The sequence below is a fragment of the Furipterus horrens genome, unplaced genomic scaffold (assembly GCF_987537825.1).
Source record: "Furipterus horrens unplaced genomic scaffold, mFurHor1.1.pri manual_scaffold_10, whole genome shotgun sequence".
NCBI classification, from domain to species: domain Eukaryota; kingdom Metazoa; phylum Chordata; class Mammalia; order Chiroptera; family Furipteridae; genus Furipterus; species Furipterus horrens.
Window position 1 is genome coordinate 5,393,602 of NW_028327180.1, and position 128,359 is coordinate 5,521,960.

Genomic DNA, 128,359 nt, shown 5'->3' on the forward strand with positions numbered 1-128,359 from the left:
AGGGATCGGCTGAAGAGCTGGGCGAGGAGGACCACGGAAGCCACTGGGAGGAACAGCCAAGCCTGGGAGAACTGAGCCGGAAGGAACACGACGGCCGGGCCCCGTAAGTGTCGGCCATGACTTGATTAATTTCAGACGGACAGACGGACCTCAGAGGCTGGTGGAGTGAACGGGGCAGGCGCCCGGGCGGCTCTAGGCCCCTGCCCGCCGACGCCGGGCAGACGGCAGACGAGGCCGGGCAGACGGCAGACGACGCCGGGCAGACGGCAGACGACGCCGGCCTTGCTGAGGCCTGCCCAGTGGCCTGGCGCGCGTAAGGTCACCTTCCTGTAAAACCAGTTTGCGGGGGCTGCATCTTTAACGCTGGGAAGGAAGGTCCGCGGGGGGAAGGCGGACAGTGTGCTGCTTTCCTGACAGTGTGGTTTGGGCCCCGCAAGCCCTGGGAAGGACAAACGAACAAACAGAACACCTCTTCAGGGGCTGTGACACAGGCATTGAAGCGGGAAGCCCTCCTTTTCCCGTTGGGGGCCCTTCGGCGAGGCGCGGTGGCCGCCACACAATGGGCGCCACCTCACAAAGCCAGGTGCGGTGGCGGGCGCGACCTGCGGGCGCACATGGGCCCCTCGGGGCGGCGAGGCCGGCCGGTGGGTGCTGGGGCTGCGCTCGCTCCCTCGGCAGCGGTGCCCGGCTGGGCGCAGGCCGTGGCGGCCGTCCCCGCCCCGCCAGGCGTGGCCCCGGTTGCCAAGAGCAGCTCAGCGGCACCCCCAAGGTCGCTGGCCGGGCGCCGGCGTGGGTGGTGGGGGGCACCGCCTCTCTCCGCGCCCAGCAGCGGTCCTCCCGGCCGCCGGGCAAGAACTAGCGAGCCTGCGCCGCTTTCCCTCCGCCCCATCCTCTCTGCTCCGCCTTCCTGTCTCTCCCAGCCCCCAGCCGGCTTCGGCGCCTCCATTTTCCAGATCTTTCTCGAACCCGCAGCTCCAGGGCAGCCCTCGCCCGAGCGCTGCCGGAAACAGCCGAAGTCGAGGCCCCGCGCAGCCTCGGGCGCAGAGGAGCTGCTCGCGCGCCTCCCCGGCGGCCGAGTGCGCAGGCGCAGAGCTCAGTAACTGCCGGTTGGAGGCGGACGAGCCGCAGTGGAGAGACCCCGGCGACCGAGGCTGCGGCGCGGTGGCCTCTGCCTCTGCTTCTCCGCGGCTGCCCGAGGCGCTGTCCTAGATCCAGAGCGTAGCGACCTCGGGTCACCTCTCCTTTGCCTCTTGCAGGAGTCGCATTCCCAGGAGCAGCAGCCCCAAAGCGGACGCGGTCCCCACGCAGGAGGCTTGGGCTCCGGCACCGCGACCATCCGGCGGCGGCATGTCTGTGGTGGGCATCGATCTCGGCTTCCTCAACTGCTACATCGCCGTGGCGAGGAGCGGCGGCATCGAGACCATCGCCAATGAGTACAGCGACAGGTGTACCCCGTAAGTGCCTGCCCGGTCCCGACCCTGGCCCGTGCCGCTCGTCACTCCCGGTGGCACCTCGAGACGCGCGCCGAGCCCCGGGGTGACAGGTGCAGGCGGGAGGGCCCCGGTGGGCGTCGGGCCGCCTGCTCCGCGGAGCTGCTTTTCCTGCAGGAACCGGGGACGCGAGAGACGTACCTGGGACGGTCCGCCCCCGCCCCCACCCCCCGCGGCCCCGCTGCAGTGCCCTTCGAGGGGCTGGCGTGGGACGTCCGCCAACGCGGGAGAAAGAGCCCCGCTTACTTGTCGTGGGCTTGGGGGGACTCTCGCCGCGGGGGCACCCCCAGCGCAGCCCGGCATTCTGCATGCGCGCCGCCCTCCCCGCGTGCCCGGGTCTGCGTGACGGCCGCGCCGGAGCAGGTGCGCGGGGAAGGGGTCCGGGGCGCGTCTGGCGGAGAGATGCTTCTCTCCTCTGGTTTTCCTCCTGCTCTTTTTTCCTTTCCTTCCTTCTTTCTCTTTTTTTTCTCTCTCATTTGAGAAGCGGCTGGGAGGTACAGGGTTTGTTACCCCGGTGCCCTTGAGAACTGGAGGCGATGGGACCGGCTTCCAGGGCCGTGTGTTCGTGGTGCATTGTTAGGGGAGAGAGTGGGTTGGGAGCCGCGGGCCTCCCGTGGGGTCGCGGGCGCCCTTGACCGGGACGCGGTGGAGCGGGAGCCCGTCCCGGGCGTGTTGGTGCCGCGTGCACTAACTGGGGGCGCGTCCGCAGCGGCGCTCGCGTGTAAACACGCCGGGAGCGACGCTGCTGCCAGCGCTGGACGGGAGACCTCGGACGGCCGCCCCGGGTCACGGAGACAGGCCCCCACACGCCCCGTTGGCAGAGACTGTAAGGCAGGGATATGAAACACTGGCTCCTGCTGTCGGCCCCCCGGACGGGCCAGTGTCTGCGGAAACCAAGTTTCCATTTCTTAGTTTTCTATGAAAAGGTAGCTGAATGCATTAATTGGACCCTTCGGAATGGCCCAAATTACAGTACTTGGAGTATAAGACTAATCTTAACCAAGATCAGTGTTCAGCTAAGCCTTTTAAATAATTAAGCTACAATAGGTCTATGAGGAATTTTAAATATGTCAAGATGTCGAAGAGGAACTTACTTGAAGCAGTCTGCTTTGGTTTCTTTGAAGAATATTCTAGAAGGTTTTATATCACCTTTTCCAGAGACATGCATTATAGTTCTCTTGAAATTTTGGATCTTTGTATACTTGAATATGGGCCTAGGTTAGCCAGTCTTCATAGTACTGTTAGAACACTTCTTCTTACATATTTTTCTGGGTTTTATGCACAGTGAGAGGCTGAAGCAGTAATTGTAAACTATTTAGGACTTCATCTCTACAAGGTTTTTATTGTGGTATGAATCTCATTTATTTAAGACAGTATTTCTCATCCTTCTCAAACTGAAGAATACAAAAAAAATAAAAGCAGTGCTTGAGCTGTAATTAGCGTGGGACCAGTGTTGCTGCGTGTCTACACGCATGACCGGTATCTGTGAACCCTGCTCACACACGCAGAAAAGAACCAGGAAAAATTGCTCTCCCTTTTTCAGCAGAGCAGAGGTTAATGGGGGCGGCCTTTGGAGGAAAAATGAGAGGTAGGGTTCCCCTAATCCTTAAAACTTTATCCTAAAAGATCAGAAACCTTTCCAGGCTCAGAAATCTTAGCAGTGAGTCCCCAGCTCTTTTTAAAGATCCTGGCAAGACTTACAAAGAGAGTTCTTCAAAAATTCGCTGCTCATTCGAGTCTTCTGGAGGTCTGTTTCTTTGTTATTGTTCTTAGGCACATTGGCTGATTCTCTGTGGCTGAGATTTAATATATTTCTGGTTTGGGTGTTAGAGGGCCACTACTAATATCTAGATTTAATCTGCATAACAAAGTAGAAATGTCCCAGGTAGAAGGATCATATCCTCAGTTAGCTTGCATCAGCAGCTCTGCCCTTCTTTCCCTGGCTATGTGCTGTGATTTATCTCAGGGATGTATTTTTTAGTTTTACTGAATTCATACTTCACTGTAGTCCAGGGTTCTTACAAATTTCTTTTGTGGAGCTTAAATTATTGAGTGAAAATATATCCCTTCCTGATCCCCGGATACTTACTTATTGAATGCCTATCTTGCAGAAAGTGTCATGACTATTACGTGACATGTAACTTTTCTAATATACCACACTACTTACACATGCAAACTAGCTTTTCAAAAAAAAAAATGTTTTCCATATTCCAGTTGCTGATATTAGGGTAATATGGCAGGTATTTCTAAGATTCAAATACCGTATAAAAGGATTCTATGGAAAGAGGAGTTTGCTTGGTTTAGTTGGTTTCAGCATCCATGTATTTTCACATTTGTTTCATTCTTTAATATACTTGATTATGTATACATGGGAGGATATGACGTATAAGCAAAGGACAGTTTAAATGAAGCAATTGCTTAATTTTGGCCTACAGTAAAGGGACCAGTGCCAGGTAATTTAACCTATTAATTCTTCTTATTTCACCTCTGTAAAGCTGGAGAGCTTGTACTAGCCTCTTCTCATCTCATGGCATAAATTGAAGAAGGAGAAAGGAATTAACATGCATAAAATAAAAAGGAAAAACATTAGCTTAATTTTTTCTAAACACTGTCTTAAAAAATTATTAGACAAGCCCTGGCTGGTGTGGCTCAGCGGATTGAGCGCAGGCCTTCAAACCAAAGGGTTGCCAGTTTGATTCCCAGTCAGGGCACATGCCTGGGTTTTGGGCCAGGTCCCCAGTTGGGGGTGTGCCAGAGGCAGCTGATCAGTGTTTCTTGATCTCTCCTGTTCTTCCTTCCTCCCTTCCCCTCCCTCTAAAAATAAATAAAATCTTTTAAAAAATTATTAGACAAAATAGTACATGCTCACTGCAGCACTGTAGAAAGTGACATTTAAAGATTAATTTAAAAATTATAATTCTTCTACCCAGAAATAAAACTTGTATGGGTTTTTCCTACGTGTGGTTTATATTTTCTTCTTATAAACAATGTGGCGATAACTATCTTTCTAACTAAATTATTTACCTTTAATTTCTTAGCATATATTTCTAAAAGAATTAATGTGTGCACATTTGAAAGGCCTTAGATATGTTTGTATTTTTCAGCCACGTATAGATGTGGGGATTGGAATTTCTCTTCCAGGCCTAATTATATCAAAGTGATTAGTTTCACACATGGGAGAAGAAACTGCAGCCAAAGGTTCTCATTTAGTGTCAGATTAAAGCATGTAGGCAGCTAACATGCTGTTTCGATACTAGCACTTGCACTGTCATACGTGCCTCACTAGTTCTCTGAGTTTGGTATCACTAGTTAACTTTTTCCATAAGCAACCTAAAGCAAAGTTAAGTGTCTGGATCAAGAACTAGGAAGCAATGAAACAGATTCAGTTTCAGGCCACTTTGACCCCAGAACCCCAATGTTCTTCCATTATCCATTGACGTAAGGATGGTATATATAGACTAGGTTAATGGGATGTAACCGTCAGAGGGGTGAATTACCTGGCTGGGCAGTTACTGTACACAGTAGCATCTTTGTTCCAAAATCATCAAACTCATTTATTTTTGATAGTTTCTAAGGATATCATCTTGTTTTAATATGCTTTTAAGTTATTTTAATAATGTAAAATTTTATTTTGTTTAAAAATTCTTTAAAAGCATATACTAACACAGAATATGTTGGTATAAACTGAGGAAAGCAGTGTATATTATAAAACTATTGAAAATGGGTGTTTCTTGGAGATAGAGTTATGGAGGGTAAGCTTTTAACCCATAGTCTTTAATGTTTTGAATTCTTACGGAGATATTTTACAATAAGGAAAATTGAGTTTTTGAATGAAACTATTTAAAGAGATTTTTCTTAGGTGTATTTTTCATTATCAAATTCTGTTATCAGACTTAATATTCAGTTCCCTGATTTTCTGTCTTCATTATTTTTCTGTTTCTTTACCAGTGCATGAATAATCTGACAACATGGGAAAATATTATTTTACACTACATATCAGATATTCGAGGTGTCCTCTTCAGTGCACAAACATAGGAATCAACTTACATTTGGGTATTAAAGGTTTTTATACATCAGAAATTCCAAACTTCACAGGCTAACAGTGGCTGTGGTTGGATAGGAGTACTTTTTATGGTGATAGCATTTGGGGGAAGAAGAGGAGGCCTTTATTTTCTTTATTCAGTATTCTTTGTACTATATGAGTTGCTTTTGTTTGTTTTACTCTGCGCTTATGTCAACTTTGGTTTAAAATGCTGAGAAATTACATGAAGTAAACTCATTTGTCTCTTTTTTAACCCCCTCCTCAATGTAAGTGTCTCTGTTCCTAGTTTTATTGCAAGAATGTGAGTATATGTATGTAATTGGGGTGTTTTTCCATTTGGTTTTTTTTTTTTTTTTTAACAAAGTAGAATTACATTATACATATTTTGCAGTTGCTTTTTCAAAATATATTTGTGGACATCTCCGACTTGTACCCATGGCTCTAATTTACCTCATTCTTTTTAATGGCTGCACAGTATCCCATTGATGGATACGCTGCTGTTAGTAGAAAATTTAAATAATATTTTGCTGTTGAGAAACAAATTTAATGGACACCTTCACTTTTTTAAAATCAGATTACGCTGAGATGGGTGGCAGGGCAGACGTCTCACACTTTAGCACGCCAAAGCTGGGACCATAAAAGCTTATAGTGTGACTGTCATCTACTGCAAAACAAAATGGATCTCCAGTCATTGTCTTGAATTTGTGGGAGAGAAATTCTAAAAGGTTTCTAGAAGGCAAAGCATGATAAATACAAATTACATAATGTCTGAGTTTAAGGTATTTACAGTGCCATTAATACTCTTTTTTTGTGTTTGTTCACTTCAGTACAAATTCATAAGCATAGCTGTGCTCTGATAAAACTTTTACAGAAATAAATGGCAAGTGATAATTGCAAACCCCTGATCTAGGATGTTCAATTTATTGTGCACTACTAATTTTATTTTAACTGATGGATTTAAATAATATAATCAGCTTTTCAAGTAATATCTCTAATCTAATAATCTAATTGTTAATATATTTAATTGTATAATTAGCTTCTTAATCATTGTGTCTGCCTATATAAATATTTATGATTTCTGTTAGTGGTTTCAACTTCTGAACTAATCTATTTATGAATTAAAAACATTTGAAAGCTCTTAAAGAAATTTTTATTATTTTTATATGTTAAAATGTTTTACCCATTGTCCATACTGAAAGATTGAAACGTTTTTGTTATTACTAAACATAAGGCCTAAAAGAAACCCTATTTTTCTAAGAAAGCAAATGATAACAATAAGTTCTTTGAGAACATTACTCCGCCACCTCCTCCTAGAGCAGCTTTTTTCCAGAAAGTTAAGTTTGGGAAATGCTAACCAGATGTTTTAGTTTTAGTTTTTTTAACTGCAGAACTTCTCAGACCCCTTAACTTACTTATAGCCATCAGAACACCCCAGGAATGTTTTTCCCAACTTACTTGAATGTCTGAGGAATTATACTCCACAGAACACCTTTGGAAAATGATGCTGTAGGTTCTCAACTGGAAGAGATTTTCCCCCGCCCCTACCCCCAGGGCACATCTGACATTATCTGAAGGTATTTTTGGTTGTCACACTGGAGGAGGAGAGAGGGAAAATGCTCCTGGCATCCAGCAGGCAGAGGCCCGGGATGTTTCTAAAATCCTGCACTGCACAGGATAGCCTCACTCTGCCAACGAAGCATCGTCTGGCTCAAAATGTGGTTCGTGCCAAGGCTGAGAAACCATGCTTTATGGCTATCTTGGCAACCATGGTTGAAACTGGCAGTGGAAGGAGCTGGCCCCTTAATTTAAACGAATTGATTGATTGCCCTCTTAGCTCATATCATTATTAATTGAGCTATTGTGTTTCTTAGAGTCTACTCAGTGATAGCAGAAGAGGCTATAAATAATAATTGTGATCTTATGGAAACGGGCAAGGAAAAGCTGGAATTTTTAAAATAGGTCTAGTTTTAAAGTGTAAGTGGTAAATTCAGGGGATTTTGAATCATTAGTGGAGATTTACAAAGAAGCAAACAAATTTAGTGTGCTGACGTCTTAAGTGAGAAGTCAGTCTCCTGTCAGTGTGTGTTCCCCAGCCTAATCATGCTTAGCCTTATAAAAATAGGCTTTTTAAGAGAGAAAATTAACCTTAAAGTTTAAGGGAAAATATTAATTTAACTTTCTTAAAGTAACATACTGTCATTTGATTTTATGCCCCTCCTCTACTAAAAGCAGCATAGGACGTTTAGAAGTTCTGTTTGTTTAGAGTTCTGTGTCAGTCGGCAAATATGTGACTGCTGCTGCGTGGCAACGTTAAATTGAATATTCTAGATATAAGTTGCCTCGTGAACACTCCTTTCTTTAGATAGAAAACAGAATTTCGGAGTAGTAGTTGAAATAATCCGTAAAAGTGTAATATAAATGGATTATATGATATGCATTTGAATAAACAATTGAATCGTCTTTCCAAGAAAACCTTTTATATCTGCTAATGTGTGGTATAAGGTGTCTATTTCCCTTGGTATTACTAAAATTAGTAAAAGTTTTGAGAGAGAATAGATATTTAACTTATTTTGATTTTTCTGAAAACCCTTGGGAGATAAATACTTAATTTTTGACTGAAAATTGAAAAAAGGAGTTTGAAGACCTTTAGCTTTGTGAGGAGGATGACTCTTATGTATTGAAACTGGATATTTCCAAGTCATAACATTTAATTATTTAAACTTTGTATGTCTACTCTTAACTAAAGAGAAAATCTAATAATGGCAGCTGCTTACATTTTTCTGTGAAGTGTGATATATGTGCGAAGCATATTTCAAATAATCTAGTACTTAATAAATGATAGTTGACTCAATCTTCTTTGGATCTAGTGTTCCAACAGAAGTTAAACTCTTGAGAAGCAACCTAAGAATTAAGATTTTCTGTGCACTCAAGTGATGGTAGTCAAGTATTGAAAAATTAAAAAGTATTCAGGAGTATGTCCAGATAGTGGAGGCAGACAGAAAGATTGTAAAGTAGGCTAAGAAATGGCAGACCCATATCTCCTCTGATGAATTTTAGGACGCACTGCCAACCATCCGCACGGACTGCCATATTGGGTATGTGGGACTAATGTGGCAGAGGCTGTGTGGGATCCTGTAGTTACTCACAAGGGGTGTGAAGATGTCACCTGGATCCCTGATTCCTGCTTGTCCTTATTTTCCTGTTTTCACCAACTCACAGTTAGAGAACAGTAACTTTTATTCCCTCTACATCTGTCCATTTCTTTCAGGATTTTAGTTCTAATTATATATTTTGGATGTATCAGAGGTTCCTCAATCTCAACATGTCCAAAATATAATAGAACTTGGGACAGACCTTCTCCAAACCTGTCCCTCTTAGGGTATTTTCCTTCTCATTGAATGGCACCACAGTCTACCCTCTTATGCAGACTGGAAACGTGGACGTTATTTTTGATACTTGCCTCCTCTATTATCTATTCTAGCACTTCAATAAAAATATAATGTGAGCCAGATTATATTTTAAATATTCTACTGGCTACATTAAAATCATAAGAAACAGGTTAAAGTAATTTTATATATATATCTAAAGTCTTATTTCAACATGTAATCAGTATTTTTTAATTAATGAGATATTTTACAGTTCTTTTTAAATATTAAATCTTTAAAGTCCAGAGTATGTCTTGCACGTAAAACAAGTACATCTTAATTCAGACTAGCCACATTTCATGTGCTTAATAGCTATATGTGTCTCTAAGCTACAGTCGTTTTGGACATTGAAGATCTAGTCTGTCGCCAAGTCCTTTGAGTTTTACCTCTTAAATATCTTACTCCTTCTCCTTCTGTCTCAGTCGCCACCGCCCTGATAGAGATTACTGGTAACTGCTAGCCCTCCTCCCATCTGGTCACACTGCATTCAAAATGAACTTCTCCAAACTCTCCCCTACCTCCTTCCCATCCTCATTTTCTCGACCTTCACATCTCAGCACTTCCTCAGGTAAGCCTTTCCTGATCCTCCTCCTCTTGGTTAGTTCCTGCTGTTACCTATTCTTGTAGCACTGTTTGCGCGTTCTTTTGTAGCCCCGGTTTATTTCGTGGGGGTCTGTAGCATTGTACAGTAAGCTCCAAGAGAACCAAGACCGTGTCTTTCTCTCTCGCTGTTACATCTCCAGTAGCTAACAGAGTAGGTAGTCAGTAAACATCTGTTGAATTGACTAAATGAAACTCGCTGCTTGACTGCCCTGAAAATCCGTTCCCAGTTTCACAGTTTTGTTCAACCCTTGAAAAGCAGTGTTCTGGGATCTTTTCTCATCCATTTATATTATATATAAACATGGAATGTTCTCTCCATTATTCAAAAACCTTTAACGAATTCCTATTACCTATTGAAATAAATTTCAAATTTATAATGTCATTTGAGACCCTGTATAATTTGGCCCTAATACTGTCTATCACAATGTTCTGTGAAACTAACCAAGTTCTTCCTGGTCTCCAAATTAGTATTACCCTTCGGAGCCATCTTTCTGTTCATTCAGTAACCTCCTTCACTCTGTACCAGATGATGTTCTAGGCCAGTTCTCTCCAGTAGAACTTTGTATTCTAATGTGTTTCTGTTTTGTGCTATGTATAATCTGCTCTCTGTGTACTCATGGGCCCCATGTGGCTGTTGAGCACTCGAAATGCAACTAATGCTGAGGAACTGATCTTTTAATTGTAACTAACTTAAATTTTACCAGCCACATGTGGCTAGTGGCCACCACATTGGACAATGCAGATCAAGCCAGTGGGCATGTGTTATCTACCCTAATGGAGTTCACACCCAGTATAGTATGGTGATGCAGTCAGTAAGTGAATTACATCAGATGATGATACATCATGGAGAAAAATGAAATTGGTTAAACAGTAGGCGATGTATGTGTTGGGGAGGAGTAGGCATGCTGTTTATATAAGGCAGGAAAGGTGTCTCTGATAAGTTGACATTTGAAGAGAAACATGAAAGAAGTGAGAGCAGAAGCCGTATGGATATATTTAGAAGTGCTCCAGAAAGAGAATAGCAGGTACAAAGGCCCTGAGGCAGAAGTGTGCTTTCCCTATTGTAGAAATCGCAAGGAGACCAGTGTTCCTAGGCTGAAGTTACAGGGTAGAGCAGCCAAAGGCCAGACCCTGAAGAGCTGTTGAGGGACTAAGGTTTTTACTTTGTGAGACAGGAACACCTCTGGAGGGTTTAAGCAGTTTTCATGACCTTAGTCTGTAAGAGTGTTTCCCTAGTTGGAGATCATATTGAGAATAGACATATACCTACATATCAGAAATGTTCTTCTTAACAAAACAGTTATGTATTAAAATGTTTTCTCTTCTTTCAAGTCTTAATTCTGAAATCACCTCTGTTACTTGCTTTTCCAAAACCTTAATGTCTAGGAATTCTTAGTCTTTTTTGGGGGGGCCATTGTCATTCATAACCCTATTCTGATTTTTTCCAATAGACTATAAATTCTCTGAAGAGATTGATTGTAGCTGGTATACACACAATGCCTGTAATTATTTGTTGATTAAATGAATAGTAACCTGTAGTTACAATGGAAATCATGGGAATACTTTCTTGAATCATTATATGAAATGGTATTTTGATGATGAGTTACTCTGTACATGGTTTTATAAGCAGAATTACATAAAATGCAGAAATAAAAACAGCAATTGTATTGTTCAAAGCATTTACCTATATTCACTCATGTAATCGTCACACAACCCTGTGGGTAGGTGTTATCATTACTATCTCCCAGGTGGGAAACTAAGCAAATAATAGCTAGGTAATTTCCACAAGATTATTCAGCTGTTATGTGGCAGAGCCATGATTTAGATTCAAGCAGCCTGTTCTTACTGAATACTGTTAATTTTATTAGTAGACCATAGACCAATAGAATTTGAAAATCAATTTTGGGGACCAACATACTGTTGATATCTATCAGTACATGTTTAAAAATTATAACATTTTTCTAACCACTATTCCATTAGTTATGAAAGTTTAAAATTATGTAAAATTCTGATTTTAGGTGTTCTCTTTTTAAAATAGTACATCATTATATTAATCCTTTAAATTTATTTTTGTATAAGGTGAAGCAGATTAATAGCACATCGATATAAAAACACCATGGGAACAAACTCTGTTTTTCCCCCGTTTAGGGCCTGTATATCTTTGGGATCAAGAACTCGAGCCATTGGAAATGCAGCTAAGAGCCAGGTAAATTGTTAATGTAAATGTTTTGACTTATCGGAAAAATTAATTGACTCTTGGTAACTTAAGCTCCCATTTGATGTAATTAAGAGTGAAAAAAAGAGAGTGGGGAAAAGATGGCAGATCCTAAATGTATTTTAGGTGTATTTTGCTTTGGTTTGTAAAATATTTTTCAAATGTTAGTAATTAAAACTCTTTAGTCGTGAACTTAGGATGTGCTGTCATAGGACGTCGGTCTTTCCCGCATGGTCACTTTCTGTGGATGTTCTGTCAGGAATACACACATCAACAGCAAGTGAGCAGCGTCTTGGTATGAGAAGGTGAAGAAAACGGAGGAACTAATGTCCAAAGTAATTAGTGGCTACCAGGACTTTACATGGAATCTTGTTTAGGTTCATTCTTCTTGGACTTTCTTTATTGCCCTGCACCAAAAGCCCTTAACAGTTACTTTTTAAATTTTAATATATACGTGAGTCTTTTTTTCTTCATTACAAGATAACTTTGTTTAATGGGGCTTTTTTTCCCCTCATGACTTTGTAGGGGTAATTGACTCATTTATCCAGGAATTTTGCTCACAGATTTTATCAGGGTTGTCTTATAATTGGTCTAGATATGAACATGTTTATATCTTCTACTTTCATTTTGTACGTAAACAAACGTTGAGTTGGTGCCAAAATGACCCCTTCACTAAAGTTTACATCTCATATTCTGGCTGGTCTAAGTGTATCATAGATATCAGTCTCCGAAGGAAGCAAACTGTGAAGTTATTTCTCCTGAAGAGCTCTAGACCAACATGGTAATTCAGTATTCCTGCAGGTCTCATCTCATAATTGAAGATCAGGTCTGTTGGGCTCATAAGGGTCACTAAGAGGGCAACAAATGGGTCTTGGTGATACTCTATATGTATAACTACATGTTCTAGTTAAAAAAAATTACTTTGCCAAAGTACATGCTACATGGAGGGAGTTTTAATTTACTAGCCTAGGAGCAATTCTTAGTGGTGGAAGCAACACAGTAAGTACACAAGAAATTTCACAAAGAATTACGTATTCAAAAGAAAAGAAAAATAGAATAAAAAACATTTTACATAAAAACACAGAAATGAAAGTGGAAAGAAATAAGAGAAATCAAAGAAACTAATTTATTAGAGCACCGATTTTCAATCTTTTCCCTCTTATGGCACACATAAATTAATTACTAAATTTCTGCAGCACACCAAAAAGTTTTAACAATATGACAAAAATAGGTATAATTTTGATTGATTTACAAAAATAATAATAATCATAATTACCTCCCCTTTTTTTATTTGTCAGTCTAAGGGAAAGGAGGTTGGTGCCCCTTACTAAATAGTCCGGTTTTAAATGTTTTAAAAATTCTTTCTGCACACCAGTTGGAAATTGCTGTACTAGAGCAAAAGTGCTGGGGAAAACCAAAAAGACAAGTTTTAATAGTTTTTTATTATTTGAAAAATTTTAAGTTTATTATTCATTTTTTGAAGGCATTAATTTTGAATCTTAACTTTTCTAGGAAAGGAGGAGAATTTTGAGACAATAGTTAAGGTGCATACGTTCTCATTATATAATTTTACTATTATTTAGAAACCAGAAAATTGAGTGAATGTGTAATTCTGAACTTGGTTATGTAGGCTAAAGAGAGTCGGTGGTTCTCCAGTGTTGGCACAGTGTTTATTTTGCATTAATTAAGTGATTGATAAAATATTTACTACCAACAGATCGTCACAAATGTAAGAAATACAATTCATGGCTTCAAAAAGCTTCACGGACGATCATTTGATGATCCTATTGTGCAAACCGAAAGAATCAGGCTTCCCTATGAGCTGCAGAAGATGCCCAATGGAAGCACCGGAGTTAAGGTAAGCTTTATGTCCCCAGAGCACAAGGATTTTTAAATTAAACCAAACGTCATAATATTGTCTACTTGTAATTTAACTTTTTCCTTCTGGAAGTAGTTTAAATATGGCAAGATACAGGCAGTTTTTTTAGTAAGCTTTAGTAAATGCAAAAATATTAGATAGTCTTTTTTATTATCAAGAAAATATTATTAGGTGAACTTTTAGAGGTGAACTGTTTTTAGTGAATGAAGGCAGAGGTGGCATATGTGGTTGAGAAAATAGGCCCCTAAACCGTATTAATTGCCATAATGAGTTTTCTCTAATTTAGGAGAATCTTATAACATATCAGAAATATTAAAGCAAACTCTACTTCCAAGTAAGAGATGGATTCTGGTTTTATAATTTTGTATCCCGAGACAGTAATTTGTATATTTGTTAACAAAAACAGGTTTCTGTTGATTTTTCAAAAACTTTTACCATATTACCCAGCAAATCCACTCATAAGTATATACACAAGAGGTTTGAACCATATGTGCGCACAGAACCTGTACATCAATGTTCATAGTAGCATTATTCATAATAGCCAAAAGTAGAAACAACTCAAGTGTCCATCAGCTAATTAAGTGGGTGCACAGAATGTGGTAAATACGAAGGACTGTCACTTGGTCATAAAGAGGAGAGAAGTCCTGCTACGTACTTACAACGTGGATGAACCTTTACATGCGAAAGGGAAGAAGCCAGGTACACAGGACCACATATTGCGTGATTACATTTGCATGGGTATCCATAATCAGGCAAATCAACAGGTGCAGAGGGTGAGGAGGAAGGGGACATGGGGAGTAACTGGGAATGGGTGTAGGGTTGTTTTTAGGGCGATGAAAATGTACTACAGTTAGTGGTGGTCAGTGTACACCTTTGCAAATATGCTAAAAACCACTGTGCGGTACACTGGTATGAGCTTCATGCTGTATGAACTATCTCAGAGCTGTTTTAGTAACTAATTTTATTGTGTGTTTCAGACTGCACGTACTTTAATTTTTATATAAGGGTTCTAAGTACAGGATGGACGATGAAATACAAAGCATGAGGCTGTTGAGGGGGAAGAGGGATGAGGGGGAAGAAGGGGAAAGGACCAGGTGAGGAACATGTACGAGTGACCCATGGACATGGGCAGCAGGGTGGGGACAGGCTGGGAGTGGGGGGGGGGGGCTCGGTGGAGGTGGGCACAGGGGGAAAAGTTGGGGCAACTGTAATAGAAAAATAACTGAAAATCAAAAACACAAAAAATAAAATAATTTAAAGAAGACACCAAGAGAGGTTAATGACAAGGAGACACATTGTGCAGGCATATTTTAGGTGAAATTTGTGAGTCAGGGGTTGCTCACCAGGAAGCTGGGTGGGTTATAGTAGCAAGTGAGATGAAGAATAACATTCAGGTATTTCTGGTTATTGACCATGTGAAGCAGTTCTGTTTGAAACAACTTAAATTCTTTTGCTTTTATTCTTTAAAAGGAAAACTAAAAATGGTACTCTCTAAGTAGTTTGAGAAGAGCAGAGATAAGATTTGTTTAAGGAGGCCAGACCTGATTTTTGAGTGATAAACTTTTTACGCAGTCAGAGTGATTGCGTATACGAGGCTTTGAAGATATCAATCAGTCCTGTGTTGAATAGTTTCCTCATCTTTTGAAGGTTGCAGATCTTAAGAATTTGACTCCTAAAGCATTTTATCCATTTTTTGACATCATCTTGGGTATACTTTGATATTTATTTCACCTAAGTTTACATTCTTAGAAAAAAGAACACTGTATTATTGTGCCTCCTATAACTCAGACAAACACCATGGTGTTTGGTTCCTTTCACTGATACTGATATCTTCCCACATTTATTAATTTTATATAACACTTGGTGTCGAACTTGCTTTTAAATTGACTAAATGGATATCAATTTAGGTCTGTTTCAAAGTAAGTTTTACATCACTATATACACATATTTATACACATTTATAAACATGCATTCCTGGTGCTGCTTCTGAGAGAAGTTCTTTAAAGGACTTCCAGAGTTCAGTGTCATGGGAAAAACTGGCTCCGCGGGAGTTACATGGGCAAGAAGACATTGCCTTCTCTTCGGTAACTTACATTTAGTCAGCGTGTGGGCTCTGAGGTGACTTTGTGTGGCTTATACATTCTGTGGCTGTCATTATAGAAGGGTTAGATTACTTGCGTAAGCAAGTCTTCTACTAGTTCCCTGGCCGAGAAGCACTGTCAAGTTTTATTTCACATGCGTAAGAGCAACCAGTTGTAAACCTATGGATGAGATTAACTGTTTAGTTGGTCAGAAAACAATTTCTATATTTAATATACACATCTAATCTTTAACTCATAATTATCTCCGGAAACCTTGGACTTACACATATTTTTTTAATGGAAATTTTCTTTTCTTTTCCCTTGACATCATCACTTCCTTTCCCAAACCTGTATGACTAAAACCTTCATTTTAAATCCAGGAAGAGTTATACTTTTCCAAAGAAAGGTTATTTTATCCTTTTTTCTTTGTTAGCTGGGAAATTGAATGATAAAAATTGTTTTTGTGAAAGGTGGCGGTCTGGAGCAGGTAAAGACACTTGAAAATAGTTTGGTTGTAACGCTGTGTGTTAGACACTGAAATGTCAACTAAGGTTGCAAACGAAAAGTGTCTTTTTGGGCTATAACTTCCTTGAACAGGGACTCTGCCTTTTTCACTGTTGTTTATCGTCATGTATAGAGTAGATATTCACAGAATATTTGTTGGATGATAAGTGACTCAATAAAAACCTTTTGGCCTTGGGTGCTGTGGCTCAGCAGATTGAACGCAGGCCGACGAACCAAAAGGTCACCGGTTTGATTCCCGGTCAGGGCACATGGTGATCTCACACATGGATGCCCGTCTCCCTCCCCTTCTCCCTCTCTTCCCCTCTCTCTGAAAATAAATAAATAAAGTCTTTGAGAAAGACTCCCCTTTTGGGTTTAGGTGCGGTACCTAGAAGAAGAGAGGCCCTTTGCCATTGAGCAAGTTACTGGAATGCTGCTGGCCAAGCTTAGGGAGACGTCAGAAAGTGCGCTGAAGAAGCCGGTGGCCGACTGCGTCATCTCGGTAAGTTTCACTGCGGTAACGAACACTCTTGGATCGTGTGTGCCAGGGTACAGCAGTCCTCTCTTATCTGTATGGGCTGCGTTCCAGGGCCTCCAGTGGCTGCCTGAAACCACGACAGTACCAGACCCTATAGCTGCAGTGTGGTTTTTCCTGTATATCTGTACCCTTCCTTTAAGTCTTAAAGGAAGCACTTCACAGCTTCCCTTTCACATGCTCACACTGCCAGCCTCACGACGCTGGCGCTTTGGGCCCATTACTGAGTAGAGTGAGGGTGACTTGGACACAAGCACTGTTGACACCACAACAGTGGATCTGATAACCGAGGTGGCTGCTAAGTGATCCACAGGAGGCGAGTGTACGGAGTGTGGCTATTGGGGACAGAGTGATGAATTGCCCCCAGGCAGGACGGAGCGGGACAGTCCTAGGTTGCATCACACTGTTCAAAACAGCATACAGTTTAAAACATGTTTATTTCTGGAATTTTTCTCTTTACTGTTTTCAGACCTCAGTTTACCGTGGGTAACTGAAACCATGGAACGCAAAACCACAGATAAAGGAGCCTTGCTGTATGAATGTTGTATCGGAATGTTCTTCTTCCCTGTCCTTTATTCATTCCGCCCGTATCCAGTAAATATAACCTAAATCCATTTTTATTGTTACATTAAAAAGAAGTTACTTTATTTGATAAAGTTCAGGACTGAGTTTCCCAAAAGTGGACTGTGATAATCAGAGAACCTTAAAAAAAGTCTGTGGTTAGTTGCTGCTGTAACTGCCACTTATGCCGAAGAACCTTTCCCAGTAGCACTGAACTTCCCACCCCGAAGGACTTCCATATTTTATGGCAAAGTTGAAAATTCCCATCTGGGGCTTTGAGATTGTGTTTATTCCGTATCAGAAATAAAAGATCTTTCTTTTAAAAATGATAAATGTGAGACTTCCGGCCAGGATGGAGGCCTATACTGACACACTCCATCTCCCTCCACAACTAAGAAGGAATACAACTACCGCAAAACCAGAAATAACCAGGAGTTGCAGAAAATAAATGGAAGTCCAACATACGAAGTTACACAGAAGTGGTGGTCATCCGGGTGGGTAGGGGCGAAGCCGGGACAGAGAGGCCAAGCATTTTCTCAATGACTTGAAGTTTGGCTCCCTGGCAGTTGTCATTTTGGCTCACATAAACTTACAAGTTTTTTTTACAGGTTTAGACATTTCTTCCTTTGACAACTGAAAATTCCAAGCTTCTAATCAGGACTTGGTCTTTCTGGTGACCTGCCCTCACTCTGCAGTTATCTAGAGGCCTGCCAAGAGTTGCCTCATCCGAACAAAGGACACTCTTAATCACCCTCATCTCCCAGAAAATTCCAAAAGTTTTAGTTGCTCTGTTCTAAGAACAAGGAATGAATACCAGGTATCTTCTAAGGGCAAAGATGACATCACAGGAGGAAATGCAGGCTTCTTGAACCCGCAAGTGCACTCAGACATGCCATGTATTGTCTGCTGGTACCTGGTGTCTCTGCTTTAGCCCCTTCTATATTTCATCCTATGTCGAAGGAACTAAAAGGTTAAATACTGCCTTTTCCCCACTCCTAGTAAATGAGAATTCAGATGCAAATTAAATTCATCCTTTGAAAAAAAATAAAAATGATAAATTGGATCTGTTTAACATGTATACCTTCAGAAGTTTTGACATATGCTTACACCCATGAAACCGTCGTTACTATCAATATAATAAACATATTCATCACTACCCAAAATTCCCTTATGCCTTTTAAAAAATAAAGTTTGTACATAAGGTATACAATGTGATGCTTTGATATACATATACATAGTGAAATAATTAATGTAGTCAAGCTAATTAATAAATCCCTCTTCTCATATACTTATCTTTTTATTATCTGTTTGTGATGAGAGCACCTGATACCTAACTTAGACATTTTCAGGATATAATATTAACTATAAACTCCATGGTGTACATTAGATTTCTAGAACTTACTCATCCTATATAACTGAAACTTCATACCTGTTGGCAGGTACCTTCCCGTTTCCCTCCCTCCCTGCGCCCGGTAGCCACTATTCTCTGCTTCTATGAACTCAGCTTCTGTAGATTATACATATAAGTGATATCATGCAGTATTTTTCAGAAAGAAAAAATATTTCTTTAAAGAATCTTATCAGAACATTTAATTATCCTTCTTTCTTGAGGTCCCATTATGTTATATATTGATAACTAGTTTTTAAGTTATGTGTTGTCACCTAAATGTGAATATATTTCTGATACTATTAAACTTGACTACATCAGCTCAAGAGTCTTATGTCATCAGAAAAAATAGAATCAGATTATGAACTCTTCAATGAATTTAGTAATTAGGTTTTTTTCATAGATATTTGGAACTTTTTAAATCAGAAATATTAGAGCTTAATAGCCACTTAGTAATAGTACATAATAGTTTACCATTGGCCAGACACTATTATAGGTATTTAATATATATGGACCCATTTGATCCTCAGAACTTCTCTGTGAGGTAGGATATTATTAACCTAAATTTTATAGACTAAAAGCCTGAGGGGCAGAGAAGTTAAATAACTTGTCCAGAATTAACACAGTGGTAAAAACAGAAATCAAACTCTGATAGTTCATTCCCAAATGAGCACCTAAGTCTCCCATCATACTGCCATTTGATATGTCAGAATGGTGTGAATTCTAAAACCTTTTTAAATTCAAATCCCGATTTGTTTAATTATACTTCGTTTTGCTTTCGTATCAGAAATTAGTGCCCGAATAGAGCATTATAGACTTCCGGGCCCGTATCGACATTGTAGTTAGAGCAGCAGCCGCCTCGTGAGCTACCCAAGGAAGTATTTTCCCTGTTCTGGACCCTGCTCTGCTCCTAGCGGCTCTAAGAAGGCACTGGTGCAGAAGTGCTCAGTGAGTACTAAACCAGCCATACGATTTAGTGTTTGTCAGAAGGGTAATAACAAAAGCAGGACAAATCAACTTATCTAAACTCAGGTTCTTTCTGGTTCTTAATCTCTGTTAAGTAAAATTTCTAAATTCAAAACTCAATAAAATTTGGAGGAGTCTCCATACTTAAAACTTACAGTTGGAAGAGCCCTAAGTCATTTGGTACATGATTGTACTTCCTGAGCTTTTTAGAAATCTGTAGACCCAGTCATGGTGCTTCTCAGTTTAATAGAGCCAGATGTATGTAAATCTTAATTCTAAGTTTAAGCCTGCATTTTATTTCGATTAACATATTTTGGAAATCCCTGCAATATTATTCCATCTTAGTAATTGCTTTAAATGTATGTTTGTACTTTAGGTCAACTTTTTTGGGTGGTTGGGGGAGAGGGGAAGGGAGGAAGAAAGAGGGAGAGAAACATCACTATGTGATTGCCTCTCGCATGCTCCCAATTGTGGACCTGGCCCACAACCCAGGCACATGCCCTGACTGGGAATCGAACCAGCAACCCTTTGGTTCACAGGCCGGCACTCAATCCACTGAGCCACACCAGCCAGGGCCAGGTTGGCATTTTATAGGTCAACATTTTATGGTATAGAATTGACAAACTTAAAAAAAAAGTGTATTTTCTCATTTATTTAATTAGAACACCATTTTTTGCCTTAAGCTGTACACAAGTTTTTGTGCAATTGTTTTCCACTTTTCAGCTGTTGAAATGTTGAAGCAAAATATATTACATCAAATTAATATACTAATTGTTCTTAAATACCAGATTCCAAGCTTTTTCACTGATGCCGAGAGAAGGTCTGTCATGGCTGCAGCCCAGGTGGCAGGTTTAAATTGTTTAAGATTGATGAATGAAACGACTGCAGGTGAGTCCTTTGCTATTTGAAATCGCTGAGAACAATACTGTCATAGTAGTTTTATAATTAATACAGAGCATTTATTTTCTTAACTATTATTTACTGGTTCTTCGAAGCTTGTCATTTGGGAGCACAACAGTTGGCGGAAGTTAAACATGTCTTTCATTGGCTATAGATAGGTAAAGAAAAAATAAAATTGAAAAAATAAGCAAATGATGAAAAGTTACTTTGAAATTAATAATTTATATTATTTTACTGTGTATTATTTTTTCTCTAAATTTATTGGGATGTCATTGGTAAATAGGGTCATATAAGTTTCAAGTGTACATTTCTATGATACATGATCTGTACACGTACTCTACTGTCAATTAATGTGTTCAGTACCAAAGTGACTTATCTCTTTTCCACATGACTGCTATGGTGGAATTAACCTAATTGTTTGCTCTTACGCAGTTGCACTAGCATATGGAATTTATAAACAGGATCTCCCTTCACTGGATGAGAAACCAAGGAATGTAGTATTTATTGATATGGGACATTCTGCCTACCAAGTCTCAGTTTGTGCTTTCAACAAAGGAAAACTTAAAGTAAGTAAATAAATGATTTGGAATATTTTACTTTTATCGTTCAGAGCCCATGCATCTATATAGAGGACCTTAATGCCTGGGTTTAAATCCTGGCTTTGCCACATAAAAACAGTGACCTTGAGCAAGTTACTTAACCTCCCCAAACCTTAGGTTTCTCATCTGAGGCTAATATAAGTAATATCTCATAGAATTTTTGAGGACAAGATGATTTAACATACATAAAATGCTGGGAATGCCGCATAGTAGATACTCTAATAGCATCAGCTATTTGTATTGTTGTTACATCAGCCATCATGGAGCATAAATTTACATATTTACCTATAAATATACCTAGGAAACATTTTATAAAATGATTCTGTTGTTTTTAGAAACCTTTGCACCAGGAGTCCTAATCAGAATTTTCTACAATGTAGCATCCTTTGCTTCTATGTGCTTATGTTGTAGTCTGGTTTTATATTCATTTTTATATTGATTATCTTACTCTCAGACTTACACATTCTCTCCTTATGCACATGTGTAGAACTTACATAGAAGATGAATTGTTTTGGGTGATCCAACATCTTTCAGAGCCTTTTATCTTACAGTTTATATTACTATAATAACGTTCTTGTAATCAGAAAATTCAATGGAGTGAAATAAGCCAGGCAGCCAAAGACAAATACCATACGATATCACCTATAAGAGGAACCTAATGAACAAAACAAACAAACGTGCAAAACAGAATCAGAGGCGTGTAAACAAGGAACAGACCGACAGCGCCCAGAGGGGAGGGCAGAGGCGGGTAAGGGTCTAGTCAAGGAACAAGTATAAGTGACCCACGGACATGGACAGCGGGGTGGGGACTGACTGTGAGAGCGGTCCGGGGTGGGCAGGCAGGGGACAGCAACTGGAAAAATTGGGACAACTGTAATAGAACAACAATTTAAAAAGAAAAGAAAATTACATCAAGATGACTCACAGGAATGTAGGGAAGTTTTCGGTAAATGGGTTTAATCTTTGGTAGTTAATCTTGCATTTTAATTTAAGGAAAAATAAAAGAACATTTTCTTTCCTTTTTAGTATAATAGACACCTTAGAAGGATCTATAATTTTTAGATCATAGACACCTTTGAAAGTTTGATAGAAGCTGTGATCCTCTCTCCAAAATGATGCACATTTGCACTGGTTGCATACAAACACGGTTTTGCATTTAATTTTGGACAATGCTGGACCCTGTAAGAAGTCCGTGGGAAGACATCCCAATCAGATTATGCTCACATGCTACTACCATGTTTACCACCATCCCACCACTCATCCTTGTGAAGGAAAAAGCCAGACAAAACACACGAACGGGGAATTCCTTTAGAAGTCACTTTTGTAAGCAGTCATTTCTGCACCCTGCCCTGGAGAGAGAATTAGATGTCTCGGTCCTGTGACTTCAAGAGCTCTAGTGTTGAAGTTCTGTGACTGGTCTATTCCTGTGCCACCCAGTTGCTAGCTGGTGCGTCCTGCTCAGCACGCTCACCATATCAAGTTCTTCTCTCTTCTCCACACTGCTCTGTTTCCTTTTCTGGGCTCTCATGGATTCTTTGGTTTGTTCTGTATTTTTATTAAAAATAGCCAATTTTTACCAAAAAAAAAAAAAAATTGAAGGCCTAATTCCTGGTCTATAAATTGACCAGTTATACTATAGTATTTTAGATTTATTTAGTCTTTGGATCAGCTTTTGTGGCTGCTTTGTTTTTGGTTACATCTTTAGGACTATTTCTTCGTTCCGTTAAACTTGGTATTTGGCCTCCCTGCTCAGTGCTGTTGTAGAATCAAAGGACGTGAAGTGGTCAAGTTTCATTTTGTAACTCAGTTATTTCAGAGTTAGAATTATTCTTAAATTACGATATATTGATCTGTAACCTAAAGCAGATAATTGAGAGTGGGTAAATATGTTGACTAAATGTAAATTATAATAAATATAAGTAATTTCAAAATTGGCATCTGTGTGATTTTTGACAAGTTGACTTTGATTTCATTTTAATTTTACAAGGTTTGTTTGAAAACATCTATTTTTCTGAAAATTCATTTCTGGTTTTTCAATTAAACAGGTCTTGGCTACTACCTTTGATCCATATTTGGGTGGCAGGAACTTCGATGAGGCTTTAGTAGACTACTTCTGTGATGAGTTCAAGACCAAATATAAGATAAATGTGAAAGAAAACCCCCGGGCCTTGTTGCGTTTATATCAGGAATGTGAAAAACTAAAGAAGCTAATGAGTGCAAATGCATCAGATCTTCCATTGAACATTGAGTGCTTCATGAATGACCTTGATGTTTCTAGTAAAATGAACAGGTACTGTGTATGTTTGCAGTTGGAAAAGTATTTGCTTATTTTGTAATGTTCTGTTATTTTAGAAGATGTGCTCAATTTTTAGATCTCAAAATGGTGAATTTTATTTCATTTTCCCACAGGGCTCAATTTGAACAGTTATGTGCTCACCTCTTTGCCAGAGTTGAACCGCCATTAAAGGCAGTAATGGAACAAGCTAGTAAGTGGAGATTATTAGACTAACCATCAAAACTGTAGCATGGTGTTACTCACTTGAATGGTCTAAGATGTGTCTTCCTTCCTTCCATTAAAACATTGAAGGACTCTGGAGAGTCACTTTAAAGCCCGGAAGGTGCTTGTCTTTATTGCCACTCTGCCATCTGGACCAAGTGCAGTGCCTAACGTAGATAATTAGTATGGATTAAAGTTTCCCTTTTATTTACCTGTTTTCTTTCCTTTTATTCTTGTTTTACGCAAATGAAAAACCCCACTTTGTAAAAAACTACTTTGCAAGATCAACTTTTCACATTGTTATAAAGATTGCCTTATTTTTCTCAATTAAAAACATTTTGCTTTCCAGACTTACAACGTGAAGACATAAGCAGTATAGAAATTGTAGGGGGGGCGACGCGAATTCCTGCAGTGAAGGAACAAATTACTAAATTCTTCCTTAAAGATATAAGTACCACATTAAATGCTGATGAAGCTGTTGCAAGGGGATGTGCATTACAGGTATGATTACTAATCTCTTTTTTTTTAAGAATGTATATTGCCAGAAATATAATAGGCCTAAAAGGAGTTTAAATATTATGTGTTTTAACCCCTTGTCAGGCTAAAAGTAATTGAAATTATTCCTGAAAAGTCTTGTGTCTTTTGTATTTATAAACTTTCATAAGACATTATGTCTATAACTCTGCTGAAAGAACATTTTTACTTTATGAATTTGGGTAATTATTTCCCTTTAAAACTTTCTTTTTGCTATTTTGAAATATATTTTGTAAGGTCACAGAAAGAGTACTTTGACACTTTTAAATTTTAACTAGTTACCATTAAATGGTAATTTTTTAAATGTAACAATTGTATTATAGGGACTTTATTAAGCAGTTTAATCAAAGGTAACCTAGGGTATATTTTATGTTTGTTGATTTAAATATGGTGTACATCTTATTTGCAGTGTGCGATTCTCTCACCAGCATTTAAAGTGCGTGAATTTTCCATAACGGACATTGTTCCCTACTCAATCACGTTAAGGTGGAAGACCTCTTTTGAAGATGGAACTGGGTAAGTTGCCTTTTAAGGACTTACAGAGCTTGTCATAAATAACCAGTTGAATCTACTTTTGTAAATTAAAGGAATTTATACTTTTTAAAATTTACAAACACATTTAAATGAAATTAAAAAATATAAAAATGATGTATGATCTGTAACTCACGATAGTATATTTTTAAATGTTTTTTATTATAAAAGTAAAACATTATTATTTTCTAATGAAAATCACATTATAGAAATATAAAAAACTGCATTTGCCACACCCTGTCTTCTCCTTAGCCTGTTTACAGAGGTAACCATTGTTAACAGCTAACTGTGTATCTATCCAGTGTATTTCTTAAATATCCAAGAATAAAAGCATGCACCTTTTAACGCATATAGTGATCATCTGTGTATCTCCAGTGCAACCTGCTTTTTAAAATATGTTCTGTATTACCTTTCCATGCCAAGAGACAATAACTTTTCAACAATATTATGTGCCATAATTAATTTAGCCAATACATCTTAAAGTCATATTCTTCCTGTTTTGAGCAGTGCTTTTAGAAATATCCTTGTTTAGTTATATTTGGTATATCTGTAAGATAACTGTGTAGGACTGAAATTGAGCCAAAGGATATGACATCTTAACCAATATCACCAAATTATTCACTAAAATTATTTATCGATTTACATTCCTCTTAACAGTGCATTAGATTACCTATTTTAGCTCATTTTCTCCTATACTTTTAAATTTAACATTCTAATAGTAAAATTGTAGTACTATGTCATTAAATTTATATTTCTGACTATTGTGGACTACAATTTTTTTCATACTTTTATTGACGTTTATATTTTATTTTCCATGAACTACTCAGGATTTAAATAGCTTGGTTCTCTACAAAAATAAGTTTTTTAAATATATTTTATTATTTTTCAGGAAGACAGCTTATGCATTAAAGTAAACCTTATTTAGGTTTTGAAGTTGCTTTTAAATTTTTGTTCCGTGTACTATACTATGTACTCATAACATCCACACCCCCAAGAAATTGAAATGTTTGCACAAATTTCAAAAATAAGGATTATCAGTCTGATCTGAATGTTTTGCAGAGCATTTAAATGGATGTCTTTTATGTCAGTATTGAGGCAAGAAATATTATTCTTTAAAGCTAATTTCAGGTAAGGTGTGAGTGAGCCAGAAAAAAAATTACAAGAAAACATTGGGGAGTTAAATCGAAAAGTAAAAATATTGTAGTTACTACAGTAAGAAAATAGAAAGTAATGTGGTAGGTTCTCGATTGCTTGGACAGAGAAAAGGTCCCTCGATGTGAAATCTTGCATAATTGATAGGATGATACTATATATTAAAGAGTGCGTTTCTGGGACACTATAAACAATAGTTTTAACCTGTTACACTATTTAAGAAATAGGAATTGCTTTGTAGATTTTTAAATTTCCTGTACTGGAGAGAAGAAAATAGTGCAAATGACATTATTATGTCAACTGAAAAAATTGAAATATGGATTATAGATTAAAGTACCAGTGTAAATTTACAGAGTTGACAGTTGGACTGTCATTGTATTAGAGAATATCCCTGTTAGGAAAAACACATTGAAGTATTTAGGGGTACAGTACCATAGATGTACCTAACACCTCCAATTGTTTCAGAAAAAAAATGTGCGCATAGACAAGTCTGTGTACACTCCAATGATGAAGCAAGTGAGAGGCAATGCTAACAGCAGCAAACCTAGGGAAAAGATACATACAGGAATTGCTTGTCCTGTATTTATCTTTGTGCCTTTCTATAAATTTGAAAATATTTACAATTAAAAGTTCCTTTTTAGAGAAGAATAAAAAAAAATACATATGACATATTTTGGAAACTAATGGATAGGATTTAGTCCTCAGATGTGAGCAAAAAAAATAATCCCTGTATGTGTAGACCTTAAAATACACCTATTCTCAGGTATCAGTAATTTTCCTCTTTTTATTAGAATTATTACTATGACAGACATTCTAAAAATTTTGAGCCATAAACCTGTCAAAATGCAGGTTTCTAGTACAATTTCTTTTTCTGTACATAGAAGTCTTTATAATTGCTGCTTATTAATGAGATGGAGTCTGTAATTATTTTCATAAGCAACTTTCTCTCTGTTTTGAACTGAGTTTTCCCAATCCACTTTAGGGAATGTGAAGTATTTTGTAAGAACCATCCTGCCCCATTCTCAAAAGTCATCACTTTCCACAAGAAGGAACCATTTGAACTAGAAGCATTTTATACTAATTTACATGAAGTGCCTTATCCTGATCCAAGAATTGGTAAGAGAACTCGAGAAAAAATTTTTTGTAAATTTTTACGTTCATAAATAACATGTTAATATTTGAATCAAGGAAAAAATAAGTTGATATTTAAGTTAAGCCAGCGCTGGACTTTAAAAGAAGGATATTCTTACCTTTTTCTAAACATGTGTTTTTTAGTGCTCAGACGTTTTTTCTAGAATAACAGTAGGTTGATTTATTTGTAATTCATTTTGACATTTGTATTTAAAGTGTCCTATAATTGGCCTGAAAGGTTTGGGTAAGGATTATTTTTTTATGGAAAAACTAGAAATTGTGCTGCCAAACTGATTATGTATTCCGATTCTAAACTTAAGCTCCTGGGCAACAGGTAAAACTGAGCATCATTGAATTAATATGAAAGTAAGAATGGGAGACTGTGGCTGAGTAATCTTTTTAGTGGATACAAGATAGTCATGATTTTATATCATTTAAAAGAGAATAATTTTTTAAGTTGTACGATTCTCTATGTACTTCTTTTATTGACAGACTAGAAAGGGGGCAATATAAATATTTCAAGCACATTATTTAAATCAATAGACACAAATTATTCAAGGAGGTATTAGTTTGCTCGGATTTCTGTAACAAAGTAACACAAACTGGGTGGCGTAAGCAATAGAAGTTTGTCTCACATTCTGGAGTGCGGAAGCATGAAATCAAGGAGCTGGCAGGAGGGAAGGATCCACTCTAGCTCTCCTTGGCATGTAATAGATTGCCATCTTCATGTTTGCATGACATTCTCTGTATGTGTATCCGTCTCCTAATGAACATACCAGTCATTGGATTAGAGCCCAGCCTGGTAACCTCATTTAACTTGATTAACGTCTGTAAAGACCTTATCTTTAAACCAGGTCACCTTCTGAGGTACCGGGCAGTAGGACTTGAATATATGAAGGGGGGTGGGGGCGCGTGGAGGGACACAATTCAGCCCATAGCACAGATCACCCAGATTACTATTCAGTTTTTCTGCCTGGTATTTCTCTACTATGGATATCATTATATATTTGAGATTTTTAAAAAAATGAAACATTAGTAGATTTCTTAAAGTGAAAAATTAATATGACCTCTGTAAGAGACTGGATTACAGCAATTTTGCTATAGGAAAAATACAGAAAAAAATTAAAATTGCTTTATATATGAATTACTAAGATCATTATGATTTTGCAAAGCTCATAGCAAAAAGGGGTAATTTTATATTTGGTTTTCAAACTCAGACATTGAATTTTGTTATGAAACAATATTATAAAGCATACTTAAAAGTTATATTGCCCTGAATCAGATTGTCCTTGGTTAAAATCCCAACTCCCCTTTTCCTAGCATTGATGATTGATTTGGAGCAGGTTGCTTAATCTTTCTGAGTTTTAATACCGAGTTTATGAAGGTGTGAAAATGGTGATCTGGGGAAAATCCTGTTCCATAGTAATTAATCTGGATGTGGTAATAATTTTACAGTTATTTGCCAGCATTGGAAAGATGATAGTCAGATTATTGAATTTAATGCATTTGAATGCGTTAATCTGAGGCCCATGTACTGATCAAAGCTCTTTTCTTTAAGGGAGCTTCACTATTCAGAATGTTTTTCCACAGTCTGATGGTGATAGTTCCAAAGTAAAAGTTAAAGTTCGCATTAACATCCATGGAATCTTCAGTGTGGCTAGTGCATCAGTAATTGAGAAGCAGAATATAGAAGGGGACCACAGTGACGTGCCTATGGAGACAGACGCTTCATTTAAGGAGGAGAGCAAGGATGACGTGGTATGTGGGAATTCCCTTCCACTCCTCTAATAAAACATGTGGGGTTCTAATCATAACTGGTATGTAGTGGTTGAAAACATTAGTCACGCAGATTGTGCTGTGAAGTTCTGTTGTGGGAATCAGGGTAAACTTTTTAAATAAAAACACTGAAGAGTGTTCCTGCTTGAAATGCGGCGCCCTCTCACGTTGTAACGGGCCCCAGAGACTCTGCGTCTTTCCGCGCTGCTGGAGCTCGGCTCCTGTGTGCGTGGCGGCGTCTGCCCCCAGTCCTTCGTGTCCATGAAAACCAGGTGCTGTGGCTGCCGGTCCAGGGTGGCAGAGGGATAAGTTTTGAACTGCACACACACATATTTTTAAATTGAAAATACACGCTTAATAAACAGTTTTTCAGAGCTCGGGGTGTCTGTGGCAATCGAGCAAAAGAATGTACTCTACATTCTGTAACACTAAAATACATATTTTTGACAGTTTATTTCTTTATGAAAAAGTTTGTGACGTTAACTGTTTACTTTTGGTTGTACTATAGATGAAGGAATCTTAGGAGAACATGAGTATATTCTGTTAACACAAAGTTTTCATCATTTAATGTATATTATTTGTGAGACTTTTTTCCAGTCTTAATTGGTGATCCCTGAATTTTCCATGTATTTGTGCATATTAAGAATGGAGTTTTGGTGTCAGATGGGTACTGGACTCATCAGGGGGATCACTTTGTAGGTTATGTAAATGACTGATCACTAGATTATATATCAGAAAATAATATACTGTATGTCAACTGTAAAGTAATGGATTAAAAAAAATAAATTTCAAGACAATTCCTTATAAAGGTCACCTTTTGTCTGTTTTTATTAATAGTTGCTGTAAAATCTTCCAGATTAGATCAGATTTCTACTACTACAGATTTCATTTAAGGACCCACGGCATCTTCCTTCATTCTTCCCATGTATTATTTTGCTGTTCTTCCTTACTTGAATTGAGAAGGAAATATCCTAATGTGTTTTGAAGATACAGTCAGTTTTTTGTAAATTAACCTAAGAATAATAGGTGAAAAGTTAATTTTATTGTAGTTACAGTAATTTTTGGCAGACATGTAAACATCCATTCAGATTAATTTTTACTAAAATGGAGAGCATTGCATAATTTCTAGGATGAGTTCTTTGTCGCCATTTTACTTGCTTCTCTTTTTCTGCTGAGACTTCAGTTTTCTCTCTGTAAAGTAGTGAATCCTGGACACTAAAAATGAGAATAGTATGGCACCCATTTTCTACTTCCCTAGCATTTCTGATTTGCTGTTTCTTTTTAATGTACCTGAAATTGGGATAGGTCTTATAAATGATAATATGTGTTTACTGTTGCTGATAGCAATAATAATGACACTTCTCATCACCTGTACACAGTGTGAACCTACTAGTTGTTCCTAATGGCAGGAGTGGCAATTGCAGCCCCTTGACATTTTAGTCAAGTTGTGTAAGGACCCACCATTCAAGGAAGGAATACAAATTCTGGTGGTTGTATGAAAAACCTACTGACTCCTGGGAAGGTGAAGAAAACACCGTCATCAGCTTGCAGAACAGGGGTCAGAAGTTTATACGAAAAAATTAGAGATCCAAACTGGAGCAGTTTTTAAACAAATGGTCTTTATGGCACAAAGCACATTATTACGTAGAAAAACAGACATTAACAACTGAAGTGACTGATTTAGAAGCATTGGATTCTGAGTGGGAAGTTTTAGAACTTCCTTAACCACTTTATTTGGTTAATTTACACACACGCACATGCACACGCACACTCTGGAAGAGCCCTTTGAGTAAGTAAAAATAAAAATGCTCAGTGATAAAGCATTTTAGCCGTTTCAGTGGCAACATTTTTTCCTAGTATTACGTGAGAGGGAGCTAATAACGAACGTATTTGTGTCTTCCTGCGTTACTTCAGCTCACCGCTGTCACGCCTTTCACCTTTTCTCACAGGGTGAGAGGCTGCAGAGTAGGAGGGGGTGGAGGGAGTCGGAATGTCAGAAGTCATTGACCTTCTAACTGCAAAGAATGCTTCTGACTTGTTTTTCTCTTTGGCACAAATAAGCATTTATTTAAGATGGCCTTCTGCATATTCTGTATGTACTTAACTCCAGATACAGTAGAAGACCTAAATTACACTGATTCCTGAATCCCAAGCTTTTTCCTCTTTGGATGATTGAGGATAAGATTAAGAAAACCAGAAAAATCTAATACTTTGGGTTGTTTGCCAAGTGGAGAGTTCATTTTGTCAGTCTAATCTGGTTGAAAGTTTGTCTTTTAGACATTAAAAAAAAAATTTGTTTATGTTGTAATAATTCAGAGACATCTACTTTGACAATTTTGATGTATTACCTTGAATATTTTTCTACATTTGTAAAATATAGTGGAATTTATGAGATACATAAATTTTATATCTTTTTCCCATATTACATTATTAACATTTTTCTTTTTAATATTTTAATTGTTTTGTGCTTTCACTTTTTATTTCTTTTTTTTTTTAATTTTTGTTGTATTTTTTCCATTACCATTTATCCCCCTTATCCTTACCCCCTCTTGCTGTCCCTGTCCGTGAGTCCTTTTTCCTTATTGCTGATCCCGCCACCCCCTAAGTGCCCCCTAGTAGCCATCAGCCTGCGCTCTCTCTACGATCCTGTATTTTGCTTTGTTAACCTTTTTCATGTCAAGTTTAATGAGTGGTGTTTTTGTAAGTTTGCTTTTGTGAATTTGACTTGAAAATTTTTCATTTATTTTGCAGGGTTTTTTTGGTGGCCACAGATGAATGAAACAAGATTTTTTTTTTCACAATACCAAATATATCTTTTCATTTTAATTACCTGTTGTTTGCAGTTATTCTCATTGGAAAAAGCTTCTCTTTCACTGTATTCACACAGTTCAAAACAGGCTTGAATGCTAAGATGCTATTTACTAAAATATAAAGACACAACAAAGATTACATCAATTACATATTTTCTTTTCAGGATAAAATGCAGGTTGACCATGAAGAAGGTCATCAAAAATGTCATGCTGAACATACTCCAGAAGAGGAAATTGACCATACAGGAACCAAAACAAAGGTCCGTTTTAACATTTTTATGTTTGTGTCTTTTTGAAATTAATAACTAAAGTTAATATATTTACTTTATAATGCATGCTTTTAATACACTTGATATTTTTATTCTTAACTACTGTGGAACCATATAGAAAGCACATAGCCAGAATAAATACATTATATTGTAGAGGATGTTTTAAAGAATGAACTCTGATAATACTACAAGTAAAATTAACTTTTTTGGTCAGGAAAAATGTGTTTTTTGGTAACTTCTTTTCTCATTAAAAATCATACAGTCTCAGAGAAAACAAAAAATGGAATAAGCCAAATGAAGGAAACTTAAATTAGCAATAACCCTGCATCTCAAAGTTAACTGTTGTTAGCATTTGGCCACATATTATATTTTTCTTTGTGCAAAAACTAATATCTTTGAAAGTAAAAATTTAAAGGATAAACCACTGTGTATTATTGAGAGTCGTTGCTTTACTAAGACATCCTTGCCTTTCTCACCCTAAGCAAGATAAGTCAGACAGAAAGAGTCAGGAACCATATGATGTCACTCATATGCGGGATATAAACCTGAGAGCAAGACATGAACAAACAAGACAGACAGACACTCATGGACCCAGAGTGGGTGGTGTGCAGAGGGCGAAAAGACGAAAGCGAGTCAGATAGATGCTGACGGAAGAAGATGTGACCTTGGGTGGTGGGCACACAATGCAATATTCAGATCCTGTGTCTCAGAAGTGTGCACTTGAAGCTCATGTAATCTTATTAACCAACATCACCCCAATAATTTTAATTTTTAAAAAATGACATCATTGCCAGTGAAAGAAGAGAGAGACCCTACCCCACTCACCCAGATAAATGTGACTACCACTCTATAAATTATCATCTTCCACAGACTTCCCTAACCTGGATAGAATTTACTCTGTGTTGGTTAGCCATATAGATTTTTTTTCTCCAAAGGTTATAAAGCTTCAGTTATAAATCCTAGGCTTTTAGTAATTTAAAACCTCAAACCTGTTTTTCTAAATTTTTAATTTTACCCAATATTTTTTGCTTTTTATTAAGATACAGTTTACATACTGTACAGTTCACCTATTTACTTAAATTCAGTGGTTTTTAATACACTCAGACCTTTGTGACCATTATCACAGTTTTACATTGTCATCACCCCAGAAAGAAGCTCTGCACCTAACAGCAGTAACGCTCTAGTTTTCTCTAGCCCTCCTCCCCCTGTCCGCCCCGAGCAACCAGTAATTGTTTCGGTCTCCACAGATTTGCCTGTTCTGGACATTTTGTAAAAATGCAGTTATGCAGTATGTGATCCTTTGGCTTCTTTCACTAATGTTTCCAAGATTCGTCTAGGTTGTAGGATGTATCAGTACTTTATTCCTATCTATAGCCGAATAATATTGCATTGTAAGGATGCATACCACGTTTATTTGTTCATGAGCTAATGAACATTTAGGCTGTTTCCACTTGTTGACTATTAGGAATAATATGAACAATCATGTACAAGTTTTTGCGCGGATGTGTATCTTCATTTTTCTTGGGCATGTACCTAGGACTGGAATTGCTGGGTTATATGGCATCTCTTGTGTTTAATATTTTGAGGAACTATCTGTTTCCCAAAATGGCTGTAGTATTTTATAGTCTTGCCAGCAATGAAGGAGGGTTCCAGTTTCTCCACGTCTTCATCAACTCTTGTCATTTTTCATTTTATTATTGCCATCCTAGTGGGTGTGGAGTAGCATCTCATTATGGTTTTAATATGTATTTCCAGTCCCATACTTTTTATGTAGAAAAACTTAGTGTACAGAGTATAAACTACTATCAACATTTAAGTAGTGGTTTTAAAGATTTTCAAAATTTGTTTTTAGAGAGAGGGGAAGGGAGGGAGAATTAGTGGGAGAGAAGCACCAATGTAAGAGAGAAACATCGATTGGTTGTCTCTCTTACGCACCCTGACCAGGGATTAAACCTGCAACCCAGGCACGTGCATTGCTGGGAGTCATCCGGTGACCTTTCACTTAGCGGGACGCCCACCCGACTGAGCCACACCAGTCAGGGCTAAAGTAGCATTTTTAAGTAAAGCATAGTAGATACTTGTATAAGTTTTGTTTGATTTTACTTTTTTGCTTATCTAAAATCACTTTTAAATCTGTTTTTAAGCTAGTTTTAGAAATTTATATTATTATTCTCTTGCCTTTTCTTGCAGTCAGCTCCGTCAGACAAACAAGACCGAGTGAACCAGAGCGCTAAAAAAGGCAGAGTCAAGAGTGTTGACCTACCCATCCAGAGCAGCCTCTGGAGGCAGCTGGGCCAAGATCTTCTGAATAGCTACATTGAAAATGAGGTATACGCATCTGAGCTGATGTTGGAATAGGTGGTGTGTGAGGTTTCTGTAGAAGGCAATGATTGTCTCCCAAATGCGGGAACAGGTCTGTATGCTTAAGGAAGGATTAAATAGATCATTGAACTACTTTATATTGGACGTAATGTTGAGCTGTGTTAAGGTCGTGTATGGTGCAGTTTTCACCTTAGTCCTGTGAAAGACAGGATGATCTCCACTACAGAGGAAGACCGTTCCAGCAGTCCGGTTCTTACCCTTTCTGTCGTCTTCCGCGGTAACACCCAGCAGGCGTCACATGGGGAAGCAGTAGCAGCTCCCTCTTCTCATGGGTGGTCCCAAAAGATTAAGGCTCTGTTCACATGCTTTCTGGCTGCCGTTACGTACTTTTTAAAATCTGTTGTCATTCTTGAAATTTTCTTAAATATCTAAATGTTTAATTTTAGTCTCTTGAAGGAAAGCGTTTTGTTTCTTTAACTGTAGTTGTTACATTTAAGTAGTGGTTCCTAGTTTCTATGGGCTTGACTGGCATAAAGACGGTCAATTTTTCTGAAGTGCCCTAATCTTGCATTTGCTGCACATTATTCTAAGAATTTCCTCAAGGTATTTTGACTTTACAGTGCCTGCTCTTTTCAGTACCTAGTTGTATCACAGTGATTCATTAATAATTGAAGGCTGTATTTTATGTGAACAAAGCATTCCTGAAGACCCTGATAAATTCAGAATTTGTAGGTTTTAAAATTAATTTTCCCAAAGGAATGATTGTGGGAAAGCACAATTATGGCAAATTTTGAGTATAAAATTTTTTAAGTTTTTAAGTGTCTCACTATTTTAAATTCACAGATGTCAATATTCTGAAGTCTTGTGTTTAAAATACTGCTTCTGTTGAAGTGAAAATTTTGTGTGTGTTTTTTTCAGTATTACAATTCTCAGATTTTTTTTTGCTTTTGATTATAACAATAATAATTTTTGCTGACATCTTAAACACTTTGATGGCTTATTTAATTCTCAAAATCAACCCTGTGGCATGTATGTGCTGCTAGAGATCTGCGTTTTATAGATGAGGAAACAGGAACAGGCGGACCGAATCACCCAAGGTCAGAGAGCAACCTTTCGTTTGAATCCAGGTGGTCTCCCTCCAAAGCTCAAGGTCACAACCACTGTATTGTAGTCCTTCGCAGGGCTCATATTTCTTTCAGCACCAGTTATGTGTCAGGTGCTGGACTAAATATTTTCCATGTGCCACGTCAATTTTACTAACATCCCTATGAGCTAGATACAAGTATGCTCTCTGTTTTAGGAAGAAAACTGAGGCTGAGAGGTTAGGTGGCTTTTCTGAGATCTCATAGCTGATATATGGGGGGCCGAGGATTTGAACCTGAGTACATACAATTGCATAACATACTATGTGGGCTTTTAAAGTGAACTCTAATCCACTTTCTGTCTTGTAGGAATTGGCCTGTTGTAGATAAATATAATAAATGCTGCAGTGAACATTGGCATCCAGACATCTATCTGAATTCCTGCTTTCAGCTCCGTTGGCTATATATCAGTAGTGAAATTGCTGGGTCATATTGTGATCCTCTCTTAGCCTTTGGAGGAGCCACAAAACTGTTCTCTGTCACAGCGGCAGCATTTTCCCTTCCCAACAGCAGTGTACAAACATTTCAATTTCTCCACATCCTCAGCAACACTAATTTTTTTATTTTTTGATCTAGTCATCCTAGTAGGTATGAAGTGAAATTGTAGTTTTGGTTTGCATTTCCATAACACCCTAACATTTTCAGTGGCAGCTAATTTGAAACTTTCTGAATAGGGGAAAATGATAATGCAAGATAAGCTGGAGAAAGAAAGAAATGATGCTAAGAATGCTGTTGAAGAATATGTATACGATTTTAGAGACAAGCTGGGCACTGTCTATGAAAAATTTATCACTCAAGAAGTAAGTAAACTTTACAGTTTTAGAACTGCTTAAGTATTTGAGACTGCTAATACAAAGTATGTAAATTATTAAATGCGTTACTTTCAATCTTATTGAGCACATTTAGGAATGGTTCTTAGTTATTTTTCCAATTTGCAGAAGTATAATGAAGAACATCTTTGTAAATTAAAGATCATAAAAAATATAAAATTTAATTTTTTCTACTTGAAAGTATTGTATCCTTCACTGATGACTTTTATTTCTAAGGGGAGCATTTTTCATCGTTGTCTCTTAAATGTATATCTAGGACTTGAAAAAACTGTCTGCAGTATTGGAAGACACAGAAAATTGGCTTTATGAAGAAGGAGAGGACCAACCTAAACAAATTTATGTAGAAAAGCTTCAAGAACTAAAGGTAAGTTTTTTAAAGTCTGTGTTAGTGTTAGTGTTAAATAGAACAATAAGTTTTCCTAAAAATTGATTGAAGAGGAATTGTTCTTTCTCATTTTAAAAGCATTTTGAGAGGTAATACTGCATGTAACTGAAGTCAAATGTATGATGATATTTGTCTTATCATGATATTCATATATAAATATTTAGATGATCAGAGCATTAGTATCACTTTAACAAGCCATATATTTCTGAGATGTCATTAAGAAGGGATTTGTCAACCTGACCCCTTTCTTATCCGAGTAGTCACGCTTCCTCAGCCTCCCTCCTCCTCCACTGCTCTGATTTTGAAGGGGGATACAGTGCCTGCCCTTTTGTATCTTCACATTGCAACTGATGGGGACACCTAGCCAGCAAAAACTTCAAAAGTAGGACCCCTGCTCTTGAATGTCCTGCAAAGAAATAAGGAGAAGTGGTCACCAGGTTCCCTTTCTCTAGGTCAGTGGTATAATTTTAAGAAAAAAACACTTATTAATTCTTTCCTGCCACTTACTACCCAACCCTCCCCCTCAACTGAAAAAACATAGTTTGATAAAATGTCACTGGAGGAATGACAGGGAATTTTACTCTTTGTTTCATAAGATAATAGTAGCGCTTTAATGTGCACATGAATTACCTGGCGCCTTTACTGAAATCCAGATTCTGCTTCAATATATAGAGGTGGGTCCAGGATTCCGTAGTTTTAACAAGCGTCTTAAGAAATTCTGATGCTCACCCATTATTTGAGTATCAAGGGGCCACGTACATGCTAAGTGACGGCAGTAGTAGGGATTTCTGGAGCATGGAAAAAAGCAGCCCGTTAGCTGGAGAGAAGGGGGTGGCTGCCCAGAAGTTAATTAAAAGCAAAAGAGTTAATATCTTGCAAGAATTACTTTCATGCTAATAAATTACTTCCAAAGCAAATAATTAGAAAATAACTAGAAAATCTAAGCTAATGATAGCAATACTAGGCTTCATCATATTTTATCTCCTTGGTGGTTTTACTCCCCATCTCCCTAAGAGAATGTATGTATGATGGGCCATAGGAACAACCAGTCAGCTAAAGCCAATAGAAATAACTGGGAAAGCCACCCAAAATGGATATTTTGCCTCATTGTGTAAGTAACAATTAAAAAAAGAATGTTACAGGATTTTTATAGGCTCTACTGTTGTTTTCAGATGGCTTTTAGAAATTAAAAACGCAATACTTCTCCTTCAAAACATCTATAATAAAGAGTATGACGTAAACAGACAGTGCAGTAGGGTACCCTGGAACGGAGAGATGAGTCTGAATCAATCTGGAGTTCACTAATAGTAAAGCACCAGGGTTGGTTCCTTAGCTCTGACAGGCGTGCCATGCAGGCGTAACGTGTTAGCCTGAGAGAGGAGGATTGAGAGGGAGGTGCCTGGCCTCTCATAGTAGTTCCTTTGTAACTCTTCTGAAAATCTGAACTAAGTTGATTCTTATTTAAGTTGTGAGTAATTTGAAAGAAAATAGTTATTCATTCTTCTAACACATCCCTCTATTCAAAGTTATAGAGGCTGTTTTAGCATTCAGGAAAACTCCCCATTCCAGGGCCCAAAGGTTTATTTTTTAAAACTCTACATTTATAATACAGTACATATTTTAATCTAATGAATAAATATAATATACGTAATATTCATTGCCTCTGTTAAGAAGTTTTTATATGTTAGTAACTTTCTTTTAAAAAAAATTTTTACATCAACAGAAATACGGCCAACCTATTCAGATGAGATCCATGGAACACGAAGAGAGACCAAAAGCGCTAAACGACTTGGGGAAGAAGATCCAGCTTGTCATGAAAGTGGTAGAAGCGTACAGAAACAAGGTATCGAATTCAAGAAAGCAGCTGGGGGGGTGGCCTGCTTGGCACATGCGGAGCGTGAGGCAGGTCTGAAAGCCCTCAGCGCAAAGCTTATGCAGCTGTTGTGACCAGATTTGAGAGACGGTGTGTATCAAACATGAAACTTATTTTTCTATTGGATGATTATTAGTTTTGATACTAAGGCATTTAAAATACATTATAAATTAATCCAGTGACCAAATCCATTATTGATTACTGTTGATACAGTGAGAGAGGTTTTCTTGAACCTTTATATTACAGACGTCTTTGAGACTGGGCTCTCCTAGCTTTTATTTTGTCCTGTGGCCTCTTCTTCTTTTGGTTTCCCTTTGTATTCCAGCCTATCAGTCATCTGTAACCCCTGTACCCACTGTCCTTTCATATACATGCCCACGTCTATATTTCTCCCCTTTACCTTTCCACCGATTAAAAGAAAAATTATTTATAGATTTTAGAGAAAGACAAGGAGAGAGAGAGAAGCATTGATTTGTTGTTACACTTCATTTGTGCATTCACTGGTTGACTCTTCCATGGGCCCTGACGGGGGACTGAATTTTGGCATACCGGGATGGTGTCTGACCTGACCAGGACAAACTTCCCACTGATTCTAAGCTTCGAAAATTTAGTTATATAAATGGTATCTCCATTTGGTTATAAATAACAGTAAGATTTAACAAAATTAAGCTTATCATTTTTTCCTCTAAACCAGAGATAGCCAGCTTTCTCTTTAAACGAACAAATATTTTAGGCTTTGCAGGCCTTACCTCTGTCCTGCTATTCAACTCTGCACTGTAGTGCAAAAGAAACCATATATGATATGTAAGTGAATGGGGATGGCAGTGTTCCAAAGTAACATTCTTAAAAAACAGAGGTGGTACATTGGGTTTGGCCTGCAGGACAAGTTTGCTGACTTCTACTTCTAATAAATACTCGATGTAATTCACCTAATTTGTATCATTGCCATTATGTTGAATTTATATTGCAATTAAATCCTCATCCAGGAGCAGGAGCGGCAGGCGTGAGAATGAATCAGGCAGAGTATGATAATAACAGCTCATGCTGATCAAGCACTTAGGAATTTGAAGCATTTTTATATGGATTATCTCACTTCATTCTCACAAGGATATTCAAGAAAACTGCCTAAGCAACTTGCCAAGGGTTGCGCAGGCTCTAAATGGTGGTGTCAGGACTGAAATGGTCAGAAGGTAACACACCAACCCTTAATGATAGTACTTTTCACTACAACAACGTGGAAAGGTTACTAGTAATAGAGAAAGAAGATCTGTGCAATGTATAAAATAAGATTGCAATTCAGGTGACCTAGAAGAGGACCCCAGGCACCGATTGTGAGTGGGCTTGCCAGGGTCGGCATCCAGATTGTCCATCCAGGTTCAGATGGGATGGAGAGGTCATGGGGAGGTCAGGAGGAAGAAGGGAAACACCAGTACTGTGTCAAACCCGGTGTTGGAGGTTCCGTACAGTCACTGCAGCCCAGTGTCCCCAGGCCTTAACAGTCGTCTCCAATGTGCGAATTGAGGATATTATCTAAAGCAAGGGAAACTCTATACTTACTGTTCAGTGATGTCGAGGTTTTATTTTGTGCCAGGCTCCCTTCAAGGGGCTGCCACCGCAGTGTCAGACGGAACGTTGGCCCTCCTGCTGTGGTGGGTAGAGGGCTAAGGGAAAAGGGAAGAGCTGCCGGGGGGGATTTGTCAGCGGGCAGGCTGCTAATAGGGGGACATACGTGTGAGGGGAGACCTCGAGGGGGTGGGGGTCACGACGTTTGAGAGCTGGAAAACAAAAGTTCTAGAAACGGGGAATAGCAGTTGCAAAACCTCATGGGGAGAACATGTTGGAGGAACGGCAAGTGGGCCAGTGTCGCTTAACACAGTGGGGCAGGCAGAGGGCGGGTAGCCGTTGCCGGGTCACAGAGGGCCGAGTAGGCCAGTGGGAAAGTTTGGCTTTCCTTCTGAGAGCAGGAATCCATTGCAGGCTTTGAGCCTAAAGTAATATGATTTCTCTTAGTTTGGGGGCGTCTGGAAGCAGAGACTAGTGAGGGCGTTATTAGAGTAAACAGGCAAGAAATGAGAGGGAAAGACGTGGTTGTGTTTTTGCTGCATTTATTTTGAAGGCAGAGCTAATAAGATCTGATAGATTTTATATAAATATAACAGAAAGAACCGGAGTCCAAAATGACTCAAAGGATTTTGGTCTGGAAGGATGAGGTTGCCATTCCCTGAGATGGGGAGAGCTGGGAAGAGTAGGTAGGGAGGTAATCAGGTGTTTGAAACGTAGTTGTCATTTCAGACTTTACAAATAGAAGTTTAAGTTGGAAATTGGGTGTAGAGTTGGGATTTGGGGGAAGAAGTTGAAGGCTAGGAATTTTTTTTAAAGCATGTAGACGGAGCATGAATGGGGAGGAACTTAAGAAATGATCCATGAAGTTAGAAGAAATTCAAGAAAATGGGGGACCCAGACAGTAGGTCAGAGCAGATGGAGGTGTGACTTGTGATTGTACAGGCGGGGAGACACGGAGAGGATCCGATGACGCTTCATGGTGTCGGGCTTCGCACCACCACCCTCTCGGCCTTGGGCTTTGGGGTGTTGTCCCTTCTCTTTCCCTTTGTTTTCCGTGACACTTCAGTGACCTCTTTCATACGTTGCATTTCCTTTTTTGTTTTCTCCTGATTCTGTGGTTAAAAATCCAAACCATGATTTCTTAGGTTGTCTTCTCTGTGTGGCAGCTGCATTTCTCTTTCTCAGATAATCTGTGATGCAATCCCTCTTATCAGCAATTTACTGTATTATTTTCTTATGTATATTCAGAATTTTCTGTTTGGCTCCTCATGCCTGCCTTCCATCTCCAACAAATTCAGTTCCTAAGCTTCTTTCTTGGCTATTACCTTGCCTTGAACACTCTTTTCCAAGTCCAAATCCTTCAGAAAGCCTTTTCTTTTAAGAACCCGCACTGATTTTTTCCTTTGTCCCAGTCTCTCCAGTTCTGTTAATTGGCATGTGGCTTCTTCACGTGGGTATGTGCAAGGTATACATTCAATAAGACTCTGTGTCTTTTAAGTAAAAATTATTAATATAACTTATAGAAAATCTGTTCCATTAAGTAAAGGTTTCTTTTTTAATAGGATGAGAGATACGATCATTTAGATCCTGCTGAAATGGAAAAAGTTGAAAAATATATCAGTGAAGCAATGAGCTGGCTGAACAGTAAAATGAACGCACAGAATAAACTAAGTCTTACTCAAGATCCTGTGGTGAAAGTTTCAGAAATAGTTGCAAAGTCAAAGGTAAAAAACTGTACAATTCTCTCTTTAAGGGGTTCAAGCATGAAAATTATTTAATGGGAGACATGATTTTTGATTTTGGAAAAAAGATACTAGGTGGGATATCTTTTTCTTTATTTCATTAGTCACATACACAAGGGCCTTTTTGGTTTTTGTTTTTAAATCTTAAGTGTAATACAGAATTAAATAAAATAGCTATTTTTGACTGTCAAATATGTCAGACTTTTCTGGATTGGGTAAGACTTCTAAGTCTTCATTGTAAAACCTGGCAGTATAGGCCTAGGTCTGTCTTTGACACAATTCAGAGTTTGTTTAACCCTTTGAGTGCCATGCATAATTTGAAATTTGGATCAACATGAGAAAAAATTATGTCAATATATAACCTGAGGTACAAAAAAGGAGAACAAAACATAAAATACGAATTACTCCATTGTTATTTACATTTATAGCCATCAGGAATAGAGTCGCCAGGGGCAACGCTGGCACTTTTGGGAAAACTTGTCAGTGTCACTCACAGCGACGTTGGCACTCAAAGGGTTACTTCTGTGGTAAAATCTTATTTCTGATAGTTTCCAGTCTAAAGATATTGCTAATGAAAATGTCAGAGTTTATCATGGAAAACATAAAAAGTGGGGGGACGAACATTTTACTAAAGATCAGCATCAAAGTAGGAGTATGAATAAAGAATTTGGATAAGCAGTTGACAAAAGAAGAAATACTTGTTTGAAAAACACAGAAAATACAAAAAGTATTATTCATTTTTATCACTAAATCTACAAAATGCAATCTGTTTTCACCCATCTGATTTGTGTGTTTACATTTATGGTCTTTGCCATAGTTGCCAAGTCTGTGAGGAAATGGACGCTCTCCTTGACCAACTTGATTAAATTTGCTACAGCTTTTCTGGGACATTGTCTCAGAATACATAAAGAAATTTAAAATGAGTAGGCCCTTTAACCCAGAAATCACATTTCTAGGAATTCACCCTAAATTGATTGTTGCACAGGTATGTGCAGATTCAATACCTTTGTTCATAATAGCAAAAAACTGGAAAACACCTAAAATACCTAGCAAGCAACTTAATAAATTGAAATATCCATGGAACACATCATTGTCATTAAATATTTTAGATATAGAAATATATCTATTTTGACATAATGATGTATACAACATGCTCAGTAAAAAATGAAAAGATAACAGAACCTAAAATTATCTCACTGTATAAATTAGTGTGTTCATAGATTTATATATTTTATATATCTGTATGCTTGGATATAACATCTAGAAGGATTTTCACAAAAATGTTAATATCTGTAGGATATGGAATTTCAAGTGATTTTTTAAATCTAGTTCAGTATGTTTTTAGGTATCTGATTTTTTAAAAACAGAAACAAGTATTTTTAAAAATCAAATAGAGCACTAAAAGTAATTTCCTCTTGAGAAAGTTTTGCAAAGAAGCTTTAATAATTTATTCCTAATCAAATCAAGTGCAAAGTGTGATGAGAGCAGTTTGCCATTAAAACATTCCTTCAGGATGTCGCTCCCTGTCTGCGGGTCCCTATCCCAATCTGTGACACGGGTCTTGAGAAGATTTTAATGGTCTTTTTTTCTATGTAACAAAATAAAGCAACGATACAGGAATACGTTGTATTTCTTCTAAGTGTTATTAAGTTACATTTACTTCCATGGCTTATTCTCTCCTTCAACAGGAGAGAATTTTCGGCTATTTTCAAAAAGTAAAGTTAGTATGTTTTCATGTAAATGTTGAGAAATACCACTTTATGAAATAGGTGTTATTTGACATAATTCTCATAACAGCATTAGGCATAATTTAAAGGAATGAATTAAAAATTATTTCCAACAGTAATTTTAAAAGATAAATCCATCTCTGTGTTCAAAACAGCATTTTCACAGTAGGTAAGCAAGGGAAGCAACCTAAGTGTCTGTTGATAGATGAAAGGGTAATGAAGATCTGTGGTTTACATACACAGTGGAATATTACTCAGCCATAAAAAAGAATGAAAGATTGCCGTTTGCAACAACATGGATGGACCCTAGGTGGTTTTACGCTAAGTGAAGTAAGCCAGACAGGAAAAGACAAATGCCATATGATTTCACTTACGTGTGGAAACTAAAAAAAAAAACAAGACAAAATAAAAACAGACTCATAGTTACAGAAAACACAACTGGTGGTTGCCGGGTGTGGGGAGGGGAGCTGGGTGTAAGAAGTGAAGAAAGGGAGTACGTGGTGCAAACTTCCCTTACAAAGAAAAGAAGTTACGGAGATGAATGTACAGCGTGGGGGACTAGTCAGTGATAACACAGTGTGTGGCGCCAGACAGTTCACAGACCTCCTGTGGCGATCACATCAGGCGTGTAAGTGTTGGATCAATCTTGTACACCTGATACTAACACCATATTGTACATCAACTATAATAAAAGGTAAAAATTAAAAACATTTTTTAAATAAGTAAAAATTATTCCTGCTGACGTGAACTGTATTTTAAGTGACGAGGAGTAATTTTTAGGAAGATTAGCTACAGAAAGCATTTTAAAGATTGACTCGCTTCCTTGGCACCGCTGACACGCGCGGGCCCAGAAGGCGAGCCCCTCGTTGGGGCGCTTGAAGAAACAGCCGGCTGTGTCATAGGGCTCACGGTAATGCAGGCGTGTGGGTGCTGAATCGCATGGGAGTTTAGAAGCTAATAGAGAATTTAGCAGTAATACTTTTACTGTAATCAGTGTTCTCCATTTCTTCAGGAACTGGATAATTTTTGTAACCCCACCATTTACAAATCCAAACCAAAAGCAGAGGCCGCAGAAGACAGCACGAAGGCTAGGAGCGAACACAATGGACAGACGGATGGGCAGAGCGGGGCTGAAACGAGACCGGACGCCACGAAAGACAGCTCGCAGCACACCAGGTCTGCGCAGATGGAGGTGGACTAGGTCTTCGTTCCACCGGCACGTCGTTGGCACAGTGCGGGCAACCCGGGGTCCCCTCTTCTCTCCCCTCTGGTGCACACAACAGATGTTACGTTGTTCTTAACCGCTTTTGGTCCTTTGTTTTTCGGAGTAGTTTTGAAAAGTGTTTTATATTGAGTACATCTGTTCATTTCTGTTGCTGCTTATGTGAAGCTTTAGCTGAATATAGATTTACAAATCAGTTTAAGCTTTCCTAATATATTTTATATCACGTGCAGGATTGATATGTAGTTGGCAACGATCTACCTTATTTAAAGCTTCTACTCGGTAAACTTTAGCTCCTTATTCAGGAAAGGATACTGTATTGCACTATTGTTGCAGAACTATAGATATAACTGATCATTATTTTGAAAAACAAAAATTTAAATTGATGTGGTATAAAGTCACTTGAGGCACTGACCTTTTTCTAGTGATTGTATTGTTCTAACTTAAATATTAAAACAAATACGACAAATTAGTCCATCTCATTGGTGTGCCATGAGAGTCCAACGCTTTGCTGTTGTCACACAAATGAACAAGTCACACGTTGAAAGGGAAAACACACAGTTTTGTGCTAAGGTGATGCCAGCATTTTCCCTTTTCTAATGGGGACTGATGTTTTCTTCGAGTAATCCAGTGTCATTTTTTCACTTGAAACTTTTGATCTAGTTTTTCAGGAGGCCTGCTATGTAATGTAGCCTAAAGGAAAGACAGCCTTTTTGATGAAAAATGCTAAGTGGGAGGCGCTGTTGACCTACTCAGATGTACACATATCTGTGACACCGATAGCCTGGTTTCGGTTCTAGTAGTTGTTTTAGTTTTATTGGTTGATTCTGTTCTTATCTTAACACAGGGTAGGGGGAATGGCACAACATATTTTACGTTTATCACTGAAATACTCAATGTTAAGGTACAGATAAACACTATTAAATAAGTGGTAATACTTGAAAAGCGCTTACACCCCGAGTCTTAGGAAATAATGCTTGTAATAAACTTCATGTTACATACCAACAGGCAAAGTGTAGAATGTTACATAGTGTAATATGATATGGTGTGATTCCATTATAGTTCCTGCTGTTAAGTACCTGTTCGACCTTGGCTCCAGTTCTGGTGCATCTTACACAAACTCTATGGGACAAGGGACTGAAACTGAGGTACCTTAAGGACTGAATCTGTGTTTCATCAGCACACTGGTTCACATTGTTTAGTTCTGTCCACAGGCCTGAAACTCGCTGGGAGCAGAAGGAAAGGGCTGTTAAACCTGGGAGGAAAAGAAGCATAGACACGCATGGGCTCTTGTGGCTACGGCCAGCCAACGAATTGACCTCGTTCTGAAATTGTGAAAGGCTCACTTTCTCCCAAAGCTAAGTCTTTATGTTAACCCTTTGAGTTAAGAACAAAGGGTTAAGGATAATATTGACTTTGCTTAAGTAGTAAAAATTGAGAGTTTGATATCTTTAGGGATAGTCATTATTTCTCACAACTAGTTCTCTAAGAGAGATTTCATTTCTACAGTGTAGTCTGCACTGAAAGGGGAGTGTGGAGGGGGATTGCATTTTCCAGGGATGTTTTTCATCCTTTTTGAGGGGGATGTCTCTTTTTTGCATTGAAAAAAATCATATATCTCCAATATATTTGTAATGTCTTAGAGCCTTTAAACAGTCCTTGTTTTAGTATTCTTAAGATGAAGTACTCATAATTATCTCCATTAGTAATAAGTGATTAAGTTCGTTATGTTAAAAAAGCATGTATCAGTTCTATTTTTCATCTGTATGTTGAATATATAAGTTCATTTCAGGAAGAAGAAACGTATTAAAGGGAATTCATAACAGTACAAGTAAGGAGTTTATAGCTTTTCTTGAGTTGACAAAAAGACCTCTCCACTTTCTTAAGAGTTATATTATACCTCAGCACTTCTTGGGAATAGATGTGGAGACAACCCTTTTCTTCATCTGAATTGTCTAGCATATCCTGCCATTTTCCATTCCTTCTATTAAATCAGTTTATGTAGTTCTGTGTTTCAGTCAGATATATAACATTTCAATCTTTACAGTTATAGAACACTTAATAAGTTAAATATTTCCAAAGATAATATGTATAGTTTTTACCTATTTATTCAACTTAAATGATATTTTGAAAAGCTCTTTAACCTTATAAGGTAGTTATTTATGACTACATGATAACTATTCTCCTTGCTGTAGTTTTGAGTAGGCAGTATGGTTTAATATAATTTTAATGACTGAAAAATATTAAAGATTTTATTTGCAAAATAAAAAAAACACTATTGCCCTGCCTGGTTGGGTGGCTTAGTTGGTGGGAGCTTGATCCTGTATACCAGAAGGTTCTGAGTTTGATCCCTGGTCAGTGCACATATCTCACTCAGTTGCAGGTTCAATCCCCAGTCAGTGTGTGGGGGAGGCAACCAACCAGTGTTTCACAGAGATGTCTCTCCCTCTCTCTCTCTCTCTCTCTCTCTCTCTCTCTCTCTCTCTCTCCCTCTCCCCCTCCCTCCCTCTCTCTCTCTCTCTCTCTCTCTCTCTCTCTCTTCTCTCTGTCTCTTCTCTCTCTCTCTCTCTCTCTCTCTCTCTCTCTTTCTCTCTCTCTCTCTCTCTCTCTCCCTCCCTCCCTCCCTCTCTCTCTCTCTTCTCTCTGTCTCTTCTCTCCCTCTCTCTCTCCCCCCCCCCCTTTTCCCCCTCCCTCCCCCTTCTCTTTCTCTCAAATCTATAAACCATATCCTCAGGTGAGGATTAAAAAAAATAAAGCCACTACTTTAGAAGTTATTTTAAAAGATACACAGCAAAATAGACTGTATTCCTATAGTAACCAAATAAGAACTATGCACCAATATCTGGAATGATTGATAAATATTAGTACACTTTGACTCTATGGAAAAGTACAAATTATTTGGTTTGAAAAACCAATTCCTGATAGCTCGTTATACTGTAATTATAAAAACAAAAACTGCTAAAAATATAATATGTAACAGATTTTAACTCCTTAGCAGTATACAGGACTCTTTAAGTTTTAAAACAAGTGGAAATAGCGCACCAGAGAGTGAGGCTATTGGAATAATAGGTCATCTCAGTTTTAAAAGGGTAATTAGACTTTTATGAAGAAGAAATAAAGATTTCTTAGACTTTTTTGGGGGGGTCAGTTTTTAGAATGTTCATGATTTCCTTGATACAAATATTTAAAGTGAATTTGGGGACTCAGTGATCAATGTAATAAAATGGTAGTGTTAAAGCATTTTATCCAAACTGGCACATTTTTAACTATTATGAAAAGTTATTCATCTTAAAGGCAACAGACATTTGAATATAGTAATCAAATTAGCTGATTTCAGTTTGACCAGAAATAGATCTAACCATCCCTCCATCTTCATAAATTTGAGTTGTAATAATAAGCCTACAAACATTCCCATTAAGATTTTGTTTAATTTTGTTTTCCACATTAATTTTTTTTCAATTTATTTGTTGTATGTGCCCTGACCAAGGATTGAACACGCAACCCTGGCATATTGGGATGATGCTGTAACCAACTGAGCTACTCAGCCAGGGCAGTGCTAATTTTTACTTGGAAGTAGTAAGAGGCTGAAATGGTTTACTTTTTAATAGTTGGTAATCCACAACAGTTAAAGCCTTAGCATTAATTGTACGTATCAGATTCATGAGTGATTCTTAAATGACCAGAAAACTAGAACTTTATCTTTCTCATCTTTTAGAATTTTATAACAAAAAACTTCAGTTCTATAGTAAATGTTATTTTGTGGTTAAACTTTGGAAGTTTTGAGTTTTAAGTAGAATTTGGTTTTGTGGTATTTGATCAGAGGTCTAATTGTATTGCTCTATCAATATTTAAAATCTGGTAAACTTAATTAAATAGCCCTACTGATGACTTTTCAAATGACATAGGTAGGAATGCTTATAAAGGTGGATTCTAATATTTTATTATCCTCTTAACATGTTTCTAACTCTCAGTGATTTAGCAAACTAAATCTCCTTAAAGCAGTCATTCAATTTCAGAAGATACCTATTTTTTTATGAAAAAAAAACCTGTTTTAAAATTAACATTTTGGTTTTTGTCAAGGTCTAATTTGAAGTATCAATTTAAAATAATTTCCAGGAAGCGCATAATTTTTTTCTTTTGACAAAAAGGTAACAAAAATTTAATGTAGATCAAAGACCAAGACTTTTACTCAAAATGAACAAAAAAAGAAACTTGAGCTATTTTACTTTCACATCTATAATTTACACTAAAATTAATATTCTTCCATGTACTCATATGCTGCCCAAGTACAGAGCTTTGGGTTTACAATAAGACCAGATAGCAACGTTTTTTCCCCTAATAAATTCAAGGGTAATTTTTTCATACAATAAATGGGCAGCGGGGATTTTTAGAATAACAAACTGTGTAGAAGAAAAGAAAATCTCCATCTGCAGCAGTGGTCAGTATCAGTAGGTGGGGTGGCTCTCGTACCTTTCAGGTCGCTAAGGATGCCTCCAGCGGTGTTAGAGTCAATACTAAAGGGGGAAAAGCGTGTGAGTTAAAGTACATTGTTAAATGACTTGGAGCTTCCAAGTGAAAGAGAAAATAATAATTGAATTGTGAACATTTTATTCAGTCTGTTCAATAGGTCAACATCCATAACAACAACAGAATTAATAGTCTGGTCTTTGCTCTGGAAACTAATTTACTGTCATGTTCTAAGTCACAGGAGATAATGTTAGGGAAATGGACTGATACCTGAAAATGACCCATCCAATAAAGAAATGAGTGAAATTTAACATGTTTTAGGTAGTTTAATTGCATTATAGTGGGTAAACTATAAATGAAGATGGTCTTTAGGCTTCTGTGTCTTGTTTTATTTATCCTCTCATCCATCTCTAGATTCTTAAATGATCATTACATTTTTCTCAAGTCTATTTTGCTTTTATATTTTAGATTATTCTTTAGATCTTTTATGGATTTTTAAAATTTCAATCATTTTTATTTTTCAATTATGATTAACATACAATATTATATGAGTTTCTGGTACATACCCTAGTGATTAGGCATTGAATAATGTGGTCATTCTGATAAATCCAGCGTGCACCTGGCACCATGCGTAGGCATTAGAACATTAGTGACTGTGTTCCCTGTGCTGTGCTTTACATCCCCATGACTGTCCTGTAACCAGTTTGTGCTGCTTAATCCCGTCACCTTCTTCACCATCCCCCCAACTCCGCTCCCATCTGGCAACTTCAAAATGTTCTCTATCTATGAGTCTCCTTCTGTTTCCCGTGTTCATCTTTTGTTAGATTCATTTGTTGATAGATACGTATTTATTGCTATTTTAGTGTTCACGTTTTTGATACGTTTTTCTTCTACTTAAAGAAGGCCCTTTAACATTTTATGTAATACTAGTTTGGTGACAGTAAACTCCTTTAGCTTTTCCTTGTCTGGGAAGTTCTTTACATGTCCTTTGATTCTGAATGATAGCTTTGCTGCGTAATCTTGGTTATAGGTCCTTGCTTTTCATCACTTTGAATATTTCTTGCCAGGCCTCTCTGTCCTGCAAAGTTGCTATTGAGAAATCACCTGACAGTCTTATGGGAGCTTTCTTGTAGGTAACTAACTCTCTTTTGCTGCTTTTGAGATTTTCTTTGTCTAACCTTTTACATCTTAATTATGATGTATTTTGCAGTGGGCCTCTTTGGGTTCCTCCTGTTTGGGACTCTCTGTGCTTCCTGGACTTGTATGTCCTTTTCCTTCACGAAGTTAGGGAAGTTTTCCGTCATTTTTTCAAATAAATTTCCAGTTTCTTGCTCTCTCTTGCTTCTGTGATGGCACACCCATGATAGAAATGTTGGTATGCCTCACATTGTCCTAGAGCTTCTTACACTGTCTTCATTTTAGGGGTATTCTTCTCTCTTTTTGCTTTTCTAATTGGGTATATTTTGCTTCCTTGTATTCCAAATGGCTGATCTGATTCTTGGGTTCATCTTCTCTACTGTTGATTCCCTGTAAGTTATTCCTCATTTCAGTTAGTGCATCCGTCATTTCTGACTGGTTCTTTTTTATGGGTTTCACGTCTTTTTTTATGGTTTCCATGTCATTTTTATGCTATTGAAGGTCTCTCTAAATTCAACTACTCTTCCCCTAAGATCATTGAACACCTTATAACCAGTGTTTTGAACTCTGCTTGTAGATTGCTTGTCTCTATTTTGTTTAGTTACTTTTCTGGAGCCTTTTTCTTTTCTTTCATTTGGGACATGTTTGTCTCCTCATTTTGACAGCCTCCCTGTGTTTGTTTCTATGCCTTACATGGAGCTTCTGTGTCTCCCTGGCTTGGTAGAGTGACCTAATATAATATAGTAAGTGTCCTGCAGGGTACAGTGGCACAGCCTGCCGAGTCATCCAGGCTGGGCACTTCCCCCAACCTCCTGTGGGTTGTGTACACCCTCCTGTTGTATTGGATGCTTGATTGATTCTGGCACCTCAATGGGAGGGATTTACCACCAGGCCAATTGGCTGCAAGGACTGGCTTCGACCGCCGACCACTATGGAGGATCCACTGTGCAGGGGCCCTCCCCACAGAGCAAGACTTAACTTCAGTGGGGCTCTGCTGGACACTGAGTCTACCCCTTGAGTGTGTCGCTGTGGAGCGGGTTGGGTGGTGCTTTGAAGTGGCCTGAAGCTGTCCACTGGGTGTGCTGACTCTGGCCTCTCAGGAGGTACCGGCCAAGCTCAGCGGCTGCTGCCTGTGTTCGGCCCAGGGCCACCCCCCCCCCCCCCCCGGCTTGGGCTACAAAGTAATCTGCAGCTGGCTGCTCCTAGTGCCGGGCCTGGGACCACGTAGAGGTAGGGGGCACACTGAGGCCAGATCCTGCTTGTTTGAGAGATTTTAGGAAAGTCTGAAGCATGAGCCACAGCAGCCATTTGTATGGACAAGCCACTGGAAACAGCTTTGGTGGGCCCACAAGTTTGGTAGGGTATCGTTTCAGGGACTCAGTGTTAACCGGGTTGATGGAGACTCAGATATGGTGCCCCAACTGCTGTCTCTGTCGGGGGGGAGGGCTCATCAAAGGAAGAATGGCCTCCACCAGAACCTGTGTCTGGGAGAAAGCTGCCACCGTGCCTGACACCAGACATTCAGTTCGCCCCTTAATGACAACCCTGGAAGTGAGTGAGAGGGAGCATGTGTGCAGGCCCTTTAAAAGGCACTGCCTGGGACTCCAGAAGCTCTGCGTCTCCCTCATCCATAGTCTCCACTGGTTCTTACAGCCAGAGGCTACGGGGGCTTCTCTTCCCAGCACTGGAACCCTGGGCTGCGGGGTCTGGTTTGGGGCTGGGACCCCGCACTCTTCGGGGAGTGTCTCGGTAGCTGAGCTTTCCCTCCCAAATTTTACCCACATGTGGGTGAGGGACCAGCCTGGTCTGCATCCCCACCGTTCCTCCCAGCCTCGGTGTGGCTGCTCTTTCAAATCCCTCGTTGTCGGACTTAGTTCAGCTAGATTTCAGGCGGGTTCTAAATGTTGGGGTTCTGTAGTTGTAATTCTGATACAGTCGTGGGGGAGTGCAAGTGCCATCTTCACCTCTGTTGCCATCTTGACCATTCGTCCCTACTGCATGGATTTTAAAAGTAGTTTCACTACCTTACCACTTGGATAGCTAATTTGGTATTACCTTTGTCTCCTTTTTTAGTACCAAATCTTACTGGTAAGAATTTTTTATCTTAAATTCATACCTGAAAAGCCATGTTATAAATTTCCACATATAGTATCTTTAAATTTTAATGGTGGCTTCGCCTAGCAGATGTTTCACATCTGACCTTAGAACACTTTTAAGCTGTTCTGGACCAAAAGAGGCCAATTTTGTGAGTATTAAGCAATGACTGTCCCTCGTTTTTAATCCAAATACCAATGTAACAAAATAAGGGTCAAAAATCCAAAACGTTTGGTAAAGATCAGACACCATCAATTCTCTGCTACTTTCTGATTACATACATGTGTTGTGCATCTTGGTTGTCTCAGAATTTTCTAAATTTTTGCTTCCAAAGACTTGAATTAAAATAAAAGATAGAGAAATCATATGGACCCACCCAGAATTCAGATGTTAAAAATGTATTTAGAGGTAGAAATACAGGTAATGGGAGCTTTAAAGTGTTGCGCTTTTTCCCAAAATCAGCTTTTATCGCTTAGTCTTGAAAGGAAACTCACATTAAAAGAGGTTACCTTTTATATTTGGTAGGATGAAGCCATTGTTATTCAATACCACAGTTTATAGGAGCAATATTTAATGAAGTTGCTAAATTGTTTAGTACTAACAATATGGCACCCAAGTTATTTTTCCTTTTCTCCAACCATTATTAAAATAATTTATGTACATAGTGACTTTGACTCTAGCCATTAGTGTAAAATAACTTCAGGTAGTTTAATTGCTACTAGCTTAAAATAATTTTTAAAAAACAATTACATTTCTCAGTTTCCTGATTTGTTTTCAATACAAAGTGACCAATGCAATGCAGAAAATCATATTCAAGTGTGCTGTGTCTAAAAATGGTTAACTGAGTTTTGCATGTAAAAGACCCTAGCTTTAATGAGCAGACATGAGACTGGTTTGTGATGTTACATTGGTAACATCCTAGGAATATGTATTTGACACACAATTTTGGTTCACAAACATATCCACAAAAATGCTTTCAAATGGCAGTTTCAACGTATATGAAACATTTTCTATGTATGGAAATTGGCATCTTCATAGTAGTGAGCAAACTAATGGCAATTGATAATAAATGCAATTCATTTTGGATGGTAGTTCACATTGTCAAGAAGCTATGTAATTACAATAAATATATATTGACTTCTTCCTTTAACCACGAGTTTTGCACATCTGAGGTTTAATTTTTACATACTAAATTTCATTGACTTGATGGTTTGTGGACAGGTCATCAGAGTAATCTACAGAAATCTGCTTGGCAATGATGGTTTTTTGAGCAAATTCTTCAAACCCTCAGATGTTATTCTTAAAACTCAACACAGGAATTAGGGGCACCAACCTGCTGGCAGATCTGAAAACCCACATATAGCTTTTGACTCTCCCCAAACTTAACCACAGTTATCCCTCAGTATCCATGGGGGATTGCTTCCAGGACCCCTGCACATACCAAAATCCATGGATGCTGAAGTCCCTTATATAAAATGGCATAGAACAATGTGTACAGCTGGCTCTCTGCATCTGAAGATTCCGAACCGTAGGTGGATAATACTGTTTTCAATACCCAGTTGGTTGAATCTATAAGGATGCAAAACCCAAGGACAGAAGGCCTACTATATATTTACTGAAAATTCGTGTTTTTCAAGGGTCAACTGTAGTAGTTAGCTAATTTGGGAAGTGTTAACCAGAGAACATCTTAGCTTTATATTGATGAAATCATTAGCCACTGTCAGTTGATTCAACCTCTATCCGTTCTCCCCTCCCAGGAGCTCTGGGGGTAGGACTAAAAGTTCCAACCCCCTAATCACGGGGTTAGTTCTGGCAATCAAACCCCATCCTTAGGTAGGATCCAAAAGTCACCTTCAAAACAGATACCTTTAAACTCCTGTCACCGAGAAAAGTCCAAGGGTTTTTGGCAAGCTATGAGCCAGAAACTGTGGACAAAGACCAAATATATATGAGAAATTTGAATATATTTTGTCATCTGAATGACCTAATATATATTTCTTATACATCACATGTCCTGGTCACAGATCCCTTACAGCAAAACAGTCACCTAAGTCAAAAGAACTGGCATATTAGTAGAATCTTAATTCCCTCTTTAATAACTATCCAGTCCATCTTATGGAAATGTGTCCCAGGGTGATGCACTCAGGTTTGAAGGTTTCCATTTGACCTTGTCGGGTTCCAAAAGCAGGAGCGATTTCAGCAATATATGGCTTTTCCTCTTCGGGCATCCGGTAAAACTGAACTAAGAGACAATATCACCTCTTGCTCTGAGCCTCTTTTGAGGTGTTAATACTGGGATTCCCCCATTATACAGCCCATTTACTCATTCCGTGACCGCCCACCTACTATTCCCCTCCTCTCCAAACTTTCACCTTTGGAAGGGACGCAATACTTACTAATCTAGCAAGTTCTCCCCCTCAGTCCATTCCGCTTCGCAGAGGGTAAGGCTACATAGATGCAGAGCTGGTGGGCTGTAGAGCCATCTGCACAGCTGATGTCAATGGAATAAAAGATAATTACCCCCCCAAAAAACCCACAGTGACAAGGAATTGAAGTATTTCTGAAAAGTCAATAGCACAAGCAAGTCTGATCGGAAGACGACCTTGGAACGCACTGCTCAAGCATTATGATAACATACAACCGTTAAAGAATGTCAGAAATGAAAGGGGGAAGTTGACCCTGAACAGAGCTTTTGTTTGTAAGTGGACAACGTTTAGAAAGGTCTAAGCTTGTGTTGCAGTTCTCCGTCGGGTGCACGTCCTGAGCATCGCGCTTCCCTCCCGGGCACCAAGTGCAGCCGCGCACCGTCGCCCGGGTCTCTTCCCATCAACGCCGATCGTCACACGCGTGACAGCTCAAAGCGTTACACAAATACATTGTGCCCAGGAGGAATTTACCAGCGTACAGGACAGCGCACGTTCATCACCGTTATGAAAACTTGGGGTAACACAGAGGTGCAAAGGGCGTTTAAGCCACGTAGTGTTCCCCCGTTAAGTGCTGTCCTGTCAAGTTTAAACATTTACAAGTTTTAAATCGTTTGAAACCCCTTACAAGATCGCAACTTTCCAGACCCTCGCGTGAGTCACGGGTGGCAACGTGTCCCCCGTCAGGTCAGCCCCTCCGCGAGCGGCGCACGGTCTCCCCGGGGCGGGAGCGTCAACACTTCCCGCTCCGGCCTCCGACACCAAACACTGCGGGTCCCCAGGCCCGGAACCCCGCGGGGGGCGGAGCGGGGCGGCCGCGGGGCACCCGGCGCGCATGCGCGCCTGGGCGCAGCCTCTCAGAGGCCACCCGCGTCGTTACGTCACCGGTAGCCGTGCTCGGACGGCAACGGCGGGAGTTTTTCAAAATGGGAGCGCGGAGGCGCCGCCCAGGCCTCGGAGGGCGCCCGGGAGACCTTGCGGTGGCTGTGCTGTCGTCGCCGGGCGCGACGGCCTAGAGAGCCGAACCCGATGGGCGCCAAGAACTGCTGGCTGCTGGGAGCGTTGCCTCGAAGGGACTTCGTGGCGGGAGCCTGTCCCGGGAGCCCCGGCCGGCGCCTGGAAACATGGCGACCTGCATCGGGGACAAGATCGAGGTGAAAGGGCTCGGCGGGCCTCCGCCGGGCGGGCGGGAGTCGGCGTGGGGGGACTCGAGGCAGGCAGGGGACCCGGCGGAGCGAGCGGCTGCGGGTGGGCGCCGCCGAGGTGCTCTGGGGGGACCCCAACGGCCGAGGGCCCTGCTGTCCGGGGGCGGGGCGGGGCGGGGCGGCGCCCCTCTGGCCTTCGCCTCGGCGGTCCCGCCGGAGCTGCCGCGCTACGCGGGGCATCTCCAAGGGGATGGCGGTTACGTCCCGCGGGAGCTGCGGCGGGACCCCGCCGGGCCGCTGGCCCCCAGGGCTTGGCTGGCGGTGGGCGGGGCGCGCCGAGGCCGCGGAGCCCGGTCAGTGGGGAACTCAGAGCCCGGGGAGCCCCGCGAGGCGTCAGCATGCTTCCCACGCCAGACCCCTGCTGTATCGAGGTGTGATACCTGCTTAACCTTTGAGTGCGAGTCCCCCTCTCCATCCATCTCCTCTCCTTTTTGCAGCCCCTCCCTACCTTTCTTCCTTTCTCCTACTGAGTCATCACACATATTCTTTAACGTTTAAGGATTTTAAAGTTGGAAATCTGCTTGGTAAAGGATCATTTGCCGGTGTCTACAGAGCTGAGTCCATTCACACTGGTTTGGAAGTTGCAATCAAAATGGTAAGAATCTATTTATGGACTTACCACCTCCCCGAGACGCGCCCGCGCTCCTCGAGATGTCAGAAGCTCCTTGCCTGCCAGCCTTTTCTTGGCGTCGGGAGTCGGGACCCCACTCCTTCGGCAGAAAGAAATAGTTTCCCGGCCAGCAGTTGGACCTTCGGGTATCTCAGGAGATCCTTGATCATTCTGAAATGAGTGTTTTGTTTTCGTTAATGTTCAATACACCTGCTATCCGTTCCAGTTTTATACACTTGGAGCCACTGGTAGACGTCAAAGAACACATAATGATTTGTTTTTCGTAAGAAGAATACACTTGTGCCTAGTTCTGTAATACACTGTAACGACCTAAAGTGCTGTTCTTGATGGTTACAAGTCAGAGTAACAGGGGTAGCCTAAGCCATGAGGAATCACTTGTCTAAACCACCAGGGGAAGGGAGGAGAACTTTTGTTTTAAAGCTCGGCTAAAGCTCTGTTGTTATAATAGTCGTGCTATGAAATTCTGTAAGTTGGAAGAGTGTATTAGAATGCATTGGAGAAGCTCTTCTGAATGTCCGCTCTGCCACGCGCTGGGCTAGGTGCGAGGGGCGAACAGACACCAGGAAACGGATCTTAGAAAGAAGTAGATAAAAGGACTTCAGAACAAAGTGTATGTTCTCTTTTCAAAGTTGACTTCGGAACTTCACATTTGAAAGTTTATCACCAACATTTAAAACTCTCATGTTATTTCTAGATAGATAAGAAAGCCATGTACAAAGCTGGAATGGTACAGAGAGTCCAAAATGAGGTGAAGATACATTGCCAGTTGAAACATCCTTCTATCTTGGAGGTAAAATGAAAATTTTATAGAAGTCTCCAGGGACATTGAATTTGTATATTATAATATATTATGCTCTTTTACATTTCAGCTGTATAACTATTTTGAAGATAGCAATTATGTTTACCTAGTATTAGAAATGTGCCATAATGGAGAAATGAACAGGTATCTCAAGAACAGAAGGAAACCGTTTTCGGAAAATGAAGGTAGGCTGCTGCTTCTTTTTTTCTTTCTTTCCTTTTTATTTTTTGTAGATATAAATATTACTTTTGTAGTTTTAAAGAATGCTATTTTGTAATATTTAATAAAGCTTTCAATTATTACTTTGGGGTACAAAAGAAGATTCGCCCACCACCACTATTATAAGAGGCATTAATTCCTATAAAATATGCAAGCATTACCTGAGTAAAGTAAAAGAGATTTGTTAGTATCTTTCCCTAAAACTACATTTTAAACTAAATCGGTAACAACTTAGGATGTATCCTTTCAAATCTAGAAAAAGCTCTTTAGAATGCTGTTGATGACTATAAAATAGTTTCTAAGTCAAGCACAAATAACTATTGTAACAACTTATAATAGAAAATGTCAAACATAAATAGATAAAATAGTATAAAGAGCCCCCATGAAGTTAAACCACTCAGCTTTCAAAACTGTCCACTCATGGTCAAATTGTTTCATTTGTATCCTTATTCCCCCAGCAGAGTATCTTAAAGCAAATCATACACTTCTTTTTATATATAGATATTTTGGCCTATATCTTTTAAAAGATACAGACTTAAAAAAAAAATAACCACAAAGTGATTACCACACTTAATAATTTCTTATTATCAAATACATAATCAGTTTCAACCTCCCCAGTTTCTTATAAATAACTTTATATAGTTCAGTTCAGGTTCAAGTGTAAGGTTCATAGAGCACCTCACAAGATTGTTTTCAGGTTATCTTGTCCTACTAGCTGAGATTGCAGGTCAGCTATGAAAGATCGTTGCTCTCTGAGGCCATACCATCCTGAACGCGCCCGGTCTCGTCTGATCTCGGAAGCTAAGCAAGGCCGGGCCTGGTTAGTACTTGGATGGGAGAAGGGTCATTGCTGATAGACTTTCTGTACTTTCAAATCTGTATAACCCATTTGGAAAACAGTTTGCTCATCTCTATCAGGAGTTATGGAGATGTTCATATTGCCCTGGCCAGTGTGGTGCGATTGGGCGCTGTCCGGCAAATCAAACGGTAGCTGTTCGATTCCGGTGAGGGCACGTGCCTGGGTTGGCCTGGTTCCTGCTGGGACATGGGCAAGGGGCAACCAATCGATGTTTCTCTCCCTCTCTCCTACCTTCCCTTCTCTCTAAGTAATAAATAAAATCTTTTAAAATATATGGCATGTCTAAAACAGAGGTAATTGAATAGGAAAATGGACAGGAAATAAAAGTACAAATGGCCAATAAACATGAAAAGATGCTCAAATCAGTAGTAATCATAAGAATGGCAACTTAAAGAGTACCACTTTTTTATGCATTGGATTGTGACTACCTGATATGAACAAGGATGTACATAAAAATACAGCCTTTTTTAAAGAGCAATTTGGCAAGGTAATGAAATACTAAATTTTAATCCTTCAATGCAGTGATTCTGCTTCTTGAATTTACCATACAAAAGTACCCTATAATATGCACAAGAAAACAAACTTATACAATAGTATTTATTGGTCTGTTTTTTGTAATCTTGTAATATCAGAAATGACCCAAATTTTCATCAGTAACAAATAAAATGAACAATGTACTGACAGAATATCTCCAAGAAATATTGTGCAGTGGGGGAGCAAGTAATGAAATTACTTATTTCCATACCATTTTATATTTGAAAAGCAATTATTACAATTTTAATAGATTTAAATGTATATAAGCACACTCAAGAAAAAGCATAAAAATATGTACAAACTCTTAATAGTGATTGCGTTTGGGGGGACATCAGAAGAGCTTTAGCTTGCTTTTTTTAAAACAATCAGAATGTGTGTTTATGAATTGTTTGTTCAGTTACAAATATTTTCTCTTAATTGCTAGAGACTTCTGGTTAACCTGGTTACTCTATTTACATCCAAATGCTGATAAAATTAAGCTTCCCTTAACTGTATATAGAAAACACATCAGTTAGAAAGAACAAGAATTAGCCCTGTCTGGTGTGGCTCAGTGGGTTGGTTGGGCATTGTCCTGCAAATGTGAAGGTCACAGATTCAATTCCTGATTGAGGCATATGCCTGGATTACAAACCAGGTCCCCAGTTGGGGTTAGGGTTGTGTGCGAGAAGCAATTGATTGATGTTTCTCCTGCACGTTGATGTTTCTCTCTTTCTCTTTCTCCCCTGCTTCCCTCCTCAAAATCAATAAGTAAAATCTTCAGAAAGAAAGAACTAGAATTAAATAAAAGGAGTGCCTAGTTGTATTTAAAGGGGATTAAAGAATATTGTGAAATTGTCAGTGTTATTTTGGTTGGTCAAACTAAGCTGCAAGCCAGTGTTCAAATTTTAATACCCTGGCATGTGTACTGGTTTTCATAATATATTCTAAATACTGAATCATAGGTTTTATGTTTTGCTCTCTTAACAGCTCGACACTTCATGCACCAGATCATCACAGGAATGCTGTATCTCCATTCTCATGGTATATTACACCGGGACCTCACGCTTTCTAACCTCTTACTTACGCGTAACATGAACATCAAGATTGCTGACTTCGGGCTGGCAACTCAGTTGAAAATGCCACATGAAAAGCACTATACCTTATGTGGAACTCCTAATTACATTTCCCCAGAAATTGCAACTCGAAGTGCACATGGACTTGAATCTGACATTTGGTCCTTGGGCTGTATGTTCTATACGTTACTTATTGGGAGACCACCTTTTGACACTGACACAGTCAAGAACACATTGAATAAAGTAGTATTGGCAGATTATGAAATGCCAACTTTTTTGTCAAGAGAAGCCAAGGACCTTATTCACCAGTTACTTCGTAGAAATCCAGCAGATCGTTTAAGTCTGTCTTCAGTACTAGACCACCCTTTTATGTCCCGAAATTCTTCAAGAAGTAAGGATTTAGGAACTGTAGAAGATTCAATTGATAGTGGACATGCCACAATCTCTACTGCAATGACAGCTTCTTCTAGCGCCAGTATAAGTGGTAGTCTGTTTGACAGAAGAAGACTTTTGATTGGTCAGCCACTCCCAAATAAAATGACTGTATTTCCAAAGAGTAAGAATACAAGTGATTTTTCTTCTTCAGGAGATGGAAGCAGTTTTTATACCCAATGGGGAAATCAAGAACAAGAAACCAATAATAGTGAAAGGGGAAGAGTAATCCAAGATGCAGAAGAACGGCCACATTCTCGCTATCTTCGTAGAGCCCATTCTTCTGATAGATCTGGCACTTCTAATAGTCAGTCTCGAGCAAACACATATACAATGGAACGATGTCACTCAGCAGAAATTCTTTCAAAACCCAAAAGATCCGGCGTAGATGAAAGTGAAGAAAGATACTCACCCCTAAACAGCAATGTCAATATTTTTCACTTCTTTAAAGAGAAGACATCCAATAGTTCTGGATCTTTGGATAGACCTGATAATGATCAAGCACTGTAAGAATAATTCTATCAAAAGCATTTTACTTTCTCAATAACATTGTATTGGTATCACTAATGAAGCTGCCTCTAACTAAGGGAATTTACCTTTTTATAACATTGTCAGATATTCCTAGGGCACTTCTTAACTATGATTTGCATTTCTTATTAGAATCAGAATAGTGATTTTGAATTGTGGTTAAGAATCTCTTAATACGAGTGTATGTACCTATGAATGTGTTAGTATATTTGATACTTGGGAATTTTTAGTTTCATTTTTTATTTAAAGCAGATCTCCAGTAAAGTATCATCTGTTGGACATGTTTGGTCTTTAAAGTACTATAATAGTAACTATAAATACACCCACATACGTAGAGAAAGAGAGAAGCTGAGCCTAAATGATGAGTAATCACATTATCAACTACTTCTCACGTGAAAACTAGTTTTATAGTGACTACAGAATTTTTATTTTCTGATTTTTTATTTTTATGCTTAAATTACAAGAGGGCAGGAGCCATATGGAAACATTGTCACAGTGCCCTGGGGATTTTGGCATGGGAGTTGAGCTTCTTAGAGATAATTCAGTTATGCAAATACTGGTTTCTACAGTTCTTTTTTTTTTTTTTTTTTTTACATTTTTTATGTATTCAAATAAGAGATGTCCCTGTTTAAATTTTTATCTTAAAAAGTTATTACCAGATAATTTTTTTAGTTTATATGAATATTTTCTGTTTCGCTCCAGTCATCCTTGTCCGGGAAAAACTCCTTTTCCATTTCCAGAACAGATGTCGCAGCCTGAAATGGTGCAACAGTGGTTTGGAAATCTGCAAAAAAATGGTGAGTTTTTAATAAACTGTTCAATAAAAAAAATTAATGACATGGACACTTAGTAAGCATTATCCATTTCTATTTGGGTTTTCTTTAAAATATAATGCATTTTTTGGTAAACTATGTTACAATAATAGCTAATTATAACTGTTAACATGTTTTAAGTATTTACTGCGTCAGCCACCCTTCTTAATGCTTACCATGTTTTATTAACTTCTCACACAACACAGAAGGATGGTATGAGTGTTAGCCCTGTCTTGGGAAGGATGAGGAAAGTGTGGTGCATGGGGCATGTTTTGCCAAACTGCACTGCCCATAGAGGAGGCCAGAGGATCCCCACCCAAGCATTCTGGCTCAGAGACTTGACTCTTAAGCCCTCTGTTCTTGCAGCCTCTCTGTAATAAGCACCTACTTTCAGTGCCTGTAAAGTAATCAACAGATGGCTGACCATATTTTTAAGTAGAAGCTGATGTGGAAATCATGGTTTACCAGTGGGACCCCCACATATGCTAAATTACACAGCTCCTAAACACCTACACATTTTTAAACAGCTGTCATCCAAGTCGTTATTTATAGAGTTTGGAAGTTAAACATCTCTCCTTAATGAACTTGACAGATTCACAGGTGGTGGGTTGGAAAATAATCATGCAAACAAGAGAGAATAAAAATGAAACATATGGAGAGGAGGGAATTATTTTCTAAGTATTATATTACCTCACACAAAGAGTATATAATAAGGCTGTAATTTAAGCAGAGAGGTATTGTGTCCCCACAAGAGTCTTCTTTTTTCTTTCTTTTTAAATGTATGTCATTTTCAAGAGTCCAAGAAAATTAACTTTTTTATGTGTATTTATTGAAGATAATAATTCAAGTTTATGGTTTTTTAAACTATAAAAGTGCAGGTACTTAATCTTGAATTAACTTCTTATTGCATTTATAGATACTACTTTTGGGTAGCATGGACATATCTGAGATTATTACATTTATAATAATGTAGTAGTGCTGCTGCAATCTGAAAGTATGATATTTGTTATAAAATATTTCTATCATAATGGCAGTAGAGGGGCAAAAAGCACCAAAAAGGAATTTAAGGGGAAAAGTGCCACACAGATTTTTAGAGTTTAGTATTTGAAATATTGTCTTACTGCGTTTTGTATCGTCTAATCATTTGTAGAGCTTTAAAAAATAATGTTTTTATGTGAATGTGAAAACCATATAGAATATAAATGGGTAAAATTCAATAAGAACTTTTTTAAAATGTGGATGCAAATGCATTTGTAATACTAAATATTAATACTATTAAATCTATTTGATATATTGTGGCTTTTGCTTTTAATAAGGATGGAATAGAGACCTTAGCTTAAGGAGAATCCATTTGCATATTATATAGAATGATTACTGGGGAATTCTCCCATTTCTGTATTTATTGCAGCATTGGCAGTTGCTTGTTTCAGAATTACTAGGTGACTAGTTTTTGCTTTGATTGAAAAATTAATTTCATAATAGCTTTTCTTTCTTAGTGTTAAGAATACTAAAGCTATTCCTTTGCCATCTGGCTTACTATACCCTTTAAAGTCGCTACTTTATTATGCCATATCTTAAACTGCTTATTTGTTAGAGAAACTACAAGCTTTTATATTTTTTTAAATTTTTTGCTAGATTTCTTTTGTTCCTCGAAAAAATCTTCTATTCTAAGCAATCTTCTATTCTAGGCTTGGCTTTTTCATTACTCCACTCAATGACTGTATCGCGCGTATCTTACAGCTCAGGTAAGAGAAACTACTGAGCACGGCAGCGTCCTCCCAGACAGTGATTTGCGGGACACGCCTAGGAAGGCCAGGACTGATGTGAGAGCCAGACAGAGCTCCGATGCTCCTGAGAGCGTGCGTCCTGCGCAGCAGCTGAACACCGGGAAATACGTGACTGCGTTTCATAATAAACCTGAGATAATTCAGCACGGATCTATTTTTGGCTTAGAACCTGTTTCTGAACCAAGCAAGACAAGAGGTTTGGAGCCACCGTTGGGCTATCAGAAACGCACATTACGAAGCGTTACGTCTCCTTTGACAGCTTACAGGTTAAAACCAATCAGACAGAAAACCAAAAAGGCTGTGGTATGTATTGTTTTTCAAAATTACTATGTGATGTTTCCTTGTGTAAATTGGTTTTGGGTATCAAATATGATTGATTTTTTTTTTTTTTAAGTCCCCTATAAAGTTCCTGTTCTTTTTGTAAGTGAATAATAAGCTCATTTAAAAGAAAGCAGGCTGGGTATTTTTGAAAGAATGGCTCTTGTTTCCTTCTGATTACTTTAAAAATGGTGGCTTGATATTGATACATTTTGAATTTTAAGTTATTGATAATGGAAAACATTCCCAAATAATACCGGTCAAGTACTGTGTTAAGTATTTATTCACAATTCGAATCCCTAAAGTAATTTTAATATTACCTTTTGCTTTTGTTTTTCTTGTTTTTATATATATATAATCCAGACTCAAAAGGTAAATTAGAAAAATATATATACCTTTTTAAACATCTGAAACTATAATAATTAAAAGAAAAGGAGTATGCACAAAATTAAGTTTAGAGTTTAAAAAAACGTTGTGTGTGATTTGAGAATGGTGATTTTATCTTCATCCTATGTTCCCGTTTTCCATTTCACCCCGTCGTGCCTTTGTTTGGCATGCTATTGTCTTTTCAAAGTCGTTTTTCTCCGCCCTGCCTTCTGCTGGCTTTTTGCTCCCCGGTTATCGTCCCACACTCCATTACACGCCCTCACCTGCGCTCCTTACATGTCACAGTGGAGCCCGAGTACCCCTCTGGTCCAGACTGTTGCGGAGGAGCAGCTCTTTTATTTTGGCTTTGATTTGTATTTCTGTCATGGTTAAGTACTTTTCTCTTCAGTATTGTCTATGTCAGAGTGTTCTAGTAACAGAGAATTCCTAATGGTCTGGGTTTTGTTTTAGGTGAGCATACTTGATTCAGAGGAGGTGTGTGTGGAGCTTCTGAAGGAGCATTCATCTCAAGAATATGTGAAAGAGGTTCTTCATATATCTAGTGATGGAGATACGGTAATGTGGATCTGTGTTACTATCCTGCGGCTTTATCACTCAAGCATTTATAGCTTTAAACACTTCTAAATCAGTTTTTCCGATAGTTGTAGTGTTCCTAGAATTCAAAAACTGAAATAGGATACTACACGCATTTAAATAAATTTGTGTGGATTTAAAAATACACCTAGTAACAAATCTAAGCTTTAGACTTAAGGTTAAAAAGCAAAAAACTTACTTTTAGAGCATATTTAGCATTTTCAATATAACAATATTTAATATTACATGTAACCTCTTCATAATTTTTGTAACAAACTCTAGTGTTCTAACTTAATGGCATATAATTAGAGTTCTTAAATTTTTTTTGACAGATCACTGTTTATTATCCAAATGATGGAATAGGTTTTCCTCTTGTGGATAGGCCACCTTCACCTACTGATAAGATCAGTAGGTACAGCTTTGACAGTTTACCAGGTATGTAAATTTACCCGGGAACAAACTCAGGTAATGAATGGACTTGCCTATGTATAAACTAGAGATGCAGCTATTATCGTAGGTTGTAAATATCTGGTGAAACGGGATGTACCTTACCTCTCCAGTGTTTATCCCTGTTCTGCGTTGTGATGGTAAAAACTAACTCTGGAATATTTGTCTTGTGTCATGTTAAAAATTCAACATGTACTATCTAGTTTTTAAATTTTCACATCATTACTGTGCTACATAAATGATCATTTATATTTGCAAATCTGACTTCCAGTTCAGCTCCTAGACATTATGGGTTAGGGAATTAATTACTGAATAGTAAGAGTTCACTGGAGTGACAGAAACCAACAAGAAAACCTATGTGATCTAACTCTATTAGAAATCAAAACAGGTAGATGAATGACCATAGTTACAGGGAACTGATACAATTCACTTGTGTAAGGTGGGACCATAAAACTATGCTTTGTTAACATAAAAAGAGCTATATTCCTTTTTCTGAAAGTCATTTGGTTCTGATATCTCTGGTAGAAGTCTTTTCATTTTACTTATAAAACTTTCCTGGAATTATTACCTTCCTTATAATAAGGAGGTGATTCAAAGAAAGAGATTTTTTAAATAATCATAATACTAGTCATCAGATTTTGTTATGTATATTTCTTGGCAATTTTATTATGTTATCATTAGTTTTTATTGAAATAATAGAATTATGTGTATATTTTTGGGGGATTACAAACCTATCAACTTGAATTTTTGAGGTAGAGTAAAAATAAAACTAAATCTTTATGTGATTTATATGTCAAGTCAATACTTTATTCTCTCATGGTAGGTAATCTTTTTTCTTTCCTAGAAAAGTACTGGCGAAAATATCAATATGCTTCCAGATTTGTAGAGCTTGTAAGATCTAAATCTCCCAAAATCACTTACTTTACGAGATATGCTAAATGTGTTTTGATGGAGAATTCCCCTGGTGCTGATTTTGAGGTTTGGTTTTATGATGGTAAGAACCACTTTTAAATGTTAATTTTTTCTCTTTAGTTTATAATTTAGTAGCTCTGGATTTTTAAAATTCAACACAGCAACTTTTTAAGAGAGGAGACACGCATATATATGTGAATTGAGAAACTCAAATGGACACATAGAAAATTATGAGAATTATAAGTGTTCAAAAGGATAGGATTGAACCAGAGAATCTTATTTTCTAAATCTATTCTATAAAAATGAGTTACTGTTTAATATGTAAAGCTCCCGCCTTTAAGGGACACTTACACATACACATGTCATTACAGCTGACCTTCAGTTGTGTTTCTGTGTGAGAGCAGTGAGTTTTTAAAATAGCGTATTTCAGACTTAAGCCAGCTATGTGCAGGATGACCTGTATTTACTGAATTCTTTTAAGAGCCTCGTTTTATTAATGGTCAGTAACTGAATATAAATGATACTGTGATCTAGAAGCCATTATATACTAGTATAATAATGAATATAAACCTAGGAATATTTAAAGAAATAAGAAAATAATTTTCTTATTTTTTAAGGAGCGAAGATACACAAAACAGAAGCTTTAATTCATGTGATTGAAAAGACTGGGAAATCTTACACCTTAAAAGGCTTTGAAAGCGACGTGAACAGCCTGAAAGAGGAACTGCAGCGGTACCTGGGCCATGCTAACGAGGTGCGTGCCCGCTCGCAGGGCCCCCGCCAGGTAACTGCCCGCCAGTGGCAGGAGAAGCACTGACCGGGGCACTCTTCTTTGGCGACAGGGCCATCGTGTTTGCCTAGCGCTGGAGGCCGTCATTTCGGAAGAGGAAAACAAAGCTGGGAGCGCTTCCTTTTTCCCAATAATCATCGGAAGGTAAATGTTTGAACATTTTAGAAATATGGGTAAAATCTATCGGAAATATTCTAAAACACCGGCTTGGTGTTTGCATCACGAACCTTCCTGGCCATTCTGTGAACTGAGCCCTCAGGGGACCGTGTGCGCACACGCCTTGTCCCGCAGGAAACCCAGCAGCGCGAGCGCACCGTGGGCCCGGTCGCCGCCGCCGCCGCCTCCCGTGGACCCGAAGTACCCGGTGAGGAGAGCGGGGGCCGCTGGGGCCACCCCTCCGGAACAGGGCCCGGCGCCCCACCCTCCCGTGAGTACTCTCCGCCCCTCTGTACCCGCGGCCCTTCCGTGACGGCCTGGTGCCCCTGGCGTCACACCGAAGTTCCCTTGTCGCCTGCTGCACGCCCCCACGCACCGCGTTGGCACCTGCCTCAGCCCCACGTTCTGTGCCTGCGCCGCAGAGGCCGCCCTGTAATGACGGGACGTAAGCCGGCTCTCAGGGCCTTTGCACGTGCTGTTCACGCGGCCGGGACCGCTTTCCCCGACCCCGCCACGGCTGTTCCTTCACACCCTTCAGGCCTCAGACAAGCCTGCCCTGACCCCGTGGGGAAAAGCTAAATGTATTCAATTAGATAGTATTGTTTTCTTTTTACTTGTAAAGTATTATTAACTACCTTTATATCACGATTCAGTAGATGTGTGTGTATACATACACATAATTGCAGCAATGAAAAATTGTATCTTGGGAAAAGGAAAAGATATCTACCAAAATGAAAAAAGCAATTATGTGATTTATTTTTTTCTCTATTTTTCTGATCCATATTTTTCTGATTTTCCATGATATTGTCATTTTTTCATTTTAAAATTTTGTTGTTAAACCTTATTTAAACTAATGGAAAACCAATCATTATACACTTTTGCTGAAGTTGGCTTATACAAATGCTATGCTATAATATCTTCCTGTCTTTTATTGTTTGTAGATGGTTACAAGTGAAGGACATGGCCTCGGTGCTGCGGCTTCTCGAACAAACATCCCCTCTAGTAGTCTAAAAGATTGTCTTCCTAAATCAGAACAACTTTTGAAATCTGTTTTTGTGAAAAATGTTGGTTGGGCTACACAGGTGAGAAGTTTATAGGAAAGTGAATTTTCTCATGAATTTCTTTGGTTTCCACAGTGATTAGACAATTATCCCAAAATATAAATTAAAGATTTCTCTTTGCAAGAAAGTTGTTACACCTGTTTTTACATTGGTTGTGTCATAAAAATTTAAACATTTTAATTCATACAGTTGGAAAACTCTAGACACTGTTAATTACGAATTTCCTGCCAGGGCCTGGGTGGCCTGTTTTTGCCTTTGCTTTTTAAAGTGTTTGTCACGATAATTGCTACTTGTTAGGAGTTTAGAATGATGTTCAGGGCATTTTAAATTTTAGAGACTTTGTTATCTCTACTACTAGAATAACACTTTTTTTTGGCCAAAAAAGGATTTTTGCATTTGAAAGTTAAATCCACACAGAGTTTCAAACTTACAGAATTTGATGTGGGTGTGAAAGTGTATGTGTGTATTATCTAAAAGGTTGAAGCCTGGAGACTTCTGAGATTAGCACATGTAATTTATACCTACATTGACGCGCAGCGCAGCCTGGCCCTTCATGGGGGTGGGAAATAAAGGGAAGGGAACTCGGCGTGGTGGCATCTCGTTATTCCTCCGAATACAACCTGCTGTTGACGTGATCTCCTGGGGTACATGGTTCAGGCACAGCTCACGAGGGCTGAGCGGCTTGGGCTGCTAAGCTGCTGTCCTGCTTAGTAGTCAGAGTCTGGGTGTAAACCGGGTCTCTGATCCCAGGGTCCGTATCGCCTGCTCTGAGCTGTGTTTGCAGCGGCACGTCATAAACATCAGGGACTGAAGGAACAGGTTTCAAACCTAAGACCTGAGGTCCTCCCACCGAAGAGAAATCCTTGTGGCCTGAGAGCAGAGAAGAGAAGGAAACCCTAATTTAGGAAAGTGTCGCTTTTGTTATTTCCTCAGCCTGCTCTTGGTCAGCAGTGTTACTGAGAACCACCACCGCCACCACCAGAACTCCTCCGACGCCCTAGTGGGGACAGATGGGAAACAGGAGTCATTTAGAATGATTTTAATATTCTGATACGCTAACCATTAAAAGAATAGTCCGAAAAAGACACATTTTCTCAGTGCTACTGCCGTCACAGTTCCCGAGAGGGCTGTGTTTTTAAATTACGTGTAAGACCTGTTCGCCATGAGTACATTTTCAGAACCTCAGGCCTCCCACCCTATAGTAATTCCTGACACTTGTGTTTCTCTAGTTAACTAGTGGAGCCGTGTGGGTTCAGTTTAATGATGGGTCCCAGCTGGTCGTGCAGGCAGGCGTGTCTTCTATCAGCTACACGTCACCGAATGGTCAGACAACTAGGTAAGTCCTTGAAACACTGGTTGATTTAATCCAGTTACTGTTTTCACTTTTGAACTGTTAATTAATTATTCTTCGGAGTTTTTACAGTCTTTGTAGTGCGTGTTTCTGGTTATCTACAGGAGCGCAGGGTAAGTGGTGTGGGTAACCCACTGCGTGTGGCCCGAGCCCTTGTAGCCTCATTATTCCACGGCCTCACGAGGTCGGTTGGTCCTTTTCAGAAATAAATCAAATAAACCTAAACGGTTTATGTCAGAAACTATAGATGCTAGAATTTCTTAAAGAGATAACCAGTTTTTTCCTCTCAAATGAAAGGCTGTATTCTGTTATGTAATTAATGTTCCAAACATTAATTTGTGAATGTATATGTTCATTCTGTATGAAAATGTGTGGCAAACACCATGCAGAATATGAGTCTGACAATAGCAGAAGTAAGCCATGGTTTGGTTTCCACATTTCGGACCGTAACTTACTCAGAAAGGCAGGGGATGGTAGTGCCAATACAACACGCTCCTTTGTGAGAGGTGCTTATGCAAAGGAGGCACTCGAGACAAATGTACCTTGTGGGTATCAACCAGTTGCTTTTTTTATGTGTGCCTATGCAGTGATCATTTAAAGAACTGCTCATGAAGTTAGAGGCTTTCTTAAATAAGCTCTTTCAAAAGCTCCAGAAAGTGGAAGGATGCAGATATCTGAGGGGACCCAAAAAACCCCAGAATTATCTTCTGGAGGGCAGGCCCTTGTAGAATAGGCGTCCCTCGCTAGGTGAGTGTCCTGGGAACCCATCTGGATTGGTGGACCAGCGGGCATTGTTTTGAGAGGCTGCATTCAGCTTCAGTGTTTCGTTTTGTTTTTTTAAGACTCAGTGCGTTTGCCCACTTCATGGTGGGTGATTTACCAGCGCGCCTGCCCACCATCCCACTGAGCGTTCGGCATGACCTCATGCCCCACCCTCCCTATTCACCCTGTTTTGCCCCAAACAACTTTTTTGTTCCCACTGATGAGAAAAGTCCTCAAAGGGAACCGTTTTGCCAATGTGGAAGAGGTGAAACCAAAAATAGCAGAAGCACTAAAAGGCACCAAAATTGACAAGTTCAAAAACTGTTCTGAGCAGTGGAAGAAATGTCTGGATAGTTGTATTGCGTCAGATGGAGAGTACTTGGAAGGTGACTGAAGTTTAAACATGTAAGAATAAGTACATGATTTTTAATAAATAAATTCTGGGTTTATTTGGGTCCCCCCTTATAAGTGGTAGAACCCATGTTCCAAAGATGAAAGTTCAGATTTACTTGATATAGTCATTTGGAAGTTAAAATTTGAGTAGAAATGTATTCATACCTGTTTAGCATAATATTTTTCTTAGATTAGGACCCACGATTTAATGAGGAATCCAGATCTTCAGGTTACTTTAGAAATTATAAAGCCAGTTTAAGTTTTTTGATCCAATTTTCTTTTTATTATTTAAAAACATTTAGAGATTAGTCTGTTTTGAAAGGAAACAAATTGATTATGCTTAACTTGATTTAGGTATCTACTCTAATAAATAATTTTATATAATTTTCTGAGATACCTCTGCCAGTTGAAGAATTTCTGAAAAGTAATGTGCCTTTTGGTACCCTCATATGAACTAAGTAATTAAGTAATGTTTTTGTCTTTTTTTCTTTTGCTTCACTTAGATATGGAGAACATGAAATATTACCAGAATACATCAAACAGAAATTACAGTGTCTTTCTTCTATCCTTTTGATGTTTTCTAATCCAACTTCTAGTTTTCACTGATTAAAGCTCCTTTTAGATATATGAATTTAATAAATAATGCTTCTGTTAGCTTTCAAGGAAAGTGACTTTTTCTTATTTAAAATAACTTCTTCAGAAAGCCTTTCTATATAAGAGAATTTTAATCTATACCATAGTGGATGTATTCTAATGAGAACAAAGCAAAATGAAACTTAAATCACTTATAAAATGCAGTGGTCATGGATTAAAATAGGACATCTAGCTTTGCTCTTAAAACGTCTACCCCCAAATTTACTGTGTTCTTATTTGTATTGAACAGTCTTTTAAAAGGAAAACTATAAATGGTGTGTGGTATATTTGTGTTCTTGTTGTTTGCCCTGCTTCTCAAGACATGTTAAATCATGACCAAAACATGCTGGAGTTTTTAATTTTGTGAACATGTAAATAATGTGTATTTATGTTTTAAGTAACATATGTAAACATGTATATTTGTTTTATATTTATTTTTGTAGCACCAGTCTCTGGTGAAGCATTTCTGGCGATGCATTTTACATAAAAATAATAATAAATACTGTGAAGTTACTTCATCTTGATTTATTTAAATTACTTATTGTAAAATAAGTTACTAGTAAACTTGTTTTTCAATTTTGTTGCCTGTTTGTTTAGGAGGAACTGAGTAAATTTTAAAAATTAATTTTGCAATTGGTAAATACATTGTTTCTCTACCCTTACCTGAAAATCTGTACATATTTTAATGATAAATATTTTAATACTGAAGAACTTGATGCAGTTACATAACGTGGAATGCTTGATGGTGGGCCAGTCATGGTCAAATATGATATAGACTTTAATATTTGTTGCTGGTTTTTATAATCAGAGAAATAATGGAGCCAGTTCCATTAATAGACAGGAATACCCAATGACACAATTATTCAGCATTGTTTTGGAGATTTTTGCCTAAGGCAATGAGAAGAAAAATAATTTGTGACATAAATTGCAAATATTAATAAGAAAAAGACAAGTAACCAATAGAAATCTAGACAGAAGATATGAACAGATGATTCACAAAGGAACTGCATATAATGACTCCAAAGGATAAATGCTCAACATTTACAGTGCAAAATCAAAACAAAATTTTTCCTTTTATCGGAGGTAGATTTAAAAAATAATAAATGAGCACGCATTTTCACATGTTGTTGATTAGAGTGTAAAGGATAATTAATAGATATTTGGCAATGTGTTAGAATTAACATATGGTAATACATTGCTAATCCAACTCTGGTGAAGAAAACTATGTAAGGCCTTCTTTTAGGGAAAAGAAGAGCAGAAATAAGAGTTTCCCTTTAAAAATGGGAACAGATAAAAGAATTCCTAGCTAAATTTTGAAGGCTAAAAACAAATATTTTGTTTTGACAGAATTTAGGTATATCTTTTACAATCTCGTTCTTAATGTGTCTTTCACGTTTCAGGTATTTCTCTAATACATAACGTCTAGTTAAATTTTGTTTAACCTAATCTAATAACCTTTAGTTTGTTTACATTTATTGTCATTTTTATATTACTATTTGACATTACATTTCTCCTGCATTGACCTCTACCAACTTATTTTGTGCTTTCTACCTCATTTTTCCTTTTTCCCTTGCCTGCCTTCTTTCCGGTTGCGCTTCCTTTCGTCCCTTTGATTCTTGTTACCAGTTTTCTTCGGGAGAGGCCCACGGTGGTAGTTTATCAGTACGCAGTGTTTACAGGAGTGAGGCTGTGACAGGATTCACACCTGAATACTCCTTTGGGCTTCTTGCGGCAGCAGCCAGGAGCCACGTGATGCTCCCCCACTGCTAATGCTGGGAATGCTGAGTGGGTTCAGGTGTTGTCAGGTCGCATCCCTCCTTTAAAGAGTTCCTCACTCACTTTTCCCCTAGCTCTAGCATTCACTGAGGGTTGTTGCCCAAAGCTGTTATTTCACTGAAGGTTGCTGAATGGATATTTGCCTAATTCTATTCTATTTGCATTTATTAGCTTGGATTATGCTACAGAAAATAACTTTTCCTCCACATTTGATTACCCTCAAGTTTAGGTACAGGAAAGGCAGACTAGACACTTGAGTCTTTATTTTCTAGTTTATAGAGTAAAGAATTAAAGCCCTTGCAGCCTCCAAAGATGATGACCAGTGAGTTTATTTTTAGTATCATTACAAACTCAGGTTTTTACACGTTTGATGTGTTTAAATCAACGACACGTATTATTTCCAGTGCTGCAACTGCTCTGTTTTTGACCAGTGGGAGTCCCTGTGTGACTCCTGTGTCCTTTGGCGAGACTAGGCTTCAGTGGCGCCCTTGCTCCCTGGCCCGTGATGTCTCAGGCTCATCGTGCCTCACACCTGGAATCAGCCATTTCTACTGGGAGCCCAGGAGTCTCCTTAGAGACCACGTTCCCTTAAATGCCTCCCAACTTCTCTTAAAGTCCAAAATACTTAACATGGTACACTGCCGTGCTTCCTGATCTTGATTTCACAAATGCATTATCTTTGTAAGTGGGAAACTGACCCCTTCAGTGCTCCCAGTTATCAGTAGGGCCTGTGTTGGCTGACGAAGCTGGGTATGAGCAGCTTCGTCTGTTCCCCACTATGGTGTGTATTATACTTTCTAGGGCTCAATATGAAAACAGCTGGGAGGTGCAGGTGTAATGGGTGAATACATGTACTAGTCAGCTCAGCAAACCTTTCTTCGATGGAACCTTCTCGCCTCCCTCCGGTTTAACCCTCGTTCCCTTCATGTAACTGAGATGGGCCTCACAGGGTTCTTCCCCTCCTCCCTCCCCGACACAGGCAATGAACGCATGAGCCGGGCCTGGGCTCGTACATAGTATTCCAGCCCCTGCCCATCCGGCCAGCGCGGGGATGGGTATTTAAGCCGAACTTGGCTACGTGGAGCCTTTTCCGATCCTTCTGCCTCAGCCACTTTTCTCTGAAACTGTGAGCTATAGAGAAACATTCCTTTGACTTTGCTGTTCAGATCAGATAACCTCCCTCTACTTCTTTTCATCATCTTTCCCGAAAGTGTAATCATTCATGTGACTCACGTCTGACTTCCCGTACTAGGGGCTTGTGTTCTGTTCCCTGCTGTATTCCCAACAACGTCATCGTGGTTAAGTATGTATGAAAAGTATGAATAAGTCATGTTTTAAGGCTTAAGGTACTCTACTATAATCTTTTTTGTTACAAAATGTACATTCCTAAAGTAAAATACATTAAATTACAAGTGGATCTGCAAGTCAAAAATCATAACCTATATCCTCTCAAAATAATTTATTCTTAAACAGAAGCAGATAAGTAGTTTATCCTCTTCAAAACAACAAATAACATACATATTTATTTTACTTATGCAAGAGAAAACTTTTATATTAAATGGAGTTTATTTGTTTGTTTTTAACTGGAATTTATTTTGAATGTAGCCAAGCTTAGGGAAGGCAGCATAAAGGAGTCCTGTGACGTTGTAAACCCCTACACAATACGACCGTCTCTCTTAACAAGTTTAAGTTTAGGTTTTCAAAACATCTTTTCTTAAATATGCACTACTTTTAGGAGTTTTCATACTTTAGAGTTTCCCATCATCGTTTTCAGTTTATATTCAACTTGCCCCACCTAACATCCCAGCTGGGTGATTTTTCCTCCATCTTTACCTCGCTGCTGTGCCAAGGTGTGCACTGGTATAAGCCCCCAGAGAAGTGTCCCCAGAAGCATGGTAGTCATTTTCGCAAGGTTGTAATTTATCTGCAATATTACAAATTTTTAGAAGTTGGGGGACTTTTCTATGTCATATTCTTGCATGGAAACAGGCTAGTCGTTAATATAAAAGCCTGTCAATGGGCATCAAATTATATTTGTCAAATATTTCTGCTAATCAGTGTCATGATATAGGTAACTTAATTTACCCTGCAATTAGCAATTAACCTGTTACTGCAAACTGGGCTGTGTTCCTCACTGTGAAAAATACAGTGGTTAAGAGTGTGGACTCTGAAGACAGACTGTTACTTAGACAAGTACTTCAGCTTTCCTGTGCCTCTATTCCCTCACCTGTAAAATGGGAATCATAATCCTATCTTTATAAAACTGAGAATTAAACTACATCACACATTACCTGGGATAGGAACTCTATATTACCACTGTTAACTGTTTTCATCATTACCATGATTGCTATTTCTGTCGTGCACAGAACCTACACCAAGGGTGAATGAATGACAGTGCCTCAAAAAGGCAAGACAGAAGGAGCTGTGGAAGGTCAGGGACAAGGGGTCCCAGGACAGGACCAGTCAGAAAACTGGCTGTGCTTCTGATAAAGCCAACTGAAGCAGAGTTTTGCTGTGGGAGGTGGAGAGGAGTGAAAACAATCCCTAAAATGGAATCGTAGGATGGTTTCTCTCAGGTTAAGCCTATTACAGCTGAAGAAGTTGGATTTAAGAATACGGCAAACCTCGGTAGCAAAAAAGAAGCCAGAACAATCCAATTAAAAAATGGGCAGAGGATCTGAGAAAGCATTTGTCCAAAGAAGACACACAAATGGCAAAAGGTACGTTAAAAAGGTGCTCCACATCACTAATCCTCAGGGAAATGCCAATCAAAACCACGATGAAATACCACCTCACACCTGTTTCTTTGTGTGAATGTGTGTGTATATACATGCATACATATTAATACATAATGGAATGTTATTCCATTAAGAAAGCAGATCCATTTGTGATGACACAAATGGCCCCTGAGGGCATTATGCCGGGAATGATGTCACTTGTATGTGGGATCTAAAAGAACCGAACTGTTAGAGGCACAGAGTAGTCTGACAGTTGCCAGGGTCTGGGGTCTAAGAGTACAAACTTGCTATTGTAAAATGAATAAGTTCTGGGGATCTAAGGTACAGCATGATGATTATAGCGAATAATACTGTATTACGTAACTTAAAAGTTGCTAAAAGAGTAGATATGTTCTCACCACAAAAAGGACGTGGTGAGGCGATTCCTAAGGGCCACGCGGGTGACCGGGAGTCTCCGCTCCTCCTTCCTTCGCCCTTGCCCTCCTTTACGCCCTTTCCCTCCTTACCCTCACTCCCCCTCTCCCCCTCTCCCCCTCTTCCCCTTCTTCCCCCTCTCCCCCTAAGGAAAAAGAAAAAAAAAAGGACATGGTAATTATGTGATGTGATGGAAGTACCAGCTAGTGCTGTGGCAGTCATTTTATAATATATATCAAATCAACGTGTTGTACACCTTAGACTTACACGATACTATATGCCAATTATATCTCACGAAGCTGGAGACAAACAGAAGACACGGAGAATATATTCATCTCCAAGCCAAGGAGATAAGAAATCAGCCCTACAACACCTTGATCTTGGGCATCTAATCTCCAGAACTGTGAGAAATAAATTTCTGTTGTTCAAGCCAAAAAACAAAAACAGTACCATAAATAGTATAAAGTGCAGATTATAGTGTTTACTCTCAGATTTGAAAATATTTATGACTTAAAAGTAGAAAACATTTGGAAAAATACTTAATCTGTACTTTTTTGGATAATACTAATTACCCATGTACATATTTCTGTACTAGTTTCTTTTATCAGCATTCAACTTATGTAGTGGTAGAGATGTGTACATAGAAACCATATACTTAAGAACACTCAGTAAATTGTAAGATTAAAGCCATTTTGCCTTAAGTATTTATTGGCCTGACTAGATTGCGGCTGTCATGGTCCATCCAGCTGTGAAATTCTGCAGATCTGAATAGCTATGCAGACATAGGCTGAAAACTTGTGTCTACCCTGCCACACTAAGCAATGGGAAAAATAAATAAAGTGATATTTTTCCCCAGGATTTAAGAGAGTTGAAAATGCCAATAAGTTTAATGAACAGTTTGTTGTTCAGTATATGTATACAGTAACATACCTGGCTTATGTTTCTAAAGTGAATTACTTATTAGCACTTGAAAGAAAAGGAGCCCTACTAAAGGTAGTGAAATCTATCTTGATATCTTAATCCTCTTTCTTGCTCAAATATCAGCATAATTCTTACTCATCTACTAACTTAGGGTTTACTTTGTCAGATAAGACAGAAGGTGTATTAAAAATAAAGAAGGTAAGATGGATAGCAGTCGTGGTAAGTGGAAAAATTAAGTCATATTTGTTTCATAAGGAAACCTGACATAAATAAAATACATTTTTAAATAAATCAAAAGTAGCTATCTTTGAACAAAAGTGCCTCTATTTAGGTAAACAGTTTCTATACTTCCATCCTGTTACAGGTAATTCTTACAGAATTCTACTATGGTTTCACTGCATAGATATTGTCTCATTATTTTAAATGAGCCTCTGCAGTTTGAATTAAGAATACAGTTTCACATTTGTAGGCCGTTGTTCATTCACATGAGTTCATGAAACCCTCAAAAAGGTGCTGAATGAAGAATATTTCTTTTTTGAGATAAAGAAATTATAATCCAGAATGTTTTTTATATTATCTTACTATTCACAATCGCTCATAAAATATGTTCTTGCTATTCAAAATATACAGTACCCAAAGCCGGGCTGTTGAGATGGACTCAGCACTGTCTAGCAGAGCCTCAGTGAAGGAAGTCCCACATAGCGAGTGATTTCCATCCCAGCGTTAGCTCGCGAGGCTACTCTGGAGCGCCCCCGTGCCGCACAGAAAAAGCCACGAGTCTCCTGTAGGCCGCCGCCAGCAGCGTGATGGCGAGCACCAGCATTCCGCACACCAGGCCGAACGCCCACCGCGGGCCCCAGGCAGGGTACACCTGGCTGATGAACACAGGTCCGAGAATCCGCGCTGCGCTTCCGGAAGCGGTCAACCAGCCCATGTACGCACCCTGCCAGGTGGGGAGGAGGAGCAGGTCGGTATTCAGGTTTATTACATCAAAAACAAGGGTGATGCTACTGTTACCAAACAATGGGGGGCTTGCAGGAATCACTTTCTCCATCTTTTATTTGTGAACTAAATATAAAATGTGTCTATAAATAGAGCTAATAATGAACAATCAACTTCTCTGGCAGGTTAGAGAAAATGAAAGTAGTGGAAAGGCGCAAACTTAGTATCTGCGGAAGCCCTAGGAACAAGAGAATTTACTAATTAACCTTTTAAGGCTAACACTGATTTTGTACTTGCTGTCTTCCAAACGCGGTCTTAGGTGCTTTAAATACTTGGTTTCCAACGTTCACAAATGGCTACGGTGTTATCCCCATTCAACCAGGTTGGAAGCTGAAGCTCAGAAAATTCGAGTAACTCTTAACAAGAGGTTTCGTGAAGCCAGGGCGGCCTGACTCCCCTGTACCACCTTCCACTACACCACATGCCGATTCTCCTGACTGTGTGACCGTACCCGACACTGTCACCCATGCAGCACTGCTTCCGTGTCCCCAAGTTAAAACAAGCTAACTGCCCGCCAGTAGTGTGATAAGAAATCATGGTACGCTTAATTAATGGAGTGCTAAGCAGTTGCCTAAAAGAATAAACAGTAATTGTGACATTATACTCCTTTCTGCGTCTATATTTTAAATCTGTACATAATGAATATGGAAATTCTTAAAAGCTAATTTTCATATGCCATAGCTGCTGTACACTTCTAGAATGGTTGTGTTTTCTTTTAGTAATTGTCCTTAGAGTCAAATGAAGCCTGGGTTTAAATTTGCCTATTAATTTTGGTTTCCCAACTGTTGCCTACTTGAAGAATGAGTTTCAGAACTTCATGCTTCATATATCCTTTTCTATGAAAATGATTTTGAACTCATATCTCTGAGTTCAGGAGGACGAAGTTCTTAGACCACTTTCTTTTTGTTCACTTTCAGCATACAAATCCTGTAATTACTTCAAAAAAGTTGTGGATTTTTAAAAAATTCAAAATGCTGAAAATGATTTTAAAATCCCCCCTATGAGCTTGTATAAGAACAGGGCGGCAGCCCCGAATGTGAGTGCTCACAAGCGTGTCCCATGGAATCGCGACGCCAGGGCGGCCGGCTCACCTGCGGTTTGGGTCCCAGGATTTTGGAATATAGCGTGTATGACATAACATTGCAGGACGGGTAGCCTATTCCCAGTAGCACAGCTGATGTGAAGAACTGGGCCAGATGGATCATGGGGGTGTGGAGGCACCAGGCTTGTGCAATCGGGCAGCCAACTGGTTCTTCACTCTGGTCTTCCCTTGGAGACTTCCAAAGAGTAATAAGAATCTCCCCAAATGTGGTATTAGGGATTGAGTTATTATGCAAATCTGTAAAAACAAATTTAGTACAGTGCATGACTTGTTAATTTTAGATGAATAACAGAGGCTAACATTATAGAATTACGTATGGCTGTACCTTGCCACTGTATTTTTGGAAACTGATTTCCCCACGGTAACAAGATAAAGAAGCCAGCCCAGATAACGATCAGTCCTCCCAGTAGAAGAGCACGCTCGCCAATCCTGTTAAAGAACAGAAACTCTGTAATTTAAAAATGAAACATAAGTTTCATTACTCTTATCATTTTAAAAACGAAATGAAATATTTTGATACTTTTAGTGATACACCAATTAATATGAATGCTAAATATAATTTGTTCCCACTGAAGGAACCAGCACTCCTCTAAAGACTGGCTCATTTCAGGGCCGGGCACCAGTGGCTACGAGGTCGTGATAAAGGGTTCAGAGCCAAATGGAAGGAGCTGGCCCAGACCATGACAAAGTGACACCAAAAACAACAGGAATGAAGACGGACTGAGACACACAACAATGATAACACACTCTTGGTCATTTTTAGAGGATGTCAGGGAATGAATAAGATGGAAGGAAAGAATCGCCCTGTCTTTCCCATGCAGGCTGTACCTCAGGACAGCCAAATAATTGGTGACAGGAATCTTCTCTTTATAGAAAATGTTACAGCAAATAAATATAGGAAGTAAATACAGAGAATTAAAATTTAGCAGTTTGGAATGATCTATTAATGAATTAATGGATGTAGGGAATGCCATTGGCCACCAACATGATGAAAAGATAAACAAAACGTTACATCTCTCCTGATATGAGCACCTGATACCACCTAGAGAGCACTCCTGCCAAAAGACACTGGACTCAAATCGCATCAAGCTTTATATTTAAAAATCACTGAATTTTTTAGATGTGATAATGTCACCATTAACTTACAGATACACACTGAAATGTTTATGGAAGATATAAAACGATGTCTGAGACCGACTTGGAAAGAATACAGGGGTCGGGGGCAGGGAATGTGGGGCAGGCGGAGGTGCAGATGAGTCAGGACCACCCAAGTGTCTATCGCTGGTGAAGGTGGGGTAGTGGGCATCAGAGACTCCGCACGTGATGCTCTCTACACCTCTGTGTACGTCAGAGATTCTTCACAATGACAGTGAAATACGCAGACTAGCCCAAAGGCTTCTGAAACCCAGCCCGGCCAAGTGACACAACTGGTTGGGGCATCGTCCTGTCCACCAAAAAGGGGGGTTCGGTCCCCTGTAGGGGTGGACACGGGAGACAACCGGCCGGTCTGTCTGTCTTTCTCTCCCCACTACCCCCACTAAAATCAATGAACGTATACTCGGGGGAGGAGTAAGGAAACAAGAGACCCAGTTGCTTCCCATCATGCTCAGAACACCTCCAAGGCTTCCCAGCTTTCCACCCTGACCCTCCATATTTCTCACGCTGCTCTGGGAAAACTGGCCTTCTTGTTCCTTAAACAGGCAACGCTCCAGGCCGTTGCCAGCCTGCTCTCTGACCTCATGGAGGTCTCCGACAAGATGTCACTTCCTCGAGCATGCCATCCTCGAGCACTCTCAAAATGGCACTTCCCCTGCCTCCGAACCCTGCCCTGCCACTCTGTTCTCTTCCTCTGTTCTGCTCTTCTTTATAGGAGTTAACCTCTACCTGACTCCCCCTTTGTACTGGCTTTCCCCCCAATAGATTCCAAGCTCTTTCAAGGTATGGAACTGGACAATCGGTAAGAACGCCTATTAGCAGGATGCTCTACTTCCGTAGCAAGAGGTAATGCATTTACTATTATTTAACTTTGAATAGGAATCTGTATATCTATATCTACATCTTGGCCCTCTTCCTGGCCATATAAGAATCTTCATGGTAACCCCCAGGCACCTAACCCTACACACTCAATATTTGTTCATTGATTTTTAAAACTCTATTAGACTTCTAAAATATTACAGTATTTTAGGAGTAATTAAATTGTTAGAACTGTCTAAATTCATCTACTAGTGCTCTACCCCAGACTATATGAGCGAACTTAATTTCATACAAGCATTCCCCCAGAGTGTGTTCTTTACAGTTGTACTTTGACAAAATGCTTCTTTAAAAAAAATGTTCTGTGGTCACAGTTACAAATAACCTTCAGAAATGCTACATGCAGTATTTATCACAATGGTGATATAGTATGTATATGCTGAAGAGTTAGAAATTTTAGAGTAAAGAAGCTTACTAATTTTAACCAGAATTTTCCAGACTTAACCACTGAATCTGTTGTTGTATAATATATGACCATACAGTACAACAGTGTTTATGAAATAGTTTTAGAATACTTTTAAGTAAAGTATACAAATCTACATTAGGAGGCAATTCTTCACTTTGTAAATATCTTGCTTTACTAAAGAATATGCCATATGGTATAGAAATATGCTCTCTTAATAAACTTCAAATCTGTTTTCAAGTGTTCAAGAACTAAAAATAATACATAAAGATAAAAAAGCTTTAAATTATTTTACTAACATTTATTTACATTGTTAAATGTTTCATGTTTCACTTTTAAAATACAGACTTGGAGCAAAACCAAAGACATATATAACTTACTTCTGGGAAAGTAATTTAATTCCCATGAAGACAATAATGGCCTCAACTCCAAGAGCAGCAAGAATTATCCCACCATATAACACAGCTTGTTCTCGAGTCCAGGCATACATGTCCATTGTTAATGGAGTAAGGATGCTGAGAAAAAGCAAAAAGGAAAGTATTCTTATTTCACTTAAATCATAGTCATTGTTACTTAAAGTTGACATAGAAGCTTTAATAATGTTAGTGACACATTTAAGAATTTGTATCCCTTTAAACAATAACACCAGATTGCAGAAACAAACATTTTGACACATTTTTAGCACATTTTTTAAATCCTCACCTGAGGAGATATTTACGGATTTTAGAGAGGGAGGGAGGGAGAGAGGGAATGGGGGGGGGGGGGGGACAGAGAGAAAGAGACATCCATCAGTTAACTTCCATACACACCCTGACTGGGGATCGAACCCGTAACCGTTTGGTGTACAGATGACACTAACCAACTGAGCTGCCCTGCCAGGGATTTTAACACATTTTGATGTTACATGCACAGGCTACTAAGTTTGGGTGTTAGTGTTATTTTTTAATATTTAATTGTAAAGTAATATACCAACATTACAAAGAGTTTGAGAAACAGGAAAATAAAACCAACTAAAACTACCGCCACTCTACTATAACTAAATGATCCTGGTTATATTTTGGTTTAACTTGGTCTCTGTTCAATGAAATAATGTTACTATTATTAGGTTATCAGAATCTCCTAGTATTTGTTTTCTTTTCCTCAGTCTCGTTCATCCCTGTCTTTGTACATATTTTTCACCCGACCTCTGAATGTCTCTTCCTTTATGTGACTGTCTCCCTCCTTTCCTATCTTTTCCTACTTTGTTTCCTTTTGTAAACTAGCTACAAAATGGAATTGAAATGTATTTAAAATATTCTTTTTTTAAAAAAAGAACATTACCATTTTTAATTCTAAAATGAGCTGAGCTGATGTGGAACATAGTTTGGCTGCTTCCCAATGAGTTAAACACAAGATTACCATATGATCCACTTCTGGATATACTCCCAAAAGAACTTAAAGTGGGGACTCAAACAAGTACTTGTACACCAGTGTGCATTGCAGCATTATTCACAGTAACTAAAAGATAGAAATAATCCAAATGTCCGTTGACAGATGAATGAACAACATAGGGATATACATACAATGGAATATTATCCAGCCATAAAAACGTATGAAATTCTTTTTTTTTTTTAATTATTTATTTATTTGTTTATTTTATTTTATTTTTTTAGAGAGAGGGGAAAGGAGAAAGAGAGGGAGAGAAACATCACTGTGAGAGTGCCTCTCACTTGCGACCCCAACTGGGGACCTAATGTGCAACCTAGTCATGTGCCCTGACTGGGAATCGAACCATCGACACTTGGTTCGCAGGCTGACGCTCAATCCACTGAGCCACAGCAGCCAGGGCTTAAAAACGTATGAAATTCTGACGCATTCTACAACATGGATGAACCTTGAACACATCATGCTAAGTGAAATAAGCAAGACACTAAGGACAAATGCTGTGCAATTCCACGTAGGTGAGGTACCTAGCACAGGCAAATCCATAGAGAACAGGTAGGACAGAGGTCACCAGGGGCCGGGTGAGGGGGGTGCAGACCTGTTGTTTAATGGGTGCACAGCTTCCCGTTTCTAATCATGAGAAGGTTCTGGAAATGGACGGTGGTGATGGCTGCGCAGCACTGTGAATGTGCTTAATGGCATTTCACTGTACAATTAGTTAAGACAGTCCATTTTGTTATGCATATTTTATAATTTTTTAAATGCCCCAAAAGTCAGATGAGCTGAAACTTTCATATATATCAATAATTTTAAAAATTAAAAAATCAAGCAAATCCACACGGACTAGTATATAAATGTTACAATGTATTGATAAGGGAATAACCAAATTGTCAAATGATAATATCACATAATCTATGTAGGTTTAATACACACACACCCCCAATACTTATCATTTTAATAGAAAAAATGTTCGATAAAAATACATATTGAAGTATTAGCAGTGAATACCTCCAGGGAAAGGAGTAAGGGTTGAAATACAGTTGTAGTGTTTGCAATATTTACAAGAATGGAGTATTTTTTATAATGGAGAGGCATTTTTAGAAAAAGCCATATGATAACGAAGGTCAACAAATTCTACACAAGGCAGAGATTTCATAATATACTTGTTTGTTTTTTCGGGATCAGGGCTTAAATAGAGTTTAAATTGCCAGAGTGAAACCCATGTACATGTGTAGGAAGTTATGTAGTTTAAAGTTTAATCATGACAAATTAAAGCTTTATAATTGTATTTATCATTAAAACTCAGAAGGGGAAAGACTAGTGAAACAAATTCCTTTAAAAGGAAGATTACAGACAGAATTAACGACATTTAAATTAAAAAACATAAAACACTTTTACATCTTGACAAAAAAAAATATCTTCCATAAAGTGTTGAGAACATCTATATGCCTGATTAATATTGCACCAAGAAATACAAGTTGTTTACATTATCTGATTCAGATGAAGATAGAATAAAACTTACGTTTCAAAAAGGGCAAAGACAAACAGGACCACAAAAAACAGGACATTAGTCGTCACAGCAGCAACTCGATCGATGTTTCCTTGGGGAGCCTGCGCTCCATCCGTACTTGCTATAGTAAACAGGAGAAAAGTTATATTACCTACGCCTGTTACTCTTACTATGACAGAAACTAGAAATTATATGTAGTAAATTCTATGACTAAGCATTGCAAGTCATTTTTAGGCTTCAAAACAGTTTAAAAGTAACAATTTATATGACAGAAATAATTTTTAAATGGTATGTAAAAGTAACTTTTCCCAAGAAATACACTTCAATTCTATTATCTACAGGAGAGTCTCTATTTGATGTCTCTCAATCCCAAAAAGAAATGTATTTTACAGAATTCTATAAGATAATACCATACTAAATACATTTCCTTTAAATTTCAGGGTTTTTTCTTTTTTCTGTCTTACCTAAATCTTAAATTTATGAGGGTTCCATGAAGACCTGAAATAGTTTATTAAATCAGTTCTCAGTTCTATGATTCACTTCAATGAATATGTATATTTTGAATTTCAATGGTATGTGAAATTAGTATTAAATATCCTTATGTTATTAACATAGTTTTTAAAGTCCCTACGTTATTTATATTTTTCCAAAGAAATATATTTTGCAAAGAACCACCAAGTTAGAATGGTTATCCTAAATCAGGAGGGAAAAATGAGAATACTGAGTTCCTTGGGCTATGCAGTTAATCAACACTCAGTACAAACTGTTCCTGATGTAACTGAGAAGCATGAAGCCATACAGATGTACTTAGATACATCCATCGCCCGACTTTGTACGTTACCCCCACAGAGAGTAAAGCAGGTAATGAAACAAGAATGTGTTCATTTATGCTGCCTTTAAGTATGTGTGTAGCGGCAGGAGCAGGCAGCGACTTTCCTTAGTACGTTTCCACATTTTTTCTTAATGGTTATCTGCCTTTATAGCTCAGGATTCCTCAGGAGTGCCTTCTCTAATAAATGAGAATTAGAAATAGTCTGCTATACTTGGGGACAAATAAGCAAGTAACCTGGATACTCAAATAGAGTCATGACCTCCCTTTCTAATCACATAAAGAAAATGGTAGGAGATTGGCGCTTTGAAAACAAGACAAAAGTGATTTTTATCAATAATTTTAACCCTGCCAATCGTGAACACCTAGTAGATGATATGGGGATGCCTTAAAAAATCAATTTAGGTAACTTTCAGCTTTGAAGATCTGCCCTCAATCACCTTGTATTGTCCTCAGAAGTAAAATCCAAATAAACACCATTATCATTAGAAACACTTTGATAATGTTATAATAATTTAGTCAAACAGGTTAATAGTACCTTCTTCAAAATTAATATTTTTACACTGTCTTCCTGAGTCATCCACACGATGTTCTCTTAAAAGGAAAAACAAAAATATTGTACCCATGGTAGTATAATAGAAAAATGGTTTACATTTACTCTAGGCATCTATTTTTTCATATTCTGATACAATTTCTTTTACTGGTTTCTAAGAAGTGAAGTTATCAGCAATGAAATATAAAGAATAAAATTTAAAAGATGCAAGTAATGATTCTTGTTATATTATCATTAAATGAAAAAAAAATTTCACCCAAAAGTATATGTGATCTACCTTAATCAGTATTTAAAGTTTTACAGCGATTTTCAACATAAGTTACAAATGTTTTTGGACTCTTGGTTAAAGCACTCCAAAGAAATATAAAGTAACCAAATTTTTGTAGTTTTATGAAATTTCTTCTGATAAAAGAGATACAATCGAAGTAATTTTTGTATTTAAGGTAGATGCTAATCATTACTCTACTTAAAATGTTGCTTTCATGCCATTTCCCTACTTAGAATCCTAGAGTTAGTAAATCAAGAACAAACCTTGACTCATCAAAGACCTTATGATCTGTTCTCATTTATCAGATTGCCTATTATTTTAGTTACAAGTGCATACATTAGCTAATCAAAAAATATGAACACAGCTACAGACATCAAATACCATAGGAATAATCATCCTCCAATAAAGATAATGCTTATTTAATTTCACAATCTACAGAAGTAGTTTTATCGTTTCTATCTAATTACCTTAATATAATGAGGAGCAGAATAATATTTAGAACTCCCAGGAGGGCGCCAAGTAAAACCGGTGCTGTGTACATGTTTATCTGCAGGTGCAGAGTCTCCCACGTGATGCCCTTCTCTCCGATGAGTGCAAAACAGGTCTGAAAAACTTATTAAAATAAAATGTACATAGATGAATTATTAGAGGAGAGACAGAGACTAAAAAAATGTGAAGGATGTTTACCACCAAATTGGGTGACATTATGGAGCCATTCACTTACATCCCCAACTCAACAGAGCCAAGAAAACTGGTTCTGGAAGGGGGGCAAAACACGTACCTAACTATCTAAAGCACAGATATGCAGACAGTACATAAACAACACACAGTACATCTGTGGTGCTGAAGTTTTATGGAATGAAGTGATTAGGGAAAAAATGGCCAAAACGGCTCCTTGGAGGGGGCCAATAATGAAAACAAGGTTGGGAAACACTGACGCACATCAATTCAAGAAGGGTTATAGCTGAAGTAACTTGTTAGTCACTTTGTTTATTCTTTTTTAATCTCCATAAGAACTATAAATTACATTCAGTTGCTTCCATAAATGAATTATGAAAGTGTAATCAATTTCATTACAAGAAAGTATCATATTTTAAGTAAATCTTTTAAACTATTACTGTGTGTATGGTATTAAAATTATATATGTGTAATATTTAAAATCTGGTTTCACAGCGAAAATCAGATGGGAAGAATACTGGTTTGCTCACTTGGTTTGGATTCTGCAATCTGGCTCTTCCAAAAATTCACATGTAATTTTAAGGTGAGGATTAAGTCAGACCCTGCACCTAAAGCACCAGTGCTGAGTCAGTAAATGTTAGTGCTTGTTGATGTGGTTATTATTGGAAAGTCATCTCATCTTTTCAGGCTGACATTTACTATCTATCATATAAAGTACTTCAATGAAATAATGCTAAAATACTTCTTTAGGTGGTCACAAAATTTACTGAGAACCTACATGTGTACCAGGTACTAGATACCGAGGGTAGAGCAGTAAATGGCAGACCCAGACTACGTCTTTATGTATTTTATATTATGGTAGTAGATCCAGTTACCCTACATTCGTACTTCTATTTTACTTCAGAATACTACAATGAAATATTAGATACTGGTGAGTGATGAATTAGATTCAAATCTGTTGAGCTTTTTCCTGGTTAAACAGAAAGAAATAATGAAAACTCGGGTGACGGTGCCATGCTGGGAAGTAATGGAGTGATGATATTCAGAGCTTCAAAATTCAATGCACGAGCCAATGAAATGGTTTCAGTGTTATTCTAGGCACAAAAATTGCTAATTTCTCAATTCAGCAAAAACTGATTGGCCTTAAGGAAGTATTAAATATTACTATTTTTTTATACTCAGCTAAAGAATGAAAGCTTTTGAAGAAGAAAATATTAAGTCTTTCAAAAATTCTTTAATTTTCTTCAACCTTAGAAAAATCAAAGGTATGGGCAAAAGGCGAAAGGGTAAGGAACCTCCTATAACTTTCCTTAAATCCTTCAGTTGAAAAGAATTGTTTCTAATAAATGGAAGAAGAAGGCAAACCGTTGCAGACGGCAAGCTAAATGATTATTTCCCAGAACGTGTATTTTAGAGTCAGACAGTGTTAGGTTTGAACCTCAGATTTCCCATTTATTATCTGGCTGACGTTGGAAATTCACTTAGATTCTCCATGCGTTGGTGCCCTAATTGTAAAAAGAGACTAATATCACTTAATTTAGGGGACAGGAGGTAACATATACACAGTTTGGGCGAATGTAGGTTTCCAGTTGTTTGTATGGAAAATAATACAATGATTAATAAATAATAATACAAGAATAAATGTGTTTCACTTACAACTGTAAACCTACTTTTGCCCCCACCCTATGAAGAGCCTAGCCTCACTGCTGGATCCAAAAATATTAGTTTCCCTCCCTTTCTCTCCAGCTATGAGGTTTTATACTTGGATTTCATTTAACATTTGAACCTCAAAGGTGTTCCCAATTCAAATTCAGGTAATGACAAGTGACAGAGACCTACCTGGGCCCAGAATAAAACCTAACGCTTGACACGCGCTTGTGTTTGCCATGGAGCTTGTCCTTTCCTGGAGAGAAGTGGCGCCGGCAATGTACGATCTAACAACTGCCACGTTTCCTAAGAAAAGACACAATAAAACCAAAGGAAATATACTTCAGTTGATAAAATTCAACTTAATTTGGCTTTATACAGAGGAAATATTAACCTATAATATAGTGATACTTCCTCTTTATGATCATACGAAGCCTGTTTATTGAGGAAGTGCATCAATTAATAGAAAATACTACTTGCAGTAATATGAAAAGTTAAATATTTGAATGACTAAAAATGGCATTTTAGGAACATTAAACTTTTTCATCATTAAATGCTGAGAATGCACTGAGTGAACGGCATACTACTGATACAACTAATTTTAAAAGAAAGAGGTCACAAACTGCATTAGACCTGTAATATAAGAACAATTAGAAATCCACTAAAAATTTAACTCAAAAATTTGTTGAGTAGTGATTATGTGTAACAGATTTTGCTAGGGGTCACAGAATATTTCTAAAGTCAAATTGTCTCTCCATACAAAAGTTTACTTTCTGATAGGTGATACAAGATAAAAACAGTGCAAAACTGCATATAAGCAAGGGGCAGGTTGGCCTAAGAAAGGTCATGGAAGATGTGAAACTTGAACTAAATCCTGAAGGATGAAGAGTGATGGGAACACAAGAGAGAAATTATAGGTACTGGGGACATCATGAGCAGAAGCTATATGCTGAATGAGATTGAGAAGGGGTGACATCACGTGAGATTGGGCCATATATGTCAGGATGAATATGAATCTGACACAACCGAACATATACATACATACATAGATATTACCTGCTCCGAATCCCACCAGTCCGCGAGCAGCCAACATGTAGTATTTATTGTGAGAAGCTGGGACATGCACATACGCATAGAGGCAGTTGGCTCCCACCGAAATGAAGGTGGAGACAATAAGAGGTTCTTTTCTTGGCCTATAATTCGACCACAAACCAAATAGAGGTGAAGCTACCATCTGGCCAAGACTAAACGAAGCAATAACCCAGCCCAAAAAGCTCGCATCAGCTGTCTGATCAATCTGCAGAAAAAAGTACAATGCTTTAAGAAGTATTATCCAAGAAAAGTTGAGATTAAAATATAAATACATATTTCTGACCATATACTATTTTCTACTTAAAAAAAATAAAAGAAATTCTAACAAGTTTTGTAACACTATTATTTACAGTAAGTGAATCAGATTTCTGGTATTACAATTAAAAGTGCTAACAATTCACCATATACCAGGGAAAATGCTTGCGAAGCTTTCATCTTTTGGCATGATTATGGAAATACTTGGTTCATAAAAATATTGTTAAAAAGATAATTACATTAACATTAGAAATATAATATGCCACTCTAATTCTTATGAAATTGTTTTCTTATATTGTTTTCAAGATAAAATCTAACTTAAAAGCTAGCCACCATCTCCCTCTCTAACTTCATCTCTCTGCAAACTATCCCCCCAATTCTAACTGCTAGCCAAGTAGAACTGTTTCCAAAAGGAGCCAACTTCTTTGCCTCTGGGCCTTTGCACAGGTTCCTCCACGGCCCCTTCCACCAGCAGTACCTTGCCACCCTCTCACTTTCTGGCTCCCACCTTGCCTTCAGGTAACCAACTGCTTTAAAACTTAGCTCAGGTGGAACTGGTCTGAAAAGTCCTCCAGCTTCTCTTTAGATGGTATCAGCAACATCCCCCTAGCTGCCATGCCTGTCTGTGTGTATGTCTGTCTCCTCCCTCTCTCAATCACTCTCCCAAACACTATTATCTGTAAGCGTGTTCATTTTTGCACATTTCAGTGACAGTTGGACCTATGCCTCCTCTAAAAAAGAAAAAAAGAAAAAAGACACATGCCCTGGCCGGTGTGGCATGGTTGGGGTGTCAGCCCCTGACCGAAAGGTTGCAGGTTCAATTCCGGTCAGGGTACATACCTAGGTTGCGGGTTCAATCCCTGGTCTGGGCGCATTCAGGAGGCAACCAATTGATGCTTCTCTCTTGCATTGATCTTTTTCTCTCTCCCTTCCTTTCTAAAAGCAGTGAAAAAATGTCCTCAGGTGAGGATTTATAAAATTTCTTAAAAAACAGTGCATGATATTGTATTTCAAAACATTCTCTAAACCGGTTAATCAACAAAGTCCTAGTTCTAGAAGTCTTACTGCTTTTCTACGGAAGCTGAGGCATGAATCGAGGTGTTCCAAGCTTCCTCAACTATTTACTTATAGATTATTGCTTATTCATTCAATTAATAGTCACTGAGGCCTTCATGTGACAAACACTGTGCCAGGCAGTAGGGATACGAAGATGCGTAAACAGTTGCTGGCATTAAGGAGTTTCCAAACCACGTTCTACTTATCTGGTTCTGGAAAGTCCTGCACTTAAGTAGCTGAGGTTAAAGAAAATAGTATGCTTTACTTCTTTATCTGCCAGATAAGGATAATCTGATGGGGCTGTTAGGAGAATTACTGGAGCCAGTCCATATGCAGTGCTTAGGGCCGGGTCAGCACAGTGTAGACTCTCGATGACTGCCCCCTAGATGAAATAAACCCCAGTATTTCTTAGAATATTGTTTCTACTAATATGCCAGTTTCATTATTATGTTTTTTGTAACTCACGCGTGAGTATTCCCACTGTCTCCCTGGGCCTATAACCTACCATTCCAACCCAAAATCTGGGTTTCAGTCCCACTTCTGGGTAACCAGCCTAAGGAATCACTTGCCGACGGCCGTCCATCAGCTAGGGCCAGAAGCACAACTGAGGTTTGCGGTAGGGCCAGATTCCTTTCAGACAGACCACTGACTCACTGTTGTTTTTTATGGGTCTTCTGGCCTTTTTACCCTTCTCAGCAGATGGCCTTTAAGCTAAGTAATAGGGTATCATGCTATCATCAAAAAGACAGCAACCTTCAATTAAGAATTAAAAATTTTAAGGAAGTAGGTAGCATCGTACTGTGGTTAAAAGTCAAATTTTGGTTTCGGATAGGCTTGGCTCTGCCATTTTCTAGCTGTGTGATCGTGGGCAAGCTACCTAATTCTCTAAGTCTCTTCACCCATCAAACAGGAGTAATGATAACCACTTCCCAGGGCTGTTACGAAGATCAAAAGATGATTTAGGTGAAATGTTTAGTACTGTGCCTGGCACTCAGTGAACTCTCAATGTTGTTATAAAATAACTTGAGAAAATTAATTGTTTTTTAAAATTTTTATTTATTGATTGATTTGAGAGAAAGAGAGGCATCAATTCGTTGTTCCACGTATTTGTGCAGTCATTGGTTGATTCTTATATGTGCCCTGACTGCCCGGGACGGAACCCGCAACCCTGGTGTATTAGGACAATGTTCTAACCAACTGAGCTACCTGACCAGGACAAGAAAATTAATTACCTTTTTGGTGAAAATGTTACATTTGTATTACTAAAGAACTAGTTATAAGTGCATGTAATCAGTACATTTACCTTTGAAGCTTTCAGATATCTGGAGAAAGGAGTGAACCTTTTCAAAATTTAACATATTGGGCTGAGTTGACCTAATTATTACAAATATCTTCTTTTGAGAAGTTTGAGGTTAATTAGACTAGATACAGGGATCATACAAATCAAGAGCTGTGATACATGTAAATATATTTTTAGCAAAATACATGTTGTTCTAGAATTGTTAACTGTTGTTTCAATTCCAATAACTCTGCTGGTACGGAAAGAATTTTTAGTGTCGGTTAATCATTTCAGGTAAAATAATTTTTTAATTAGTTTTCAAAATAGCAATGCAAATTCGCACTAAATCTAGTTTAGTTTTTTGTTTTTTAAATTAGGGAAGTACTATTGATAGGATAGAAAAGTGTCCGTACGTGCGCACCAGCCTGGGACTCCCCAGGCCCAACCCTGTTTTCCTGGCACAGTGCTCCGTTCACCCCAAGAGAGTTCTGGTTTGCACAATAGAGCATATGATCACCTTACTTACAAGCCTCTTTTGAGGAATTATTATCTTGAGTTGTTCTAGTAAAGATTAAATCATAGAATATCAAAGGGATTCTAGAAAACTCTTAACTACATAAGGTTAATACTACCAAAGCTACTTCAGAGAATATACTGAAGTATACAGACCTTTTGAAGATACGGCCATATTGACATCATCACAATTGAAAATCCTGTAAGAGGCAAACACTGTTATTTATTCTTTCAATGATTTCATCACTATTTATAGATACAATTTTTAAAACTAGAGCATGGATTTTAAAATATAATTCTGAAATTACAAATTTATGCCCCAAAATGCCTACTGTATCAGACAGTGTTTTAGGCTTGAAAAGAATATATATGCATAATCCCTAGCCTTAGTCAATACAATAAAAGCCAAGTACCTACTTTTCCTTATTCACAAGCCTTTACTCTGAATGGAAATTACTGAAAGCTTTGTTAAGTTTTTATAGCAGAAATGAACAGACGAAAGGCCACTTTTTTATAGAGGAAGTGCTCGACTTCTAATCTGTGTTGTTTGGGAGAAGTAATTAACTGTAGGCAAGACTGGGGAGAAATAAAATGATTATCTAAAGGGGGCAGTGGTTATAAAGAACCAGGATACTTCAAAGATGGCCACACCTTAAGAGAAAATTCATTATCTGTTAGGCTTTATTGATTGAGAACTATAATGATAAACTGCAATGCGATCTGTCAATTTTAAATGTTAGGCACAACCAATCAAAATTTTTAAAAAGCTTTTAAAAAAGGTAATTCACACACCATATAATTCACCCATTTAAAGTATACAATTAAAGGGTTTTTAGTATAATCACAGATACGTGAAACCATCACCCAAGTCAATCTGAGAACATTTTAGTGACCTCAGAAAGAACCCCTGAGCCCTTTAGGTCTTTTCCGCCACCCTCTCGAGGAGTCAGACTGAAAGGAGAACGGTAGTTCCCACAGGTCAGGGGTCGGAAGAAAGGGGAAACGAGTTGTTTAGTGGGTGCAGAGTTGTGGTTTCGCAGGACAAAAAGATTCTGGATATTGGTTACACAGCCATGTAGATATACTTAATGCTTCCGATCTTAGAAATAGTTAAAGATGCTCAATCTTTAGTTATGTGGTTTTTACCACAATAAAAATCATTTTTTTTAATTTAAATATTAAAGTATATTTTATATGAATTTTTTAAACTACGTAACTTGTAATACTTACCTACACTGCTGAGGAACATAGTAAGATACAGAATCCTAATAGATCTCCATCGGCTCTTGTAATGCTCCTCAGTTTCTATAATATCCCATTCTCTAGGCATAAAGAAGAATACAAAGCTCTCTCATTACATGCAAATCTTTCTGTAACACACTTTTATTTTCTCTTTCCCAAAGTCAGGAAAATATGATAAGAGGTATAATTTATTAATTGGTTGTTGCTATACTAGTTCATCTATGAATAAGCTTTATTCCTTTGAATTTCCATGGCTTGTGTTTATGCATCATTGTACAAACTTATCATTCAAGAGTACTGAAATTTGTTAAACTGACAAAATGAATAAAAGTTTATCAAAATAAATCAAATAAACTAGCTGCAACAATTAGATCTCGCATAGGTGGGATATGTAACCACTAAGTATTTAAAAATAATTACTGCCATCATTTACATGGTCTACTTGATGACAGTGAATTAAGTTGGCTGCAGGAAGCTATTCTGGCTGGGTAATTTCAGCAAAATTTATGTAGAATGACACCAGGAGGGTTTGATGTGACTTCAGACATTCCAAGCCTGAGACCTCCTGGAGCACTTGCCTTGGTTCCAAGACATGTTCTACTAGTGAACCAAAGAGAGACCAAGGCCCCTCCAGACTGGGTTGATCTTTCCTATAGGCCTGTTACTGGGGCTAAAGGGCATGTATATTAACCAGACATCCTACCTTTGTCAGGTAATATACATGAGTATATGTATTCATTACATTTTCACATATGCATAAAGAGGTAACAACTTTACCTTAATATGAGAATTGTATTTTCAAATAATTAGGACAAGCAAAACAGACGAAGTACCTTCTTATGTCCCAAGATTATTTTCTAAATTAGACTTTAGACTCAAATTATGCTTCTAAAAAGAAACATTTTTTTTAAATGTGATGTGACTGGGAGTGGTAGAGGGAAGGAAGAAGAGAGATGACATTTATTAGATCTATTGTGTGCCAGGTATATTAAGCCATTTCCTGATACAACGTACACGTATGAACTTCTTAACACTGTATATGCCATTACATAAAAAAGAAGAAATCTTTAGGCCTTACTCAAACTTCTGTGTTCTAACTTCACACAGTTCTATTGAGCTTATATATGGTCTTCAAACCAGCGCCAAAGTAGAAGTCCCCCCGCATCCCCAAAAAGAGTTGGGAGAAGAGAGGTTGCTGAGAGCAACAAAAACAGAGGTTGCCAGCAGATAACAAAAACACAACGAGCGGACAGTCTGCCGGTAACGGAACTGGCAAACTAGAAAAGCAGACATAAAACTAAAAAGGTATAGCAGTGTATAATAAATTAGTATAAAAGCAAATAGTCCAAAATGCCTCAATAGGCCAAGAACATCACTCTATTACAACAATATTTCAGCACCGATATTAACTGTTATTTCGAGATAAAACTTTATTACATATATTGTTTAGTAAATCAAGGACAAGAGAAATACATTTTCCAATGAGTTTCAAACAAAGTGGTCAAAATAAGGCTTGTTGCTTAAGAGAGACAACTGAGCAAAAGTTAACATAGCTTAAATTTAACGGTGTACTAGTTAATTTACTTGATATAATTATATGTTTCAAATAAAATGATTCTTAACTTTGTTCTCCTAAAGGCAAAAATACATACTTGAGCAGTAAGCGACAAACTAACAATTCCTAATTACTGTCCATAAAGGAACAAAATAACCAGAATTATAAGGATCAAAATACATTTCATCTCTTAAATGCTAAAAAAAAAAAATATTTTATTTATATATTTGGCATAGGACAAAGGTGAATCCAGACAAGCAATTAGGTCAATACTAAGAGCTGTATATACAAGAAACAATTAAAATCATCATTTTGGAATTAAAGGCCAAATGCAGAATGGCTTGGCCGCTGCACCTGCAGAGTGAACTTCCCAGAGGCAGTTCGAGTTTCTCTGACACCTTCACCAGAACCCGCGGGCCCACGCATGGACTGTGGAGAGCAGGACCAATAAAACGGAACTGGTCCAACCAAGGCAGCATAAAGTACATAAAACAAAGTGGAGTCACTCAGGTCAACCAAGATGGCTGTCAGCCATGACACTTTGGTTCAAGATGGAAACTACTTGTCACATCTGGAAAGGAGACTCAGCTAAGATATCTGCACAAGTGATCGATCGGTCATGTCTGCAGAGCGGGACCACCCATAAATAGGCTCCTAGGGAAATTCCACACTTGGCAACAGAGGTGTCAAAACACTTATGAAAAGAACCAGGAGGGCGGAGCACACACTTTCCAGGTATAACTGAGGCAGGCTCCAGGCCACTGCTGAGACAGCCGAGCCCCACACGCCAGAGCGCTGCTCCACGCCACGCTGACCTCCCTCGGCATCGGCTGGACTGAGGACCTCACCTGCCCTGCTGCCCACCTGGCTCCGGAGACCCTTCCTTGCAAGACGCTGGCAACTCCTCAGCCCACCGCGCTGTCTCCCGAACCTGCGGACTGAGTCTCCGGGACTCGGGTTCATCATCCCCCACTGATCGCTGTGTGTGTGAGTTACAATTCTCTTACATTGTCAGAGTGTGAGTAGGACATTAATGCACGTTGGTGTGCTCCTCTGAGTGACCCCGCAGCAGTAAAGCTGGGTGGGCAGCGCAGTCACTGTGTGTGACTCCTGTCTGTTCCTTGGTGCCGGGCCGCTCAGCGGGCAGCGAGCCCACCAGCTGCCCGGATGACCCGCAGGAAAGTCTGTCTCGCGAACAGACGCCCCTGACGCCGGCTTCGCCCTTTCTCAGCGGTGGGAGGTCAGCTTCCGGTCTGGCCCCCGCGCGGGCACCCGCCGCCCCGCGCAGCTCCGTTCTGTCCAGTATGGAGTCAGTCCCCACAGCGCAGCAAGGGTAGGGTGCCTTCCCCCGACATCCGCTTACCTGCTTCCGGCTGTGCGGTCGCCTAAGAGCGGCTCCTGCTCAGCCTGCGTCCCCAGGCCCGCCATGGTGACAGCACCCACAGGAAGCGCGAGGCTCATCTGACACCTAGTGCCCTTTCACATCCTACTCCGCCAAAGCTGGCACCACAACGCAGCGAGTGCGCGTGCGCGCTCGGCGCCCGAAGTGGGCGGGGCACCCCGGTTCGCGCCTGCGTCCCGGGGGAGTCGGGGCGGGGCGTGAGGCCTCCGGGGCGGGGCTCTGTGTCCTAGGTTTCTGAGGGCGCGCGCCTGTCCCCCTCCGGGACCGGGACGCGCCGGGAGCGCTGAGGAGCGTCCAGAGGCGTGTCCAAACGGCCCCCCCCCCCCCCCCCGCCCAGGTTCTCGGGTTTCTCCGGCGCGCGTCTGAAGCCCGAGCTCCTGCGTTCCTGGAAAGGCTGCTGTCCCCGCGGTTGGAGATCGGACCGCGGCAGCGTCCCGCGAGGCACGGCAGCGGCGGTGCTGGGACCCGCAGCCGGCCAGTGAGTAAGTCGCGGTCCGGGCCGCGCTCCCCGAGCCTCTCGACGCGGGGCGTACGTGCCAGGTGTCAGGGACCGTGGGGGGGGGGGGGGGGGCTGGCTGGAGACCCTGGGGCCCAGGGCGCGCTCTGGCCGGGCCGGGCGGGCTGGGGTAGCGCGCGGTCCTTGACGCCCCTGGAAGGTGAAGCGGCTGCGCGCTCTTTTTCCCGCTCGGTCACTGCGAAGGCAGCGCCCCGGCAGTGCCCAGTTAGGGCCTGGATGGGGCCGTGAAGATGGGGTCCGGCCGCTGGTAGTCTCCCGATCCCCAGCTGCGCCGCCCACCGCCGCCTGCGCCGAGCGGGGTCTTCCCAAAGCCCGCGGCTGTGACCTGCGGTTGGAAAAGGCACAGCCGCAGCTCAGCAGCGACCAGCTCCGTCCCTCACCAGGAAGGTTACATTTTTAGAAAATATGTTCTGGGTCCGCCCCTCCCCCCCCACCCAGTAGATCACGATGCTGTTTCTTTCCTGGGGTTTACATATTAACATCTTACCCCCGCAAGTAGGCTTGTAAGCGACTTGGTAGCTGTAGTCACGTGGTCATAATTACTGTTTTATTAGTACTATTATAATACATGCTCATGTGATTTCATTTGATCACCCCTGTCCTGTGACACATTTCTGTTTTACACAGAAGTAAGGTCCAGAGAAGTTAATGACTTACCCAGAGTCACTCGGGGTGGTGGTGGCCGAGTTGGACCCAAATTCGGTTCTTTTCAGTCCATCTTGATGGTCACTTGCCCCGTGCCGGGCCCTGGGCTAGTTACACGTTGCGTGAGAGGGGCCATCGGTTCTGATCTTGGTCTTGTCTGTGACCTTTGGTGTAGCCTATCAGGCACATTCCACTGGTGAACAGTGAAACTGGAACTGTGTTTTCTGTAAGTTCAGAGTTATCTTCTGAATCCAGAATTCACAGTCTGTACTGGGAGTCAGTCTTGCAAATTTGTTTGATAATAGCTGGCAGAAACATATCAGATTCCTATGATTGGTTCCAAGGAAGTACACAGGTTACATTTTTTGCTATAATGTTGCTTTACTGTATCATCAACTTCTTTTTTAATCGCTGGAGTCTAGTACAGTGTAAGGCACGTGTGTGTGTATGTGTGTGTGTATTTTACAAAGGGATTTTTAACCAGTATTGCACCAAGCAAAATGGTTGCTAGTTGAATGAATGCTTCTAGAGTTATCTCATTCCACCCCTATGACAGTCCTGAGGTGGGGTTGTCTCAAGCATGCAAGGCATTTGAGAGCACGGAGATTCACTCACATACCTGGGCTCACACAGCTCTTAAGCAGCACAGCTAGAATCCACGGCATACAGGACTTCTGACCGTGAAGCCTGTGCTTTTCGGCACCAGCCTTCCTGTGAAAAGAGTCTTTTCCACTATCTCTTAAAATATAGGAGAACACGTCATCAATTTTATCTCAGGGAAAGGATTTGCTATTGCATATCAGGCCAAGTGGTTTTCCCCCTTTATGAGTTCTGGTGGCTCGCTCAAGGTCACACAGCTAGTGGGAGAGCCCAGACCTTCTGACTCAACTGTTTCCATTGCTGCCTCCAACTGATGACTTTGAACCCTGAAAGTACACGGAGCGGAGCGCATGTGAACCTGGTGAAGTGTAAACAAGCTCTGTGTATTGTGCCCGCTTACAAACGAGTGACAGGGAAAATTACTTCTTAGGCACACACACAGAGCGCTACAAGTAACCACTCTGAAAAACCTTTTTAAAAGTGTATTTTAAAAGCCCGTGCATGGAAAAGAGGAGCTAAGTTTGAAGAGATGCGATTATTTCCTGAGTGTTTCACGTAGGATCTAGACAATCCACCTGATAGGTTTCCATAGTTGACTGCTTAAAGTAGATAATAAACTTCCAGCTCTCCTACTCTCCTGTCTAAGACTAAAAAGAATTAACTGTATTGAGGTAGGCCAGTAGATTTTAATAGTGGATACCTGAGGTATCTGAATCCTTTTCTTATTTTTTTGCTACTTAAACTTGTATTAAAAATAAGTGATTTAAAAGTAAAGGTATATGATAAAAAATAGATGTATTTTTGTGGAGTAAAATTATACATGGTGGTAATTTAAAGAAAAAAACTCATTTATGATTTTGAGATATGTATCAGCTCGATGAAGATCAAAGTCCAGAAAACAGTGAGGGCTGCATTGTTTAAATGCTGAAGGACCAGCGTGTTAGGCTCTAAAAGGACCGATGGCGTAAGCGCCGTTGAGTGCCGCTGTACCGCAGAGCTCATTTTTAGGAAAGACTTTTCATTCCTTGGCACTGTGCGAGAATTTCTATTTTTGTTTCATTTTGTTTCCCCCTGTCTCACTGGCTGTATAACAGCACAGGCGACAGGTATGTCAGTCTGCCTTGATCCGTACTTCAAAAGCGCGTCCTGTTTCCGCAAGAGCTCCCCAGCGTCAGACTAGCCTGGCGTGGGGGCCTTCCGGATCTGGTCCGGCTCCAGATGGCCCCTGCTTTTGGTGAATTGGAGTTATCGTTGCCCCGGGCTTGGGTTATCATCTCTTCGGGTGGCACTGGGTAGCAGTTAGCCCTGCCAAGAGAGATCTGCTTATTTAGTGTCCCAGAAAACCTGGTCTGTATGCATTGTTCTTGGGACTGAAATGGGATTTAAGAAGATCTGTGTACTTGTGAAGGGTGTGTTTGGTTTGCTTTCTGTTCCTCACGGTCAGTTGTCTACTGGCAGGTAAATACAGCAAGTGTGTGCGGGCTCCAGATGGGGGTGCGGACTCTGAGGACCTGTATTACAGGAATGGGAGTGAGTTAGGAGGCTTTTCTGGTACAGGGAGGAAAATGAGAAATGACTAAACAATCTTATAGTCGTTTACAAAATATTTCAAGAGTTCGTTGTTCTCAGGTTCTTCCCTGTTTCCCTCGTAACCTCCTACTTTTATGTTTGTCTTACTTGTTTTTATCTATTCCCACCCTAGAAGAATACTGTCTACAAAAATGGGATGTCTCACGGCCAGTCCAGTACCTCTCACTCTAAAATATGAGTGTTGCAGTTTGTGTATTTCTTTCGCACTAACCTGGAATCTGCTTCTTGCCATTGATGCCATGGATGTTGCAAAGGAAGACATCACTCCCTTCCTTTTCCTGTCGCTATAGAGAAAATAAGTGGCCTGTAATACTTCCAAAAGACAGTGAAATCCTGGGTTATCATAATGTAATGTCACTGTTCTACTGCAGTTTGGTAAACACACACAAAAATGTATCAGTGCTATTTTTTTTTTTTAACAATTCCAGAATGACCCAGGGACTAAAGTAATTAAAAGCGTCATTCATGTCTCAGAATTGTTTTTTCTTATGCTATAAACCCCCCCTGAATAGTTACATACCTAAATTTATTTAAAAGGGGAAGGTGGCTTCCTAATTGCAATATGGAGCACTAATTTAGAATTTTGGTAACTGGGTCAAGAATTAGCTGTTCCAGTTTCACCCCCTCGTACTTCAGTTCAACTCTGACATTAATCCCTCACAGATCAACACCACAGGAGTTAGTTTAGTACAGATCTCACGAGTTCAGCGCTCAGTCCTGCAGATGCCGTGACTTCCAAAGCCTGCCACACTCTGACCTGGCTGCAAATCTGGGGGTGTGTGCCTCCTGTGGATTGATAATTTGCTAGAACACTCAGAGAACTCAGGAAGTCACTATACATAAGATTTCAGCTTTATTGTAAAGGCTACAACTTAGTTGTTGATGTTTAAGTAAAAATTTTTGAAAACTGAAGCATAACTTAAAAGTGTACACGTCATAAGTATAACTTGGTTCATTTTCACAAAATGAACAACCTGTGTTTTATGTGATGTGAGGATTAAGCTTAAAGGTGCTGGCAAGGAGCAGGAAAAGCCACATTTTTTAAAAATCAAAATTTTTATGGTCTTCAGAGAGTAATCAAACAGAAGGTATGCGAACACACAGAGGGAGATGTGGAAAAAATGTGACATGCTGAAATAATGTAGGCGTGTCTAGAGAACCTGCAAGCTACATACATGCCCTGACCGGGGATCAAACCCGCAACCCTTCAGTGCACAGGACATCACTCCAACCAACTGACCCACCCAGCCAGGGCAATAGATCAGTATTCTTAAAGCTTTTTGATGAAACGCAAGGTTCTGTTTTTTATTTTTATAAGTAGAATAAACCCTGATCCTGAATCAGGTTTTTCCCATAAATCAAAACGACACCATTCAATTTGAAAGGACAGAGGTAAATATTAAAAAACAAAATAAACAAGCACTTTAGAACTACTTGGGAAAGGTAGGTAAGTGGTACACAAGTGGTAGCATTGATTAATCTTTACTTTTCATGCACTGGAGTGTAGTGGGCAATGTTTATAGTAGGTAGAGCTTGAACTGTGTGCCTGGGATTCAGTCTCAGTTCTGCCTCCCATGTGCTGTGTGGCCTTAGGTAAACACCTAGCCTCTCTGTGCCTCAGTTTCCTCATCTTACGGTAATTGATCCTTCTGTATAAAATTGTTGGGAGGTTTAAATGTGAATGTGTGCGTGTGTGTGTGTGTGTGTGTGTGGTTTTCTGAGCGTTTCCTGGCAAATAATACAATACTGTATAACTTAGCCACTACTATTTTTGTATTTTTTATTTTAGCCACTACTATTGTTATCCAACAAACACTGAGTGTTTCTCTCCCTCACCGTCCTGTTGGGAAGTTCCTGCGTGGGAGGAATTCACAGTTGAATGAAGCCGAAGGCTCTATTTCATCTTCTCTGCTGTCATCCCAGTTCTTCTTCTCTTTATCCCATATCTTATTTCCAAATGAATAAATTCAGGGTTCATAGTTCAATCTTACTACTTAATTTTTCTTCCCAGGTTCATTGAGATATGATGGATATATAACATTGTGTTGGCTTAAAGTATGTAAAATAATGATTTGATATATGTATATATTGTGGAATGATTACTACAATAAATTTAGTTAAGCTAAACTTGGAACTTCTTTCCTGTGATGAGAGCTGTTAGGATCTATAAGATAAGTAAGAGCTGGGGGAGTGACTTATAGTATGGTCGCTATAGTTAGCAGTGCTGTATTATATATTCAAAAGTTGCTAAGAGAGTGGATCAATCTTTAATTTTTACCTGATATTTAAAGAGATGGTTAGAAAGCTGACCTGCCGCATGAACCGAAATATTCTAACATCATTTAAAATTCTGTATCATAGATGTCTGTTTACCACCGATGGGTGTGAGCAGGTTAGATGTTCTGTACCGGAGACTCCTCCTCACAAAGCTTTTTATCAGAGGATGGGGAAGGCCAGAGGACCTTAAAAGGTAAGCACTTCTTCTGAACGCTTGTTCTGACTTTGTTCTAGTAAACTTTACACTTTTATTACAGCCTGGTGGAGTAGCTCAGTTAGTTAGAGTGTTGTCCCAATACGTCAAGTTTGGGGGTTTGATCCCCAGTCAGGGCACGTACAATCATCAACCAATGAATGCATGGATAAGTGGAACAGTGAATCAATATTTCTCTCTCTTTTTCTTTCTCTCTTCCTCTTCCTCTCTCACTGCCCCTTCTCTCTCTCGCTCTCAAATCAATTTTGCAAAAGAATAAACATAAATAAAATTCTGTTTCACTTTTAAAGTCCTTTGCTATATATATATATAAAGTGATTGGAAAAATAAGCATTAAACAATATGAAAAATGAAATTACTTCCTTTTGTCTCTTTACTTTTTATCTTATTTTAACCCATATAAATTGAACTATTTTAAAAGTAATTGAGTTGTAAAAAAATAAAGAGCTCTTAGAAACACAGACTAGATTTTTAACTTTAATAATTTTTAAATTGATTAGAGTCTCCAGGGATGGAGCATTCTTGGGTAAATTGAATTTGTAATGACTACAAAGCTGGGATATACTGTAGCTCGTGGGACTATCTGGACCTAAGAAAATAAAATTTTAACTTTTGTACCTCTAATTTTGAGTCATATATGTTAATTACTTCCTGAACAATGGTATTTCTCACATTTTTTTTCTGAGATAAAATGTCCAGCTTGCAAAAAATCAAGAGCCTAATTTTTTCTCTGATGATTAGAAGTAAATTTTAACATGCTTTATGAACTGGACTTGCTAATTTTTACTCACTGTTCATCAGTCTCAATATATGGCTGTACTGAATTTTTTCCTCCCCTCCCCCCTTACCATAACAGACTCTTTGAATTCAGAAAGATAATTGGAAATCGAGAAAAATGTCAGAATCTGGTTTCACGTGATTATCCAGTATACATCGATAAGGTATGCAAATAAAATAAAAGCAATTATAGAAATTCTGTTTTAGTGTAAATATGTGTCAAGAATAGGTTGAATTTTAAAAGTATAACAGTAAATGTTAAAACATGAGTACAATATAGATTTTTCAGTTAATATTTTTTAAATGCTATATGTGTAAAAGTAGGATGCTTATAATAGTTATATTTATTTGTATTTGGAAGCATATACTTACCTAAATATAAGGAAGAAAATATTTAGGGCTGGATCTTTTTGAGACCCATTTATTGTTTATCTTTAGTTTTATGAGTGTTAAAGTAAATTATTCAACACTTCGAAAGAAGTGGAAGTAACACAGGGAAGTACTCTAGTTGGGTAATTACTACATGAGAAATTACTGGCAAAAAAAACTGGTAAATAACATCAAGAAATAGCATGGGATATAGTTAACTGTTGAGAGAATGGCAGAAAGAAAAATACTACAAAATCGGAGAAAATACACAGCAGGGTGTTGAGTATGTCGTTTTGTTGTAATGCTATGGGACGCGGTAGGAACTTAATGCTTGCTTCTGTCGGCTAGCCTGTGGTAAGATTTGTCTCCTTACACATCGTTTTGCTCACACTCACGGAGCCCATCCACAAGATGAGGGGAGGGCCTCCTGCATTTGAAATACTTTTGGTTATAAGCACCCACATGCTTTTCTGTAAAGTATTTCTAGGTTTGTGTACTTGGGTACTATCGGGGAAGGGTTACGGATGGGCGGGCTTCACGTTCCTCCTGCCCTCAACCAAAGTAACTCTACGCCCATCTCTCTTATGTGTTAGATATTTTTAGAAGATTTCACTTTTTGTGTCTGGCTTATTTCACTTAGCGAAGTTTCATGATCCCCTGAAGCATGTACCAGTATTTAATTCTTCTTTATGGCTGAATCGTATGGATATATGCCAGTTTACTCATCCATTTATCAGTTGGTGGACGTTTAAGTTGTCTCTGCCTTTTTGACCATTATGAATAATAATGCTGTGAACGTTCTTATACAGATGTTTCTGTGGATATATGCTTTTACTTCTTTGGATACGTACTCAGGAGTGAAGTTGTTGGCTAATGTGGCAACTCTAGATTTCGCTTTTTAACAAACGGCAACTGTTTTTCCAAAGGGCACCATTTTACACTCCTGCTGGCAGTATATAATGGTTCCAGTTTCTCCACATTCTCACTAATATCTGTACTTCTCCTGGCCATCCTGGTGTGTGTAAAGTGTATTTTTTGTGACTTTGTTATGTCTTTCGCTACTGATTGGTGTTGAGCATTTTATGTGCTTATTGGCCATTTGAACATCTTCTGTGGGGAAGTACTTATGAAATACTTGGCCTGTTTTTCATTGGGTTATTCGTCTTTTTATGAGTTGTAGCTTACTTAATTTTTATTTTTATTTTTTTTAAAGATTCTATTTATTTATTTTTAGAGAGAAAGGAAGGAAGGGAGAAAGAGAGGGAGAAAAACATCAGTGTGCGAGAGATACATCAATTGTTTGCCTCTCCCGCGCCCCCAAATAGGGGCCCGGTCTGCAGCCCAGGCATGTGGCCCTGCCGGGAATCAAACCAGCGACCTTTGGGTTTACAGGCCTGCACTTAATCCACTGAGCCACACCAGCCAGGGAGCTTACTTAATTTTTAAATCTATATTATATATGACTCTAAAATTACTTTTTTTTTCATACCAAGTTCTCAATTATCTCAGCACTCTATTTGTTGAGTTTGTGCTGCTTCCTTTAACAAATAATTTGTTTTTCTAAAATACATAAGAAGAAAACTTTAAAACTATACTGCAGGCACAATGATGACTAAAATGTAAAGACTTCTGGAATTAAAGTATTCACATTACACACATCTTAGGTCTTCTTACCATGTTCAAAAAATGCAGTACAGTCCCAACTAAAACATTCAGTTTAGAACTTAGGTCCATAAACACCCCTGAAATTATTTTGGGATAAGACGTGAGAATACAATCAGATCAGGAATACGTACCTGAAAAAGAAGAGTAATAAGTAAGAACTGGTTCGGTTTTCATTTTACTGTGGTACTTTACTGCTTATTTAATTTTGACTATTGGCCTGATAAAAGTTTTTTTATTAAAAAAAAAAAAAATGGCCCTGGCTGGGTACCTCAGTTGGTTAGAGAATAGTCTGATACTCCAAGGTTGTGAGTTCAATCTCCAGTCAGGGCACGTACAGAAAAGCAACCAGTGAATGCATAAATAAGTGGAACAACAAATCGATCTCTCTCTCAAAAAATAAAAATAAAAAATCAATTAAAGCTATTTTAGAGGGGGAAAGTTTAGGTATTGAATATTAGCAAATGCCTTTGCCATATATGTAAATGTCACATTTCTCTTTTCTTAATGTGTTGGCATGACTTAGAGCATCAACAGAGGGCCAGAAAATGAGCCATGATAACATATTTTCTATCAACTCTTATTTGATCATACTAAATTACTTTTACAACTTGTAAATCATTCTCATGTTCTTCTAACTGGTATTTGATTTGGAGTTATTGCATGTCATTCTATGGATGAGAGTTATTTATAGTTTACTTTCCCAACTAGACTATGGTAAAGAATATACAACAGAAGGAAGTGTGTGTGAGTTGGAGCCAGGTCCTTAGAAAGCAGCGTGTGGCAAAAAGGGTACATACTAGGCCTAAGGAAAGTATCTGTTATAGACCAAGAGCTCTCAGTTTACATGGATGCATCTTGGCTTTGCTTCTCTTTCAGATCGAAGAGCAGTCAGACTGTAAGATCCTGGACGGCCACTTTGTTTCCCCCATGGCCCACTATGTGCCTGGGATCATGCCTATCGAATCTGTTATTGCGAGGTGAGGGTTTTTATTCAGAAGGTTAGAGTTTGTTTATGTTCATTTAAATTATAATAATATCAATGCCACGTTATTTGAACTTACTTAGCATTAATTATAATAATTACTTAGCATTATTCCCATTAAACATGGGGAAGAGGGAGAGTGAAATTTTAGAGCTTTAGTATGCGTTTGAACTTCAGTGGTTGTCAGCTGAAAATATATTATTGTAAATGCAAGATGTTTTGTATAAATCTCATGGTAACTTCAAAACTAAAAACTATAATAAATGAACAAAAAAGAAACATAAGAAATATATTGCCCTGGCCAAGTCCAAGTGGCTCAGTTGGTTGGAGCGTCATCTCGTACAACAAAATGTTGCAGGTTTAGTTCCCATATGTAGGCACATATGTAGGCTGAGGGTTTGATCCCCAGTTGGGCACATATGGGAGGCAACCTTTCAATGTTTCTCCCCACCCCCTCTCTCCCTCCCTCCCTCTCTCTCTCTCTCTCTCTCTCTCTCTCTCTCTCTCTCTCTCTCTCAAATCAATAAACATGTCCTTGGATGAGGATTAAAAAAAATAAAGATTGAAAGGATCAATCCAACAAGAGGCTATAACATTTGTAAGTCTATATGCACCCAACATAGGAGTGAAATATATAAAGCAAATAGTAACAGACCTGAAGGAAGAAATAGAAAGCGATACAATAATAGTAGGGAACTACAGTACCCAACTTTCAAGGATGGATAGATCAGACAGAAAAATCAATAAGGAAACTTTCAACTGAAACTACATTTTAGATCAGATGGGCTTAACAGACATTTAGAGAATATTGTATCCAACAGCAGCAGAATACATATTCTTTTCATGTGCACGGGGATAATTCGCCAGGATAGATCGTATATTAGGCCACAAACCACGCTCAACCAATTTAAGAAGTTTGAAATCATATCAGTAATGTTTTCTGACCACATTGGTATAAAACCAGAAATCAATTACGAGAAGAAAGTGAAAATTCACAAATATGTGGCGATAAACAACATAATACTAAACAACCAATGAGTCAAAGAATAAATAAAAAAAAATACCTTGAGACAGGTCCTGGCCACGTAGCTCAGTTGATTAGAGTGTTGTCCTGATATACCTAGGTTGCAGGTTCGATCTCTGGTCAGGGCACATACAGGAAACAACCAATGAATGCATAGCCAAGTGGAACAACAAATTGGATCTATCTCTCTCTTTCTCTCCCCCACCCTCAACCCCTTATTCTCTCTCTAATCCATAAATTAAAAAAGATTTTTAAAAATACCTTGAAACTAAGGAAAATGGAAATACAACATACCAAAGCTTCTGGAATGCAGCAGAAGCAGTTCTAGGACCAAAGATCATAAGGAGAAACACCCACATTGAGAAAAAAGAAAGATCTCAGATAACCTAAGTTTACACCCCAGGAAAATAGAAAAAGAAGAACAATCTAAACCCAGAGTTAGTAGAAGAGAGGAAATAGCATAGATCATGGCAGAAATAAATGAAGTAAAGATTATAAATATAATATAAAAGATCGGTGAAACTAAGAACTGTTTGTTTTTTTTTAAAGATAAACAAAGGAGACAAACTTTTAGTTAGACTTGCCAAGAAAAAAAGAGAAACAAATACCATATGATCTCACGTCTATGTGGAGTCTAAAAAAAAAAAAAAAAAAAGACCTCTAACTCGTAGGCAGAACAGACTGGTAGTTGCCCGAGGTGGGGGACAAGGAGGTTGGCAAAATGGGTGAAGGTGGTCAAAATACACAAACTTCCAGGTATAAAATAAGTCTTAGGGGTGTGACGTGCAGCATAGTGACTGTAGTTACTAATTCTATATTGTGTATTTGGACGTTGCTAAGAAACTAATTCTTAAAAGTTCTCATCACAAGAAAAATTAATTTTATAATTTATTGTTGTGATCATATCACAATATATACACATATACATTGAATCATTATACTCCTGAAACTAATAATATGTTAAATGTCAATTTTATCTTTAAAAAAAAAAAACACAAAGATTTTGGAAGCTGGAAATGGGAAGCCATCAAGATCTACATACAAAAAGGGGACCCCCCAAAACCCTGAATTTATGTATCATTATGCTTTTATAAAGGTGTGGTATTGAACAAGGCAAAAAATAATTACAATAAGTTCTGTGTTTATGTTGTAATTGAATATTGTAATATCCTAACATAAAGCAAGCTTACAATATCTTTGTTGTTCTTAGGTAAACATTAGTTTAATTAGTCAATTACAATTTGAATATCAAAATTCTGAAGATCTTTTCTCCCAAATAATTTAATTATGAAATGTTTAAGAATTGAAAGTTTGTATTAAAAGCCTTTTAAAGATAATTCACTGATGGGTTTTATTTTAAATAGGTTCCAATTTATTGTGCCTAAAGAATGGAACAGCAAATACAGACCCGTATGCATTCATCTTGCTGGAACAGGAGATCACGTAAGACTTGATTATAACACCCAGGCCCTGATTTGTCCACATTCTCTCCTTAACAGCTGTGGTGATTATGTCCTTGAAGTCTGTCATCTTTTCTTTCCTCAGTATTACTGGAGGCGACGGACCCTGATGGCTCGCCCTATGATCAAAGAGGCCCGAATGGCTTCCTTGTTGTTAGAAAATCCTTATTATATCCTTTGGTGATACTTGGACATCTTTTCTCTTATTTTTTTACCGAAGGGAATGATAAATAGTAGCCAACTTTTCTAAATCAATTAAATTTAGTCATCGGTTCAGAAACTACTTAAGCAAGAGGGAAGTGAAGTCATTTTATGCCTTTTAATAACCAAAGTAAGGATGGTGCTTCTATTGTATTATAAAGATAAATTGTCCTTTTGTTTCCTCTGAGACTTGGGCTGCATTTTAATTTTAAAAAGTCAAATGTTTGCTATTAAGGAAACCCTCATGTTTTAAATACTTTATGTTTAAGTATCAGTGGAGGTTTAGAACAGTTCTTAACTTAATTTTCAAGATGATGTCAGGCTGTGCCCAGAAGAAGAAACGAAACTGATGCACAGATAATTAAGAAATGCTCAACATTGCTGGTAATAAGAGAAATGGAAAGTTAAAGTAACAATTCATAGAGATTTAAAAACAAAACAGTAATTATGAGGTCTTTGTGACATGGGCACTCTCATTACTGATGACTTTGAAATCAGTTCAACCCTTTGGGAAAGCATTCTTACCATATTGCATCAAGAGCCTTAAAACAGTTTTATATCCCTTGACAGAGTGATTTTCATTCTAAGGATAAAATACTAAGAAAAGAGAAAATGATAGAAAAAAGATATATCTATATAGCTTTATTTATAATAGTAAGACATTAGGAATAGCTTGAATGTCCAATAGTAGCAACATGGTTGAGAAAACATAATATTGGAATATTATGCAATCAGTTGTGCAATGTTTATTGCAGTACCACTTAGTACCATATAATCTTGGCCTTATTACTTAATCTTTTAGTACACCAATTATTCTATTGGTAATGGGGAGAAGCTCTTAGATTTTTCAGAGTATTAAATAGTTAGTACTGTCTGCAACATAGCCTGGTAAATAATGTGTTCAGTAAATTTTAGCAGTTATTAAAAAGTTAATAGCAATGTATTTATGCATAGGTATGCAAAAAAACCTAAAAATAGAAAATCTATTTTAAAAAACTGTGCCAAACAAAAAGCACTGGAAGGAAATATACCAAGATGTTAATATAGTTGTCAGTAAATAAAGTAGTTGTTTTTTTTTCCTAATAAGCCTTTCTGTATTTTCTAGGTTTACTTATTTTTTTTTTTTCTTCTTTTTTTAATTAGTTTATTTGAGCCATGTGATGACATGCTGGGAGCAAGATCTCAAATGCTCTCTTCTAGGTTTTCTGTCATAAATATGTAAATGAGAAAAGTTAATAAGTTGAAGATTGCACAACCCAATGAATATACTGAAAACATTGCATTTTGTACTTCAGATGGGTAAAATGTGGTGATACTGTCTCAATAAAACTCTAAAAAAAGAGAACAGTTATTGATTTGAAAAACCTGAGAACATCTAACAGCATATTTGAGGTAACTAGAAAACAGATTTCAGCATTAACTTGTCTTCAACTTTAATTATTTTAAGTTAATGTGTTTTGATACACAGAGTATATTTAATTATTTTAAAACTTTCTCTTTGACCCACATTCTTAAATGGCTGCAGGAAGCCCAAGGACCAAATGTAAGTGTGTGTCACCTTCATTTCTGCAGTCTTATACTGAATTTTCAGCAGTGTTAAAATTTGTGGTAGTCCTCGGTTGACCATTTCTAAGTTTAATCTCCACATGTTATTGGGGAGAAATTCTGTTATAAAACTGTAGTAGAATTGTTAACTTGAATTTTTGCTTTAAGCTTTTTGTATTTTAAATGATTGTCGGGGGGTGGGGGTTTTGGAGAAGTTTAGGGAGGTATGGAGGGATAAATGGTGATGGTTGCGCGCTCTCTCTCTCTCTGTCTCTCCCTCCCTCCCTCTCTCTCTCTCTCTCTCCCCCTTCCTCTTTTTCTCTAGAAATCAATAGCTGAATTTAAAAAAAATAAGTTTTAGTGATTAATATGTCTATGAATATTAGCACCACTTTAATTACATCAACTCAGCCTATTATTTTACTTAGCTATCTGGTCCTTTAAAAGGACACATGAATTCTGACTGCATGTTTGAAATTTGCACACACTGAAAAGTAAATACATAAAATAAATCATTTTCTTTTTTGTTTCGTGAGGCTAGAAGGTCCAGCTTAAAGAACGTGTCTGACCTATTTGTGATGGGAGGAGCTCTTGTTTTAGAATCTGCAGCGCTCCTGCACTGGCTGGAGAGAGAGGGCTACGGACCTCTGGGAATGACCGGGATATCCATGGGGGGACACGTAAGCCTTTCGTTTCCACTGACACTTACTTGTGATTGTGTTTGTGAGATCTAAGGAGTCTAGTTATTTTAAAAGTTCTCTTTATGTATAGAATTAATTTTAATTTTGGTGAAAGCAGAAACAGATTCTAAACTTCCAGTTAGAAAGTAATGATGTTATTTTTTGTATTATTTATATAAATACTGATTCTGCTCACTCCACAGTTATATCTCAGGTATTAGATTTAATGCTTTATTATAAGTTGATTATAAAACTTAAGTCAAGTTTCAAGCATAAATGTCTTATATTGGTAAAAATAACTAATTCAGAAAATACTTTTCATTTACCTCTTATTTCTGTCCCCAGCACCACCAACCTGTTTTACCTTTACCTTCCGAGTGTGCTAAAATGGCCTTCTAGCTGCTTTCCCTGTCTGTACTCTTTCCTCTTAATCTTTTTCTTCACGGTTTTTCCCCACACCCTGGTCAGCTTCCTCACTCTGCGCTCTCCTCTGCCCCGCTTAAAACCTGCCAAAGGCTTGCCGCTGCGCTGGCTGCGACTGTGCCAGGTGCTGGCGTCCTCCTGGTGCTCCCTCCGTGCCCTTTCGCCCAGCTGAATAACAGCTTGCCATCTGGTTCCAATTTAGAGCTTCCTTCCTCTGAGAAGCTCTGCCCGACTCCCAGCCTTACTCCCTGCTGCATCTCCCAGTAGTACTTATTTCGCTGTACGGTATTTAGTCAGCAGTCTGTTTGCCCCATGAAGCAAGTGATTCAGTGAGGGCCAGGGATATGCTCTGGATCATTCATTACCTGGACATATTAGTCACTTAATACATTAAAAATACGAGGTCTGTCCAGAAGCTATCCAGCCATGTAATATGAAAAATACAGGCATTTATTGAAGAAGACACATGATACAAAAAACACTGTAAATAGGACAATGATGCCTCAATTCCCTTCAAAGTAGGCACCTTGGGACCTCACACAGTTCTCCCAATTGCCACCAGCTGCCCCATTGTATTTTCCTGAATCTCATCAATGGTCTGAAATCTCGTCCCCTTCAAAAATGATTTTAGTTTTGGGAAAAGCTCGAAGTCACAGGGCACCAAATCTGGGCTATAGCAGGGCTGAGCCACCTGGGTGATTTGATGTTTCACAAAAAAAACTGCATGAGACGAGATGCATGAGCAGGCGTGTTGTGATGAAGCTGCCAGCCACCAGCTGACCATAGCTGCAACCTTCTGAATTGCTTAAATAGTTTCTGTGGAGGAATATTCAAGCTTAACACAAAATTTGATGTAGATTCATTGCTGTACTCGCTCCGTCATTTTGAATGCAACAGCTACCCAGTACACATGCTCACTCAACGGTATCTACTGCCCCAACTGACTAGTACAGTGAAGTCGTCACTGTTCACATCTATACATTCTAGTCGACTCTCCTTGGCTGCCAGGTTACATCGATATCATGCAAACCATTCTTGTTATTTTAACAATGGTTGGACTTTTTCTGGACAGACCTCATGTATATTGTTTGCTGTAAGTCAGTTGAATTATAAAGTTAAGTTCAAAAACTTACTCAAACTCAAAGCAGTTACCAAAGAGTGAAGCTGATAAAATAGGCTTCAAGAACTTACACAAATCAAAACACATACCAGACAGTGAGAGTGAACGGTGGGAAAGGATTTACTTTCCTACCTGGTCGTGTTTCCATTGTTATGACCTAGGTTGGGGCCTTGTAATCCCACCTGGACTACTGCCTCTTAACTGGTTTTCCTTCCCAAATCTCATCCTCCCTATTCAGTCCTACATACTACTATCACTTTAGCTTCCTTGTCACTTCTTTGACACTGCCACTGCTTCGCTCAGGCCTCTTTATTAATTCCCCATCACCTATAGAACGAAGCGACTTCCACTCTGATCCTGATTGATCTTCCCAGCACTCCCTGTCTCCCTGATCCCACTGGCCACATGTGCACTGTTGACCAGCCAAGCTGGGGTACAAGGTTGGGCAAAAGTAGGCTTACACTTGTGAGAATGTGAAAAACAGTTTATTCTTTTTTTAGGATTTATTTATTATGTATTATTTTCTATACAAACAACTGGAAACCTACTTTTGCCCTACCCTGTGTTTTGGCTCCCCCCGTACCAGACAGACTGTGCTTTCTCACCATCTTGCCTTTGATCACACTGTCTCTCTTATATGGGAGACAAGACCACCCCGTCTTTCATTTTCCCCAAAAGGCAGCCATTTCATGAAGCCACCTCTGATTCCCTTAGCAAAACTGACTCTTCCCCTCTCTAAACATACACATTACACTTTCATATCAGTTATCTGTTCTGCTTTGTAGCTTACCAAATTCTTGGCCTCTTTCAGTTCACTTCAGGGGCCTGAGATTTTGTAGTTTTGGTATTGCTGTACCTGAGGGTCGCTGAGGGAAGGGGTGTGTTTAGCCTGCTGCGCAGCATCTGTCGGTCAGCATGTTTGCTCTCTACAAGAGGGCTGAGTTACTTTAGGTTTTCTGATAGGTTTTATTGCTTCCGAAGGGGGAGGCTACATGCGGTTGAATTTGTCACTGTGAAAGTTTGAAAAGGTTTCTGCACATTCTCATAGTGTTTAGACCTCAGCTGAGGTTGTTCATGTCTTATCTCACCAAGTACTTATTACACAAAGTGCTTGTTAATACTCAGTATTTTTTATTTTAATGAATAGAAAATTTTAACAGAAGCTCTCTAACTGACTATATTAACATATTACAGATGGCCTCCTTAGCAGTATCTAACTGGCCTAAGCCCATGCCACTGATTCCGTGTCTGTCTTGGTCCACAGCATCTGGCGTCTTCACTACGGTATTTAATTATAATTAATATATTTTAAATTTTATTATTTATTGATTATATATATATATAGAGAGAGAGAAAGAAAGAAATGTTGATTTCTTGTTTCCTTTCTTCATCTATTTATTTGTTGATTCTTGTATGTGCCCTGACTGGGGATCAAACCCGAAACCTTGGCATGTTGGGACAATGCTCTAACCAACTGAGCTACCTGGCCAGGACACAGTTAATATTTAGATTGCTATGTATGTTTACAGGTAATTGTTTTGGGGGCTCGCACAACCACTCCCAGGTATGGTGATTCACTAGAAGGAATCGCAGGACTCAGCATGTGACTGTAATGATACCCGAGACTCATTACAGCAAAGGAGTACTGTACAAAATCAGCAAAGGGCAGGGCACGTGGGGCACAGTCCAGAGGACACCGGGGACAAGCCTTCCGTGGAGTCTCACAGGGTGTGTTTGACAATATAGGCAAAGCGCCCGTGAGCGCAGCTCGCTTGAGTGCAGGAGTCCAGGGCTTTTATCAGGGGTCCGTCACTTAGGCACCCTATGCCTCGTGTGTTCCAAAATTCCGGAAGGGAAGCAGGTGTTCAGCAGAAACTACATTGTTTGCAAAGCAGTTTAGGCGCAGAGACCCACTTTATCATGTGGGAAGTTTTATATCAGGTAAAGAACTGTTTACTAGGCAAGTTGCCAGCCTCTGGTCAGGAAACTTCAAGCCTGCTGTGTTAACTTTCTGCTCAGTAATAGTAAATTTTTTGGATAAACTGGTTTATAGTATGATTTGATCTTAATTTGGTTTGTTATTTCAGGGTGTGTTGAGTAAATCGATTAATTGGAGGGAGCTGGAAAAGCAGTATTATACACAGACAGTTTATGAGGAAGAAATTATTCACATGCTGGAATATTGTGGAGTAAGTATTTTTAATTTCTGCGTAGTGTTAGGGGAAAGGTTGATTGTTTAATGATTCAAATGTTTAAAAAGAATTGCAATTTTTTTTAAAGCAGTACTATTTTTGACTTTCACAAGTTTGTTATTTTAAAATAAAATAGATATAAATAATAAAATACGGATACAGGAAATCATGCAAAGCAAATGTAAGGCTTACTACCTTTATCAAATAGCAAACACATTGGTAATAGGTCAAGAACAGAACTTAACCACCCAGCCCAGGAACCACTTCCATGTCCTTCCTCCCCCAGTAGGATAATGATACCTGAGTTTTATAGTAATTACTTCCTTCTTTCTTTAAAATAATTTTATTGTTCAAATGTACACCTCATTATTTTATTTTTTTGGTGACAGAGTGTGATTGATGGAGCTAGAGAGATGGAGACAAGGGGGAGTGGGATAGTCACTACATTTCTTTACTTGATGTTTAAGTGTCTTCTATTCTTCTTCTTCTTGTTTATAATGGTTGTCCCTATTCTCCCCCTTCGCCCTCCTCCACCCAGCCCACCCCCAGCCCCAGCAGTCAGTCCCCACAGCATTGTCCATGCCCGTGGGTCATTCATACATGTTCTTTGTCCAGTCTGCTCCCCTTTTCCCCATCATTGCCCCCCTCTCCTCTTCCCTCTGGTCACTGTCAGTCTGTTCCATGTTTATTATGTTCGTTAGATTCCTCTTATCGGTGAGATCATAACGTATTTGTTTTTCAATCTATAAGTTCCCTTCCATCCCTTTCTTTCCCTTAAAATATTTCTATTGAAGAACTTGGGCTGTTTATCTGTAGAGTTTCTCACAGGCTGAATTTTTCTAATTACATTGTGAAATGGCAGTATATTCTCAACCGGCACTTCTTTCTCTGTGACTCTGGCTTGGCGGTTGTATACAAGAGTCTTTTTGAGGCCTAGAGCTAGTTCAGAGTAATGATTACTCAGGAAATGTCAAGATGGCTTCCTCCTTTTTTGTTTTAAAAAATCTGTTTTCCCTATCAAAAGGAGTTAAATGTGTTGGTGTACCAGTCTGAGTAATTTTAGGCTGCTTTGATCTTACATTTCCCAATATTACTAAACTTCTTCAGCTCTCCTTTTATATTTCTGTGGTCTGGATGGCTGTAGTGATTTATTCTGTTAACCAGACTGTTGGGTTCTTCTTTTTTTCCTTCAACCAATTTTTCATTCTTTAATTTTTAAAATAGATTTTATGTCCACGTAGTGCAAGCATCAAAAAGTATAAGAAGATCTTCGCCCATTGTCCTTTACAAGATTACAAAGGGTCCTAATATTTGAGAGGGGGGGGATAGTTAATTTTTACGAACCAGGGGTATGGACTTGGGGGGGATTGCTGGGGGAGGGGGGTGCTGGGTGGAGGGGAACAAGGGGGAGAAAATTGGAACTGTTGTAACAATATAATCAATAAAAAACATTAAAAAAAAAAAAGTATAAGAAGATATATAATGAAACAGATATTATCCTTGTTCCCAATTTGCCCAGGTCCTATCTCCTGTAACAAATAAGCCACTGTATTATTGTTTAACATTTGAAGGAATTTTTTCAAACCAATAGAAATTTGAATTTTTTTCTCTTCCCTTTATTTATGGACTACACACAAATGTTTCCTTTTTCTTCTTTATTGCGGCATAGTAGTACGTTACAGGAATAGACATAACCTGATTTATAAACCAGTACCCTGTTGGTGTGTATTTTATGTCGTTCTTCATTTTTCATTATTAAAAACCAATAGTGGCCTGGCTGGAGTGGCTCAGTGGATTGGGCGCCAGCCTGCAAACCAAAAGGTCTCCAGTTCAACTGACAGTCAGGAAACAGGCCTGAGTTGCGGGCCGGGTCCCCAGTTGAGGGCATGAGGGAGGCAACCAATCCAAAGTTCTCCCACCGATGTGTCTCTCCCTCTCTTTCTTCCCCCTTTCCCCTCTCTCTAAAAATAAAATAGAATCTTAAAAAAAACAATACTGCATGAGTGACTTTGTGCATAAATTATTTAACAAATATAAATTCCTAGAAATGTTGCTGAGTTGAAGGGGATATGCATTTGTAATATGGTTAGATTTTGTCTAAATAGAGTGGTGTCAGGTTATGCTACCAGCAGGAACACATGTGTGTTTTTCCCCATAAGTTCACAAATTCAGTGTGTTATTAAACTGATAGAGGTCTTTTTTAACCTGACAGTGAAAATCAGTATAGTTTTTGTTATATTACTTAATTTTTAGTGAAATTGCATGTGTTTATAAGTTTAAGAGCAATTTCTATTTTATTTTTTGTAACCTTATTGTATATCCTTTCTCATTTTTTCTATTGTGATTTGGGCTTTCTCTTCATTCTAGCTCTTAATAAATTAAAACAATGAGCTTTTTGTCATATAGGTTACAAATATATCTTACCACACTATCAATTTTGTCTTTTGACTTTGCTTTTAGTATTTGACAAAGTTTATTTTTATGTAAATTACACTGTGTTTATGTCCTTAAATTTAGTTCATGCCTTTGAGATTTTAATAGGCAATATATATTTCTTGATAATTTTTAATTCTCCGTAGTTCAGCCTGAGAAACGAATTTGGAGGGTTGTTTTACTGCCAGGTTAGACTCGTGGATTTCCAAATTTTGACAATAAAAACATGAGACAGACTAAATGATACCCTTTAATTACTGTTCAGTAGGCAACATTTAGCAATAAAACATAGATCTGTCTTAGTTCTAAGTTAAGTTTTGACATCTCTTTTCTCTGTTTTTTTTTAATTGTGATAAGATATATACAACATAAAATGTACCATTTCAACCATTTTAAAGTATACAGTTCAGTGGCATTAAGCGCACATTCACAAAGGAGGAGACCATGCCCTCCTCCAGCACCACGTTCCAATTGCAGAACTTTTCATCGTCCAAAACTGAAATTCTGAGCCCAGTAAACGACAACTCTCCATTCCTTCCACCTCCCGGCCCTGGCAGCCACCATTCTACTCTATGTCCCTATGAATTTGACTGCTCTGCGTTCCTCGTGAAAGTAGAATCATACAATGTTTGTTCTTTTGCATCGGTTTATTCACTTAGCGTAATGTCTTCCTGGTTCATCCATGTTTTAGCATGTGTCAGCGTTTCATTGATCCTTGTATATTTACCCCTTTTTGTTTTCCATTTATTCCTTGATAAACACTTGTGATTTCTCTTGGTTTTAACAAGGTTGTTAAATAAAATTGTATATTATATTAAATGATGTTTTCTTTTCTTTCATATATTCAGACAGATTCTCTCAAAATGGGACAAGACTTCGTGAAACGCGTCCCTTGCACTACAGACAAGCTCACTGACCTTAATCTGGTTTCTAGAACTTTAAATTTAGATGTGACAGATGGAGTTGTGTCCTCAAAACCTGCTGAGTGCCATAAACCTAGTAAAACATCTTTTAGTGCCACATCAGAAGAACTCTTGTTGCAAGACACCTCTAAGATGGAGTGCTTCAATCAAACACTTTCAGCCAACAAAAGTAGTTATATAAGTTGTAATCCTCAGTCATACCACCTACTCAGTGAAGAACAAAGAAGAAAGAATCTTCAGAAAGAATCTTTACTGTTTATGAAAGGAGTCATGGATGAATGTACTCATGTAGCAAATTTCTCAGGTATGACTTTTTACATAAAATTGAGAATATTTGATGTATACATTTGTGAAATATTTTTAAGGATGTTTTATAAGTTAATTTTGTAATTTCCAGAGTATATTTATTGTTGGCTCCAGAATGCGTTTTCCAAGAACTGATGGTTATTTAAATGTACCATATTTTATCAATGAAAATCTAAGACCATTTTTTAAAAAGATTTTATTTATTCTTAGAGGGGAAGAGTGGGGGAGAAACATCGGTGTGCCAGAGAACATCAATCGGTTGCCTCTCGCAGGCCTGCAAACCCGGGCACGTGCACCCTGACCGGAAGTCAAACTGGCAGCCTTTCGGTTCACGGGATGATGCCCAACCCACTGAGCCACACCAGACCATCTTATTAGTTGATGAAAAACATGGGATTTTGTACCTTCTTTAGAATATTCATTTTACTGTATTAGAGATGATCATTACATATTATGATATATTATAGTTGATTTTTAACTTAAAAAGTTCTGGTTTGACAACTGTTTCAGATGCATTGTATGATGCGTTTAATTTTCTAATACAATTAACAGTACTTGAGATTTTTAAAAAGTATATATGTTGCATTTTTTAAAATCTTGTACCTAGTTCCAGTTGACCCAAGCCTCATTATAGTGGTTCAAGCCAAAGAAGATGCCTATATTCCACGAACAGGAGTTCGAAGTCTACAAGAAATCTGGCCTGGTTGTGAAATCCGATATCTAGAAGGGGGTCATATTAGTGCTTATCTTTTTAAACAAGGACTTTTCAGGTAAGATGGTCGATCTAAAGAGGTGTCTATTGTTCGTTTTTGAGCTTTTTTTAAAACTAAACAAATACAAAAATGTGGGTATGTTTGTTATATGTTTTAGTCCTCTCATTTCCTCCCTGCTTCCCTCAGTTCTCACGTGGGACTCTCTCTTGTCCTCTCCTAGAGGACGAGGGCGTAGCACATGATAGGCGTGCTTTCTTTTGTGGGTTTACCATCGTCAGATGCCAGTGGCCAGGTACTTTAGGGGATGGGGAGGAACACCAGGCTTTGGAAAACTTGCTTTGGTTCGTCTGAAGTTTTTCGCTCCATACTGATGTTCTTCTCTCAGAATGGCCAGAGCATCTGTGGAATAAGCTAGCCACGGTTTTCAGGAGCAAGTGAACACTGAAGCTTAAAATGAGAAGAGAAATATTGGTTTTAATGTTAATAACTTGTATGACTCCAGTATTTGATAGAACTCATAAAATCTTTTTATGCTCTAACATGTTTTTTGGTATCCTGTGTAATTTCTACTTTTATTCAAATTTGATGGTTAAAAGTATCATTGGAATATATTATCATTAATGGTTAAATAAATTAGTTCACATAAACTGCTTAGGTCAGTGCCCTGTGTCTAATAAGTATTCCAAAATTTCCAGCTGGATAGCTATATAATAGAAAAGTTGAGTGTGCTATATGTTTGACATTTTTAATTCTTTTAGTCTAAGAAAGTATGTTGTTACTTAATTCACATTATAGATGTCACCTTTTTGAGGTACAGACCAATTCTTTAAATCTGTAATGTCCTGAAGAATATAATAACCTTTCTTTTTATTGTATGAGTTTTTGAAAAATACTTATTCAGCATTTGAGTCCCTGTTAGTTGGGAAGTGAGCAGACGACCTACCCAGGGTGACTTTGTGGCACAGCAAAAGGAAAACAAACAGACAAAAAGTTGTGACTGCTAAGGGCTGCTCGGGTTGCTCAAGCAGAGTCTAAAGTTCTGTTATATTTGTGAATCAGAGACCCCACGTGCTGGCTTCAGTAAATCAGTACCAGATTTCTTTTCCTCTTTCATGTATTTAAGTGGGAGTGCGGGTGAGAGGAATCAGAAAGAATAGATATAATCATAACTGTAAAAACTCTAAAAAAAGTGCTCATTTAAAGGCTTCATTTGAGAAAGGTAAATGTTAGCTGTTACCGTGTGCCAAGTACTAGAGTAATTGCTTCATATGTTATTAACCCCTTTACACAGAAATATAGGGACAAAAAAAGACTAAATAACTTTCTCAGGTGGAATCACTAGCTATTTGTCCTCCCTAAACCCCGCCAGTCACTTCAAAATCTAGCAAAGTGTGGTGACAGTGGAATAGAATTTTTAAAAATTCATTCTTTTCACTCACCAGATGTAACACAAGACACTACTGTATGACCTCTTGTATTTTGTATTATTTAGAACTAATTGATAATACAAGTGAATAAGAGACTATTCAAATGATTAAAAAAGCGTATGTATACCTTCCCTAACCCTCCTTGTACCATGTACACACGCCTAGGTTGCAAACCATAGAAATCGGAAGTAAAATAAATTCATTCTGGCAGAGCAAGTACCCAGGACTAACCCGGGGGGAAAAAAATCGACCAGTGTACAGACATCCCAGGGCTCTTTCTCTCTCACCTGCAGTCAATTATTGCTCTGACACCTGCCCTAACACAAAATCTCCTTATGTGTTTCCATCGACATCCAAACGTCCATCTTTATAGCTTGTTTCCCTTCTCATTATTTGTTACATTCTACAAAGGACAAATTCCTGAGACAGACACATGCAAGTTTGATGGAAAACGATGTCTTCCCAGCATACTGGAAGCCATAATGTATTAGCAGGCTACCAGTTGTAAAAATAATCTTAATATTTACTTTTTAAGTATGTGGGGAAATGCTTTGTCAAACAAACAGGATACAGAATTAATATGAGCTCATAGTTGTTATTCAAGCTGGATGAAAATACAAATATATGTATTTAAGACAAAAAGGCCTATGGACAGCATATGATAACATTACAGTAGATACCTTGGAGTGACGAGGTGATGATTTTTCCCCTTTTCTGTGGTTTTGGATTTTTCTGAACATTCTACAGTAAAAATGTAGACTCTCACAACATGAAAAAACAAAATACGTTTTAAAAATAATACGTTTTAAACTTGGGCCAGATCAATTTGATTATTCCTTTCCAATTAAATATTAAAATACCTAGTAAAATGAATGTATGAAACGAAGGCTTTTGATTTTCAGTTCAATTGCAAGGAACCTTTTTTTTTAAATAAACAAGAAGTATCTATATAATAACCTATGAAATAGATATAATGCTATATTCTGAAAAGTTATGTTGCCAGTTAATATTCAACAGGTGACAAAATAAGAAACTAATCCATTTTTCTTTTATCATTTTATGTATTATTTATATATGTGTACATATATATCATAGTAATCTTAAGGCACACAGCATCAGAGGAAATATCTTGAGGTTGTCCAGTCGTGTTGAAGTTACATGGACCCAAACGCCCATCTTTGGGTACCTGCCACTTTCACAGCTATTTGGAAAGGTCAGGCTGCAAGCCAAAGGTACTTTTGGAAATAACCTATGTTACCCTTTTTTGCTAATTACTTGTAGTTTTTCGTTTTTATTTTTAGACGAGCCATCTATGATGCATTTGAACGCTTTCTCCATAAATATGCTAACTAATTGGATTACTGTATATAACCAGTGTGGCCATAATGTTTCTTACAAAAGGCGTTTCATCCTTTGACAATGTGAAGAACAAGCAGGCACCACACATCTAATTGCTCTCCGTGTAGTCTGGCACTCAGGTCAGTCAACTATAATCCTTAAATGCAGTTGAATAACTTTAAACCAGTATTTGGATAAAATGATGTTGAAGTATATTCTTATTGTTTGTGGGAATCCCATATATTTAGTATATAGTCTGTTGTCACTACTTATGAATAATTTATTAACTTAAAATAAATTTATTCATAGAAACCGTATTGGTTTTTAGAGAACTGCTAAATGAAAGTTTGTAATACATCAGCTTTTACTGTATACCCTTATATATTTTTACTACTGATTTGCTTTGAGAAGTATGTTTATTTCTTTTATGGACCCATAGTGGATATACCATCTAATTTTCATCTTTAATTTTCTGCTATGGAATACTTACTATATGAGAAATCACTGTTAACTTTGAATTAAAAAATAATTGTTCTGTATGTACGTGCTTTTAATAATTAAAATGAATGTGGGAATGCAGTCATGGTGCACAAGACTGGGCTGAACTTTAAAACTGCCAAATATGAGGTTAGAAAAACAATGCCAAATGCATTTCCTCTACTTAACAGCTTTTCAATTCATGAAAAATGAAAATATCTGTTGCATTAATTCATAGATATAGTGTCTTAACATTTCTTGTATCTATATCTACTCTGGGTTTGCAAAGCATCTTACTTCACTTTAGGCCAAGTATGTAAGTAACAACTTTGACTTTTTAATTTCAAATATTAATGGCCACAGTGAAATCATCAATCTGTTCCAAATAAACTTTATTTTATAGAAAATATAGAACTACTAACTTTTAAATTGGAAGATTACATGGCTAGATTTGGTGCTTTCTTTTTACGATAAACTTCTTAAGCAGAGAGCTAAAGTATTCTTAAAAAGTAGAAAATATTTTTGGGTATTGTTTCAACACATAGAATAAATGTACTTAAGTTTTATTTATTTGAAATCTGTGTTGTCTATAGATTATATTTAAATAAAATATGTATTTCTAGTCTGGTAGGAATATTTGAATTATAATGTGCCTTTGTAAGCTTTTTTAAGGTATTTGTCCCTCTAATGTCTCCATCATTTCAATTTTTTAAAACTATTTTAAAATTATTAATGTAAAGTCACTGATGGCATACAGAGTTGTGAATATTGTAAAACTGCTTTGGCATAACAAACCAAAATGGTTATAGCCATCTGAGCTACAGTGATTTTCCATGTTCAGAGTAGAAGCTTTACTTTTAACTGAAAATATAAAAACCTAAAGTCCTTCAATAATATACCCTTTAAAGGTTATTGTCAACTAAATCACAGTTAGTTTCTTCTGTATATTGTGAGGTAATATGATGATTGAATGATTTCTGACTAATGGCTTTAGTAAAACCAATACTTTATTCTCATATATATATTTCTTACTAAGCAATAATGTAGTGTGTTATATGACTTTGTATTGGTAAAAGAATGAAATTTTATTTCATTTTAATTAACTCTTAGGCATAACTAATTTTTCCCAAATAAATGTGAAAGAAGGTATTTTTAAAATTTCATCTCCTAACCAGATGTTTTAAGAATATATCGCTGGGGAGCACTTGAGATCTTGCTTCCCAGCATGTCATCGATTTGGCTCAAATAAACTCTTACAAAAATTCTAAAATATATACGTGTGTGTGGGTGTGGGTGTATCCACTCACATAGCTAAACTGATTAATTCAAAGTCCAAAATACCGTTTCTTAAAGCTTTTAGTCCACTCCCCCCAAAAGAGTGACTTAAGCTTCCTATCTATACATACATGTGTATGTGCACACACTCACAGAGCAGTGCTGTCTGCCATTTTGATGACTGGGCACATAGACTGTTAGAAGTTCACTGAGGCCAGAGTTGCAAACTGGCAGTCAGTGCAGGCCGGCTTAGCGCATGGTTGTTTTATCCAGTGTTCATAACTCAAAATTTGAAATGGGTTCTGATTGGCATGCCTTCTATTTTGCCACAATCCACTGGATTCCTTCCTTTTAGACCATGTCGCTACTTTGTGTTTCCTATTTAGACTTAAAGACATCTGACTGAGATCCCTGATTTAGATTCGTGGTTAGAAAAAGTTTCTGAATTTCATGATTTCCTAATGTTGTAATTACTATTAAGTAATTTACCATATGCATTTTAGAATTTTTTCTTATGAATGTAATTTTTTAATGTGGTGCTTTCTCCTGTAAAGAGTATTGAGTTGTTAACACTGTAACTGAAATTTTTTAAATCATTTCAAAATATTTTATACTTCACAATAAAAGCATATTTTAAAAATTATTTAAGTTCAAGAGGTATTATTCTAAATATAGAAAAAGTGTCACACTTGATTAATGTATCCAGACGTGAACTGAGTATGTGTTCCTCCTTCTGACCCAAACATAAATAAGGTAGGGAGACTCCGCCAGAATCATATCAGTGTCTGCGAGAGGCAAAGTTTCCCTCAGAGCAGTTGTGATCGCAGGGAAACCAGCGTTCTGACACACCATTGTTATCGGAATGTTGTACAGCTCACTATTGGATGATTATTATTCTAGGAAATGTACTGCATACAATTAAAATCTAGAAATAAGAACTGTAGGATACAGTTGGACTGGGAATGGGGGTCCTGGGTAGAGGCTGCTATAGAAACTGGGTTTGGATACAAAAGGAAAGCTGATGGCAGATGAGACCAAGGGAAAAGAGGTACGTCCCTCTGTTTTGCAGGAGTAGATAACCTAATTTTAGAAATAGTCATATAGGCAGAATCCTAGAAAACCAATGATTGGAACCATTTTGAAACAGTTTTAATTAGAAAATGTTGTACCAAAAGAACCAAAAAGACCTTTCTCAAGACCAAAAGAGCTACTCTGCAGATTCACCAGGTTGGGTTAATTAAAAAAATTTTTTTAAGTAAACAATGGTAAAAATTCGAATCTGACTAACTGAAGTAAAAGTTTTCCTACATACAGGACTTGGGTAATTCCACAGAGAAAGAAGTTGTATCGTAGCACTTTGCTGCTCAAAGTGGGGTCAGTAGGTTGGCAGAATCAACGACAGTAACTGAACACAATATAAGTATTATTTAATCACTCTTTAAAGTGCCCTAAAAATAAAGTACGTTTAAAGAAGCATAACTTTTTCTCTTCCAGTATTCAGAGAACAAAAAGTTTCAAACATTAAGGTGTAGAAGTTGTCAGTGTAAGAAACATTCAAATCTGTAGGGAACACATGTGTTTATTGAGCCAAACTGACAAACACGTGCATGGGAGTGAGGTCTCAAATGCTCCTGGAATAACAGTGCTGCAGCTTCTGTTATGCATTTGAAATTGAGGGAAGTAAGGGAAGTTCCATGGCGGCTGGGAAAAGCAAAGCAGGAATTGGATTACAGCATAGTTAACAAGATGATGTGCCCTTTTGAGGGTTAATCCTCACTTCCTGGGGTACTGCAGGTACTTCAAAGGTGTGTTAACCTAGATGCCCAAGAACAGTGGATGGGGCTGGTTTAAAACCTTTCACTCAAGAAGTTAAGAGGCCTGGGGCTCGACTACACACTGTGACCCACCAAGTTAGGAATTTATAGTCAGAGCACCCTGTGAGGTTCCCTTCCACTGAATCCCCCCCTGCCCCCACCCCTCACCTTTTCTTTTCATCCACTTTGTAAAAGAAAAAAGTCTAAACAGTGTGGCAGGAAAAGGAAAGTTTTGCGTATCAACCCTACCTATTACTGGTGGATAGTTCTTAAGGAAGATAAACATTTGAGAGTTCCTACTTCCGTTAAAGCTGACCCATTGAAACCTGCCTACAAGTAAAGAGAATTACCTACCTGGGCAAAGCAGTCTGGCAGAAAGGGAACCCAGGTTTGTTGGGAAACTGCATAGCAAGCGCAGTGTTGAGGTTTTGGTTTTGGTAATTATTGTTTTCGTTTTTCCTATTTGGATAATACAGAGAAGTGAAAAAAGGCAAAATTTCCTGAAGGTGCTTTTTACTCACTTTATATAAGATTGAATATGTCAGTGTATTTATTGAAGGGAAGGGACATGTAAAGCCTTTCAAACACACATTAGCATTGACCCTGCCTTGAAGGTTAGAGATCATTGAAAGCATTTAGTACCTATCCAAGCATTTAGCTCATGTCTATTATGATAAACAGGGCACTAGGCTCTTTGACTTGGAGGTAATGACGGTTTAGTGTATCTTGCTGAAAAGCTGGTCTCATTTAAAGTCATATTTTATAGGAAGTTAAAAAAAAAATCTCTGGTGCAGTTTTATCTTTTACTTGGACTGTAGGACTTTGAAACAGGTTATATATAATGCATTCTTTGAAATCTCTCCTGCATGAAGTACAGCTACTTGCACATTGGGGTTTTGCCAGCCTGAACCTAAATTGCACTGGTCATAAAAACAAAGATCTTGAAGTACTTGTGGGACATTACTTTCCTGAAACACCAGGAAGAGAGGGGGGAGGAGTGGGTTTAATCATCTGATGATATATTAACATATTCTAAACAGGAAAAACAAGATTTATCTTTTAAAAGCTCGTTTGAACAATCATTTGAATATCAAGTGTGTAAAAGGTTAATTGGTGTTTCATAACTTCTGAGGGCCTAGCGAACCATCTCCCTTCTTTGAAAAGACAACCCTATATCTGCTTTATATTCCAGTCTTCCATTACAAAAAAGAAAAAAGAAAAGAAAAGAAAATCTAGGTCACAGCTAGCTTCAGGTTCACAGTCTTTAGCAGGGCATTCTCTTTGTTCTTTTTTGATGTTCCAGTCCTATGGAGATCATTTGCCTGGTGGTCAGTGGCTGTGAACGTACATTTAAAGCTTTTGAAAGGATACAATGCATCAGGGAGATTGTTATAACTATAAGCAGCATAATTCCCAATGTTTACAGAGGCATAGTCCTCAAAACCTAAACCAATCAAAATCAAAAAAAATCAAAGACCCCAGTGAAGGAATCACCTTTTTAAGCCAAGTGGCTTGCTCAGTAATCTGGAGTTTCGATTTCTCCAGAAGCTTTAATACTCCCAAGTGCAGCAGAATGTACGTACTGGCCACAGCTCAGACACTTCTTTGCTCGGCTAAATGATGTGTCAAGGTCTATCCTATTATCAAGAACATCTTTGGCCAGAGAGTCTTAAGTATCAACATATTCAGTAGTTAAGGAGAGGTCCCTGATCCTAACCTCACATTTATTCCTAACCATGGAAGCAGGGCCCTGCCAATAGAACAAATTCTGAATCATGAATGCCTCCTGACAGGTCCTCTCTAACTCAAGGGTGTAAATCCAGAAGGGCTGACTAACAAAGTGCCCTAGTTCCTTTGTGAAAAGTTAGGGGCACAGTTAGCTAACTGAAGAGGCATTGCCCAGTTATGTGCCAACCATCTAGATACTCATAGGCCCAAGGACAATAATAATCACCGCAAAGATAAATCCAGTCGGGGCACAAACCATTTCCACCCAGGGGCACTGTTACTGGAGTCAGTCACAGAGATTGCTAACAGTTGCCCGTGTAAGCCAGGGGTCAGATTTTTTAGCACATTTGCTAAGTCAGTCGCCTAGCATGAAATAGGTTATTCTAATTTCTAGAGGTTGACCCCCTTTAGTAATGGCCTGGGCGATACTGGTGATGGTGTTATCTTTCTAGGCCAACGCTGGAGTAAAGAAAGGAAGGAAGAATTTCATGTTTAGGTCAA

At 38.5% G+C, this 128,359-nt stretch overlaps 4 protein-coding genes across 4 annotated transcripts; 3 read left to right on the plus strand and 1 right to left on the minus strand.

Moving 5' to 3' along the window:
- The first annotated feature begins 1,210 nt into the window (after positions 1-1,210).
- HSPA4L (heat shock protein family A (Hsp70) member 4 like) lies at positions 1,211-45,165 on the plus strand. The gene is made up of 19 exons (XM_090288160.1): positions 1,211-1,454; positions 11,709-11,766; positions 13,493-13,633; positions 16,619-16,741; positions 20,477-20,576; positions 21,021-21,154; positions 23,233-23,477; positions 23,597-23,673; positions 24,034-24,185; positions 24,628-24,734; positions 26,884-27,017; positions 28,591-28,790; positions 31,783-31,878; positions 34,078-34,215; positions 36,026-36,151; positions 36,438-36,545; positions 38,290-38,409; positions 41,565-41,726; positions 44,484-45,165. Exons 1-19 carry the CDS (start codon positions 1,348-1,350, stop codon positions 44,670-44,672), a joined length of 2,517 nt encoding a protein of 838 aa, XP_090144286.1. The 5' UTR covers positions 1,211-1,347; the 3' UTR covers positions 44,673-45,165.
- A 10,567-nt stretch (positions 45,166-55,732) lies between these two features.
- PLK4 (polo like kinase 4) lies at positions 55,733-71,968 on the plus strand. Its single transcript, XM_090288671.1, has 16 exons — positions 55,733-55,968; positions 56,519-56,614; positions 57,345-57,440; positions 57,520-57,634; positions 60,028-61,051; positions 61,776-61,870; positions 63,626-63,975; positions 64,828-64,932; positions 65,283-65,385; positions 66,242-66,391; positions 66,927-67,063; positions 67,152-67,243; positions 67,391-67,526; positions 68,197-68,337; positions 69,546-69,652; positions 71,326-71,968. Exons 1-16 carry the CDS (start codon positions 55,939-55,941, stop codon positions 71,426-71,428), a joined length of 2,880 nt encoding a protein of 959 aa, XP_090144797.1. The 5' UTR covers positions 55,733-55,938; the 3' UTR covers positions 71,429-71,968.
- A 5,102-nt stretch (positions 71,969-77,070) lies between these two features.
- Positions 77,071-97,242, minus strand: MFSD8 (major facilitator superfamily domain containing 8). Its single transcript, XM_090289889.1, has 12 exons — positions 97,105-97,242; positions 94,175-94,266; positions 93,101-93,144; positions 89,806-90,046; positions 88,942-89,055; positions 86,892-87,036; positions 86,142-86,197; positions 84,787-84,895; positions 82,223-82,357; positions 79,734-79,837; positions 79,398-79,645; positions 77,071-78,247 (listed from the first exon to the last, which is right to left on the minus strand). The coding sequence occupies exons 1-12, from the start codon at positions 97,200-97,202 to the stop codon at positions 78,041-78,043; spliced, it is 1,593 nt and encodes a 530-aa protein (XP_090146015.1). The 5' UTR covers positions 97,203-97,242; the 3' UTR covers positions 77,071-78,040.
- A 239-nt stretch (positions 97,243-97,481) lies between these two features.
- On the plus strand, positions 97,482-122,622 carry ABHD18 (abhydrolase domain containing 18). The gene is made up of 13 exons (XM_090289890.1): positions 97,482-97,625; positions 102,857-102,965; positions 103,843-103,927; positions 106,674-106,774; positions 109,168-109,246; positions 109,349-109,433; positions 110,980-111,007; positions 111,551-111,689; positions 114,427-114,516; positions 115,320-115,421; positions 118,706-119,084; positions 119,694-119,856; positions 122,528-122,622. The coding sequence occupies exons 2-13, from the start codon at positions 102,874-102,876 to the stop codon at positions 122,577-122,579; spliced, it is 1,395 nt and encodes a 464-aa protein (XP_090146016.1). The 5' UTR covers positions 97,482-97,625; positions 102,857-102,873; the 3' UTR covers positions 122,580-122,622.
- Positions 122,623-128,359: the final 5,737 nt, after the last annotated feature.

Coding starts and splice junctions, on each gene's coding strand:
- ABHD18 (XM_090289890.1), top strand. CDS start 102,874: ATGGGTGTGAGCAGGTTAGATGTTCTGTACCGGAGACTCCTCCTCACA. Junction 106,775..109,167: donor ATCGAATCTGTTATTGCGAG/GTGAGGGTTTTT, acceptor TATTTTAAATAG/GTTCCAATTTATTGTGCCTA. Junction 111,690..114,426: donor GGATATCCATGGGGGGACAC/GTAAGCCTTTCG, acceptor AACATATTACAG/ATGGCCTCCTTAGCAGTATC.
- PLK4 (XM_090288671.1), top strand. CDS start 55,939: ATGGCGACCTGCATCGGGGACAAGATCGAG. Junction 57,635..60,027: donor ACCGTTTTCGGAAAATGAAG/GTAGGCTGCTGC, acceptor CTCTCTTAACAG/CTCGACACTTCATGCACCAG. Junction 66,392..66,926: donor TGAGGTTTGGTTTTATGATG/GTAAGAACCACT, acceptor TTATTTTTTAAG/GAGCGAAGATACACAAAACA.
- HSPA4L (XM_090288160.1), top strand. CDS start 1,348: ATGTCTGTGGTGGGCATCGATCTCGGCTTCCTCAACTGCTACATCGCC. Junction 23,674..24,033: donor GGCAGTAATGGAACAAGCTA/GTAAGTGGAGAT, acceptor TTTGCTTTCCAG/ACTTACAACGTGAAGACATA. Junction 24,186..24,627: donor CAAGGGGATGTGCATTACAG/GTATGATTACTA, acceptor TCTTATTTGCAG/TGTGCGATTCTCTCACCAGC.
- MFSD8 (XM_090289889.1), bottom strand. CDS start 97,202: ATGAGCCTCGCGCTTCCTGTGGGTGCTGTCACCATGGCGGGCCTGGGG. Junction 93,145..94,174: donor TATGTTCCTCAGCAGTGTAG/GTAAGTATTACA, acceptor TGCCTCTTACAG/GATTTTCAATTGTGATGATG. Junction 90,047..93,100: donor TATGGCCGTATCTTCAAAAG/GTCTGTATACTT, acceptor TTTTTTCTGCAG/ATTGATCAGACAGCTGATGC.